The sequence below is a fragment of the Anopheles moucheti genome, chromosome 2 (genome assembly GCF_943734755.1).
Source record: "Anopheles moucheti chromosome 2, idAnoMoucSN_F20_07, whole genome shotgun sequence".
In the NCBI taxonomy this organism is placed as follows: Eukaryota; Metazoa; Arthropoda; class Insecta; order Diptera; family Culicidae; genus Anopheles; species Anopheles moucheti.
In genome coordinates this window covers 34,716,786-34,860,964 of record NC_069140.1, presented here as the reverse complement: position 1 = coordinate 34,860,964, position 144,179 = coordinate 34,716,786, and the positions used below count along the sequence as shown (strand labels likewise).

General features: G+C 42.9%; 6 protein-coding genes and 1 long non-coding RNA gene across 9 annotated transcripts; 4 read left to right on the top strand and 3 right to left on the bottom strand.

Annotated features, from left to right (window-relative positions):
- The first annotated feature begins 4,571 nt into the window (after positions 1–4,571).
- Positions 4,572–14,848, top strand: LOC128308539 (putative uncharacterized protein DDB_G0291608). The gene is made up of 8 exons (XM_053045500.1): positions 4,572–5,527; positions 10,307–10,583; positions 10,660–11,790; positions 12,310–12,459; positions 12,537–13,072; positions 13,190–13,395; positions 13,474–13,586; positions 13,748–14,848. Exons 1-8 carry the CDS (start codon positions 5,352–5,354, stop codon positions 13,814–13,816), a joined length of 2,658 nt encoding a protein of 885 aa, XP_052901460.1. The 5' UTR covers positions 4,572–5,351; the 3' UTR covers positions 13,817–14,848.
- Positions 14,849–24,318: 9,470 nt separating this feature from the next.
- On the bottom strand, positions 24,319–26,353 carry LOC128297330 (beta-catenin-like protein 1). 2 transcript variants are annotated; one of them, XM_053032956.1, is made up of 3 exons: positions 26,243–26,353; positions 24,752–26,164; positions 24,319–24,667 (listed from the first exon to the last, which is right to left on the bottom strand). In XM_053032956.1, exons 1-3 carry the CDS (start codon positions 26,270–26,272, stop codon positions 24,386–24,388), a joined length of 1,725 nt encoding a protein of 574 aa, XP_052888916.1. In that variant the 5' UTR covers positions 26,273–26,353; the 3' UTR covers positions 24,319–24,385. The 2 variants fall into 2 exon arrangements, with proteins under 2 accessions (XP_052888916.1, XP_052888915.1); XM_053032955.1 differs by having other exon boundaries at positions 24,761–26,164.
- Positions 26,354–27,422: 1,069 nt separating this feature from the next.
- On the bottom strand, positions 27,423–34,929 carry LOC128299461 (uncharacterized). Its single transcript, XR_008287300.1, has 2 exons — positions 29,432–34,929; positions 27,423–27,889 (listed from the first exon to the last, which is right to left on the bottom strand). It is a non-coding gene; the product is annotated as an uncharacterized LOC128299461 (long non-coding RNA).
- A 57-nt stretch (positions 34,930–34,986) lies between these two features.
- Positions 34,987–106,101, bottom strand: LOC128299460 (acetylcholinesterase). Of its 2 annotated transcripts, XM_053035435.1 has the most exons (8): positions 105,865–106,101; positions 40,269–40,617; positions 38,079–38,219; positions 36,788–37,325; positions 36,500–36,697; positions 35,720–36,427; positions 35,472–35,644; positions 34,987–35,384 (listed from the first exon to the last, which is right to left on the bottom strand). In XM_053035435.1, exons 2-8 carry the CDS (start codon positions 40,597–40,599, stop codon positions 35,260–35,262), a joined length of 2,214 nt encoding a protein of 737 aa, XP_052891395.1. In that variant the 5' UTR covers positions 40,600–40,617; positions 105,865–106,101; the 3' UTR covers positions 34,987–35,259. The 2 variants fall into 2 exon arrangements, with proteins under 2 accessions (XP_052891395.1, XP_052891396.1); XM_053035436.1 differs by lacking the exon at positions 105,865–106,101 and having other exon boundaries at positions 38,079–38,168; positions 40,269–40,310.
- A 4,808-nt stretch (positions 106,102–110,909) lies between these two features.
- Positions 110,910–111,969, top strand: LOC128298744 (uncharacterized). Its single transcript, XM_053034523.1, has 4 exons — positions 110,910–110,974; positions 111,073–111,152; positions 111,238–111,400; positions 111,471–111,969. Exons 1-4 carry the CDS (start codon positions 110,934–110,936, stop codon positions 111,967–111,969), a joined length of 783 nt encoding a protein of 260 aa, XP_052890483.1. The 5' UTR covers positions 110,910–110,933.
- Positions 111,970–112,793: 824 nt separating this feature from the next.
- LOC128299033 (uncharacterized) lies at positions 112,794–113,699 on the top strand. The gene is made up of 3 exons (XM_053034870.1): positions 112,794–113,044; positions 113,120–113,420; positions 113,496–113,699. Exons 1-3 carry the CDS (start codon positions 112,794–112,796, stop codon positions 113,697–113,699), a joined length of 756 nt encoding a protein of 251 aa, XP_052890830.1.
- A 16,957-nt stretch (positions 113,700–130,656) lies between these two features.
- LOC128309326 (uncharacterized) lies at positions 130,657–131,295 on the top strand. The gene has a single exon (XM_053045684.1). It carries the CDS (start codon positions 130,657–130,659, stop codon positions 131,293–131,295), a length of 639 nt encoding a protein of 212 aa, XP_052901644.1.
- The last annotated feature ends 12,884 nt before the right edge of the window (positions 131,296–144,179 follow it).

Here is a 144,179-nt window from a genome sequence, read left to right as displayed (position 1 = left end):
CCAGCAAGATTTCTCAAGGTCGCTGCGTTTAGCTATGCAAAACATTAGCGCATCGCGTAGTGGTGATCCGGATCCTTGGTCCGGACTGCCACAAGACTTTTACACGTTTCGACAACCATCTACTAAAGGGATACACTGCGTGGCAGCGCTCATCAATGGTTTGCATCGATAAATCATCAGGCTAACTCCCTCACACAGTAACCGGATCCTCTTTCCTCGAGTTAAGGGAGGGAGTGCTGGTTACGGCAAGGGAAATGGCCAACCCGGTAGGCGTAGTGCTTCTGATTCGATTAATTTTGAATGGTTTTAATGAGTATCATTCTCCCGGAACGCGATTTCATTAGGAATTAATGTGTTTTCCATTACGCATTGCATAAAAGACCAAAAGCTCAGCCAAACAGGAAGTGGTGGCTCCACCGTGTCTCAATGGTGTGGAAATGGGTATCCCACCCCCAACCTTCTCCCCATTATGGAACGGTAATGTGATTCTAATGCTGTGGCAAATAGGTGCGTAAATGTGTGTGTGTGTGTGTGTGTCCCTCCCACGTACGTGTGCGGAGAACGGTTCCTCATTACGTGTCCTGATGATTGGGTCACTTCCTGTTGAGCGTAGCGTTTGCCCCGTGCTGTGGTAGGTCATACCACCTTGCTCTCAGCTAGTAAACCCTCCCCATTGCTCGCCGGAATCGGCACAATGGAATTGTATCGATAAAACTTTATGTTTCTGCTCCCGCACGCGCGCATCCCACCTAGATGAGAGAGAATGAGAAGTCTAAATAACGAACTAATTAATCAAGTGTCGTTTTTTTTTTGTTGTTTTCTACCGTCCGGCGCACGTAAACAGAACTGGCACAGTGGCGGAAAATAGAAATAATGCTGATGATATTGCTTTTATGCACGAAACGTGTTCGTATCATAATCGATGCTGTGGGTGCTTTACCTCCGGATGTGAGTTCCTGTGTTGGGGATATAGTTCCTTTTGCACGGATACCACGACGACTCCCGTCGATGCCTTGGAATGCATCTGAATTCATTAGTATTTGATGAATTAATTGCCATCGAAAATTGAGTCCCCATAAAACGTGAACACCGGACGACCGAGTGGGGTGTTTTTTTTTTGTTGTTTAGGGGATTCGATTTGCTTTACGGTTATTAGTGACGCACGGGCATGCATATCAATAGAGTGTTGATTTGATTTGTTGATTTTGGGTAGCTCATTTTGATACAAGAAATGGGGAAAGATTTTCACTCCCCCCCCCCCCCCACTCGTCCAAACAATTACATTGAGAGATCAAAGATAATGCAGTCGAGGATAAGATCGACCTACAGTGACGGGTGATTTGTTATTAGTTGGGACACAATCAGTCTGATAAGACTGATTTTAGTGACGGATGATAGCTTCAGGTGTAATTAAACTTTAACTAATTTACACCTCCGTTTATCTAGCTTATCTCTTTGCCCCTTCACATCACCATCGTGATGGTTACGCTCTTCAAATAGTCCACTGAAGAACGATCATCTTCAGCGTAGTTTACAAAGAAAACGATTCTACCCGATAGTGATGTTTGAGGGGCCTTAACCAAAAACACCTCCAGACATGTTGTGTGCTTCGGTAGGGGGGGAAAACCCCTCAACCACACACCATCAACATCGATTAGATCGTTAATACCATATCCAAGAAAAGATAAGCGAACGAAGACGGTCCGGTCTGCTAGTCGTTCCTTTCCTAGCATACTTTCGGAAAAACACTCGCTTTTCTCATCAAACTACAGATTTAATCCTCCCTTCACGAGAGGAACGTCGACGACGCGCAGACGGTGAGGTTTATGCTCGTAATCTTCAAAGCTGCTTTTGCTGCACCAATAGTATAGTCAAATTAGAGCACAGCGGTACGGTGTCTTATCGTACGGGCGAAGAAATGTTGCCCGAGAATCTGTTCATCCGACGAAGCGTGGAAGAGTGAAGAGATCTAGCTGCCGTTACGGGTGAGAGGAGGCTTTAGCAAAAAGCGGTAGGTGTTAGTGTTCTATCATTCAATCTAACTTGCAAAGCTTAAGCCGGGTGTTAGGCATCGGGGCAATTCTTCTTCGCACAATCCCACGGACACAGCCACACAAGTTGTAGCACTTCAGCAATTCCGCTTCCTTCCATGCTCCGGTCGGGCAAAATTCCCCCCCCCCCTCTCGACTAAAGCTAAAGTGCTCGGGAACGTTCTAACGAGCTAGCATTGTTTCACGACAACAGAGAATCCTTTTCATTATGCGACTCTGTCACATATACAACCCGGTCGATTTTCCACATCGACCCGAGCGTAACGCGTACTGTTTTCCTATGCCCCCGATAATTGCCACGCGGTCCCTTTCCCAACCGTCATCATCCTCGTCATCGTCATCTTCTTCCCAAGTACGGTCTCGCCCGTGCAAGCAGATAACGGAGTTGGATAAGGAACACCCTCTTTTCCTATCATTATCATCAACGGCTTCACCACGGTCATTCGTTGAGAAGCGTGGAGCGCGTGCAGCACCACCACACAGTGCATGGTTCGCTGTTATTCTTAGCCTGCTCGTTCCGTTTTACTCCACAGCAATTCCCTGGTTGATTTCAGTCCCATTGTCACGTGGGATGTTTTGCTGGTGAGCCCGAAAAAAAAGAAAAAGTAAAAGCATATCGCATATGAAAAATACCATCAATTCTCAAGCATCATCCATATTTCCTACCATCAGGCTTTCCATCACCTATATCACCGGTGGTCGTATGCGTGTCGTGTGTAAAGCAAGAGAAAAAAGCTTAATCTCTGTGTTGTCCTGGTTCTGGTCCACCGAAGCCTTTCCCTTCGGCGGAAGATTCTTGTATAAATATTGCATTGCGCCTCGCTCGTGCTTTCTCCCTTTTTGTGTGGAACGGAGGGCACGAAATATTGAAGCCTTCGGTGTTTCGGCGCATGTGCCTCACCATTCTTTTATTTGCCGGGGCACGTATTGCGCAGCCGTGCGTCAACAGTGACGGATTTTAGTAGCTTTGGGGTTTTGTGTTTTTTGGATCGGAAACTCTACAGCTATTGTTTTTAATAGGGCTCTCGGAAAACACCCATCCGTGGTGCGGTTGTTCATGGTACGGGAAAAGCTTTCGCACGATAGAATAATTCCAACGCTAGGCGGCAATAGCCGCCCGTACTGCTACGAGTTCTGAGGGCTGCGTTTGAGTGAGGCTTCGAATTTGCTGGTTGTCACAGTGTGTTTGGACAGGTGACAAGTGTGAAGATTGTTGTACCACACTGGAATGCGGGTAGTGTAGCTAACGATGAAGTTGGTATTTTATTCGCGTTGATGTACTCCGTAAACTAGTCGTCCGAATTGCTGCGAATTCGTGAAACGGCAGGTTAAGTGTTTAGTGTGTACTTCCGGAGCACCACCTTCACCACAAGGTGGCCAATTGCCATCAAGTTTGCACGAACAGAGATTATGTTGATGTGTTTACTTTCGCGTCAATGCTGTGATCTCCGATGATCATCTACCTTGGCCGATTGAGGAACTCCCAGATCTACAAAACAAAACCATGAAGTTGTTTAATCAAATCGTTTGGAGGGGTAAATAGAAACCTAAACATACAACCACCTATCCCAAGATTTATTTTATCGATTTGAAAACCGGCAACGAGATAAGCACAAACTTACCCCACAGAAGTACTTGCGCGTCGTCCTGTGCATTTGTTGGGGGATGTTCATCAATTCCACCAATTTTCCTTACCAGCTCCCTAGTAGCACCAACACACCAACAAAATAAGCCGTGGGAAAAGCGAATCTAATCAGTGTTAGTTGCTTTCTCGCCGCCTTTCGTCTGCTGGTTTTTGTTGTTGCTGTTACCGTTTCGCCCGTGCGCTCATTTCTCTTTCCTGTGCTTTCGTTGTGCTCTTGCGTAATAGCGTGCGCCATGTGTGCGGGGGAAATGGAGGGACACACATTTCTAGGGCGACCGTGTTTAGACGCCACATTCCACGTGAAATCGAAAGTCGCTGATCGCGGAAAGTGTTTGTATGTGGCCTGCTATGAGCTCACCGTGGCGCTTCTCTCGCACGGTGTACGCACACATCGAAGCAACCCCCGGGCGCGCTCTCCCGGTTTTCGGGGGTGCGTTTGTTGAATTTGTGCGTGCTGCATTGTAGTGGTGGTGCGTCGTGAAAGCACCACACGTGGAACACACACACACACACGGGAACGCATGATGCGTTTACTTAATTCCACTTCGTACGATTAGCGTTGTTCGGTTCGCGGAAGACTGTCTAGACGGTTGGTGTGTATGCTAAGGATGACGTTGTTATAATGTTTTTACTCACAAAGCGTTTGTTTACGTTTCATTGTTTCTTTTCAGGCAGCACGGCCGTCAACCAAACGCAGTATTGTGGGATGTAAATGGACATGGCTCTCTAAAATGTAACAATCACCATCACCGAAAAGCTCTCGCGTGATGGCTGAAACCGAGTGATGTGATGTCGTGTTGAGTGTGTATCGTTGTGGTGGTAGTGCACGGATGGTACCATATTTGTTTCGCTAAGGACATACCACCAACGAACGAAATATCCTTGACTGTGAAGACAACGGACTGCGATAGTAGTAGTAGTAGTGAGAGTTATTATTGTTTACACAGCACACTGCGGGTATAGTGCGTGAATGGAAGCCATCTGGGAGCGAATTGTTTTAGTATCGTGCCTGTGTCGTGTCAGCTAAATAATTTTTTTATATCTTTTGACAGAGGTCTGTGCCCTTTTTCAGCAACCACTGTGTGTCATCGAGTGTAGGAAAATTAAAATACAAAAAACGATTTCAAGCGCGCGTGTGTGTGTGTGTGTTAGTGGTTGTCTAAAGGAGAAAAATTAGTGTACAATTTCGTGTGTGGCATAATCATCTTTTGAAGCCTTTGTGTCTCGTTTTCGTCATCGTCGCAGCGTATAGTGGAGTAGAAAGTCATCAATAGTGTATCAATATTAGCGAAACGTCAAAAAACAGATCAGTTGTGCCGATGGCACTACTGTAAACAAACACCAAGCAACCCAGTATCTGAAGGGAATTTCATTAGCAACGCTGTCTAAAATGGTGTAGCAAAGTGAAGTTTGCCAGTAAGTAGTTGGTGCGGTAGGTGTGATACGTACATTCCACGAGCACCTCTCGTTTTGCTCGCATCTCGGTTCCTGTAGAAACATACGACGAGGCTACCATCAAGCAAAGAACCGAGCGTCAACTGTGTCTGGTTGCTGCGTGTGAAGTGAAGAAATTTGGAGAAGATACGAAAAGAAATCCCTCAAACCGTACTCGTGGAGACGACCCAGTCTTTCCCCGCTAGAATTCACCGGCAGCAATGATGAATCCAAACCATTCCGGTGCATCACGGCGCCCGTACTCACGCGGGGCCGTGCCGCGCAACCGTTCACGGATGCCGTTCTCACCGCACCATACGCATCATTCGAACCGGAACCATGGTGGACACAACCAGCCATGGTACAATAAGGATATGGAGAATAGCTTTAACTATGGGTAAGTTGGCTCGTTGTCCAGGTTAGCGCTTCGTTACCATGCTTGGTTTAGTATACTTGTCAAGGGGTTTTATCTTTCGTACCAGCACAAGTGTAGTAGGCCATCTTTCTAGCATTTGATACGCGGGTTTGCATTGCTTTGCACACAAAACCCTTTTACACACATATACCGCAAAACATACACAAGCACACACACACACAAACACAAAAAGCGATCAGTGTGTGTGTTTCACTTAAGTTAGTTGCGAAACAAATAGGAAAAGATTTCATACATATATTTATGTCGATTAGAACACTTACAGCAAGGTTAAGGTTGCTCGGTAGAGGGTGGTAACAATTATGGAAGCACATGTAGAGAATGGTAACGATTGGAAGAATAGCCTATTTGCAAACGTTGTTAAATTAAATAGTGAAAATATTTCGAAATTTCGTGAGAGTACACTAAAGTATCGTCCATTGCAATGTGTGTAAGTAGCTTTCAGGGTTTGGCAACAGTTAGCATAAAACGAACAAGTAATCTCCAAAATACACTACTATAAAGTGGACCATGGGGATGTGCGTTACTCGAATTTCCGCGTTGGTCGAAACCGGGCTTTGACTAACTTGAAAGTTAAAAAGTCAACATTCTTTATTTATCGTAATACGTAATACACATTTGTTTCGTGCAAAACATAATCTTTGATAGAATACATTAGGAAAGTTAGACCCGGACCAAACCCCCGTAATGACTATTCAGCTAAGCTAAGATGCATATTCAGCTACACATTTAAACATTAATTAATATTTAAACAAAAAAGATTAATTAATTAAATGCTCTTATAGTGTTTCCCGTTACTTTAACGATTATTCGAATATTCTTAAGAAATTTAATTTAACTTAAAAAAAAGAGCGCACACTGCTGCACAACTGACAGAAACCCGCTCACTAAATTAACTATTGTACTTATCCACTGTTGATACCATTCTCTATACTGTAGTTTCCTTTGGGGCGAGTGGTATTTGCAATCGACTCAAAGCAGTGTATTTGCATTTGAATCTATTGCACATATCTGCAACTGATTGCATTGTTTGTGTTGTTGTGCGAACATTTTAGAAGAAAATCTGAAAAGGGACTCTTAGGTGGGGTAAATGTATTTCTTAATCAAAAAAACCAACTCTTCACAACTGCAACTGTCGTCCTGTCTGTCGGCTCCTCAAATAATAATACACACCTGCGATTTCTCTCTCAGATCCCATGACTTGTTTTTTTTGTTTGGTTCCAATGATGCAAAGTATAACGTTGTGTAATGAGATCAGTGTTGCTACCCACTCTTGTTCAGATATATTTATTATTATAGTTATTGCTACTAGTACTACTTCTACTACTACTGCTACTTACTACTATCACCATTTCTGTTGTTATTGCGACGCATATTTATGTAATTGTTGACTACTGGTATCGATGCTTGACTTTAAAGTGATGGTTATTGAGTTTTACATTAACAAATTCACCCTAGTTTTAACGTTCTGAACTGTTTAATGTTTCGTTTAGAAATATTTATTTCGGTTCAATTCAAAATTTTATGTTTGATTATTTGGAATTGTTTTGTGTTATCATGTTTTATACGGAAAGGTTAAGATTTATTTAAGATATTTTTTTCACACATTTTATGTCCTATTTCTCACTCATTATTTGTTGTTGTTGTTTTTTAAACAAAATTTCTGATTGAAATTGATTGCCAGTTAGTATATATTGGTGCTGTTCTTTAAAAAAAAACCCTGATTTTATCGTCCTTTTATTGATGTTTGTGTCTCTTTTGTTTTGCATTGAATGTAAATAAAAAAAGTCAAAACAATTGCAAGCAAACCCATTCATGTTAGTAAAAATCATACGTTCTTTAGGCAATACTTTATCTCTTTGCTTGGCGATTATATTCCTAGCAAATGCTAAATACACCGTGCAACAGCATCCTTCTTCATTATAGTACATATATAAGCAGCACGTGCCTAATTTCCGTTTGGTGACCTATTCTAGCGACTGCGTCACCCCTTACTAATTATCATCGGTTGAGCGTGTCTCACTAGTGTGGTAGCAATGTTGCATTGGAAGTTACAAATTTCTTGTTATCGTATAGAATGTGATGCGTTGATGTGTTGAGCAAGATTTAAATGTTGGTGGTTTGTTACCTTTCTCCAAAAAATGTGGGCATCGATCGTTGTTTAAGTTGCAAAGACATTAACATACGCGGAACAGACGCATCCATCCATTGGTGCCGCGGTAGTTCTTTTTCACCAGCAGCACTATTACCCTCATACACACAACACGCACTTTGTAGGGAGAATTAAGAATCAAATTTGCGCTAGTTGTGTTACCCTTCTTCTTTCAATTGCCTTTCTCCAAGCCGCAGCAGGTACTTACGTTGCTATATTCCGATGGTTCGTACAGGATTTGTGAGCTAAACTGTTATGGTTGCAGGGAGTTGTGCCATTTGTGATATAAATCCTTCATTACTGTAGCACGTACATTATCGCTAGAGCTCGTATTAGTTTGTAACATGACAAATTTCAAATTTCGGTTTACCCCGGATGCATACATAGTACAATGTGTTGACATGTTTCTTTATACACCTTCATACCTCTACTGATCGGTATCTGTTGTGCTCGTATGTTGCAATTAGCATATGGTTTTTTTTTTCTTGTTTTGGTTTACTGTTTCATGTTTACATCGTATTAGGCTGAAAACAATTCGCTTCCAAGTGAGTGCTTGTTAAGCTCCAACCTTTTTTTGTTTTCTTTACATGTATCTGTATCAAGGACATACTTTCCCTATCATAGTGTTTGTAGCAAATGTTTCAAATTCAAGTGGTTTCATTATTTTTAAGCAAGATATTATTAAATTATGTATGTTGAGAATTACAAGGCTGCTTACACAAATGTTTCAATGTATAATTCTCTCAATCGGAATGAGCGAAATGAATCTGATCTGATCGGATTCGATCTAAGTCATGCATTAGCAATTATATGAATTTAAAATCCTTAAAAAAATAATATAAGATTGTTTTGTTAATTAACCTAGCGATAAATTATGCTATAGAGCAAATAAATCAAACGTTCGTTTTGCCTGCATTTTGCAATTCTTTCGGCCACTACTACCACCAGCCAGTTTTAGAATAAAAAAGGGCATCATGCTGATTGCCGGACACCACTGAGGTCACACCGTTAGTGCTAGCCTAACATAATGTTTTTTTTTTCCTAAATCTACAATTAATATCCTGACATCGTACGTAGGATTTTTGTACTAGCTTAAAAATTGAGATGGTGGAAATGGTTTTGAAAAAGCAAAACTGGTTTTCATACTCAAAATTGAACGTTATTATATTGTAGTTTATTTATGGCAATATTCAGAAATTTTTAATAGTGTCCTTAGCTGTACGCCATGAAATAAGCTACCGAGTTACACACAATACATAATAATTTAAATGCTCATCTTGTTAAACAATCTTAAAAAAAATGGTTAAACTCTTCCCTAATATTTGTAGCATCGAAACACTAAACCAAAACCGCATTACTTAATACAGACCCACACAACAGCTGTGTTTTCTTCGTATATATCGTGCATCTGCTGCTCTTACTTCCACATGTTCCCCATGCTCATGTGCAAACGAATGTCATGTATTTTATATCACAAATAGCTTTTTTGATTAATAATTTACCGCATTTACCACGTGGTGTAAGAGTTTCAGTTTGTGGTTTTTCCTCTACCCCCCGGTATAACAATTTATTCTACATGTAGAGCAGTGCAGTGATTGTGTATTGTGTTATCGTTTGTACAAGTGCAAGACAAATTATGCAAAAAAACACATACACACATACACAAACACACTGGAACATATTTACATAAGCTTACCGTAATTGTAATTGTAAATTATATCATTTTAATTAATACATAATTGTTTTTAATTTTTTCTTCCGCATGCTTTTTGTCCTTTGTGGTAAATTTATTGCAAAATATATCAAACTGAACTGAAACTGAACTTCAAAAAAACCCCCAAAACTCTGATATGTACAACCTGCCACCATCACTACAACTCCTACCACCCAAATATGATCTTCTGCAATGTACTGCGTACTACTACTGCTGCTACTACTTCTACTACTAATCCCTACCTTTTTGCTACTTCATCTTCAAAACCGACACGCATCAAACATACTGCGCTACCCTTGCGAATGTAAAACCCAACCTACCACACACCCACACATGTTACCGTCGCAATTTATTTGGTTGAATTCCCTTGCCCTAATTCTGGATATGTTTTGGTATTATTCATTACTATGCTATCGATTTGCGATTACGTGTTGTTCTCTGTATTACTGTTTTTTTTTCATCACCTACGCTCCTTATAAAATGCGATAAACTGTATTGCCTGGTTCTGTTTCGTTGACACTGGTTGCAAAACGTGCTTTAAAATTTTGTAACTTTCTCCTGTACAATATTGCGACGATTGGTTTGTAATTGTAATTGCCGTGCTTCATATTATTAACCCCTTCTGCACCTATTTCCATTGTTGGGTTTTCCGTTTATGATACTTTATTGTTTGTTTTTTTGTTTTTTGTATGTCTTAATACATGGTGGTGTATACCAACGTGTTAATTTATTTTCAAATTGTGGTCTCGGAAAAAAACAAATCAACCACCTAACATTTGTGGGCGAATATACACGCACACTCCATCCATTTCCTAAACCCTTCCTTGCGCTCCCTATGAAAAAAAAACACACACACACGAACATACACACGCTGCAGTGATAATGGAAGTAGTCCCAAAGAATCATCCTTCACCTACACGTCCAAGTCCCCGCCGGTGCAGTTGCATTCCCCTCCTGTAGCGGGCCGCCAAACGGCGGCAGCCATACTCATGCCTTACGGTGCTGCTGACGATGGTAGTATTAATAATAGATCTCAACAAATTCTTAGAGCCGGCCCGAGCCACATTGACCGACACCGGATCAATATGGGCGGTAATAGTATGCAGGATCGCAACCGGCACACGATGAGTGCCTCCACGATCGATCGCCATTCGGTGAGTTACATGCGGTTGCCGTTTTCCAACTCTCGCCGTTTCTAATGATTTATTCTCCATTCCCCATTCGCATTAGAATCATTTCGAGGGACCATCGAATTCAACGCGCGGTTCGGATCTGCACGGTGGTGACGCACGTTCGGTACTGTCGATGGACTCGATGCGTAACAGCCGCGATAACAATGGCGGTGGTGGTGCCCGGGAGCGGTACAGTCCGCATTATCACACCGGCGGTGGAAACGGATCCGGTCCGGCAGGCGGCGGAAATGGCAACCAATCGTCCTCGCCCCCGTACTGCCCGGTGGATGGGATCGGTGGGAATGGTGGCATCAAATCGGACAGTCCGTCCCGCAAGCGGCGCCGTGTTTCGTCCCGGCTACCGAGCCAGTCACCGCCCGCCGCCATCTGGGAGCATCGACGCTCACCGCGCAATGGTGGCGGTGGCGGCGGCATGATGTCGCTGATGGGAACGAGCGGTGGTAATGGCGGTGTGAATGGTGGTGGCAATGGTAACAATGGTGGCATGGGTAACCATGTGATGAACGGGCATCATAACCTGTCATTGCAACAGCAGCAGCAGCAGCAGCAGCAGCAGCAGCAGCAGCAACCACAATCATCGCAGGTCTCGCAGCAACAGCAGCAGGTTCATCCACCACCGCTACTCCATCGGGACCATCCCCAGCAGCAGCATCATCATCACCAATTACACCATCATCACCATCTCTCGCAGCAGCAGCAGCAGCAGCAGCATCAACAGCAGCAGCAGCAACAACAACAACAGTCACACCACCACTCGAACGGTGGTGGATCTCATTTGCATCCGGGTACGGGCGGTAATCTGGCTGCTGCCATTATTTCGCAGCTTCAAACGCACGCCCACCACCCGCAGGGCAGCCCACCATTACGGCGGCCACGCTTTCACCGTGAGCAGCAGCAGCAGCAACAGCAGCCCCAGCAACAGCAGCAGCAACAGCAACCACCGCAACAACAGCGTCCCTGGGAATCGCTGACGCAGGTATTCCAGCAGGCACCGGCGGCACAGGCACAGCACCAGCATCCGGCTTCGTCACTGATGGTCGATATCAATCAGGTGCCGGTTAGCTTACCGCTTGGTCACCACCATGAGCAGCTGTGGACGTATTCGGCGGGTCCACACATTTCGATCTGCTCCGGACATCCAGCTGCACCGCATTTGCCACCGTGTCAGGTAAAGATGTTTACTGCTAATTTTTTTCGTTTTTCGCCGTAGGGTTTACTTTTCCAAAAATTTGGCTATTAAACTTGAAAAACCAGGGACCACGTAAGACGCAGAAGAGAGTGTGATTTTAGTTACAGGAGAATTCAAATAGCTGATGCGGTTCATTAAAGCACAGAAGTGCTCTGATACTTATATTCCAAATTAGGAATAAGTAGTCAAACGAAATAACATTACATTTATCCAAATATATCGTAAGAACATTAGGAGGGACGGTACCAAGAACAGAGAAGTTTAGGAAGACTTACTTTGAAGCGGATGTAAGAGTAAGAACATTTACACGGTTAGTGAGTGGTCAAGGTATTGAGATATCAGACTGTCTGAGGGCCAAAGCAAGAGTATTTTTTCTTGAATGTCATGCTTGTTGAGGTCTGAGAGCATGACAACTATGCAAATACATGATACAAGCTGTGTTATATTTCGAACAATATGACTGATTTCGCCAATGTTGGGGTCTTCTTTCGCACACAGGTTCATGGAGTGTACCCGCAGCCTTTCGCCCAAACGTGTGGTATCGGAGGCCACTTTGGTAGCTATGCATCTTCGGCAGGACCGGCACTAGCCGTTCCACATCCAGCACCGCATCAAGCGCACTATCAGCATCCACATCTGGCGCAACAGGTAGGGCAGGAAGCATAACAAATATATTACATTCCACAATGTTTACTTATCGCAATGTTTTTCTCCCCCTTCGGCAGCGTACTGATGGTCTTTCGCTGGACGGGTTGGAGCATGCGGGTGCATCACCGTTGCACCTGTCGCCGCTTACAACACACGCGCACCATCTGCACGGTGCAACACCGCAGATGACGCAACTGACCGCGGCGGCCCAACCGATCTACATCTCCACCGAGGTAAGTGCCGTGGGTAGTGAGGTGCCCCGTACGGGCGTCACACCCGCTGGAACACTGATCCCACTGATCGCGAACGTCCCGCAGGGTCGCAACTATGAGATACTGCACCGGACGGTTCGCCGGGCGATCACGGCACCGCGGCGCAACTTTGCCCGCTTCCACTGGCCCGGTCCACCGCCGCCGCCTCCGCCGCCACCACCACCGGCCCATCACCAGCACCATCATCCGGGCCACCATCCGACGCATCATCATCGGGCACATGCTGCACCACCGCCGGCAGCACTGCAGGCCCATCCACAGCCGCTCGGCCATCCGCAGCCGGCCCACGTCACGCTGTCTGCCACGACGTCCGCCTATTCGGGCATTTTGCTGAACTTCCTGTAAGTGTGCAACTGGCGAGCTACGAATGGCTCTGACCTTCTCCCTATACATTAACAAACCCTTTTCCTTGCCTTATGGCACTACACGCATACGTCAATTCACTAACACAAACCCAGACCCGTCCGATGTCCTTTCAGAGCGATGTTCCCGTTGTCCACGTACGGTCCGCCGGATCTCAACTCACCGGATTCGAACGAAACGGAAAACTACGAAGCCCTGCTAAGCTTGGCCGAACGGCTTGGGGAGGCAAAACCACGTGGTCTGGCACGGCCCGAGATCGATCAGCTGCCGAGCTACAAGTTTAACGCGGAAACTCACACTGGTAACGTATATTGTGCAAGTGATGGGAGGTTTTGCCCTTCAAGTGTATTTATTAATGTGTTTCGGTGTTTTGTTTTAGGCGATCAAACATCGTGCGTGGTTTGTATGTGTGACTTCGAGGCCCGTCAAATCCTGCGAGTTTTGCCATGTTCGCATGAGTTCCATGCTAAGTGTGTTGATAAGTGGCTACGGGTAAGTATATTCAACCGTTCTTGATAATATGTCGGTGCAGTACATTAGTTTCGCGGTGGTAGTAGAGGTTCCCATTTGAATATCATTGTGTTGGAGAATTTAACCCGTTGATAAACAAAGTTCAATAAGTAATCTCTTACACAATAATCCCTCACTTGCAGTCCAATCGTACATGTCCAATTTGCCGTGGCAACGCATCGGAGTACTTCGAAAGCAGCGAGGAGCAGTAGTCGTGTTCTATGCAAAAACCGCAAACCCTAACCGAAAATCAATGTCCTGGATTATCACAATTCTCGGTATGTTGTCGTGCGATAGACGCAGATGCACATTCGCGGTAAATTTGTCAGGGAATGACACATTTTGCAATAATCCTCCAATCAGAGTCTCAGTAAAACATTCTGCCTCATCGGAAAGATTGAAGATTGTTCGTGAAATCCAAAGTTTTATTTTGTTTAATAGGAGCTACATACAACATGCAATCGTTCGAACACGCCAAGGAGGATGTTGTGCCGTTTTACGCTTTAATTGTATACGTTTCCTTCACGCAAAATCGTTCCCTCCGGCCCCAGCCAGTAGCGAGTAAGAAAAACATGTGGGCAGCTCTTAACTCATAATCGTCTATTAGTTAGTTACATGCAAAACAAAGAAACTGAATATTTTCCTAACAAGTGATTTTTTTTTCTTCAAAAGGGCTAACAAGAGGAAAGCGTATGTTTAAATTTTGAGGAAAACTCAGTTAGCAAGAACTTGAATTAACGTTACGCTTAATCGTAAGTTGAAGCACCCATAATAGCTGCTTTCCATTTTCTATTCGCAATGTTATGGTTACTTTTTTGTCGTCAGGAACGAAGGAGGTTTTTCTGCTGGGGGACCGTTTTGAAATGCTTTTTTTATTTTCTTGCTAGCGGAAACTATATAAATGAAATATATCATAATCTACAAAACCCACGTTTATCACAAAGATAATTAAAAACGATAGAAAACGAAATGCTAATGCAAGAGCCATTTCGCAAACCACCCAAGAGCAATAATTCGAAAACAACAAACACAGCAACCAGCTCAGTCAACGTATACAACAAAAGAAAATGTTTTCATAGGCCATAATATAAGTAGCGAATGGAAGCGAACTAATACTGCTAACTATGTATAGCATTAGAACAAATATAAAGGGGAAAAACAATTGAACACAAAAGCAAAAAAAAAACCAAGCCACGTAACAGAAAAGGAAACGACACCCACACACACACGCGCGCGCATTTTTATGCCAACATTAGAGCGCTTGGTAATATAATAACGCAATGGTCATCGGTAGCAATCTCGTTTTGCTACCTATATTTTGATAGTAAAAGCACAATCATTTTAATGCAAACGATTGTTGATTTTAACCATGATTATATTGTACTATTCTACTATTCTTATCTATTCTTTTAATCGGTATGCCACAGTCAAAGTTGCTTACGTTTGTTTTTATTACTTTTTCAAATAATCTTTAATAAGTTTTCCGTTCGTTTATTTGACCTAATCTGGTCACATAATGGATTATATCGAGTAAAAATATATGTGTGCCATGTGTATGTGCGTGTGTGTGGTCGGGGGGAGGGAAAGAGGGGTGGCTTTTATATCGTTTTTTTTATGTTGTCGTGATTAGCATAACTCGTACACATCGTTCATCGATTGATATAGCTACATTGCATGGTTGTGGTTTTATAATCTGCATTACTTATTGAAATACTTAATCAACGAAGTATGAAAATGTCCTCCCCCCTTCCGAGCTGGCTGGAAAGGGAAGCTGGTATCAATTAATTGTTAAACATACGTAGGACCAATGCCATAATAGCCCCGATTCAATACATAGTCACCAATGTTATGACTAAAAGAGGATGTTACGCAAAAGCTTTTACATGGATCTACAACACTAACAAAATCTCAGTACGGATAAATTTCAACCAGAGTTACCTTAATGATTGGGTTTTTTTTTGCATCGGTAGCATTTAATAGTTTTGTTTTGTTTTTATTCGCAACAATATTTAGCATGAGCTCGTGTTCTACAATCACTATTCACCAAATGTTACGTTTTGCTTACGAGAAACGAACTAGTAGTAAGCAGCAATTTTAGTTCATAATTTAGTTAAGGTATCGGTTATAGTTTTTTTTTCTCTCCCCACCTTTACACATATACGGTGAGCTTCAATATCGTTATGCTGCTTGCATAAGTTACGTAACATAAAGGGAACCTTTTTGAAGATATGTTTATATTTGCTTCTGTTTTTAACATTATGGGTGCACGCGTTTTATGCAAGAACTGACTATTTCAACAAAACAAGAAAAAAACATTCCAATTAGTGTTACTATTAAGGCAGTATCATTTATCGATTGGGAAAGGATTTGCAATCATTTTCCAAGCTGAGCGTATTTTAACGATAATTTTTCTTATTTTTCTTCATAACTCTATATAGCAAATGCATTTTAAATTCCCCGTATGCGTATGTTTTACACATTATGCTGCTGTTTATGTTAGCGATACATATCTGTTTGCTGGGGATTTGCTGTTTCCTTATAGTTTGTTGCGTGATTGTGCTAGATGTTAATGCAAAAATTGACCCATGAGCTATGTAACAATCATTTGAAAGCAATATGCTAGTGAGTTCCTGGCACAGGGTTTTGTTTAATCTCTGGACCGCTTAATGATCTCGAGTAAACTGTGTGTGTAAAGGATCGTTGAACATAACCCATTATTGTCATCACCTTTATTACTCATACTCTTATCGTGTGTATTTGTGGCAAATTTTGTAACCTACCTTATCGACACATTTTCAATGCCATACAGCTTTATTAAGATAGAAACGTGTAGTAGTTGTTGGCCCGGTTTCGTGGCTAGTATTTTCCCGGCAACTTACGCTTCTGCAAATAGCACGTCCTGGGTAATCACACGCAGGACTTGAACTATCGTTGGATTTAGTTATGATATTTTACATAGGGAAGGAAAATTATGTTCATTGGTTAGGTAGTTTCCTTTTCTAATACATTGTTGTTCCATGGGTTTGCTTGGGAATTTCTTTTAACACGACGTATCACTATTAGCGGGTAAAATGCATACGGTAACTTTTTCGCTGTGTGATTGGCAAATCGCCATTACAGCACACCTGCTGATGATAACAACCTTTTTCTTCATAATGAGGAAAACCCCCATTTTAAAATATGACTTAATCAAAATCGATTTTTCCCTATCTTTTTTCACGCTCCTTTGCTACAGTAGTTTTTAGTTGTTAGTTTTTTTTACTGTTCTATTTCTAATGAATGCAAAACGAATAAAAACGCTAATCCTATTGAATGTGATTTTGGTACAATATTAGCTTAGAGGAACGATAAATCGAACCGTTTTGTATGTAATGTGTGTGTGTGTGTATGCGCGCGCGCATGTGTAGCGATGCAGGAGGATGTTAAGGAATAAAGAAATGAAACAAAATCATACACATTTTAAAACGTGTAATAAAATCCGTCATAGAGTCCATACAAAATCGTAATGAAGTGTAAAAGACAATGAATGTGAAAAGGGAATGATACACTGAAAGAGCATTTCCTATATGAGCGACACAATAAATAGACCGACAAACAACGGTCCTGGAGTGTATTATGCAGGAACCTAAATATATCTGTAAACAATTATTCATAAGAAGCGACAAGTACATTTTAAAACGGGATCAATGGATAGGTTTAAAGAGAATCACGCTTATGATCGCGCGCTTGTGATGGGTTTTTCGTAGTACTATGAGTTTGTTTTCGGGTTGTCCATTTTGCAAACTTTCTACCACTTCCCGTTGTTTAAAATAATAATCTTAACCGAACGGTAGGAACACGGTGTACCGAAACGTGTGAATGAAAAATGGTTTGGTTCGCTCGCTGCATCAAGATACACCTTTTTACGACGGACTGTTTTTTCTGGACAATATTTGAATCCTACTACAACTTTCGACAGCACAACATATATTCTATCGCTAGTCTACACACTGTTGTTGTAAAAAAATAATTACATAAATGAAATCTTGTGCGCTCACCTATCGAAACCACACACCACACACTCTGCACGCTAAATGTTGTAATATTACCGCCTGTACCAGAACTGCCGAATGCGTTATTTCGTATGAATGTGGTGCGCGTGTGATTGCGCACACTAACGGGGGCCCGCTTATCAGGCGGGTTTTTGGTTATGTAAAGTGTGAATGGGTTTGTTGCATGAATGGGAAAAATATTAACAAAAAAAGTAAAATCACAAAAAAAGTTTAAGTAAACAAGGTAACAGCAAAGCATTATTGTGTGCCCCTCCTACATTCTGGACTGATCTTTATATATATACATATGATGAACAAACATTAAAAAGGTACATATTAATATACATTATACGGTGTAAAGCAGAAGTCGTACGATGATGCAATGGACGCAAGTGAACGAATATGAAATAGTGGCGTGCGAAAAATATGCGTAAAACCATATATCGATCCATTGATTTGTGTTTCTTCTTTCCCCACTCCCGCGCGAACAACATTCCACAGTATTGTCCCCATTAACTCTAATCCCCTCTTTGAAGCCAAATAGCGAAAGATGCATGTGAAATTTAATTACACCAAATAAAGGAACAAACCACTGTGCAGGATTTAAGGACATTTAAAAATAAAACCAAGCGCCATTAAGTAGCATGCGCCAATCCTTGCAATTGGCTTCTTATAACAGAGAAGAACCGAAAAGAGGAACAAAATACAGAGAAAAGTGTAGTATGGTAATACTTATGTGCGCAATCTTGCTGATAGTGCGTGTGTGTGTGTGTGTGTGTGTGTGTAGCGTGACGACTTTTAGTGGTTTCCATGTTGAGTATTGTGCGAAAACAGAGTTAAAAGCAAACAATATTATATAAAAAATCAAACACACACACACACACACACTCAAAAACGAAACATAATGAAAGTACATCCGCCCTGTTTGAAAGTAGTCCTTAACGGACGCCCTTTATATTGTTGCAGTAAAGGTGTGTAATATAGCGAGCGAAACCTTTGCCCGCGCGTAACCTTTCCAAACCAGCGGGCATCGCACGATCGCTCACAATATATCTTGTATCTTCCTTACATTTTAAAACGATGTTCAATATTTATTAGTGAGGGGAAAGGGGCATCCGGCATCCGGTAAATCAATAATCAGTGACGCCGTAGGACGCGAGCGAGCTGTCGCAACGAAACAGGAAATTTTGGAAAAAGCAAACAAAGCAAACACCCAAAATACACACATACACACACACACACACACAACTAAGTGCACTAGGAGATGTGTCGTAGAGTAAAGGAAAAGTACATAACACAAAAGAAGAGGAAGAAAACACACACAGCATACAAAACAAAAATTAAAATGCATTTTCGCTGCTGCTAGATGTGATAAACTTTAATGAAGAAAAGCAAACATTATATATATATATATATATATGAAACAAACGAAGGAGGAAAAAAACACAAAAGAAAACATGGAAAAACGAACAAAACAAAACCATTAACAAATAGTTTAGAATAATACCAAGATGTCCAAGAGAGTGTGTGTGTTGCTAACAAAACAATAAAACTAAATAAACCACCAATGCAAATCTCTCTTTCTGGCTATAACACCCCCTTGAATCCCACAGCCCCCTCTTCTTCATCCCCAATACGCTATTTGCTACCAAATATGTGCATGTGCAGCTGTTTTGTATAGTTATGTTCGGTATAGTATACTAAACTATTTGTCGTAGCGGGCACGCACTACCTTCGCTTGAAACGTATTTTTTTATTAGTACATCCTGCCAAACCGAATGTGACCTTCTGTTTTTCCTGTTTTTCGTCGGGGTAACTAAAACAATATTCATTTATCACAGACAAACTAATATACACATAGCTTCGTACTGTAAATTATATATTATTACTGCTTCCGTACACACCGTAGTGGAAGAACTTTTCGGAAGATTTGTGGTTGCAATATTTGGTTGAATCAAATCCATCTGAATGCGTACACTCACATTCACTGTTTGCGTCCGAATATTATCATATATAAATATGTATACACGCCTATGTTTCCGTCTATTATGCTGTGGTTGCGTGTTATGCTATCGATAATCATTCGATCATTCAACGAACCCAATAGACCAATCGGGGGTGCGAGATCGAAGGCTTTATTCTTCATGATCACTTCTTGTCCACCCTTGTTCTTTCGTCCTTGGTTTCGGAAAATCGGGCCGTTAGTTTTATTGGGAAATTCTCGAACACATTGCACATTGCACTTTGCAATATGAATATATGCTCACACAACCATCGTGATCCTGCTCCCGGCTGCCGATCGGTCCGCGCTGGATCAGTTGGCGCTGGAGTTAGTGTGGTGGATTGTTGGGACAAACCCAGTGTAGCGGGTAGATGTAAATAGCTTCGTTTTTGCAATACTCTGACGCTTTAGTATCTGCATTTGTCAAACAACCGCGTACAGTTACACAGCAATGCGTGATGAACATTACCAGTAAGATGAAACATAGACACAAAAGAAACAAAAGCAAATCGTATGGCAATAAACGGACATGGTTAGATATCTTGCGGTAAACAAAATACTAACAAGACACAACAAAAAACCAACCCCTCACCACCACCAGACGCCATAGAGCCATCACCACCTACCAGAGATATTAATTTAGCAATGATCGTACAAGCTCGCAGCTTCCGATAAACGATGAAAGCAGAAGAAATGCAAAAAGAGAAGAGAACAAAATTAGTAAACCACAATATAATAACAGCAAAAAAAAAAAACAAAAAATACACTACATCAATGAAAGACACGGACGGACGAATGTAACAATTAATGCCCATACGGTGTAGTAGGAAAAAAAAACACTGTAATATATACATAAATATATATATTTTGGGTGTGCCTTTTTATATACATTGTACAATTTTGAATGTGGCCACGTAATAATTGTATTTTAAATTTAAACCAAAATGGAAAACAAAGTAAAGAAACATTAAAACTGAGAAAAAAAAACTCAAAAAAAAGAAGAAAAGATAACAAAACACGAAAAAGAAACATTAATACCAAAAAAAAAGTATGAAAACTAGCATTGTCTTTTGTATTGGTTTGTTTTTGTCTTCCTTGCGTTTGAACGTTTTCTGGATTGATTGTTGGGCTTGCCGTTTATATATTGGTTTTGTCATCACCTGTTCTCATGTTTAATATACACGTTTTATTTTTGAGACTTTGTTATTGTCATTACTTCACACCTCACCTCATGTTCTCGTTCCTATTCCGTTTACACACCTTCTTGTTACTTTCGGTAATTTGTTTTGTACAAGCATTGTAGTTGTGTTTTCGTTTGTCTTTGTTTTTTCTCATTTTGTTTGGTAACCTTTTAATGAAGGTAGTAAGTTCTATGGTCTATCGCTTCTCTAAACGTTTTAGCACAACGCAGAGTTGTTTCCTTAGATTTCGTTTCCTAATTAATGCAAATAAATACCAACGTATCGCTGAGCACTGAATTAAATTGGTTTTGTATTATAAATATTACTTCCTTTGTTCTTTCTGCGCATAATATGTTATTGACTTTTTTCGCATCCTTACACAGTTGTTTCATTCAGTGTCATTTGAGAAGAGTTATATAAAGAGCCATGCTTTCTTAGCGATGCATGAATCTTTGAGGATTTATGGTTCTGTTGGGATTTGTTGAATCTAGGGGAATTTCAGGGCCTCGAGGAGTTTTGAGTCTTCTAGGATTTCTGAATCTTTTAGGAGTAATGAATCTTCAGGGATTTATGAATCATGGGTGATTTATGGATTTTCGAGTCATGAATCTTTAAGACATCAAATCATTATCATACAGCATTTCTGGATCATCGAGAAGTGATGAATCTTTGAGGATTTATGAATCATGAGTGATTTCTGGATCTTCGACGAGTCATGAATCTTCACGGATTCATGAATATTTATGAATATATGAGGTTTCATGAATCTTTGAAGATCATTGAGATCCTCAAAATACGGATTCAGAATCATGCATTCGTGAAACTGATTCAAGTGCGTTATTGGTATCTTTCTATACTAGTTCGTATCGGTGTAACCTGCCAAAATGTTATGCTGCACCCTGGTAGATATGCTTATTGTTTCACAATATGTTGTAGCGCAGTTAATTCCATTAGCTTGGGTTTTGGGTTCACTTTTATCATACACGTTGCATACATTTATTTTGCAAATAGTAGTTATTCAAGTTATTAGTTCTTGTTGTTTGAGAATCATAAGCGTGTGTGTGTGTGTGTGTGTGTGTGTGTGTGTGTGTGTGTGTGTGCATTTGAATTGGGCACGACACGGGGCGTAAATGTTTTATCACTATTGTTTGCTCGGTATTATAGAATTGGACCCCTGTACTATTCCTCCCCACATAAACACACACACGCACACGCACCACCCGGCAAGGGTGGGTCGTCACAGGGCGTTGGGAATCATCGAAAGTGATTAACAAATAAAACAAAGCCTCTCTCTCCCTTCAACAACGCGCCTTCCTAGTTGTTCCTTTTGAATGGTTCTGTCTTTTACGTAATGAAGTCGTCAGTCATTTGTTTCGTAGGTTCGTTTAGGCAATCGTTCCACGTTTTTATTTTACTTTAATAACACATACCGTAAACCGTACACCGTTCCAGCCCAGCTCCCGGCCCACGGGGTTGATGGTGGTTATAGTAGTAACGCTGCTGAGAGCTACACAGTAACGCTGCAAAAGCTGCGCGGGACAAGCATCCAATGTACAAGCAAGCGAGAATGAACACGTGTCGTACTGTACTATCCTACCAGTTGCGTTTATGCGTTTGTTTAATTTTGTGCATTGTGCTACTATTTCAATACTACCTACCCACACTCTGCTATATGGCTAAATATATACTACTTACTAACAATAGGTGTTGCATTAGGTTGCGTAGGTGGTGCATTCTTGTTTTTCTCTATTCGTCCTTTATTACAACTTACGTACTTAGCCGTACTTGTTTTCGTGTAGCGCCAAGTGTTGTTGTCTAGTGCCGAAAGTGTGTCATCATCATCTTTTTTTTTTTTCGGTGGACCGTGTTTGTCCTCATTTCTTCACACCCTGAACGGGACTAGACTAGTAACAGGGCAGGCAGTGTATTACGAGGGTGGTTTTTGGTTGTATTTTTTTATGTTTTATTCTCTTTAGTTTCTTTTTTGTCTTTCTCTTTCTCTCTCTATATAAATATATACATATATTGCTATCTATCTATTGCTCCTGCTTGTGAATTACTGGACATATGCGTTTAAAGTTTGTTACTTCATATCCACCAATAATACCTAGCGCACTTGTTTATTTTTATAGAACAATATAAAAAAAACCCGCCCCTGTATACCAGATATTACTAGCCATCCGCGTTGCGCTTGGTGTGGATGATCGCATTAAGATCGAACATAAATGCATAACATTATGATGTAAAGCGAACATAGTTTAATGAGAGCTGGTGATGGTACTGCTGCTGTAAATTGTCTAAATACCTTTCTGTGTCACTAGCACCCGAGGTGGCTCGTTGCTTGCGGGTGGTTCGTTTGCCCAGTTGTAGTACCTACAGGGGGAGGTGCTATAGTACAGGGAATAAAAAACCAGAAGCAAGCCATCACTGTACCCAATCAAATACGCCTGATTGTACGATGAAGAATGTATTGTAGAGAAAAACAAACAAAGAAACTCTTTAAAATAACTCACAATGCTTTTGTGATCCTGTTTTGTGTAGCCTAAATGCCGAATGGCTAAACTTCTGGAGCGATAAAACAGCAACCAACAAAACACAACATATAAGAGCTATAATAGTATGTTAGTAAACCGAGCCTGTCTATAGTAGCACAGCAGAATTCGAACAACCGGACGTATCCGACAAACGGTACGATATTTTAATTGTTTCTCCCATTCAACGCCATCAGCACCGCTAATATTGGGTAGTGCGATGAATCAGATTAGACGGAACAACAACGCATCGGTGAAGCGTTTTGTTTTGTTTGTTCTAGGCGATATCTTACGTAGCAAAGACAGAACTAGTAGAAAGGAACAACCAAAGGTGAAGCAAACTGTTTTGGTTTAAGTAGACGAAAGCGTAAGAAACAAAGTACACCACTTATTCGTTCACTTCCACCTGGCAAACACACTAAACCGGTATTGAATTCAATAAAGATGCGTATAATTGTGAATGGGGGATTTGTTTTTCTTAATTTTTCAAATGCCCTTCCAGGCAACTGTCTCCGAACTGTCGTATGCAGATATTTTAAATTTTTTCACACAAAATTATTGGTAGCAAGTTTTACACCTTATGGGGTCCATTGGGTGAGCGATAGGGGAATAAAGGGCCTAAACGAAAGCTTAACATCACTTGGCCACGTGTTTGGCCTGCAGCAGGAGTGGTCTAAACAAGTGATGAGCTTAATGAACCTTCTGAGAAGAGTCATTCAAATCAGGAATCGATGCTCGATCTTCTGTGGCGGATCAAGTTCTGTGGAGACCCTGATGGAAATGATAGTTTCGCAATCAATGACCGGAGTGTGGGGAGGGCCTGGGGAGGGCTTTCTCTGATTGTATCCAATTATTTTACGAATGGGGCAAGTTGATCTTGCCACACTAAGGAGAATATCTTGTAGGCGGCATTCAACATTGAGAAACTCCGACAATTGCTGCTTTCCAGCTTATCTCCCTTCTTGTATATGGGTTTTAGTTTGAACGTTACTTTATTGAAGACTTTCAAATGGACTGCTCACCATACAATACCACCCTAGAAACGATCGATGAGCTGCAGTATGTGGGCCTGCTCCTGCTCGCGCCAATCGCTATCGCTGGCATCGCCCAAATTACCAGCATACTCGCGCATAATGTTGCGTATCATTTTCATCGAGCCATTGTGCAGATTCAGTATCTTCAGCACGCGTTGTTTCACCACATCCGTGCAGCTGATTTCCAGTATAACGTAATCGACCAGCTGCAGTGTAAAGAGACCACCTGACAGACGCTTCACGTACACCACATCATCGTTCTGCTCGTCGTCTTCGTCTATTTGCTAAAACAATGCAAAAAAAAACAAACCGAGTCCATGTACGGATTAGATACATTCAGAATGCTCGGGAGAGAAAAAAAAAACAACGCAACTAACCATTTCCTGATCAATTTCCCGGTCCATAGTTTCCACCTTATCCAGATACTTTCTGTGCAGTTCCATCAGACGTTCCACCTTCTCGAACTCATTCTCGGTAAATTTGGACAGCAGCCGTTGCCGCTGGGATCCTTTGCAGTTGCGCAACATGCTGGCGATGATCGAAACGATATGCTCCTCGTGCTCGTCCGTGCTGAGCAGTCGCTTCTTGCTTCGTTTCGGTGTTTTCATGAACAGTGGAAAGATTGTACGCAGGCCAAGAATGTCGACGAACTTGTTGCAATTGTCACGCCCGTCCGGTCCGGCCATTGCGTGGTCTAGCACCTTCAGCGAACCATTGCGCGACAGCTTCTTTTCACGCAGCATCAAATTCATCAGCTGTAGCCCTTCACCTTTCAAAAACTTTTCACGATTCTCCTTTGCCATCAGGGCCGAGCACAGACTGTTGAACAGATTCTCCATGAACTCTTGTTCCTCGGCCGAGCTCGGATCGTGCCGCTTGTAGGCGGCCAGCTGTTGTAGCAGCACATCGATGCCGTCAATATTGCCCAGCGTGATGCGATTTTCGTTCGTGTCCTGTAGCAATATCGATAGAATTTCGCTACAGTAAAGCTTGTTCGCGTCGAACGGAATTTTCGCTCGCAAACGTTTCATAATCCACTGCAGCAAACCCTGATCGGCCACCTCCTTGGCAATGTCGGCCCTCACTTCGATGAGATTTTCAAAGATTGCCAGCGTATTGTGAACACCGTCCGCTTCCTCTTTCACAGACTCATCCAAACGTTCCAGGTTTTGTACCAACAATCCCGCGGCCTGCTGACTACGGAGCGCTTCTATCAGCGTTTCTGTACCGTCCAGGCTTTCGTGCAGAATGTCCACATCGGTAAGCTCCTGCAGCAGGTTTACAACGGCTACGCTGATGTCCGAATTTTGGTGAGACAGCAGGTCTAGCAAGCTGGCAACACCGTTCAGTTCGACTAGCAATGGATACAGATCGGGCACCGTAGCCACCGCGTGAAGCTCCTGCACGGCGTCGTTCAGTTCGATTTCACTTTCCATAAATTTTTCCGCATTGTCTGGGAATTTGATGCGCATTTCTTGATTTTTGAGGACACGCTTTTCAAACAGCAACAGCATCTTTTTGAGCCCACTCTCATCCAGCACCTCACCGTCCGGTTCTTCCGTTTCGACAAACTTAAGAATGTTTAACCGCTCTTCTTCGCTGATTTGCGGTTCCTTGGCTGGCAGAGCAGGATGCTCACGGGCACTTGCGCTCTGTTCGGACCGATGCACTTTTTTCGGCGGTTGACTGCGGGTCGGTTCCGGTTCCGGTGAGTGTTCATCGTCGTCGTCATTATGGTGATCCCGTTCAAAATCGGACGGGCGCTTTGGAGTTTGCTCGGGCTGAAATTGATGTATCCGACGTTTGAGATAGTGTTGCAACACCGGGTTAGGCGCAATGCATAGTTTACTTTGGCTTACCTTAAATGATAACAACTCTCCTACGTCCATTTTGCACGGAAAATAGCTACGGAATGATACGGTCGCGCAAATCTGATTGTTTTTCCGGCAAATGTTTCTGCAGCACCAAACGATGTAAACAAAGCTGCACGAACAAACGGTTCCACATGCGTTTACAACGTGCGATCGAAAATCATTTGACATGTCGGATTTGGGTAATTTTGACAGCAGTACGGTCACACGTTCATCCGACAAAAATACCCATAACCGGTTGTGATTTAAATTGCCCGTTCGGGTGCGGTAATTTATTTTTCTCAAAACTGTTACATAATTACAGATTATAATTATGATGTAAGATGTAATTTATAAATCCTTGATACTAGCGGTATCCGATCGGTAAGTAAAAAAACAGCTAAGCAATGTTTAAAATTGTGTACTTTTTATTTCCTATACACAACATTTACATTTAACAAAGCATTATATATCTCATATATTTTCCTCATTTTGTTGCTTTTATTATCCTTATTCTTATGTGGTTTTGTTTTTCCGTTTTTGTTTTCTCTCTTTGTGTATTTTCTTTTCACCATTTCCACCAACCTCGCCCTGTCGTTGTATGCAAGGGCCATTTGTGTTGTTTGCTGTCGTTCCAATTTCTTTCCATTAGTAATATTCTTAGTAAGGATTCAATTAATGAATTAATAAATTTAAATATATGCTATAGTGACGTTCATCTTACATCTTGCTAGATCACCATTCCAGTGACCCCTGCAAGATGGCTGCATTCTGCTAAGGATAAATCTCATGAGCGAGTTGAGTTTTTTTTTATTGTTTTTAGCATTACTCCAAACCTCTGACCGGCCTCCTTTCACGCTAATGATTGGAGCTAACTTGCTACATCTGTTAATGCTGCTGCTGCTGCTTTTGCTGATTGCAACGTTTTTATAATTGGCCAATTACTACTTGCTTCTAGTACTGATTAATTAAACTACCCATCGAACATAACAGATGTTGCCCCGCATACATCCTGGTGACTGATTTAGTTTTGCTCAATTTTTGGTTGTAGGCAGTACAAGTGACAGAACGCAAAATCCAAATCGGTACCATTTTAACCCACCGATGGCACGTGGTGAGGCGAATGTGTTACAATTTTGTTACAAGAACCAACCTATACTTTCACAGTCTCAACTAAATTCAACAGTAAGTAGATCAAATGGGATCGAAACTTTATTTTATCTTCGTTTTTTTTTCCTTTTCCAGTTTACTTATACTGTTTACTCACTGTACTATTAAAGCGATCCTAGTTATGAAACATGTATGTTGAATTCGTTGCAGGATTACTCGTTACTTTGACGTTACTACTCGTTTTACATTGGGAGCAAATCAAATGGTAAAAAGACGGTAGTAGTAGTACATTTTTGAGTATATAAATGAATGCAACACGTGTGTAGTAACTGGTAGTGGTATTTGCCTTCTATTCCTGGTAATACGTGCTTTACATAGTGCCGGCTAGTCCCGCTCGACGAATACGGGTTGCCGGTGGTGTGCTGCATTATGTCACGCATTGTGTCACTATTTGATTTGGAAAAATCGTAGCCCGTACTATTCTCTTGTGTTGCATTGTGCACATAGCCTTACGGAAGGCCAGATACCAATAGCGCAGCCATTGCTCTGTGGAATGCAATAGATAGTTAGTTGTGTTTTTTTTTGTTGGTTTGTTTGACTTTGTTTTTGTTGGTTTGTTTGCGAATGAACATCGCCCAATCCTTCCTTCCTCACTTAACTACCGCTATAATGTACCGCTAATTGAAGCTTAAATGTTAAGGACCTAAACATTAGTCAGCTAAAACGGGAGCCCCGATACAAATATGTAGGCTGCATTGGTAAGAGATTACTATAAGGTTAGCCCATTTGTTATCTGCGCCGTTTTGTCTAGTGAATGATTAATTGCTACTGCTGCTGATCCTGGGGGATACTACTACGAAGAGTGTGATTGTTTCGTATCATAACACGAAGGAACGATTCCTTCCCGCTGGCCGAATCCTTTTCATTTTTTCTTTTTGCTTACTGAATATCGCTCAGCACAGGAATGGTTCGCTTATCATTATGTCATTAGGCCTACTACTTAGTTTCGAGGTTTACTCTGGATCTAATTTCCAACACAACTACGTACATAGCGATTGATCTGCTTGGGGGATTTCATTTGGAAGAATAACGTGAAAGCAATGCAAGTGTGCACCTGGGTAGCTGTTCAGTGAGGAGTTGTTGTTCATATGCCTAGGAACAGAGGGATAAGAAACATAACGATGGGAATGTAATAGCATACGAGTAAATGGGGGGAAATAAGCTACATTTAGTGTGCAGTACATTAAAGCAAACCTCAGGCAGCAACAAGTAACTGGCATACTGGGGTTACGTCTAATCAAGATACTTCTTCTACTCGTTGAGCTTAACTAATGGAATGTAAGCTGTTTTTAGTATGCGAAATTCAATCTGTTTATATAGATATACTACTATTTACTAATTCAAATTTGAACAAATGGGCTGAATCCATCACCCCCACGCTCCTAGCGCAACGTTGCTCTCTTTGATATTTTCGATTTTCCGCTTTCGTTTCCGATTGATAAAACCTATTGTAATCCACCTTTGGTCATAATGATCCGCATGAGCATTTTAAACTCGTCTGGCTCGAAGTGTGGCACGCTGTAGCTTCCCCATATTTAACTTTAGCCCGTTGTAGATCGAGGTGTCTTTTCAAACCGGATTGACCGATATTTGCTTGCTCTATTTATCTTACGCACGAACTATAGGAGACGAAACAATATACCAAATGAATGGTATGCTAGATGTAATATTTATACTACTAACAGGCCAACAACTGCTGTTTGCTGCCATCAAGCGAGGGTTGCAGGTTAAATGGATTTCGCTTCCTTGCTGATTGGCTGCTTGGGTGCGTTGCTAGTATGTTGTCACCTATATGATTGCCCGCTTCCCATTCATTCCTTACGGCTATACCATTTATAGTAGTCTTTCCTACTTTTGCGTGCATGTTCAGAGTAGTGGCTCGTAGCGAATATTACTTTCCCCTATCACCATCCAGCATCTTGACACATGTGCCCACCAGCGTGGGATTCATAATAAAAAATATACATTTCATAAAACGGTCATAAACTCTAAGCTTAAATGATATGTATTATGAACATTACTTTTTACCTTGCTTCTGCTTCTGCTGCTTGCGCCTACTTCGATTACTTCTCAAAACCACCATGTAACTTTGCCTAGCGGAACCGGTTTGCCGTGGTGGTTCCGTTGTTTTAGTTTATCCTTCCTCCGTACGAAACACTTGAGCCAGATATTTTCTGTGGTTAGTAGAAGCGGTTCATGGCGTTGACCAGGTAGATTTGATAAACGTGAAATGAAAGCAGCACTTTTTCACGGAAGAAGCGGTAATTTTATGAATGGCTTCAGCACTGAATGTGCAACGTCCGAATGACGACTAGTGTGCAGTAAGTAAACAAACGTTTGACAGCCGACGCTTGTCAAAATGACAAGGAGCGACCCCATTTTGTTGGTCCGATTTATCGTTAGCGTGGGGTAAATAATTTCTCGCAATCGCATTGAAAGTAGTGTAGTGAAAGTGATTCAAGTGTACAGAACAAAATGTGAACGCATGAATGATGCGAAAACCGAACAGTACACGTATTATGTTGCTAGAAAGTGGTGGCACTCATCATCCGGTAGAACCGATAGTGCAACAAGAAGCAAACAAACATTCAGTCGGCTGGTAGTGGCAATTGCATTGAAGGTAGTGTAGTGAAAGTGATTCAAGTGTACAGAAGAAAAAGTGAACGCCAAAACCGAACAGTACACGTATTATGTTGCTAGAAAGTGGTGGCACTCATCATCCGGTAGAACCGATAGTGCAACAAGAAGCAAACAAACATTCAGTCGGCTGGTAGTGGCAATCGCATTGAAGGTAGTGTAGTGAAAGTGATTCAAGTGTACAGAAGAAAAAGTGAACGCATGAATGATGCGAAAACCGAACAGTACACGTATTATGTTGCTAGAAAGTGGTGGCACTCAACATCCGGTACAACGGATAGTGCAACAAGGAGCAAACACACATTCAATCGGCTGGTATGGGTAAGTGTTGCCGTGAACGTTTTTTTTGTTGACATATTATACAAACGAATATTTATCTGATTTTTCATGTTTTAGGTAAGTCAAGCCATAAAACATCAATCACTCCAAACATACCGTGACCGTACATACGTACTGTAAGAAGATGCAAATATCCAAGGATCAAGCAACATTGAAGGTATAATTGTATTGGAAGCAATGTAGTTTACGCACAGCACATTTCACGTTTACCTTTACATGCGTTCAGTTTGGGGGCATTATCGACCATTTTTCGAACCGCAATCGATCTCACTTATACTGTCTAAACCCACTGGCAATGAAGGAATTTGTGGATGTCCTTTATGTCCGAAGTATCGTCTTTTTTTGTTTCGATTGTTAATACTTTGTCCCACGGAGCTAGCGTATTTTATGCATCGCTTTGTGTACGTGGCTGTAAATGTATGATGTATGCGTTTCCACACCAGTTTGCATTGCAGTGCAGTGTGCTGCAAGATCATGCAACATGTGTGCTCTATTTGCCCATTTAATGTACTTGTCTAGTATTTGTATTTTTTTTTCTTCTACTTTTATAATACTTTTTGTTTTCTCATTTGAAAATTGGTCCATTTTCAACGTGAATCATTGGCCAGGGAGGATGTACCCAACGTGCATCGGAAACGAGTGTTTGTGGCAACTCAGTAGCAGTCAAAATGAATCTCATGTCGTGAATGATAACAGAACTTATTGCACGACACTTACATTACTTAGCCATTTGAAACAAATCGCTCCAACCATGAAACTAGCGGGCTCGGATGTGCAATACATTACATTTGACACAAAATACATTACAAAACAAGGGTTTTGAGACTACTACTAAACACGTGCATGGGGTAGGTTTTTTTTCGCTCACAAACACACCATTTGGGTTTGGTGTAAAATGAAGTGGCTAAGCCAAAAGTGGGGGGGTGCGGGGATGGAAGGTGGGAGCGGCCCTTGTTCACTTGGGTTGGGACTACGGTTATTTACGCGAGAAAGGATACGATACCTACGCGATGCATCGACATACGACTTGAACTAGAGAGATGATCACGATCACGATGAGCGTTGAGTGCGCAAGGAATGGTCACCATCTACCGATGACTGCCACTGTGTTGCTGTACGTTATGGCACCACCCAATTAGATGCACCATTGTAAGTAAGTGCATGCGTGTGCGGGGGTTTGTGTGGGTGTGTGTATTTGTGTACATGTGCGCGATGCATACGTGCGAGATTGTTGTTTACTGGGCTTAAACACCTTTCTTACTTGTCGACAATTGTTTGTATGTCCTAGTTGTGTTGAAGGGAACCGTTTGCTAACAGTTACCTTCAAGGAAATCATCACAATAATGCGCGTTAAGAGCGTTTGTTTCGTGTGTATGTGTGTGTGTTTGTTGTTGTTGTTGGTTGTTGTTTTGTTTGTTTTGTTACTTTTCTATAATAATTGTTGCTTGTGGCTGTTAGCTGCTTTGTTGCTACTGGGTTTGCTTGCGCGATCCTTCACTCCATCCACTTTAACGCCAATTTGCCCAACCATAATGCATGCTTACATATTTGTGTGTATATATATATATACTACTATATGTATGTATATATTCATACATAAGACTACATAATTGAACAGCGATGACGGTGCCTTTTTGTTATTGTTTTTCAAATCAAGTGGCGTGCTATACACACAGGCCTTGTAATAGCAAACACGCAATGGGAATGAAAATCTCAAGCAGTGGCTGACTGGGCTGTGGGCTTACGGGTGTAGATATGCGCGCAACCTTAACACCATCGCCAAAGTCCTGCTGTTACTCCGTGCCTGTGCACGCATTTCTTCCATCATGTCCCACAGAGAGATAGTAGAATGTGGTGCAATACATTAGCAACGAAAAGAAAAGATCGTACATCTAAATTGTCTCATCGCGCGCGAAAAGTAAAAGCATTGGCGCAATTTAAATAGCTTGATTTTCTTGACACAGTCGACAGTCGATTGTGGTGGTTTGCTGCCTATTCTTTCTCTCTATTTCTCTAACATAGTCTCCTTTGCTTTTCCTCCCTCTTTCTCGCTATCTCGCTGCAGGGGCCCAAATTTATTTTCTCACTAGTTCCACTTACAGCTTGCTAAGATCATCGCGGAGTTTCCCGCTTGTTCGACTGTCGCAGTCGCGATTTTGCACTTTGCATGTGGTGTTACATTGGTGATTGATTATCGTGTTTTGGTTTAGATTTTTGCTTTGCTTCGATTTCCTTTTTTTTTGGCCCATCAGCTGCAGTTGGCTTTATGGAGTTAACGCAAACAAATAACGCACCGGCAATGCTGAAAGTCCCTCCGAGCGTAGTAGGTGTAAAATGAGGTTTCTTTTTTTTGTTGTGTTGCGCACTCGCAATTGTTTATGCTCTATTGGCGGCCTTGATTTGCTTTGATCGTTTGTTTTCTTATTTTTTTTTGCGTGTATTTATCCTCATTGTTGGGTTGTTTTTTGTTTTAATACGAGTTGGGAAAATACGTCTCAGCAGTTTTGTACGATTTTTTAAACTTAACCTCACCTGGAATGATTTTAGCTGGGCTCCCATTTCGCTGTTTTTGTTGGGCTTTGGTTTGACTGTCCACTCCGATGCGAACCTGCATCCGCCCTTTTACACACCTGCGTGCGTTCTGTTCGGCCCATGTCCTACGCCTTCCACCAGTGCGCAACCTTAAAACTATTCGATTTTTATCATTAGATTGCAACAGCATTACAAGGTATGATATGTTTTCGGTTTTTTTTCTTTCTTCTTCTTTAATTTATTTTTTTTTTATTTTCCTTAACTCATTTCCCACGGACTATCTTCTTGTTTTTTTTTTCTTTTTGGATTTCTTGCATTGTTTACTGCATCGCTAGGTTTTGGTATCTAAATAATTTTTAATTTATCTTTATATCTCTACTTTCCCCCTTCAAAGTGTAGCTTTCTGGTTGTTTTCCCTCTCTGCTCTCTCTCTCTCTCTCTCTCTCTCTCTCTCTCTCTCTCTCTCTCTCTCTCTCTCTCTCTCGTTCGCTTTACAGAGTTATCAGCTCATGGTGTAGCATACACGCGGTTTTTCTGACGCTTTCTTGCCTATTTTTAAATTTGTAGATACAACTGCAATAGATTCCTTGGTAGCTGGCGGCCAAGGCATGGGGTTAGCTTCACTATCCTCACACTATCCAATGTCTGGCTAGAAGGGAAACGCTAAACTATTTTGTTTGTTTGCTTCCGAAAACCAGACATCCGAACGGTTTATACGCGCATATTGTTACAAATTCTACCGCTCCCATGTTCATTGTTTTCCACCAAATGTGAAGATAGAAATGTGCTTATGCGGCGAAGTTTACGTTTCGTGTCGTACCGGTTTTAAGTAATCTAATTTGTTCTTCCTCACTTGAAAAATGTGTATGTGTGTCTGTGTGTGTCTTATTTGCTGCTCTTGTTTACCAGTTTGCTGTGCTTTGCGCATCGCTAGTACTAAAAGGTTGCTAGTTTCATCAGTTACATCTAATTGATTGTTGATAGTATTTGTGGGTTTTACTTGCAGGTATTACGCCTAGGTGTATTAAGTTTGTTGTGTGGTTTTGATTTTTGTCTTTAAACGCCTTCTTCTTCTTTTTTTCGTTTTTGTTGTTGTTTTATTCGCATTCCTTCAGCAGTTTCGAGATAATCCAAGGCTTTTGTAAATTGGTTTGTTCTCGGAAAAAAAAAATATTCGCTTTATTTAAAAGGTGTCTGTATGATTAAGAATGATTTTGTTGCAGTTTGCAAGTAATTCATTTCGTTTCGTGCTTCTGTCTGTAGCCAACATAAACCTTTTTTTCCGTTCTTCGTGGCGGAATTTACTAACATTAAATAGTACTTTTGTGTGGGGCGGGAGCATCGGGTCGTTTGTGGTTGGTTGGTCTAGGGAAGGAAGTTTGAAGATTGTGGATGGTCGCAGGGTGGAGCTGTTGACCTTAGCCTTATCGACAGGTGCAGGTGAATCATTCTACGACCGCTTCTCCGTACGGTGTAAATTTCGCCTTTCGCCTTTCGCCCACCTGTGGTGATGCCCGTTTCCGAACCTGATGCCGAGTTACTAAGCCTTTACCGGAACCAATACATGCTCGTGTAGTGTAAGCAACGGACAAAGGAAGGTGTAGAGAATATGAGGAAATAGTTATTGGTTGCGTATATATATATATGTGTGTATATATGTAGCTTTATATATTAAGGTTTAACATTTGTTTTGTTTATTGTTCCGGTGTTATAGTTCATGGTGTTTAGTGTGCCGCCGTACCAATCCTGGCCCGGTCAGTAGATCCTGCTACAAACCGCCCCATGCTGTATCGTGTGCGAGTGCATCGTGTGTAGAAGATAGAAAGAAGTATTACTGTGGTTGGCATGTGTGTGTGTAAGTGTATTGGATTTTTCCTGCTCGCAAAGTTTCCCCGCTCAATTGTATAGGGTGTTCCACCGATATACCGGGTTTGTTCATTTGCTGTATGGTTTTGTCGTTTGCCTCAATAAGTTGCATTAATTACCATAAGAAGGTTGTGATTTAGTTCGGTTTGCTTTGCTACACTGGTATTACCTTCTTTGTTGTCTCTTTGTTGTGTAGTGATTTCGGTAGCTGTTCCGACCAACGGTTTGCTTCACTACTTTTGCCTTTTTTGTCTCCCCCTTATGTTTTCTTTCCTTTTTTCTCATTACTTCTTCTTCTTCTTCTTCTTCTTCTTCTTCTTTTTCGTCTCCTTCTTCTTCTTCTTCTTCTTCTTCTTCGTTTATGTATTCCTACGTTATCTTCGCTCCTGCGCTAAAGGGCAAACTGTGTTAGGAAAAAAATTTGTTCCTCACTATCTTAAAGCTTAAACGAACTCTAGGCCATGGAGAGGGGGGAGTAGTAATTATTGTATGAATCTGACCGTAACTGTTGTGAGCAGTGACACTAGCAGCACAATCAGATCAGGTCGGTAAAAAAATGCGCTGCTTTCGCACGGTGCACTCGGCAGTGGTTCCCCTCCAATGTTAGCTGCGGAAGGAAAGCACGAAGGTATCGGTTTAGAATCGTTTATTGTTGCGAAACCAGTTACATCTTACGTGCGGCGGAGATACTAACAGGTAGCTGCGACGAGCTGGGGAAGATATTTCTTCCAGAAGGCACACTGCCTCAACCGGGGACCCCGACCGACGAAGGACGTGTTGAGGCCCAGCTCCAGATAGTGCCGTCCGTGGGCCGTATGTTTGGGCCATTCGGGAAATTCGCTACTCGCGGTGTTGGGATTGGGATTGCTGTAATGGAAATGCATGGATGGCATCGTTAGCGCGGCACTCTGTAACGGGCACGTGCGCGGACACGGCACTTACCCCGTCTTGGCAAAGTTGGACCAGTATCGCATGATCTTTCGGCTAAAGTCTTTCTCGTCCTCGGTGTAGCCGAGGCTGGGATTGAGCGGTTCCCCGAACACGTAGTTTATCTCATCGCCGTGCATAACGCCCGTCCAGCGTGGCCACGGGTTGCCTTTGCTTCGGTGCGTGTACAGGTACATGTATACATTGTTGCCCTCCTCGGCGTACCGCTGGGCGAACTCGTTCACGTTGCAGGTGAAATGGTAGTCGCCCACCATCTTGTCCAGCGCGTCCCGGTTGCTGTTCGGGTTGTCCGGTTCGGTCCAGTCGGTGTACTCGAACACGATCGCCTGCCGGGCGGCACCGTTCACGTACGGGTTGAGTTCCCGCACCGCCTGAAGAAATTCTTCCCGCGACACCGTTACGCCTTCCTCCTTGCGCAGCAGCTCCGTCAGGTAGTAGATGATGAAGTAGTAACCTTCCTCTGTGTTGCTGCCGGTGAGAATTTCCGTCTTTTTGAACCGTCCGCTAGCCAGCGACCGTTGGGGCGTTTCGTCCAGGAACGCACCGTCGACGACCGGCACGAACGGGAACTCGCATATACCGAGCGTGCCCCACTCGTTGTTCACCAGCACGTGCGGATCCTTACCGCGCAGACATTCGACCGCGTCGCTCAGCTTGCTCGGCTCGTGTGGACATCCGACCGCTTCCGCAAGTCGCAGCGCTCTGTGAAAGCACAAAGGATGTAGCTAGGTTATTGTTTATGCGCGAAGGTAATGTTGTGTACAGTGGACGCACCTGAGCGTTGCTTCCTCGCGCGATACCAGTGCCCACGGTGCCGTCGGTGAACCGCTCTGCAGGATGGCGCGCTGGAACAGATCACGCGAAAGCGCGGACAGCAGATGAAGCGATACGGATACTGCACCGGCACTCTCCCCGAACAGTGTCACTCGCGATGGATCACCTCCGAACCGGTGGATGTTATCTCGAACCCAGCTGTATTGTTTTTTTATGTTTTGGATGCGAAAAAATTATCAGATTATTTGACAGAGCGTCACTCATGTTTCACCGCGTCTAAAAGCCTACCGTAGTGCCAAGTTCTGATCGAACAGTCCCGCATTGCCCGGCGCTTCCGGTGTGCCGAGAAACAGGAAACCCAAGCTCGCCACGCGGTACTGCAGCGATACGACGATCACGTTCTCCTCCGATGCGAGCGCCCGGTGATCGTACACGTCGAGCGTTGCCGTGCCGGAGTAGAACCCACCGCCAAAGATCCACAGCATAACGGCAGCATTCTTCGGTCGGGGTCGCGGTGCCACCACGTTGATGTACAGGCAGTCCTCCGACAGCGGTGTGTTCGGGTTCCACATCGTCGCACCCGGGAAGTCACCGAACACGGTATCCACGATCTGCACGCAGCTGTTCGGCGGTGTGGTCGCGTTTAGCACGCCGGTCCACTTCTCCGCCGGTCGGGGATGGCGGAAACGTAGCGGCCCGACCGGTGGCTGTGCGTACGGAATGCCGAGCCACACATCTACCTTTTTGCCGCTGGGTGCCTCCACCGTGATGCCACGAATGCGACCCTTGTCGGTGTTCACTACCAGCGGATCGTTGTCGTTAGCGTCTGGAGCATGTTCGAGAGATAAAGGGAGAGTTGTTGGGGTGATCTTAGACTTTATGGTGGGTGGTGGGTACACGTGTACATTAAATTAGAACCGTTTTTTGAATGATTTCTTGAATCCTTAAGTGTTCGTAATTCGATCTAAAAGCGGCATTTCGCCGTGTAAATTATTTAACAAGAGAATCTGGTTGAGGATTGCTTCAAAGAGCCTTCCTTCCTTCACAGCTGAGTACTATTCGGAGTGTTGGTGAACATTGATGAAATGTTAGGCTTGATCAGTGTTCTTCTTATTCAACTTCTTGAACCCTTGATTAACCAGTCAGATCTATTAAGATCTCTAGCCTTCGTCCGGACCTTAATTGGGCAGAAAAAAATGTCTTCAGAACCTACAGCTACAGTCCTTTGTGGAAGATTCCCGGCTGGCCAGATGCAATATTCTATGGGACTTCATTTCATGTTTGCTGTTGGGTGGCATTCCCCCAAATAAAACTATCTGACATTTTTTCAGGTATAGACTGTTCTTCAGATGGAAGAAGTAATAATCATTGCTAGATTGAATATATACGGCGGATACGAAGGAGCCAAAAATCCTCGCTTTGCCGTTCGGACAAAGTTCTTCGGACTGTTTTTATAATGTATTGGTACAAAAATAACTGACAACGCTTTTATACATAATCTGTACATCTCGAATGAAATATCTCCACTATTGGTCCATTTTTTTTTTTAATGCACACGTAACCTGTGCGATGTACTTACCCGAGTTCGATTCACGCCTCGTCAGACCGCGCCGTCGCGGTGTTGCACCACTGTGGACATGCTCGCGCTCGAGCGTGCCCAACTCGGGATCTATAATTCGTACGGACTCACCGTGACCTATATATGGTGTAAAAAATGCATCTGAAAAATTGGAACCACAAACAACACACAAACATGTCAAAAGAAAACCAACAAACAACAACAACGAAGGAAATTCAATCTATCGCAACAATGCGCATTCATTATTGGCGGGGCGTGGTGGTGGTGGTGGCGGCGCGGGCGGCGGCGACACAGAAGAAGGAGAAGGCGCAACAATGGTCATGGTGGTAGTGGTGAGGGTGTTTCATGGCGCCCATGGGTGTTGTCGGAAGGGTCGCGGTGGTGGGAGCGATTGTTGGGTAGCATTTGATGGACGAATTTAAACACAGCGTCCTTTCAACCGATTGCTACTAACTGTCAGCTGTCAAATGTGACAGATGGGTTTTAAGTGTTTTAGCGGAATAGTATTTTTTTAAGTAAAATTAATAACCGAAACTTCCATTACTGTTTCAATTTGCGCGTAAGGTCACTTTAATTGTCCATTTAAATTTAACTGGATAAATGGATGTAACTAACAACACCACAATTAATGTGTTCAGGGGAAGTCTAAGCCTGAGTTTTGGAAACGATTCGCTGCCTACAAGACACACACACACACACGCACGCACACACCGCACGCTCACGTTCTGGTTCTGGATGAAGAACATTCGTAGCGGAAGTAGTAGTAGTAGTAACGAATCAAACATGACGTGGGATAAAAGTACGAAGAAGAATAAGAAAGAGACGTGAAAAATCACTCGAAACTTGAACTTGCTTGGCATGGTTGCTGTATATGTATCTATATATATATATGTATATTATTAAAAAGGTAAAACATAGAAGTGCCGAACACTTTCAGTTAATTGCACATTCAAAGCTGTCGTGTTGTGGGTGCTATATTGCAGGTGCGCCTTATTAGTGCTGTTTGGTACGTGGAGTGGTACAGTGGCGAAGAAAAATAGCCTACATATTATGGTGGTGCAGGTGCTCAATGTGTGCTGAATCGTGTTGTGCTAGTTGCATATGGGTGCATAAGGTGCGTAAAGAGAAAGGATATCTTACCAGGTCAGAGTCAGGGTCATCGATGAAAAGGTTAGTGAGTTAATAGGACTTTCTTCGGACAGTGGGTGGGTGGGCTTGTTTAATGGTCGATGGCAGTTTGTTTTATAGTATTTAAGAGACTTTGAATTGGACGCTTTTTCGGGAAGTTTATAGCATTGATTTTACTGAGCAAATTTTGCATATTAAGTCTTGCCTCTTGCGCGATCGCACATTTATCGGGTTTTTTTAGTCTCGAATTCAAAAACAATCCATTATTTCGTTGCTGTGTATATACTCTATATGTTAAGATTCTGTTTATGTCGCGATTTAGTAAGCAAGGAACGCCCGCCAGCGATTGTCGTTAACAATATTTTGATTTCCTGTTGTTCATGCAAACTTAACAGTAACAAGCGTGGATAACTGAAGAAAATTTAGTTAGGTTTGCCCTTGCAAACACATGAACAATGAATGCTTTTGCAATGTGAATCATCTTCATTTTGCAATAGCATATTGTTCGATAAATACTAGACTGCACGAACCGTCTGGGGTTAGAATGCTGAAAATGGGTTGCAAACAGAAGCAAAAGTAAAGCTCATCTACGTACTCAATGCTACTACTACGTACAATGTGAAAGTACAATTAGTTGAGAGAACATAAATAAATAAAATAGAGAAATCACATTTCAGTACGGTTAGGAGAAAAAAAAAACAACAGTGACGAAGTAAAGGGTGCCATTAAATCACAGATAGAAAGAGCGGAATCGAACGGACAGACATAGTAAGCAAGTGGTATGAAAAGTGTTTGAAGACTGAAAAGTGTTTGTGCAGTTTCTTATTTTCTGTTTGTTTGTTTTTTTTTTTTTGACTTGTCCCTTCAACTTTTTGAGACACGGGGAGAATAAGAAAGCGCACGGGGTGAGAAGACCGGATACGGTCAATCGGACCCATCGTTTCCTCGCTGGCGCGTTTGCCCCCGGCGAGGAGAACGGCTAATGGCACGCGTGACTGTGTCGTCTCTGTGTGGTGTGTTCGTGTACGGAATGGTCCGCATTTCGGACGCCATCCAACCGACCTGCATCTTTGCTGAGCGTAATCCGTGCCACGTCTTCCTCGCCCGACGATGACAACGACGAGGATGAGGATGCGCCGCCGGCAGCAGGTGCGGACGCTATCACACCGGACGCGAGCGATCCGGACTGGGCGGATTGGGAGGATAGGCCAGCGCCGGCAACCGACAGCTGATGCGCGCCGATGGCGGCACCATTGTTGAGCTCGTGATGCCGGCCCTGCACGGTAGCGGAGGGCGGCAGCAGCAGTAGTAGCGCCGTGCTGCACAGCAGCCCCAGCGGAACGATCCGTCGTCCTAACCGTAGTCTACCCATCAGCAGCCCTCGGATCTCCATCGGTATTGGTGGAGAGTGCTGAAAATGAAAACGAAACGATGGCAAAAATGTCACAGATTAGTGGTGGCTCGCTTGCTTTGGATATACTTCTTTTCTACGCTTCTTGATTAAACCGAGGCTTGGTGAAAGAAAGCCGGAGCGAAAACATCAAATCATGAATTTCCCAGCAGCATCCCAGACGAACTTCCCTTTCCGGTGCTTCCGGTTTGACACGGAACGCTTTTTTCGAATTCCAAGACTTTGACTGTACAATTTGTGTCTGTGTGTTTTTTTTCCTTTCTCTCTCCTCCCCCCCAAAGGCGGAATTTTAATATTCATAGTCAATCGTGCGTTCCGGCGGAAATGGAATCGGTACGATTTCGTACGCCGGCATCTGCCGGCAATCGTGCGTCCGGTACGATGGTGATGATAGTAATTACGGCTTGGGATTAGACGCTGATTTCGCTACAGGCCAGCCTCCAATCACCCACCAGCGGGAGGATTAAAGAACAAAGCACTAGCCCACAATCCGGCCCCCCTAGCTTAGCGTTGGTACAGACGAAGGAATGTCTAACTCTCTTTTAGTACATCGCCGCTACTACGGGGCCTCTTCTGGCCTCTTCCCTTTTTTTGTCCTATCGTTTGACAGTTTGAAGTTTGCAGCACGACACAGTTGATGATCCTGGCTTGCACGGTTTGGATCCGGAGCGGCAAACATTTCTGCTACGTTATTGTTGGATCAGAGACTAAAAATGCTAATTCGCCACTAATCCACACCGGTGTTCTGTGCTGGTCTTTTCAATGATACCGGCAAGATGAGACTACTCTTGGCCGATGAACTTGGTTGGATTGAAAGTATGGTTTTACGCTTGGTGAAAAATTTCTGCAGAATGAAGTGAAATGAAGCACCTTTGGCACTTACTACCTGGCTTACTTTAAACTTGGTTGTCCACGACAGGCAAATGCATTATCGGACCTAAAGTGTTGGAAATACGCTGATGTTATGTAATGGAGGTCTTTTCATAAACTACAACCCTGACCACCACCCTGACCGGCTGTTGATTGATTTTTTGACATAAGTCATCACTCAACTGAACCCGTAAACTTCTCGAATTCACGGACCACTCGCCTAACAATGGGCCGTGCCACTGCATAATCATTAGTTCCAGTCCCAGGTTGTATTAGTCCCGTAGAGCTGTTCCCAAAGCCGAAAAAGGACCAACTCATCAGTATTTAGGTACGGATCCGCATCCGCATTCTTCCCCTTTCCCCGTGGAACGTCCCAACCCAAATGCCGGGTTCTTATTTATCGCCCATAATTCTCCTCTCCGGTGACTTTACGATCGGAAGCGACAGGACAATTATTTGGCTGCCCGTACCATTTTCTGTTAGTTTGCGAGTCGAATTATTCCCACCCATGGTGTTCTGTTGGTTCGCCGGTTTGATAAGCACCGGACTGACATTTGCTCTCCTCTCGCCGTGTCTTTGGCAATATCGGATTTTGGGCCGCACGGTACGGTGTTGTTTTCTTTTAATTAAATTCCTTATTAAAGTTTTCCCTATTTATTCTTAGTACCGGAAAAACTTACACATCCGCATCCGGGGTGTTTACTTGCCAGAGAACTCTTCGGAAGCATGGGGAAAGTAACGAACCACACCGGCTGATTCATTTTTGTGTGACGGCTTATCCCGGCTTGGCTTGCTTGGATCAATATCCTAACACAGCCTTCCGCCTTCCGTACGGGTACGGGAGCTTGTTAATGGAAAATTGGTTCTCTCATGACTATATTCAAACCCTTTCCCCGGGGCCGGGGCGCGTATCATCTTTGCGAAAGGAACGATAAAATTGGTGATACAAAAACATAACGCGCGTTATTTTCTCACCGACAGCGGGACAAAACACACGCGGGGATGATGCGTTGTTATGGGTTCTGCCATGCCCGAGCCCTAGCGCCCGCAAAACACCCGCACCAAAGAGGAAGATGAAAGTTTATTTAATTAACACCACCTTTCCGTACTGGAGCGTCAATTTCATTCATATTTTATGATGCTTTCATTTCTGTCCCCAAAACCAATCGGCATACGCCCAAAGAGGACGGGTTCATTATAGGCGAGCCGTTGTGTGCTAGGATTTGCTCGACAGTGTACGGCCATCGGTGCTGTTTGTGGTGCAGGCGATAATATACCTGAAAGAGAATAATATAGTTGCTGCTACTACGGGAAAGATCATCATCATTCGTTTGCAGAAGTACGTGTTTGGCGAGGTGGTGGCTCTTTTGGGTTTGTCATTGTTGGATCGAATGGTCAACTTTAAGCTGTGGATAATGGATTTAGTTAGCGTTGAAGTTCATTATTGCACGGGCAAACCCATCCACGGGTTATGCTTGCCATAATCCTTAATAATCGATAAATCCCCCAAAACTATGCAATCCGCGTAACAAAGCTGTCGGTTTAAGGCACAAGTTAGCTGCTCGTTTTTTTTTCAAGTTTTGCTGTTACTATTATTTAGTGTCAGTTTGATGACACCTGAGAGGTAACTGCAGTACAAGAAGAGACGCTTTGTCGGAACCTGATTCACCTACACATCAATCCGATCACCTACAGGGCACGTCGTTTGACGCATCCATAGTTGTTTGCATAAACCATACATAATCGTATGTAGGCACGTGCCTGAAGCATTGAAACAAATGTCACGCTTCTAATTGAAACGGAACGAATCCGGTTTATCGCATCGATTTCACGCGAATATTCTGGCGCAAAGTTCGGGAGGCACAGGGTTTTTATTCGCTGCGAAGTAGAAGGAGAGCTGCCACTCGTGCTACACGTGCATGATGATACAGAGCAATGTGACGGATCGGATGACGTCAAGCGCAAATTCTTCACTGGTGCCGATTGGTGCCGGAACGAGTCCATGGGGAAAGGCGAGTGTCCCGCCACACAGGATGAAAGCCGGGAAAATGATTCTTCTACCTCTGCTTGACCCTTTGTCGCGCGTTTTCCATTTTCAGGAATGGAATCACACCGACACTCAATTATAAGAACTGATAAATATTTCATGCTTCGCTGTCACTGGTATCGCATCTCCCGTTGCCGGTGACCGTTTTTTTTTTTTTTGCAGATGGAGGTCTTATCGAACGTAGAGCCACGGGCCACGTAGCGATGCGTGGGACCGTGGAAGGAAGCGGAAAAGAAGGAGGAAGATTATCAGCATGTTTCATCAATAATTCATGCTTCTAATAGATAAAAATAGCATTGCCATTTACGTCCCTCTGTGTGCAGCGGCCTCCATTTGTGGTTCTACCGAACAAGCACCGTCAACCGGTGGTGACAGTTGGCAACAACGGGGCTAGTTGGTGTTCGTTGGCAAAGATGCCGAATTTGCAGAAAATAGCTTTATCATACACACCGCGCAGTTGACTTGGCAGTGGGGGGGGATGGCTTCTTTCACACGAAGCCCGATCACAAGTGCTCATTGACCTCTTGGAATTGTTTTTTTCCCCGCCGTTTTCTCACCAACTCTCGCTTTTCGCGTGCTTAGAGTGTATTTTTCTCCCTTTATGCTATCTGCGGAAAAGTAAGTCCTATTAGCTGACGACGTCCATTCGTCTTTCGCCGCTCAAGGGACCGTTTTTCGTTCGCAGCAAATACACAAAACATGTCAATGAAGCTGAATGCGAAATCAATACCGCCCATGCCCACGTTATCGGCTTTCGAGACGATGGGGCCCTGTTTTTGTTGTTGCAAAATTGCCGGGCACGTATAATCCGATTGCAAAAATTGCCAACCAGTGCCACATTTAGAGGAGGAGTTTGGAATTTGATTTGTAAATAGCTGTCCGGAAAATGCCAGCGAAGCAGCGGAAAGTGTTTGCTGCTGTTTAGTAGTCATCAGAATATGAGCGAGTAATATTTGTTTGTTTGCATTATTGTATTGCCTTTAAGATTATTTGCTGCGGCTGGCGTTGGGGTAAGTGATAAATCGTTTACGTTAATTTGCTAATTAAATACATTGTACTGCACGGGGTGCAAAGAAGCAGCAAATTAAGGCGGCGTGTTTTTACATGTGTGTTTGTGTGAAATCGAAGCAAATTATGCTCTGCCACTTGATCGCTTTCAATCACACGTACGCAAAACACCGGATAACAAGATAACGAGTCTGGTCGTATCCGATTATACGGATACGCACGGCACACACCGATAGCAAAGCCCATTGAACATGCCAGCATTCAGCAGTAGCATTTATCCTGCCGCGGAGAGCGCGCGTCTGGTGGGGCGGTGGGAGCACGATCAAACCGATCACAGCCACTGTCACTCAAACGCCATTTAATTAGTTTAACGAAGCGCCCCTAACGGAGATTATTCCACCATGGTGGGTAGCTACTTATTAATGCATAATGATGGTGGTGGTCCACCGATTAGTCCTGGGCGACCCGGGACGCCGCGGATGGAAGGGCATAACACACGTACTTTGCCGCTACTATACTGACAGGGTCATAATGATCCACTATTAGTCAGTTGGGGGCCATATTTTCGTTGCCAGTGCCAGTAGTAATGTGCCATGACGCTATCCAGCTTGTTTGTTAATAGTTTTTTTAGGGTATTTTGAAATATTGAACGATGCGATGATGAAATGGTACTTAATAAAATGTTGATAAAGTGCGCATCTTTCGAAGGTGGCCAAGACAAAGCATGATACGTTTCGGTTACAAGAACTCACTTTTCCCGGTGACATTGTGTCTTGCTATTTTTAAATTCTTAATTTGGAAAATTTAAGGACAAGTGGATTCATATGATGATGACCTTCATGGCGTGTTGGGAAGTTTTTTGATAAGCGATAAAAAATATTGTTGGTCTTTATTTGCATGGGACAGACATAAGGAATGTTGCCTATGGGGACCGTCACTAGTGCAACATATGGTAAGCATTAGTTGATAAGCATAAGTTGTCCAGTGTTGAAACGTATCGCAAGCAGTTGCCCGAATTTGTTTAATCGGTCAATGTTAATGAGAGGAGCCTTATAACTACCGAACCAGATTACCATAACAGTGTTGCAAATTGCACCGAAATGTAGAGCGGTGCAAAAGACTGTTCAATTTAGTTTAATTACTTGCTGAGCAATTGGTAAACAATACTACGCTGTATTTATTCACCATGCTGGAAACTGATGGTGTGTTAATTGGGACGTACATTACATGCTCGCGGTATGGCTTAATTCGCTAAGCTGGTGTATCGGTTTATGTTGATTAATAATGTGCGCCTGTATGGGTGTGTCTGTTTCCGGTTTTAACGCCAGCCCGTAACGTAAAGTTCACCGACATCTGGGACTTGTTTTTTCGTGATTTTTTGTTTTGCGTCTGTATCTAATTTGCATGTGTGCGAGATAGTGCTGCTTACTGAATGTAAAATTCGTGTTTAGTAGGTTAATATTGACCTTACGGTATTGAAGCGCCTGATAAATGTTCGTACCTTAGGCTGGGTAAATTTTGTTGAAGCATCAACTTGTTTCTGCTACCGTTCACATAAACATTTACTAAAGGTTACATTTGTTTGTGTTTACTTAAACTTTTGACGTGTATGTCGTGTAATTATTCTTCTAAAAACGTTGGAAATAAAGGGGTTGTAATAAATGTTATTTCTAGATATGAACAAACGACATTAAATCACAAAACAGGTCTAGTTTTTTACATTCAATTTTTTTACTCGGTAAAACTTCGGCTCACTCAATAAGCATTATTTTATTGCTCATCAACACACGCAAAAGCGGGTCATTTGAATTGTTAAACCCTTTTGTTTTTTGCTTCGGTTCCGGCGGCCTTCTCATTACGCATTCACACACAGCCGGTATTACGTTGATTTGCTACGATTATTAGATTATGATTTACGAGCTACTAGCCGCACCGGCTCGTAGCATTCATTCGTTTCCCACCCCTAGCAACAATTTAACCGGTTTTTATTTTTTTTTGGCGGTGGACAATCCTCCCCAGCGATTGTTATGTTGTGGGGTGGGATGGTGATTATGTGACCCCTTTGATGCTGTTATCATGTATTGCTAAAATATCACTAAACCGTCACGTACCTATGCGCACAGCCACCTGATCAACCGGATGTTGAGAAGTTGTTCTTCTCAGGAAATGATTTTTTCGTTTTTACACACCTTTTACGTCTAATTTTGAAACACTTTAAAACCGATCGATCTATTAGCAACACTGTGTCACTCTGCTTTAACACGCAACAATCGCAGTGAAGTGTTCTGCTGCGGAGAACAGTACAGCGGGTAAAAGATAGAACTGGTTTGACAGTCTGGCTGCTGAACCATTTGACAGGTGTTACAGGGGCTACCGATTCTGTTGAAATCCATCCAATTCCAGATATTTCGGATTAAGAGTAGCATTATATATTTTTTAAATGAAAATAGGTGACCATATTGCATACTGCAAGAAAAATAATTCCATCAATGACGCAGAATTCGGAACATAACTTTTAAAGTATTTAAGTAGATTCAAAGTGACAACTGGAAAAAATGACTTGTTATTCGGAACATATTTTTTGAGTTTTTTTTTTTACTAATCGGTGCTTTGAATAGTTTGTAAATTTCACCTAGTTGTAATTTGCACCTCCCGTGTTGGGCCACACACTTCGAGATTCTTTACAATATATATAGATTTAAGGTGCTATGAAACATGCTTTCGGTCTGAAGAACCCTGTACGAGAGCGCTTCAATCTTTCGCCGCACGATCGTGGATTGTTCGCGAGCGCGATCGGTGAAGCGGATGGATCTACTTACGCAAAGCCAAATCCGCGTCGTATAGCGATGATTGTGTGAGTTAAACGAGCTGTTGGAGTAGAAAATCAAAATGTTTGCTGAATGTTGCGTAGTGTGGTTTCAAAAGCATACGCAAATCCTATTGTTACGATCATCATCCTATTAAAAACAAAAACCAGCATACCGGAACGTTCAAAGACGAAACGTTTAATTGGTCGATGAAGATTAACAAGAGTTCCCTGGTCTTCAAATCTTAGATTAGAATAAACAATAAATTAAATTATGTTTTTTACATTGTTCTGGTTAGTTAAGATAACAATGTGATCCTTCCTGAGGCGACTCGGCGTTAACTCGGCGAGATGCACCCCAAAACCACCGAAACAATTTTTAACCGTACGCGTATCACCCTTTTACAGCTGATCACACGCTTACCACCCGGAAAGGTTCATTTGGGAATAGTTTCCTGCGTTGTGGTTGCTTTGCTAAATACTCACTCTTGTACCGTTTAAGGGGACGGGGACGGTCTCGGCACTCGGTAAACACCGGGGCTAACCCAAACCATCAAGTTGCAGGGCTCCCCGGTGGAACCTGTGTGGAGTGGTTTTGTTATTCGCAAGACAATGGCAGTATAAACACTGCCAATGGACGTCATTCGTTATACTTGCTCCGAACCGGTCCTTCCTTTAAGGACAGCTTGCTATAGACGTACGGGTACACACACGCACATAACCACCCACCCACCCACCGATGGCATTGGTTGTGTGTCAATCGTGTGAAGTAAACGGGCTCACACATGCACACCGTGTTCTCACGGTTCATAAAACTTTCACATCACACCGTAGGTGCCATTCTGGGGCAGGTCCCCGTATCGTCCGTGTGCTTGCTGCACATCGGACGTCGTTGCTTAGTCGGTTCATTATTCGTATATGAAATCATCAATTAACAAAATGAAATTTAATTTCACTGCTCTTTCTTTCACACTCTCCCGCTCTCTCTCGCACGTTTTCCTCTGACATGTGCTGTTCGATTGAGCTCTAGGACGGCCGATGAATCCGGCAAACCCCGGACAGTCTGGGCCGTGCCAGGTGATAAGTTTGCTGTTCGCACCTGTCCGACCTCGGCAGGAAACATGACGAGCCTTCGGTCTATTCTCCGTCCCTGTCCGGCGCACGTACACAATGCCAGTTCAAAAGGATAAGTTCTTCGGCGGAGAGCGGCCTAACCCGGGTGCCAAAGTCCGTGGGAAGCAATATCGACCGACCGACACACGCATACGGTGTAGCATTGACGGTGTATGTATTTGGCTGCATTTTGCACAGGCTCAGTCATCCGATATATGCTACCGGATGGAGGGCCACTGTCAACCTTACCGGAGCTTACCGTTTGTTAATTGCATCAATTAAATTTGATAGATTTTCACATAACGAACTTAGCTGACTTCTACCGATGGCGGTGGGTTCACCATTAAGCAACGGTAGATGGGTTGGTTCTAGCGAGTGACGGACCAGTAGGTGTTCAAACGGCCTGTCGCACCAGGCCTTGGATGATGTGCCCAGTGCTAATGCGCGGTATGGCTGTTCTCTACTGTATCTAGCCATTCATCCTTTGTATTGCCGGTGGGTTGGATTGGGTCTTTAATTCTCTGCAACTTTGCATACATCGCTAGAGCACAGGCAAACAATTGCAATAGGTGCTTACATTCTATTTTTACAGCTCGATCAGTGTGTTGTTTTTTCTTTCTCTCTTGTCACTGGCGTCTGCTATCGTTTCGGTGAGGTATGGTTTTAATGAGACTACTATCGTTCCTGTTTAGAAAATCGTCTAGCATATTTCATGGAAACGGTGCGCTAGTTTTGAAAATGAATCAAAATCAATAGTGAGAAATTATTTACAGCTCATAAAGCATAGAAGCATTTTAACAGGGTAACAGTTAGAGAGAATCGATCAGAAAGACACGCCACCAGTGAGGTTTTTTCCAATAAATATGAAAACTAAAACTATCGTTCGGATGGCGAACAATTGAATTGATGTTTTTCATATAAATTGAATAATCTAAAAGATATTTTGTCGAATGTTTACTTAATCCTATGGATTGGATGTCATGAAGATATTTATCACATTTTGATTAGTAAAGTTAGTATAAAAAATAACTTTAATTTTCTTTTTTGTTAATTGTTCCGCTAAAGGTAGCAATATGCGTGACCAGCAAATATTTTCACATGGACAGAGCAGTATCACTCACTTAGAGAACTAACGGAGCAAAAGTCGCGCGATTAATTCACAATGGAACGTTTTCGCAAAGGAAGACAAATGGAGCCGCCCAGTAGTTTGTACTAAACACTGTTTTATGTTTTAAACACTGAAAGTTATAAAAAAGTTAGGAACCTAACACACAACATATGAAAGTTTGCAAGAAGTTAGCATGTTGTGAACAAGAAAATATAATTTGATATTGACAAATTTCTGTACTTTTTTGTATAAACCGGGGTATTTTAAGTGTAGATAAGGACTTATTTTTTTAAATATCTGTGTGATCCATAAAATCAATGGCACAATACACAAACATTTTCGTATAGTTGCATCAAACTGTTTGAATTGTTTTCGCAATAAGCTGGCACTACTTCCGTGCACGTTTTCTAAAATAATTTGGATCTGCAATTGTTCCAAAAGCGAGTGCATCGGTAATATTGATTCAATTTTGCAGTGTCCGCTCTTAGTGTTTGCCTTATCCGTTTGTATCGTAAATCATCATCATCGTCGTCGGTGCGCACATTACTCTGCACCACCAGGAAGTACTATCGATTTAATTAATATTCTAAAGAGTGGATTTTTTTATCCCCCCTCCCCACACCATCTCCACTCCATTTCCACAGTTTGTTTTGTGCGGGCGAATGCTTAAATCAAACATTTACTTTTAGTCCCTTTGTGCATCGGATTTTCAACCCCGTATGGGGGATATCATCGATGAACCAATTTTGTGTGCGGATGCTATTGACGTTTTATTTGTTCTCACTGTACCAAGGGGTTTTTTTTAATCTACTCGAGAATTCATTAATTATTTTGAGTTCACATCCGACACAGACAGTCGATTTGTATATTTTTTTTTCGATCACCATCCGATAAGCATTGGGCCGTGTCAAACGCAGGGCATAATCTTGAATCTGTTTGATGCATGTTGTTTGAAGCTCATGTAATGTTTCTGTTTATGTCCAGTAGGGCAAATTTTTGACAGCGTGCATCAATTTTTGTATGCAACTGATCAAATTTTGTCTAATGAAACTAGCTTTCTATTTAGGTTATAATTGATTTAGGCCATTAGGTAAACAACCCAATTGATTTCGGTGATTAATTGATTGGGAGCCGCCGAATCTTGCTTTCATGAGGAGACAAAAATTCATGAACAAGTGACAAAAACTTGTTACTTAGAGACAAAACTGTTTCCCTTTTTTCCATTTACTTACAACATCTCCACCGATCGCAAAGTAGTTGTAAGCGCTAAAATGGGCCACCGGGTTATTGTTGGTTTCAACAACCATTTTCTAAACTTAATAACAACAACATAAAATTTAAAAAATGTTACTCTTACTTTTAAATGCCCAATGCATACACCAATGCTTTCTGTTATTTGGTATAATTCCACGACTGTGCAAAGCAAAAAAGTGACTCAAAGGGTCCTGTAGAGCTTTAGAAAAACGGTTGGGAAGTTTATGGTATGGAAAAAGACAGGGCGCCAACCAACCGAGCGTATACGGAAGAAATGCTTGTCCGTGCTTGGTACCATCCGGCTCATGACGAGCAGATGAAAAACAAAGTCAACTTGCCTACCCAGCGCTTGCCTACCCAAACCAACCCACCGACCAAGCAAACAAAAAAAAGAAAATAGAGAAAACAAAAGAAAGCAAATATCATTCTTCATTTATGGTACGTTTTATGCATAATGTAGCCCGAGTCGTCCTGCCCGAGCCGAACCGAGCAAGGAAACTCGCACATATACAGAGCAGAAGAACCACACATGCACAACAATAGCATTTGGCGAGTGATAACAAAACGAAGGAGAACAACAAAAAAAAAACAAACAAACACGAAGGAACAAACTCGTGGCCGTTGAATTATGGCGAAGGATTGTTTTCTTCAATGGGCCACCAAGCGGCACGGGTAGCACGGAAAGTGGGACAAGACAGAGGTTTTTCATTTCTGCACAAACTTGTCCACACTCGGCCTCGTCAAGTTTGTCTTCTTTGACATAAGTCGTGTCCGGTTTCCGCTGGCCGTGGTGGAGCCGTGTGTTTGGAATGGGGTGGGGGGGGGGTGTTTTTTCTTCTTCATCCTTTCCTTTTCGTTACCACCATACAGCAGGAATGTGCCGACATTCTGAAGGGAAGTTTGTACGACATTAACGAATTGTTACGTTGCCGGAGAAACATGATACCGGTGCGCGACGGCTACCCTGAAACGTGGTTTTAATTTTGTACCAATCATATTTAATTTAAACCCAAGGATGTGGCAATAAACAAATGGAAATATCATTTCATAACGATTGATCATATACGTTTGATGTGGGACATATTTCTACCACGACTGATGGCATACAGTGGGACTGGTTGGGTGTTATCTATTATGAGTTGCTGCAACCTGACAAAACCATCACTGAATAACGATATCAAACTCAACAGAACCAAGCATCTAAAGAAAAACTACTACAATAGGTGGAAAGACACATCATCTGACTGACATCCGGTAGCTATAAAGATAGGAAAAAGAAATTTGTTTCGTGGATATCCTTATAATATGAACGCTTGTTCCGTGGCAATATGCGAGCTCCAAGCAAAAGATGTTTCAAAAATTGTAACTAATGATGGGTTTTCATTTCAATTATTCATCGGTAACCATTTTTTACAAAATAATTCCTTTTTGCGTATCAAAAGTAGCAAGAACTTCATTGCGGTCGTAATGAAAACACTCAACCCAAATGAAAATCAATGAAATTTACTATAAATTTGTCACTGAATATTTGGTAAGCCATGTACAATTTTTCCACAAACTTCAACCTTAACTATTGCTGAGCTCTCTGGGACAATTTAACAGCGAGAACGTTGTCAGAATCGTTTAAAGCTGAAGCAGATTGTAGAACTTTGTGAACCCGGTTCACCGAATACCAATGGGCTGGGCAAAAATAAAAAAAAATGAGCAAAAACAACACAAACTTATAACACACGGACACTTTTGTGCAACATATCGTACTAGCAAGGACGTTTGTGCCTCCAAGAGATTCAGCAGCGACCGGAAAAGCGGAAAAGCGGAATGCGACAACGCAGACGGAATTTGCCGAGGAAGCACCAACGGGGGCAGAACGCAAACTGGACCTCGCTGCGGCGCTGGTAGTGCGGAGGCGCGAGGGAAACGGTGGGGAGGAGACCGAGTCTACCTACATGGAAACCCGGTCGCCTTCCGAGCCTCTCACGACGCTTCCACTCCCCAGCGCCACAGTGGAGACGACGGCGAGCGAACTGCAGTTGGCTACCATCCTCATCCAAGCAAACATGGAAATCCTGTCGAAGCTGAAAATCTTCAAACAGGCGCAAAAACAACGGAATACGGACGTCCCTAACGACATTATTACCGCCACAACAACAGCAACATCCAATGCTGGAACGGACGCCCCGACCAGCACACCAGACCACCAACATAACACCACAACCGCAATAGTCGAAAACGAACAAACAAACACAAACGAAACCAAAAAACGGCGACGGACCAGGAACAAAAATAAGGCAAACGAGAACGGACAACAGGAGGACCATCCAAAAGAACCGGAATCCGGATGGACGAAGGTCCTCAGCAAGCAAGCTAAACGGCGGATGAGGAAGAAGCAGCGGAAGCAGCAGGCAGCGGCAGAAGTTGGTCAACAACATCAGCAGCAGCCGGAGCACCAGCAGCCACCGATGCAGCCCAAGAAACGCGCGTATCGAGTCCCGGACGCCCTGGAGTTGGAGGCGATCAACGACACCACGCCGGACGAGATATTGCGCGTAGTAAAGGAGAAGCTTGGCGACGACAGGAAGGTAGTGGAGCGAGTGCGGACCAACTTCCAAGGGAATCTTCTCTTGGAATTGTCCTGCAAGACCCACACCGAAACTCTGGACATGTGGAGAAAGGTGTCCGCGGCGCTCGACGGCAAGGCGAAAGCCCGTCCGCGGACCCCCACGGTTCGGCTCACCTGCACAAACATCCCGCCCAGCTGCTCTAAAGAGGACATCGCCACGGACCTTAGCATCGCCTTGGGAGTAACCATCTACGCGGATCAGGTCACGACCGTAAAGTCAAACTACGGTACGTTGGTCGCGTTCTTCGGTTGCCCAGAGGTGGCCGCGACGGAGGAGGTGCTGCAGACGCAGCACGTCATCGGGCTAAGTCGGTGCTGCAGACTCCGGAAGGTGGAGACGAAGCGCCAGTGCTACCGATGCTATGAGTTTGGCCACATCGCCACCAACTGCCGCGGCAAGGATCGGTCCAGCAGATGCCATCGATGTGCTGAGCCTAAGCATTCTGGACCGTGCACTAAGGAGCGGAAATGTCTCGTCTGCAAGGGCCCGGACGCAATCGGACACTCGTTCGGTCAGCGCAACTGCCGCCAAGTAGGAAGAGGGGTCACCAGCCGGCCCTGCAATGGTTAAGGTACTCCAGCAGAACCTCAACCACAGCCAGCTGGCCCAGGACATGCTGCTGCAAACGGCCCGATCGGAAGGCTGCGACATAGTGCTGATCTCGGACCCATACCGGATCCCCGAGAACAACGGCAACTGGGTTGCGGATCCGACGGGCAATGTGGCAGCAGTATCGACAGGAAGGTACCCCATCCAACGCATTATCGAGAATCGACGGGATCGCTTTGTCGTGGTCGAGATGCGTGGCATCGTTTTCTGCTCCGTGTACCTACCACCAGTGGGTCCCGATTCGACTGTAGAGGATTTCCGGCGCAAATGGACAGAGATTGCGTCGGTGATACCGCGGAACCGGGACACCGTGATTGGCGGCGACGTCAACGCCTGGTCAAGAGCGTGGGGCATGGAACGCAGAAGCAACGATGGAGAGCGGGTGCACAGGGGCGCGGTGGTGATGGACGCAGCGGCGTCGCTGGGACTGGTCCTGTTGAATCGGGGCAACCATCCAACATGGAGCGGTCACAGTGGTCGCAGCTCCATCGTCGACGTATCCTTCTGCAGCCCGTCGCTCATGGGAGACAACGACTGGCGCGTCTGTGACGAAAATCCGAGCGACCACAACACCATCAAGTTCACGGTCGAGCGGACGACGGCACAACAGAACCTGGGACAGAGGGAGTAGCAAACGGCGGAGTGTAGGTGGGCGACCCGATTCTTCAACAAGGACCTCTTCGTTGAAGTCATGGGCTCGCTGGACATCCACAACCACACCCTCTTGGCGGACGAGCTGACGCAGGCCATGACAACCGCCTGCGATGCGACGATGCCGAGATTGCCTGCGGCCCGAGGAAGACGACGATCGGTGTACTGGTGGAACGAGGAGATTGCCCAGCTACGCCGCAACTACATCGGGATGCGGAGACGGCTCAGGAGAGCACGGACGGACGACCAGCGAGAGGAACGACGGCCGGCCTGTACAGCAGCCAGATCAGCATTGGAGCAAGCGGTCAAGCGAAGCAAGAGGGAATACGGCGAACAGCTACCTGAACAGCTAGGGCCCCACGGATTCGGGCCGGGTTACAAGATCAGGAAGCAGCAGTGGACTGGAGCGCGCGTACCGATGGAACGGGACCCAGCGAAGCTCCAGCACATCGTCGGCGAACTTTTTCCGGAGCGACCGCCCATGGAGTGGCCCACAGCGGCCAGATTGTCGGAAGAGGACATCGACCGGGATCCCGTCACCGAGGAGGAGCTGTTGAGCATTGCAAAATCGCTCAACCCGCAGCGAGCCCCGGGCGACGACAATATCCCGAACGTGGCCCTGATAGCGGCGATGACGGCCTTTCCCGGTGTCTTCAGGAGAACGTTCCAGCACTACATCCGGACAGGCTACTTCCCGGACGAATGGAAGAGGCAACGGTTAGTGCTGTTCTCCAAGACGGGGAAACCACCCGGGGAACCGTCGTCGTACCGGCCAATCTGCCTACTGAGCGTCCTCGGGAAAGTACTGGAGCGACTCATTCAGCGCAGACTCACGGAGCATCTTGATGCGACGGGTGGTCTGTCTGACGCCCAGTACGGATTTCGAAAGGGACGCTCTACGATGGACGCCATCAACAGGGTGCTCGCCAACGGAAAGATCGCGCTCGACAAGAAGGGCAAGGGCGACCGACTGTGTGCGATGGTGACAATCGACGTGAAGAACGCCTTCAACACGGCCAACTGGACAGCGATCGGAGAGGCTCTGCAGCGAAGGAACACGCCACCGTACCTCCTGGCGATGCTGCGGAACTACTTCGAGAATCGCACGCTCCACTACGAGACGGACGAAGGATTGGTCTCGCTACCAGTGTCGGCGGGCGTGCCTCAGGGTTCGGTTCTAGGGCCAACACTGTGGAACGTCATGTACGACGACCTTCTCCGTCTGGAGCTGTTCGGGAAGCGTGCGGACATCATCGGGTTTGCTGACGACGTGACGTTCACCCTCGTTGGACGGGACACGCAGGACATCAGCGCCCTTGCTACGAGGAACCTGGAGACGATCGAGCGTTGGATGGGAGGAGTGGGATTGCAGCTGGCCCATCACAAGACCGGCTACATGATCTTCTGCACCCATCACACCCCGCAGATAGGCCAACTACGAGCGGGGACACACACGATCGAATCCACGGAGACGCTCAAGTACCTCGGGGTTGAGCTCTGCCGCAAACAGCACCACGGTCGACATCTAGAGGAGGTTTGCAACAAGGCGACTCGAATCACGAACGTCTTGACCGCCCTGATGCCGAACAAGTGTGGCCCAAAAAGCAGCAGAAGGAGACCCCTGGTGAACGTCGGGAATAGCATTGTCCGCTACGCTGCGCCAGCGTGGGGACGGAAGCTTCTACAGAGGAACACCCACCGCACCACAGTCCAGAGGTCGCATCGCACCGGAGTGCTTCGAGTGGCCAGCGCATTCCAAACGGTTTCATACGACGCCGCCTGCGTGGTTGCAAGCACCATCCCGTTAGTTCTCCTCCTAGAGGAGGACATCCGCTGCCACGACGAAAAGGCAGCGAGGGGAGGTCCAGCACCAGACATACGGAAGCGGCAGCGAGAAGAGACCATGGAGCGCTGGCAACGCCAGTGGACAGCCGGCGCAGAGCAGCAGAGTTCGCCAGGTTTGAAGACAAGGAGGCTGATCCCGAACATCAGTTCATGGGTTGGCCGCAAGCACGGGGAAATAGATTTCCATCTTACCCAAGTCCTAACGGGACACGGGTTCCTGCGGAGCTACTTCGTCAACAAAGGTATCCTGGAGGGCTCGCCTAACTGCCCGGTGTGTGAGCATGACGTGGAAGATGTCGACCACGTGATGTTCCATTGTCCACGGTTCGCCCGAGCACAACATGAGATGCAGCAACAGAGCCACACCCGCTTGACGATGGACAACCTTGCCACGGAAATGTGTGCCAGCCGCAGTACATGGGAAGCAGTCCGGACGGCCGCAAGGACAATCTTCAAAAGCCTCCAAGTGAGGTGGAATGAGGAGAGTCCGCCGACGGCCAGAAGACGACGGCAGCAGCGACGAAGGAACGCGGATCAACGGAGGCAGCAATAGCGGCTCCCCGCCACCTACAACACCAGGACAACGGAAAACAGAAGCAGCAGCGGTAGCGACGAGTAACCAGAGCAGCAGCAGGAGCTAGGACCCACCCGAGAGTGGCGGCCACGGACGGGTGGATTCGGAACAACAGCAGCAGCAGCAGACGGAAGACACGAAGCGGCAGCAGCAGCGAGGACAACCAGGAAGGACGACGCAGCAGTGCGCAACAGCAAGGGTGCTACGCACACACGACCCCGCATGGAGTACTACGCACATCAGCGCATCGGCAGGGTTCGGATCAGGTCGAGGAGTGGTTTAGTGCGGTCGCATCGGTTGCTTGACTCGCTTCACGGGTCAAGCTTCATGATGAATCCCACATAACCCATCTCGAGGGGCGGTGTCTAGCCGCGATATGCCCCTCTAGGTGGGTACCTTTTGAAGGTTCCCTCCCCGTTAACAAAAAAAAAAAAAAAAAAAAAAAAAAAAAAAAAAAAAAAAAAAAAAAAAAAAAAAAAAAAAAAAAAGGACGTTTGTGCAATTTACTTGCAAATAAGCATATTGAGGGCGCCGTTCACCGTATTCAGCAGGTTCGGTGTTGGACCAAAGTTTTTTTTTTTGCGTCCATATGACACACACGGTTACACACTGCTGGCGTTTCGCAGCAGAACGATCGCTGCGTTGCCATTTTCTTGCCGCTTGCCACACACGGTATTTGTGCGTTCCCGGTTGCAGGAGACCGAACCGCACTTGGAACCGGTTTGCAAGATGTGTCCTTCTGCCGTTGAGGGTGCGTACGTGGTGGTGGCAATAATAAAATGACAAAATAATAAAAAGCGGTACATACAAACGGTAGGCAATAAAAGTTGTGCCATTTTCATGCGTATTGCGGAATTAAAACCCTACCCCTCTCTCGCACACATGTCTTCCCATCCACACGAGCGCCACCATTTTTCTTCCCCGGTCGTCCGGTTGTGTGTGTGAGTGTAGTTGTTGTTTTTTTTTTAAAGTTCGGGTTTGATATTCATTCCACATCGTCGTCCCCATCCACAGCCCACAGCGCCCACGGTTAGTGTATCCTTCCGTGCCGTAAGGGTAAATATGTTGTTTCTTTCGGTGCGTTTGATTCCATGTGGATCGCACGCTTTTTTTGCTGCTGCCCGTTACGGTTTGGCGCCAGTTGTTCCGAACGTGCCGACGAACCCCTTTCGGCCCGACGAAAGCAAACCATCATCCGATCATGATTATGTTTCCGGCGTGTTCATCTTCATGCTGGCAAAAAGGGGCGCAAGCAAAAGGGACCGCAGGCGGCGTGTTGTCTCGCCGCGGGACGTTCGGTGCGCGATGACGATTGTGAAATTGTTCGCGCTCCAGTAACCACCACAGGCACAGCTTTGCGTTTCTTCTCTTTTTTTCTGCAATTGCCGGAAACGCGAAACTGTCGGGTGCGTTTGATGGGTTTTGCATCATCATATATATGAAAAGAAAAAGAAAATACTACACCAAGCCAGCTTTTACACGCAGCGGAGAGTTTCGTCCGCTCAGCACGAATGAAGCTTCGCACGCAAATCTGTCTCATCAAAGGGATCAAAGGAAAATTAGATTTCCGGTCTGGTTTGTCGTGCTGATTTTTCGTTTTTTTTGCACGGAGGACAGACAAACCAGCTTCCACTTTTGGTACACGATTGTTGAGTGATGAAGAGCCATGTGCTTAAATATCTTTACCGCAAAGTGTTTGTCTAAGAAAAACACAGTTAATGTTATTGTACAGTGCAATGATGTGACCATTAAAGAATTATTTATGTTTTGTTTTGCTTTTGCTTGTAGTAGACCTCACGTCGAAACATTAGACCATGGGACCGCCTTCGATATTTTTTTTTTTAATTTTATTTATTTAATTTAAATTATGACGGCAATGCCGTATTTTCAACACCGCTTGTGTTGAGCGATAATAACAATTGTCACAAGGCATTTCCTCCTTGCGATTTGCCTTATCCCGGGCATACTCGGTTGTATTGGATGTTGGAGTATGTCTGTGTTGTTTGTCGGTTTGTCTATCGTTGTTGTAATCTTTATGTCTGTTCTATTGTTTTGTGTGTTGATTTTGGTCCGGTGCTATTGTTGTAGATGAAATTGTGGTTGTGATGCCTGTTAGTGTGGTTTGGCAACCACATGGTGGCTCGGGGCGTGGCTGGCAGGTGACTGCGTCGCTTTTCACATACACAACATTCGGTGTTGGACATTGGCAAAGCCTTGACGGAACTGAAACAAAACAGACAACAAATGGTTAAGACGGACTACAAGCATACACCTATAAGTCTGCCCCCTTTTTGCGGCTTTGGTGCTGTCCTCAAAGGCGACTGTTTCCTCAACGGCTTGAAAATGGCACAACAAAAAACATTTATTTACAAGGACCACACAACGAATAACGAAGGATGGGGGATGAAAGGATTCACGTGGAAATAAGGATGGGATTCAAAGGAGAAGACTGTTGTCCCTGGCGAAGCGGAAGATAAGCCTCATGTATTTCAGGTCCCTGCCAGCCAAAACATCTCGTATCGGTGTATCCGGGATTCCACCGATGTCCACGACTGCACTCTTCAAGGAGGGTCTGGCGGTTTCAAACTCCACGCAGTGCCATAGAAGATGGTTCACATCATGGAATCCGACCCCACAGCCACACACTTTTGACTCAGCCAGATTGAACCGCCTTCGATATAATGTTTAAAGAACTGTTCAGCTGGACTTGTTCTAGACGTTATAACTAATTTAAGTCAGCATGCGTCTCGGGGTGTCTCGGTGGTGTATTGGTAGTGGCGCCGGTCTTCACACGGCAGGACCGTTCCAAAATCCCATCCAGACCAATTCTCCATACGCATAATTTGATTATTCGGCTACGAGTAAATAAAGTCAAAGAGAGCCAGAAATGGCAGACCTCTTGAGGTTGTTGTGCCGATAGAGAAGAAGAAGCAAGCATGCTCCAGCCTTAGCATACTCAAGCTGTGAACAACTGGGACGTGTATGCTAATTAGAACAGAGATAGACATTTTGCAACTTTGAAACACAATATTGCCAATTGCATGTCGCACTAGTTCTCTAAGGCTTAATTAATCTAATGATGGCTATAACTTATGCGGCATACAAATTACATTAAATAAATTAAAAGCTTAAGCCAACTATTCTTTATGCTGTTTGATGTAAATATTTTCTTCACACGACATGAACGGTATCAATTCTTAACCGGACCGCTCTTCCTAGTGAGAGAAGGGCTTCGAATAAACAAAAGTCAACATAACCCTTAGAAATGACATGACACAACAGGCTTTAAAGATTGTGCATCGTAGCCTCAGTGTTGACAAAACGAAGAATATAGGATGGGTTGAAAAATGCGCATTAATAGATAGCCAAGATAATTTTTATTGGGAATAACTTAACTTAATTGGGAATGAAAAAGTTGGACAAGTTAGTAATCAAAAACGAAATCTGACTAGAGATCAAAAAGATGCAGTGACTTTTCTACCTAATTTCATTTATTCTCTAGTTACTGTCACTAACAGACTAAATACTGTTTGAAATGCTTGTTGCTGCTGTTAATTACAAAAAAACATAGCTCCTCTCAATCAACTCGCCTAGTTTGCTCTCATAATAAGCAAGGACTGGGAAGATACATTTCCCTTCCAAAGCAGGGAAAAAAAAGCTCCCGATGAACGAAAATCAATCTAATCCGGATCCGATCATTAGTCGTTCAAATCCGACCTGATACTGGATGACCGGTTTCGGTATCTGAGGAACTAGGTCACGGAATTACCGCGTCTGCTTGTATGTGCGAGAACCATCCACGGTCCTCCTGTTCGCTGAGCTGTCACCTAACACGAACAGGCGAACATTGGTGAGAACATCGGCAAACATATCCTGTCTTCCGGTGCGCGCCCGCCCAACCGGTGGAACACCGTACGTACACGGTTGCCTAGCATCAGGCGCAGCAGACTAGGACAATCCGAACTTTCCTAATTTCTTTCCGGGAACTAGTCGTCCCCGCTTCTCGCCATTCGGTAATGTGGCCGATTGTTTGCTCCACCCGCAGTGCTGCATTCGCAGCCGCATGCACGATCGAAAGCAACATCATCCCCGTGCCCCGAGAGTTCTGGGGGGTGAGGTTTGGCTCGAGGGGATGCGGTACTGTTTGTCATTTATGCAAATGAATGCCGATGATAGGAAGAATAAATACATCCCGCATTAGCAGCAGGTACGCAGCGGAACTACCAAGCTTCTCGTGCTCCGGGTTTTGGTTTGGTGCATAACTGGGACACACAGTGCTGGACAACATCGCACTGGTTTTGCGTGTCTCTTTTTCTCTCTCTCTCATGCAGTCTAATTCCCTTCGACTGGGATCGAAAACGAGGGAGAGGGCTTTTGCAAAACGAACTTGACGCGTTTGGCCACCGGCATGCCGGCAAGGACATCCAGCTGCTAGCGCTAATAGTTGACCGGCGAGTGTTCGAGTTCAAGTTGAAATTGCACTCCGGTCTGGAAACTACGGGAGGGTTTTCAGAAGCAGAAAAACTTATTCCCAACAACGCACCACCCCAGGTAGATGACGTCAACTGCAGATGCAACCGCGAGCCCGTAGAGTTTTAAAATCGTGCCATCTGCTATCGAACGGACGGAGGTAGGATTGAATTTATCCCGCGCGTCTAACGTTTTGCTCCCGAACCTGCTCGCTTAACAATGCCGGGTCAGCTTGGTGCGGTCTCTTGAATGTTCGAATGCTTGGCGATGAGCCAACCAACCAGCATTTCTACTCCTCCATGCAAAGCTTTCAACGGTCCACGTGCTTCCCTATCGCGCCAAAAGCTCACCCGTAATGAGTTATCCGTAATCGGTTAGACTTAAGTGAACTGTGGCTGTGGAGTGTACACCGTTGTGTCCGCATCCCGATGCGGCCTGAAATTTCGTGAAAAGACATCACCTGTGGATTTGTTCACCAAAGGGGGGCCTCCGTAAAACGGTCGCAATTTCACTCAGTAGAGTAATTTGTTCGCAGCGCAAACTGGATGGCACGAGGATGAAAACGTTTGCTGGTTTCCATATGTTACGCTTAGGCGGAAATAAATAAAATTGTACCAATCGGTATCACCTAAAGCCGCGTTTCCATACCTCGAAGGAGCAATGAATTGTAAGTGAAGTGCATTGCTTGATGCAAGTAAATTAGGATGCCATTGTAGGTTTCGGTATCAACCAGCGGGAAAACAAATCACTTTCCTCGCGTGTCTCAAGGGGCACGTTAGTGAACCGAGGCTTATGCTGTAACAAGATGCATGACTGGCTTTGTTTGTTGTTGCTCCGTTTTCCCAACCGCTCCACAATCAACCTCGTGAGATTCGTTAGGAAAAGCGGCCAGATAAAAAAGGTCTGTAATGTTTGTATTTGATCAGCAAATTTGTGGAGTTGGATGAAGTGATTAAGCAGTAATGCATCTCATAGGAAGAAGTGGAATTATGTTGTGATTTATTAATTCCACCACTGGTCAGTTGTAGAGGCTTTGGTATTCGCAATACGTTCAGCTAGATGAACTGAAGGATTTTTCGTGGTGTTATTCTTCGGTGCTATTCTTCAAACAATGATTCGGGTACGAGTTCGGTTTAGAGTGGAAGGTCCTGAACAGTGGAAGTTTCCTACGGGTCGGGTCGTTCGGTGTCATTTTAATGACATAAACATCGCACTGGAATCTCTAGCGAGTCTCGATACGTTGTAAGATAGTGAGTTCATTGTTCATTCATTCAGTTCATTCTCAATATTTTCCATTATGTGTGGGAACTCATCTGGTGCCAACAATCCTTCTAAGGAATTCAAGCATAGGTATAACATAAGCATATGATACAGGCATAACAACATTTAACTTTTAGTTCATAGGTCTTTGTCTCTGAGGTGAGTGCTAGTATTAGAAAAAGTCTATATATGCCCAGCTTCTAACGTCACGTTGAGTGTTTTGAGTGGAGAAGTGTCCTTAGACTGTAGAACGGCCCGTTGACAGCAAGAATCTTTGACAATTAACAAAACATTTTGTGAAATTTGAAATTGCTTCAAAGGTGCGATTTCGTGTGCTTAATTGAATTCAAATAGATACAAAAAAATATGGTAAAGTTAAATTTTCTATTTTGGGACTAACACTTCAGAAGGCTATTTAATTGCACTGACCAATTCCGGGTTTTCTTCGATCCTAGATTTTATTTGATAGCTGTCCTGCCGTGTGATCACTTAACCATTATTCCTGCACATAATCAAAAAATGAACGAAGATCACTAGGACACGGGCCTGGGAAGGAAGAATAGGCGTAAAAGGTTTATATTCCTTTTGCATAAATAAAAGCATCAATTTGGTTTCCCCTTTCGACATACTTCAAACTCCACTCCCGGTAAAACACTGGACAGTAGATTATTTGACAAAATTTAAATCAAAATGTTAAATGTTTTATCGAAAGTTATGATCGTACGGTATGCTGTTAGCATGGTTTGGGAAGTCTCAAACAGACGCTTAAGACACACCTACTTATCAAATATGCAGCTGCTCGTAGGACTTCACGTCCGTTGCGTAGTACATTGCGGTTTCCTTCCGTGCTAATTCTGTAACCCCACTGGATCACTCACCTACGGTCAGGTTTTGCGGGGTTTGGACTCTTTTCATTTCTCTTTCTTTTTCTTTCTTCATTTTTGTTTTACTTGTCTCCTTACTCAATCGTTTCGGTGGAAGTTTTTTTTTTCCTGTGCAGAGTTGATTATCCTTCGAGGAGTCATAAATTTTCTGCACCAAACTCTCGCCAACGGGGACGGTACGGCAAACACAGACAAACGCTTGGTTGGCAAACTGCCGCATCATCGAACGAACGGCCAAGGCGAATGGAATGGATGGTTGGAGTTGCCGTAGCTAGTAACGGCGGAGACCATTGGCGCGCTGGTGGTGATGCTGGAAAGCGCCAGTTACAACACAGCATGTGTGTGGCCTGACGTATTTACTACTACGGGCGGATAAAAACTGAAGCTGCCTGAAATATTGATTTACTGCAGAGTTTTTCTTTCGCACGTGTACGACCCAGAGCATGCGATCGTACCGTTGTCAACGGGTAGCAAGTGCAAAAAAAAAAGCAAATTACATAGACACACTCACACACACATACACACACACAAACGGACATTGGACAGCAACGAAAAAAAAAGTCTTATGTTTTAATTTTCTTAACGCTTGTGTCTCATTGGCATCGCAGACGGAAAATGATCATATCGTTGAAACGAACCAAAAAGCGCCTCATACTCCAAGGAAGATTTGGAGTCTTGAAAATCCCTCCGTACTACGACGCCGCCGCCACCATGCATGAGTGACACTCTTCTGCTGGCGCAACGCAAACCATTTCCATTTTGTTTTGTGTTTTCGTAAAAATATGGTTTCATTTTCCGCCGGCCCAAGATGGCCACTCATCTCTCGCTCCGCTTGTTCGTATTCGCCGCTATCCATGTCAACCCGGGTTCGGTCACTTAACTTTTTGGCTGAATTATCATCTGAAATGCACATCGGGTCTGTTGGTCGGAGGAGGGTGGGTCGGGCGGTTCCCGTCCGTTATAAGTCATCCGGTAAACGAGAAAACATTTCCCATTTGCGTACCCTCAAACCGTCCTTCACGGTCGTGCTGAGTCTCGCATTCGTTAAATAAATTCGTTTTCAGTGCCACCGGTCAGTTTCCGCTGCCTGTGCAGAGAAAGGTTCATCAACGTGGTGTAGCTTCTTCTTTATTTATTATTTTGTTGTTGGTAGTTGGCCGCCTGCAGTGGTTCGCTTCGCACCTAGCGGACAAAGTCTCTGGTGCCTGAGTGTGGCATAAGAAATGTTCTTCTTCATCTGACATTTCAGGAAGAAGGTCCTTGCCCGCATCAGCCGAGACCCGGTGGGCCCGCACCGTGACTGGGTGAGTTTGTTATTAGGATTTGTTGTTGTTGTTGTTGTTGTTGCTGTTGCGCTCTTCTCGATCCGCCGCGCCCCACACTTAATTGTGCTTTCGGTAATTAGGAAACGGTACGAAACGGTTCCTCCTCTTGTGCCTTCGAGGAGCTTTCGGCATGGGAGCCAACTGGTGTGCCCGGATGGATGGTGGCCAGGCAAAATGAAGGCACCCGTCCTTCGCTTCCAATTATTTTTGTAGCCTTTTTTGGGACAACTTTTTTCTTCTTCTTGCAACGTCCCGTGCCACACAGGACACACGTACATACACCAATAACGTTCGGTGGGCACTGCTCTCATGGGATGCCGTGCCTCCGCCCGCTGCACGTGCCTGCCGGTGAAGATGTTTGTGTACGGCCGAAGAATACCAAGCAACGATCCGGTCCACTGTTCATTTCGTTGCCCGTGATGGGAAAGGAGGAATACTCCTCGGCCAAGAGAAAAAAGGATAAAAACTCTCTCACACACACACACACACACACCGGCCTTAATAATAAAAGTCCATCCCCAAACTCCGGCATGGGAGTTGCGCCTTTTGGTCCCTGCAGCCCCAGGTAGCAAACGATGCGGAAAAACTCGTTTTACTCGTCGCCACACTCAACGCACCAATTTCTTCCATGGTGAGGAAATCAGTACTTCCAATTATATTGTGGCCGCTTGGATGTGTGTGTGTGTTTTTTTATGATAACCAAGCGAAGGGTAGTTGACCTTCGGTTATGTCTAGAGCAGTTTGCACATACCGGGACACATTATGTGGCTGGAGATAGATGGAGGAATTAAAACAATCAAACACATATTGTTTCACATAGAAACTTTTGTTATATAATGTTGTGATGGTTAAGGATTGGCAAGTTGTACACAATAAGATGCTTAATTACGCTCAATTATGTGTTAAATAATTGTATATTTTTAACATATATATACAAACTTTCAACTTAACTATACTTCTTACTGAAACTGCTTCATAAACAATTTCTACAATTTATGTAACCAAAAGTTTAAAGTTAACCAAATAATGGTTTTGGCTTCTGCACCACACAGCCAACACTTGTTAGGGCAATTGCCACCAATGCGGTTCTACTAACGTCAACGTCTTTAAAGACGATGATAATGACACCACGGTGATGCTATTCTTCCCAACAGTTTTCCACTTTGATACCGCTGTTGGTGTTGTTTCACTTTTCCTTTAATTGATACCGTGGGATCTCCGAAGCTTTCGGGCGATGGGAGGAGGTGGCAAAATTGGATGGAACGAAGCAGCGCTCCAGGAACTTTTCCCTCACGAGTTCGAGGTTTCCCGCATCCCGATTTTCTCACTCACTCACTCACTCACAACGCAAACGCTCCCCCAGAGCAAGCGCGTAAGCATCAAACTCCCGTTTTGTGCGAAAAGGATGGTGCTCGGTGGGATGGTACGGGTGGTACGGTGCACGGACGCGGAGGCATTAATTTTTTACAACAAAATTTATATCATTTTTTACGACTTAGTTCCTCGCTTGCGTCTCCGCGCTTTGCCTTTTGTTGTGCCCATCCCGCGTAGCGGTATGGAGTTGAAAAGCTCGCGCTACGATGCACGCTGAAGTTTGAAGCTTTGCACCAATACCGCTGCATGAGTGGGGGGGGGGGGGTTGGTGAAGGCAGCAAAAGGAAAAAAATCGAGGAAGGCGCTCGCGGATGTGGGAAAGGAGGCGGCGAACAAGGAAGATGGGGGAGGTGGATGATGGGCGATAAAAAATGCCTCTCCTCGGTATTGAAAGTTTGTTTTTCCTTTTTGCCGTTTTAATTCGGTTACGCTTCTCCCGGTGCCATTCTGCTAGTGATAATGATCTGCCATGGAAACTGCTGTGGCAAGCGAGGTGGAAAGTATGGGGAGCGCGAGCAGTGGTGCGGAGGTTGGTTTTATGTTTATGCTGCATAACGACACTGAACACTGCAAGGCTGCCGATGAAATCGGGCGAGCGAGAAGGGGGTTGGGAAAAACCGGAAACCACTACCAGCGAAACGGAGCAGTCGTTAGTTTGGCGAAGCGAGCGCTGTACTATCATGTAAAAAGGTTGTGCGAAAAACGGAATCGACCATCGAACGGAAACGGCACGGGAGATGGGGACAGTTTTAACCTAGATTTTTGAACCGCTTGCGGTGCTTTATCCATTTCCGAGGGCAGGTTTTTCACTTCCCGCAATTTGATGTGCGTACGCGAGTGACAGTTTGCTATTGTTCCGCGTTTTTCCTTTCTTTTTTTTTTGTTTTTACTTTGTGTCATTCCGTTTTATTGATCGTTTTTCTCTACTATGTGCGATATTTCAGCATGTGACTTAAATAGCGTCACTTAAGCGATGTAGCTATCCTTTCAAGTAGGGGCATGAAACACAAAGTTTTAGTTTATTGCAGTAAAGTCCCGTGAGTGACTCCACGGAAATAACCACTTTGGCAATAAGATCGACTACGTGTGTCTAAGACAACCAAACGTGTTCAGAAAGAAACAACGATTATGACTCTCGCTTTGTTTAATCTAATGATACTGTGTGGAACCGATCGTATCCGGCTCGGATAAGGCTCTACTACCAGAAAAAGAAAGCAGTAGTAGTACGATCAAAAGGTGAAGAGAACAGTAAAAATGTCAAAACTAAGATAGCCTCCTTTTCCAATTGGGATTCTCGCAGTGATTCGCTCATCAGAAGAATAAAAACCAATGAAAGATAAGTTAGTATTAGAGCCTTAAGTTCAGTACGAATTAAGGTATGGAATGGAGTGCATTGATGTCTTAGGACTGAATATTCCCTGTTCAAAAATTACTCCTGCTCTTTTGGTGTTTACTAGGCTACTAACTCGATGGGCAATGCATATCCTGCTTGCCTCGTGCTGTCTTTGCCTAGAATCACGATTTTAGGAACTATCAGCTTATTTCGATATTGATCGATGACCCTTTTGGCGAACCTAATTCTGCTCCTAGCGCCACCTAGTGTGAAATCTTCTAAACAAATTCACAAAAAAATACAATTATAAGTTTTTATCCTTAACACTACAAGATCGATGTATCCCATTCGTACAAGCGATAGCTGGAAACTATTAGAGAAAGGAAAACCCAACTACTATTATCTTTTTTTTATTCATGAAGAACGGCCAGGCCATATTGCTAACTACTATTCTATTTGGAGAAATAAAATGATATAGACATCACCAGTCGGAATTGTATAAGCATGTAACGCCTTCTTAAATTTCTTCTATCTTGGAAACTTCTTCACTCAAACCACCTGTCGCGACGGTCGATGCTGGAAGATAAAATCAACGACACAGGCTCTACAATGACGAGGTCTCTCATCTTGCAACGAGACGTCATTAGAATGACACCGTACTACCTGTCTTCTAATGTGTTTACAAGCCTTTCACAGTGGACAGATGGACAGAGAGGCCAAATTGAGTCGGAGTGATAGCGTTTACTTATTTAACTATCAGAGCAGGGCAACGTTTTCCAACAGCAATATGTTCCCGAACGAAATTCAACTGTTTCTCACCCGGCACTGTATGAAACTGCCATGGTCGTCACGTCGGTGAACACGTACACCTCTGGTATGCAGCCATTAAAAGTAAGTGCCAGCTTCGGTAAAGTTTTATGTGATTTTGTGCGCGGTAATGAATTTCTTCAACTAACCAGCATCCATTAATTAGGATTGTGCTGTTTATCTCGCGCTGAGACAACTTTTCGGCAACCAAAATACGCTTTTGCACGCTCTGCGGTGCTTGCCAAGCGAATGGCGGCACGAGCAAACCATGTACGGGGCCTAGCACAATAGTTCAATTACGGAATTTTCTTTTAATTCGCTGCTCGCTCCTTTTCGTTTCGTGGCGATTTTAGGCGTTGCGCCGATGGGGTATGGCACTAAATCGAATTTATTACCCCACTCTCTTTCTCTCCCGGCGCACGGGAAGCTCCGGTGGGGACAATCGACCCGGAAGGCAATCGTTTTCATTACTTGCCACCGTGCGACGTCAAATAGCGCGCCGGACGGCGGATAGCTGGCCTTGCCCAATGGGCAGAGGATTAAATGACCGAAAAAACTCGCCAATATTGTAAGTGATTACGTGCCTCCAACTCAGCCGCTTTCACCGCCTAAGTGAACCCACCCAACCCACGGTCCGGGTGTACGGCGGTTCGGGAGTGGTAAAACTAATTGACATGAAGCGATAAAGTACCTTCGCTGGCGGTTAGCCGTACCGGGAGTGGCTACGGCATTTCCACCACAAGAAGTTGGGCGCACGGCGGCGCTTTCCTCTGCTTGCTCCCCCGCCCCCATATGTGCCGGCCAACCACGAACCCGAGTACCGCTGGTACTCAGGTAGGTGTGCGCAATGGGTAATGTTGGTTTTAATTACAGCTGGATGCGATCGGCCACAGGCGAGCTCCAGCGGCGTGAGCGGTTCGTGTAGCTGAACCGCTGATTGACCTTCAGCCGCGATTCGTATTGCAGGTTTGATGAGCGTGACCGGCGTGCCGAGCAAATGTGTGTGCATGGTTCGCGGTAGTCACTTTATGGCGAATGGAAAAGGCCACCGGGCAGAAATGGTCGACCCGAACGAACTATTAAGGTTAATGTTTCGGCATATCGATCCAGTCGGGGGCTACGGACGAGCCCCCAAACTTCGTTCCATCGTGCGGGGGAAAAGGCTTTACCCCTTCGGGCGTACTCTGCGCTCACGGGGCCGGGGCGCGCGCGTACTGATTTGAGTAATTTTGTTTCGCTTATTTATTTATCTCACAAACTGAACAACTTCATTAGTCGTCGGGGGTTATTGTGGGGGAGGGGGAGTTAGGGAAAAGGAAAATGAGTAGAAAAATGGTTCATTAATTAGAAAAAGGGAATGTGTTTGTGCGTATAAACGGGGTGAAACAGTACCACGAACATTAATTGGCGTGAAGAGTGCTTACTGTTTGCTTTCTTTGCCTTCTGCTCAGACAGTTTAGCGTTTATAATTAGTGGACGGAATTTTTTGCCTTGAAATCATCGCATTGTAATCCTTTTTGCTTACAATGTTGATGTATTAATACAGACCAAGGGTAAATTTCGTGGGACTACAATTCAATGTAATTCAACGGCTAGCGTACGTTGTAGTGGTTGAAAAGTGGTAGCTCGAAATAAGAGTTTAATTCTTTCCGTAACAATGCTCATATTTAAAAGTTATTTTGTTAATGGAAGTTCCAACTCCAAATATCACTACCTCCATTCCTAAGAAGTGTTGTTGAAAAAGCGAGAAATGTATTTTTAATGCTGTCGAAATCGCCTAATTTTCGCCACTGATCTCAACTGCGGCAAATGAATTATTTTATCATTATTCTATCCACAACCTAACACATCGTTTGTCCTATATACTCAAGATCTTCTTTCTTATATTTTTTTATATCCTGCTTCATGTCTGATTCTTGTTCAAAATTAATTTGCTGTGTAACGTCTTGATTGTCAGCTTCTGAGACTGTTCCTCGAAGAGTTCGATCACATCTCTCTCATCCACCTTCGGACGAAGAGATTTTCCCAGAGAGAAATTTACAACAGATATTTCGTGTTTCAATCCTACGAAGGCACTTTTAGCTACAATCTTAGGTCATAGCTTCTTCGTTGTTCAAATCCAGGTTAAGAGCTTCAAACACCCTGATCATTAATTCTTCGGTACATCAGTAGGTCAAGGAAGTCTTGGCTAGAACTCTGGAAAAGAAAAGGTTCCCATGTTATGTCAACTCAATATAAAACGACGGAAATGATAACGCAGACTGAGGTTTAAAAAGCGAAGAACAAACAACATCCGATTGCTTGTAGCTTAATGCAAAATATCGCTCATTTGACGGCTCGCATCCCAAATCACTCGCATTTCAGATCACTCATATCTCAACGGTACACTTTGTTTAGTAACAACTGTTCAGAGATTGACTTGACAATCATATATCGATTAATATCTATTTAAATGTCGTAAAATATCTATTTGTAATGGTACACTTTCGATAGTGGTTTTTTTTTATTGAATGACCAAAAAGAGAATGATTAAAAAAAACATGTAAAAGTAAAATGAAGAAAGTTCAATAATTTGTACAACCTGCCCGTTTAGCCAAAGCTTGGCAGTAATAATGTAATGTAAGAGAATGGACGCAAAACACACGAACAAATCGTGGATAATTATGCTACGCCGCTGTACACACTATAAACTGTCCCTCGTTAGCGTGTATTTAAATGCAATTCAATGAGGTGCCGGCCGAAGTGTGCGCTAATTGTTTCTCATTTGTATGCGATAGCATACACGTACCAATAGAAGAAATTTAAAAAAAAATTACCCCCCCCCTCCAGCACACCATTTTACCGCGTGTTAATTACGCAATGCAGCTTGACGCGTGGCAAATACGGGAATATCACTTTAGTATCCTTGCTGTCCTTTACCGATGTGTCTACCGGTACTTTGCATCTTAAGCACCGTTTGCTGCTGGGTGTTCGGTGGCAACATAGCGTGCCGTCGTACAATTCATTGGCAATGCTTTTTTTTTTGCTCGCTGTTGTTGTTTTGCTTTGTCCTTTTTTGCTTTTGTTTTTGTACAATCCGAACCCGCTACTACACTCGAATACACCGGCTGGACCGCATCACCATCGTAAGTAACATTTCAAGGATAGTAGTGAAACTTCATATTAACACCTTGCTCACATCGGTTTTGCGCGTGTAGTTTGAAGGGCGTAAGTGGTTTTTTTTTTCGCTCTACTAGCGTTTCTTTCGTGCGGCGGAAAGGCACGTTTGTTTATTCCGGACTGCGGGACTTGTCTAATGGTAGCACGCTTGCCGGAACATACCTGCAGCTAGCATGACGGAGCCTTTGTGCAGCCGACGACCTTCGGTCTGTTTTAGCGATTATTTAGATGTTTTTTGGCGTGGTTTGAAAATTGTACAGCGCGATACCGAGCGAGATTGACAGTTTGCTTCCCGTGAGCGACCATGCGCCTCCATCTCGTGCACGTGCCGGTGGAAAGCTTCGTAGCGGAGCTTTACTCTTCGTGCTGTCCGGTGTTTGACATTGTTCAAATCTTTTTCTGTTTTTTTTTCTGTTTGTTTGTTGCTTTACTTTATTTTTGACATGGTTTTTTCCTTCCTGCAAGCAGCAGTGACTTTTTTCCCTTATTTGCATTTGTCTTTCATTTTTGCAGCACAATTTTTGTGGCATCAATTATATTGTTTCAATTGATACAAAAAGCTAACCGACTCCAATTGACAGCTGGTAGCAGCTCGTGCATAGTCAAACGTATGGAAGCATTGTTTTGTGCCGGAACCCTACCTTCCCCGCTGGTCGATTAAAATTTATTGTGACGTGTAATTGCAATTATAAATGTTTTTATTATGGAAATGTGTGTGCACCGACCGCAAATAGTCGCAGCACCGTGGTGGGTACCGTTGCACTGCCCTATTTCACCGGGATGAAACAAATTGTCATGTAAATGACTAGTAATTTAAACGCAATCAGCAGCGGCATCGCTCGATTGGTGCCATTTTTTTTGTTCTTCCGTCACTCTCTCTCTCTCTCTCTCACACTCGAATATCTTAAAACGTTACTCACTCTTTGTTTCGCGTGGTTTTGTTTTGACTGGTTTTAAAGCGTTGCAAACGGTAACACCGGTAACACAATGTGTGCAAATGAACGCGAACACTATCGATCGTATAATAGACGTTCCATTGAGTTGTGGAGTTGCAATGGGTTGCCCACACGGTATGCCGGGACGGGACGCGAAAGGGGTTCAACATATTCTGCAGCGGTGGCTGCAAAATGCTGCGGGCCTGCGAACATGTGTCGCATTTAATTAAGCCGTACCGGCGTGGAAAATTAAAATAAATAACCTTTTTTTTGGGTTGGTGCCGTGTGTAAACACGCGTGCGAAATTATGCTTCCAGTGCAGCTGCTTTCGCCGGGCCAGGAAAGTTGCTGGCTGTACAGCTTAATTGAGTTGGAGAGCATGCCATGCTCCAAATTGCAGGTTAAACAAAAAAATACTGTGGATGTATCACTCCGGCGAAGCAAAGCTTTTTATTTGTATTATAATATGATGAAATAATCGTGTTTATTTTGCATGTTTTTAATGAGAAAATATGGCAATTAGCATGTTGACATATGATCGCAATAACATCTCAACTATCGCATTGAGGGCGCATTGAGGGAGCATTAACTGTTTTTTTTTATTCGTTTTATATATTTTTTTTAAGGTTTAATGATTTAAACGCTGGTTGAAACTTGCCGTTAAAGATAGGTAAAAGTGCAACTTTGATCAAATATTGCTTTCTTCTCAAAAGTTCGTTTCGAACTCCGGATGAATATCACACATCACGATCAATTAATATATTTAAAAAAATAACTTATTCGACAGAGTTCATGAACTTACTAGACTCGCCACACTCCGGTGGTCATGTCATTGGAATGACACCGGACGACCCAGCTCGTAAAGTCTTTTTAAATGCCTCATGGAGTGATGGTTTTGATACGTCCGGCAGGGAGGACTCCTGCAGTAAGCCAATACCGAGTAGTAGCAGCGTAGCAGCGTCGGATAAGTTACTAAATAGTTTTTCCTCTATGTATTGGTGTTAGTTAAATTATATTCAGCAGAAAAGAATTTGCAATTTCAATGGATAACACGAAGCCGATGGTTGCAATATTTTGACAACTTGCTGCTACAGCAAAATATTCACGATGTATGAAGGTTGTAGGTTGGATAAAACTTTTCTTGACAATAGTTTGTACTAGTGTACGTAAAAAAAAGACTTGTATTCATTGTGTGAGTAGTTAAATATTTACGAATAATATGTGAATACTTTGAGAGTCGATTCAAGATTTGAATTACTTTTCACAGGTGACTTATTAAGTAATAGCACTAGTTTTGTTTGAATGATTTAGCTGAGCATGGTAAAGGCAATATTAGGCCAGCAACTCACACGATAAAAATGAAAACACAACATTGAAATATTGATTGCACTGTGACCACCTTGAATATATCTTCTGCTAAAGAACTTTCCACTCTAGTGGCAGTAAAACACGCTGTTTACTTCTGCACGTAAACTGCGCCACAAGTAAATCCAGCACGGGCAACTGCAACTCATTCGCTAGGAACGTTACCAACGCTTGAGTGTTTTTTTTGTTGTTGTTTTGTTTATGCAAAACCTGCAATCGTAAAACGTTTGCAGCGTGCTTGCGCTTGCACGGCATAAATCTATCTAAAGAAACTACACTATCCAGCCTCATTCGAACTGCATTTGCTTGTTCTTAGCATGTTTGTGTCATGTTTTTTTTTTTGGAGTTCTGTTTCTTGTTCTTTCAATGCCCCACGAAAGACTTGGTTCCTTGGTGGCCTTCTTACGCGACCCGACCCGAACATCGAACACAATTGTCACCGTAGCGTACTGCTGCTACCGGTTCGGTTGGGTTTATGCAGCAGTATGCAGCAGTGTGCATCATCAAGCACACTGCAGTCGGGGGAGGGTGTGAACGACGCGGTCCCTGGCGGTCCCTGACCTGACCTCGAACTGCACCGAACCGAATGTTGCATATAAATCACCAGTTTAGAGCAGCGGCACGGGCACGGCTTGGAAGCACTACAAGAAAGAAACTATACTCGCCACGAATCACGAAACAGTGGCACGATTTTCTTCTCGATTCGAACATCGAGCGCTCGTGTGCTGGCTTTGTTGTGTTGTGTTGTGCTGTCTTGCATTTACTTTTATTTCTTTGCCGTACTTTCGCCCGCATGACCGGGACAAGGTTACCGCATGGTAGTTCATCCTGCCCGGTAGCAATGGAAGACAACGAACGAACAGAACATGGTGGGGGTGAGTGAAAAAATTTGATCAAAAGTGGAGTGAATTTAGCATAAAAATTGCGATGGTTAGGTTTTTCCATTTTACGCCGAGGTGAAAAGAAAGGATTTAATCGTTTTTGCTTTGTTTGCCTTCTGCAACAACGGTCTTAAGATAGAACGTTCCGTTCCGTCCGCTATCCTTGGGTGGATGTGTTCTTTTTTCCCTCCGCTTTGCAATCGATTCATGTTAAGGAATAAAATCTAGAGCAAAAATACATCAATGTGAGCAGTGCGTTGACAGACACAAAAGACCACACAAACGACTTGCCGAACACGCCGAACCTTATACCGGTGCATGTTTGCGGCTTTGTGTTTTGCATTTTCCAGTAGCGCATTAAACCTCGTTCGAGCAGAAACGGAAAATGCAATCATGAACGAAAGAAGATTATTTCATCCATCGAAAAACGGATCATTGTATGCGCTTGTTAGATGCATCTGAGCATGAAACTCAGGTGTTCCCCCGATAAGAATTGGCTTAATGTATTAGACTTTCAACAACATTTTTGTCTCAAAATCATAAAACGCCTCAAACGCAATAAAATGTAAAATGTAATCCAAGCAATCCGGAAGAAAAACATAACATCTTTTTATAATGCACAACATGCCTCTAACATTGATACAAATTTTAAAAAGATATTGTCTTCATATCGGTGCGTACAAAACGAGCACAAATCGTGTCTAATTGTAATCACGCTGGAGTTAACGGGGGCTGTATATGGTACTGCACCTTTTAGGGTCAAAATTGTCACACTGCAAACGTTATGACGCATCGGTGTGGGCGAACCGTAGTCCTCGTCCTCGACCAGCAGCACTGAAACACTGACATGGTCTCAAGTGCCTAACGGCAATCATTACCTCATTTGCCATTGCTGCTCGAGCTGAACAACACTAATGACACAAACACTTGCACCATTTCATGTGTCATTCATCTTCAGTGCTTTTTGCTTCACTTGTCGGTGCACTCGCGCCATCCCTGTTGCGAGTGTCCCTTAGAGAATGGGTGGGGAAGCACCTTTTGGGTGCTTCAAATCGACCCTTTCCGCTTTCCCTGCTGATGCTGATGGCTTGATCTCTCTTCTCTCTCTCTCTCTCTCTCTCTCTCTCTCTCTCTCTCTCTCTCTCTCTCTCTCTCTCTCTCTCTCTCTAGATTCCTCTAGAGACCTAGATTATACGTAGCCTGTATGTGTGTGTGTTTGCGAGACGAAGAAGAAGTAGGAAAAAAGGCATCAAGATGCAACCAGTTGGTCACACTGAAGATGCTCTTGGCATGTTATCCAAAGTACACTTGTGACTGTTCCGGCATGACACACCGCCCTTGGAAGCTTGTCCAGTTTTGATGTACACATTTTGTTCACTGACGTATGGCAAATTTTGATTGATTTTCACTTTGCTGCACAGCAATACTGTTGACAGTATGTCGCTCTTCATCATGCCTTTTTTTTTGCGCTCCAACACATTGTGGGTCACCGTCCTTGCACAGTTGATGGTACAAGAGTCTTGAGAAAACTGAACCATAAAGCCATTGAAAAAATGTAATTTAATCGACTACACAACAAAAGAAACCTTCAGATACCCGATTACAATTCATCCGAGCTGGGTTGGAGAGCCCCTGAGCATTCGAGCTTGCATACGATTTCTGGTTCGTTTTTTTTTTTGTTTGCTTACTTCCCATCGATCCACACTGTCGAGTGGGGCTCCATTGAGCTACATTTGTGCAAAGCGCATAATTTTACAAGAGCCCTCACAACTTGGAATGCAGCAAGTGCAACCCGTGCCTGTTGCACTCGAGTAGCGGCTGAAGTACTGTCCCCAAACAAAGCTTCTCCTGCACACGGGGGTCCTGGCTGGTTTGCCCCGAGTTGAACCTGCTACACCATCTTCCCATCCATCAGAGCTCACTCCCCTCCCTCCAAAAGCACCATACCTTGCCCAGATGGAGCGCGAACTCGAGCTTTATGACCTGTATAGCATCTCCCATCCAGCTCACCTGAAAGACAATCAAGAGAGAACAGAGAACGCAAATAAGTTCAACGAAATAATTTAATTAAGGTGACAACCTCCATTCGGGCGTCCATGTTTGCGGAATTAGGCTCTTCAAACTTTCGGATCCCGTGCCACCACCACCGCCCAGCAGCAGTTTGACGTTTTGGTCGTTCCATTTTTATTCCTCCAATTGGCGAACATTGGGGTGGTGGAGAACGGTGGTGGTGGTGGGTGGGGTACGGGGAGTGTGCTAGTGTGGAAGATAGCACCGGACAGATGAGTATCACACTAATTGCCTGTCTTTCAAAATGAGAACGTTCGAGGTGCGCTCTTAAGGGCGAAACAGATAGCTTTATATTTTCGTCAGGATAAAATTAGAACTTGCGGGCATGTTTCGGGGTTCTTTCTTCCCGTTCATTCTGTAACGGTAGCCAATGCTACGGCCGATGGTGTGAAACTACGTCATCGGGCTGTGGACGGTATAGTAACAGAAGCCGGTTGTAGCTAGGATCTAAAGGGATGGGAGCGGGGGGAGGGGGGCTGTGTTTGAGTACATATCTGCCGAGATAGCAAAATAAAATGGCTTGTGGCGACGAGTATGGCCACATTGTACCCACTCCATTGAAAAAGTTTTCTGCAATCTTGCTAATCTAGTAACCGATTACAGTACAATGCTGACGTCATTACTGGAACGGGAAGAATGTAAAATTCGACAATACAAAAGGGCGAAGCAAAATATCGAAAATGCGCAAAGTTATAATAGATTTTTATAATTTGGTTTGGTGTAACCAAGCTTTAAATAAAAATGCCCCATTGGTTCAATTAGAGATGGACATATTAATAAGCAAACCGATGAGGGAAGGAGAAAACAAAGCCGTTTTTACTACAATAGCAGTGAGTTTTAGCATGATGGAGACGCCTGGTGGCTAACAACCGATCGGTGTATTTATTAATAGAAATCAATAGATTTTTCGTGCTAGTTTGACAAATTGTATGACGTTGATAGTATTATTGTTACCATTATTTCCTGAAAATATTGTTTTGACTTCATGTTCATTCCAACCTTTGTTGAAGTGATCAGTAACGAGTTTCAGCAAGCTTTTGGAACAGTAGATCAAATAAGTGTTTGATTTAAACCAAAGCACAGGGAAAAGAAAATTCTATCGGGCAGATAGACAACACTTGTAACAAAACCAAAACATTCCAAAGAAAACCGTAAACGTGATCCGTGACCGGCAGACGTAATAAGGTTGATGCGTGTGTGTGTGTGTCTTTTTTTTTTTGGGCTTATCAATACTTTCTTTGAAGCCCTTTCCTTGTGCGTTTCGCATAGATATAAGTTTCGTGTTTGACTGTGGAAAAAATACGATAAAAACACACACACGAAAAAGTGATATCGACGCAGCAAAACGTGACCACTTACGCAAAGGGAATTGTTTTGTCTGTGAGGTTTGGCCGGAGATTTGGAGATTCTGTGAGGCAAACGCTAGCCCGTAAGTGACGGTGGCATGCAAAATGCGACCCACTATCATCTAACGGTGAGTTCATATTCATTTCATTCGCTGAAGTGCGGCGGGAAATGCTTTGCGTGCGAGATACGGTAACCGATCAGCATCGATTATGCAGGCTGCTTAATACTTTTCGCACGATGTTTGATTATTAAACAGATGATCCGGTGGCGGATGTTACCATTGCCATCAAGGAAGTTTCACTGAATAAAAGCTAAGCGTGGTTACAGTGCGGTGGTGTTGGAGTCTGAGGCAACATACGACAATTTTCCGTTACGATTGTTTCATTTTCTTAAAGTAAGACTAAATCTCATTGCAACTGTCCTTTAATATCTCACCGGCATAAACACTGCGTCCGACTGAACCAATGCTAATCCAGCAAGAAATGATTCCATCTGCTTGATTCAAAGGTCACAAAGTCAAAGGCATCCACTGGGGATTCGCACGGCACATGTAACGAAGCAGGCAGAACAAATGATAGCCGAACGAGTACAGGAACGAGTGGGTGAGGTCGCATTAGGCACAAATGCGTACCAATGCATGGTGCACGCACGTCATACTGGCATAATGTACCGAACGAAACGAACATTAGCAGCACATGGGACCGGTCGAAGCATGCATGGCAATGGAACGCCCCATACTACTATGCCCTATATGCCGAAGCAAAGCCTTTTCCTCTGCCGTGCTACGGTGTTCCGCATTGCTAAAGCATATTACCGAACGGAATGCATGAAATGGTGGGCAAATATTTCGACGTTTCTTCGATAAGCTTATTCCCGTATTTTTGCGTGTAGCTATCTCGCCATCACGTGCGGTATCGTGCCTTACGTGACTGGTGCCTCGGGTTCGGCAGCACCGTGAATGCCAATGTCATAGAAAAGAAGGTAATATGGTATCTGGTAGAGAGGGTACAAGATGTGGATAAGATTCGATTAAAATGGAACTAGTCGATAGGCGAGATTTTCCTTCTTCCATTTTTTTCTTCTCCCTTTTTGGCAAAATCCTTCCACCAAAGTCAAACCACAAAAGACATGTTACATCGCATGCAGTGGCAGCACAGGGTCCGTTGGGTAAAGATATGCAAATATGCTTCTTCACGTACATGGTGAAAGTATTCTCAACACACGCCGGGCTGATTGGATTTGCTGTGTTCGAAATTGAAAGGATTTTTAGTGCATTTTTTTCACCATCGGTGTGGAGGAAATTGAAAAAAATAATAGAGGGTAGTGATTTTACGAACGGTTAGAAGAATGTTATCAAATTTAGCAAAGAACAGTGTTAATTTTAATATTAAACCGAGAACTATACTGGGAAAAAATTAGCAAAAGGAAATAAGATCGCATTGTTAATTAGAGGTTGTTTACTGTAAAAAGTTTTTAAATCGATTTTTACCACCAATGTTACACACGTAGTCACGAAATGATTTTTGCACTTGATGTGCTTGGTATAAATATTAGCTTTGATAAATTTGGGTATTTTTTGTAAGCTTCCATTTGCTGTTTGGCCTAAGCCTAATGGCTAGTGTAAATAATGCTTCTTTATTTCAAACGGATATTGCTGTCATAATTTTTCCTATTTACTTAAATTTTAAATAACTTGAACTAAAAGCTACTCATTAACGAGCTATGGCGTGGCATAATTGCTAAATTTTTCGAGATCGTTGTACAAAACTCGATCATGAATTACTGTCGATCGCCCGTTTCAATCTGTCGGCATGAATTCTTCCCCTAAACACAGTGTGGCTACAAATCTGTTCAAATTTCTGTTCAAAATTAGGTGAAGTTAAACCTAGGAAAAAAGGATTAGATTGTTTTCCTAATGAAGGGTTCGGTCAGCTGCTCAACAAATGTCACAACCACGCATTTTGCTTGCTGGTCTGAACCAGGTTGGGCCAAAAATGTAAACAAGCATTTATTTTTAACAACAAAAATAGGATTATAGCACTTGATTTTTGAATATTCTTAATAACCAAACTTATAATGAGTTGAAACGGCCCAGTACCTGGATTATCTGACATATTCAGGCTGAAAGCTAAAGCTTAGGCTAACTTTTGGTATGATCTGCCCCAATATTTGTTTACGTACTGTATAGATCACATGCTCTTTAAGCTTTGAACTAAATGGTATTAAAGCTCCGATTATTTTTTTTGTTTCGTTAGCACGGCCAGGGTGTATCCACTTATTTTTATCACGTAACCGTATAGTCAGTCCTTGCTACAGGTTTGGCCAGGATGGAATTTCCGCCTCGGTGCTGTCGTATGAAGACCGACACCGCTACCGATACAGTACCGGACCACACCAATTATTATAATTTATTATTATAAAAAAAATATTATTACTATTCGGGAAATATCAAACTGTATTGCAAGTGTCGATAAAAAAATGAGCTAAATCTGTTTTTCTATCCCCAATAAGATTTGGTTGTATTGCGAAACAATCTTTTCCGTATATGCACGTAAGCATCAGTTTTAATTGCAGTGTAGAAACGCGTGACGGTAGCTCATAACAAGCAACAACTATTTATAGTACGGTGCCGGATTACAAATACGAAACTAAAAATACCATCAAATGGGTCATTATTGAGTAACGATTCCCAAACACCAAACTGTAACCCCCTCCCCCTTCCGTCGGCAGCTATCGGAGACGGGATCTAAAGCTGCTTTCATGACGATGGCGCCATCATTTCCATACTGTCACCTTCGCCAGCCGATGGTGTGTTACGCGTATATGGTTAGATAAGATCAAAAATCATTCACCCCATAGCAATCCACCGTCCACACAGTCTGAGGGTCTGCCAAATGGGACTGATGACCAATGCGAAAGATGAGGGTTGTAAGGCGTTCCCCGTTCGCTGCCCCCTGCGACAAACGCTCCGTAACCGGAAACCATTGTCCGACAGGGTGGCGTTTACCGCTTGTTGACCTTAACGCTAATGTGCTTCGGTTACTATTCAATAGCGCCTGCGTTTAGGGCAGCAGTGACCAACGGGGTTTGCTTCCAGAAATTCTAACCCCCGTCCGATCGTGTCCTTGGATAGGGGTCGTTTCTGTTATTTTTCTTATCAACGAGCTTGGTGTTTTTATTTTGTGAACAGTTGTCGTAAAAAAACGAGCCTTCGTTTTTGGACGGTTTGGTAACAAATCAACACAAAGCGACCTGCCAAGTTGAGTGTGGAATATATTTCGTCCCTCGTGGAACGGACGCACCGGACTGTTTCCGGTGCGCGCATGAGGCGGTAAGCACGGGAAAACGCGAAAGTTTTGACGAGCCACACCGCTACGATAAGTATCGCGTGTCTGGTTTTGATTAATTTATTTACACTCCGTGTAGTAATTGGAGGAAAAGCGAAACATTTAGTAGTAATTACCCATGGAACGGCGTCACATCGATATCCCGTACCGGCGGGTTCTTGCTGTGAAGATATGTGAACGACTGCAGCTGTACATAACGTATCGGGGGTCCAGATCGTAAATCATACATCATTAGTGTTGTGTGGTGTTTTTTTTTGTGTATCTTTTTATTTTTCGTGCCCAACAGTCCACCAGAAATGGAGACCTCGCTTGAATTGCTTTCGCGTTTCAGCTTCACGTGGTGGACACGGAGTGCACGGAAGGAGTGTCGCTGCCTAATGATGCGCCCGCTCCGCCATCATTTGCACTTGTGGGTGCGTACGTCGTTGGGGACACGTCTTGGGCAGTGGTTTACTGGCCAATGGGCGGCGGGTACCACTTCTTCCCGAGTACCACTTATGCGCTGGGGCGGAAGCATTCAATCAGTAAACCCACGGTTGATTTGATAAGTTTATCGATAAAGGAAAGAATACGAGGATAATCCAAGGTGATATTGTTAGTCTTACCAGGAACGTCCGAAGGTGGGTTCCCATAATTGTAAAACTTTTGCTATGAATAAATACCACGGAAGTTGCTCCTGGTTCGTTCGCTCGTGGACAAAAATAAAGCAATCCGTTTCGAACCCTCCTCATTTGTTGCCGGACCGTATGACCTTCACCGAACGCCCACACAGCGGACATCCCGACGGCCTTTGTCAATTTCACACCGGGAGCTGGGTATGGAACACCTTTGCAAACCACTTTTGCGTGCAAAAACGGGCCCATACTATCCGGCACGTGAAACCCCTTAAATGAGTGAATAATGGGCAGACGTCAGAGTTTTGTCCGAATGTTGTCAAAAGTTTCCAATCGATCCCGGTCCCCGGCCCATCCTGCTCCGTCAGGAGGCAGAGCTCTGGTCTGTGTCTGTGTCCCGAGCTTTGGGTCTAATTGACAGTGCGAAAAGTCAGTTGCCAAATAAACGAGGGGAAACCTCGGAGCAGACCGGACGGTTAGGTACACGGAACCCGGATGAAAAAAAAAAAAAACGGGGAGAAAAATCAGCCAAAGATGATACTTCAATCTTTTATTCCGTGGGCCGAGAGCCAGCACGTGGATGGAGTCATCTCGTCGATCTCCATCTGTCACACGCAATCACACTAAGGCTAAATGTCAAAGGTTGACATTTGCCGCCAAGTGTCAAACGGGGTTCTTCAGAAGACAGAATTGGAACCGGTTGGTGTTGGGTACTCAGATGGACAAAAGCGTCATCTATTCTACTCGCAGATTAATATGATATTATCTGTATGTCTTTCTCTGTGTGTGTGTGTGTGTCTTTTCTTTGTGTGGCTCGTTCATTGCATCTTTTTCTTTTTGAGGTCATGAACTGTTATAGCTTGCAAGAGTCATGGCCGCCAGCGGCACATTGACGGGTTGATGTTTTTTTTTTTTGGCTTTGGCACCGCGGTGGATGGTTCGCGTCAACCGATGGTATCCGTAATTGAAAGCAATTCTCCATTGTGATCCGTCTTTATTGTGTGTGTGTGTGTGTGTCCCCGGACAGCGTGAGGTGTATTGTGTGTGGTGTACGTATAAAAAAGCACAAGAACGGGATGATGTGCTGCTCGTACCAACACAGGGCATTCATTGACGTGAGTGGAACACACACTCAACCGGATACCAATTTGATCCGTGATGGACGACAGTCCGTCGGCCATCCGAACGTCAGAAGCTGCCCACGGTCAGTTTTCGTCGTCCTTCAAATGTGGTCGAATGACGCGTGTGTTTGCCTGACCTGATAGAGGGCGTGGAATGATGTTAAAGGAATTGCATTCCACTGGCAATCGACAATCCGGCACGAAGACCGAGGGCATTGTGTGGAGGCCACAAGGCACAAGGCAATCAGACTACATTCGTGATAAATAGAACGGAGCAAAGGGCAATTCTTTTATACGACAGCAGCAGTAGCAGCAGCAACAACAAAAAACAGATAAAGTTAATAGCGTTCTGTGGTTATAAGTTCGTGCCTAAAGTGTTTCCGTGATGTATAGAGGCAAGCTAAACAGCTTTCATTTTAAGACGTTTTGTTTTTTTTTCCACGTCACCATTTATAGATCGAATCGGATGCCGGTTGCGCTTACCCATTTGGTGGAAGCTTAACGTGTAGTGAGTGTTAGGGAAATGCTTACGATTAAATTAAAAAGGATAAAGATAAACCGAGAGTACGTACACCAACCTAATGCCCACCGTATAATCTGATGCATAAAGTTAGTTTTGCCTATTAGCATCTGCATGCAAACTACTGTTCCGACCATAGCTCTAAAGTCATTCAACCGAACCAATCAGTGCCGCGAAGTTTAGGCGACGAGCTTGCCTGCATTTACCATTCGCCATAAAAATATAACTTCGTCTTTATCTGGATATTATGATATCAACCATTTGGAAACGAAAAAGGGCATTACGCGCAGGAACTTTATGGGTCTACTTACGCGTACACGTCTGCGCCACGTTGTGCTTTCCATCGCCGGCTGCCGAACGGGCGTACCGATAAACAAATATAAATATATTGGCCAGTCAGAGTCAGACGCTCCGATGCCAGGCCCGCACAAAAATGGCTCCTTCTCGCTGCTATTCAACCGTGTGATGAGTTTATTTCAAATCCACCGCACAGGCCTACCCAGCGTGTACAGCAAAGCTTCGGTTCCGATTCTGCGTTCACACTTTTTCGATCCGTTTTGGTTTATGGTTGTACGATTTGTGCTCTTCTGCCATCGCCCCGGTGCTTGCATGGAACGGTGAACATGGATTTTATCGATACGTCGATCCGTGACCGTTTCGATTTGTCGTTCGAAATGACAAAAAATCGTCACCATTTTCAGGATTTATTTTATCACCATTACCACCCCACTCTTCGTTACCGCGGTGCTAAGGACAGGCCGGCAACGGCAAAAGCAGTGCCACCGTCTAGTGACGTTTATTGTTTAATATCAACGGATGAGACCAACCATTGCCTGGGGCGGCCGGCAACTGATCAAGGGTTTTCGGTTTTTGAATGGGCAAACGATACGTCAACCGAGCTGCCGAACCATCCGGCCACGCGCATTCGACGACGAATGGATTGGCGTGTATTGGCGTTAAGGCTAACGTTTGCCATCCGGTGACGACCGGATATAGTATTTCAAAAGGGATTCCACAAAATATCCATTCCACCTTCCGTGCGGCGGGTCGTTACTGAATGCTGAAGATGAAGTTCCCATCGTGTAACAGCGTGGCCCGGTCGGAAGGGTGGCATTGGTATTATTTCGATTGTAAATTATTATTACCCCGGTCACGATTATTATCGTTTGGCACGAACTCCCTCCACAACCCCCCCAGAGCAACCGTGCCGGTTTTGATGCTATTTGACTGGTTGAGCTATAGCCTGTGACGGCTCTTTTACCGTTCCGGCTGTGAAAATTCACCCCGGTAAAGGGGAGAAGGGAAAGGGTAGAGAGGGAACACCCCGGAAAACTGTACCATTTTCCGGCACAGCAACTTTTCTTCGCCGGTTGGCTATTCACCACGGCTGGGAAAAGTTTTCGCTCACTCGCGGTAGTACGCTCGTTCGAAGGCAAAACCAAAACCCTGACCCCGTGGTGAAGTGTTTTAAAACAAAATTAATTTAAATTAGTTTATTAACGATTCTCACGGCCTGGTGTGCTTGGCTGGCGGGGGTTCGCTGGATAAAGGGGTGCCCTATTCCGAGTGGGGATGGCCAAAAGTAGTGCCACGGGGGAGAGCGCGTGGCAAATCATAACGAGACCAGTCTTATTCGTGACTTATTTCGCTTTCGAATCCCCGGGTGACCCGGGCAGCGGGTATGGATGGTGCACATCATTGCAAGAAAGGATCCAGTTTGACCTATTTTGACCTTTGAGCGCACAGCCGAATCGGGGTGGTGGTGCAGTAATTGTGCACGAAAGGTGAAGTTCGGGAACGGGTTTCGGTAGTTTCATGAGTAAAGTGAATTAATTTTGCCGCATGAATTTTGAAGCAATCCGGAAAACGGTGAGTCCATTTAGTCGGTTCAGTTCCGTTCATTTTCATATTTTAATATTGCATTCCATCGTGCGAACCATCGTGTTGTGCACGTTTACCTCTCCGGGGGGCGTTGTGTGCCTGGGAGTATTGGTAGAAGACGCAAGGTACGCTTCCGTATTTCGACCTGCCGGTGGAAACTACTTAAGCTGTGCTTTCTACAGTGCAGGAAATACCAGCAATCGAGTACTTCTTTTTGTTTCTATTAATACATTTTTGAACAATGAGGATCGCGAGGATAATTTTATACTTTAATTTCAATTTTAAAAGTGTTATAAAATTGTTAAAGGATATTCAGATATAAGACATTTAATTTATCTTCAAATTGATTCAATTGATTGAACAAATGGAATTTATTTAAGCAAAATGCTATAACCCCATTGGTCAGAATGTAATAAATGTCACAACAACACAACCTTAAACATAGTAAATTGTTATGCAAATTGCATACTTTAAGGCGTGTTACTGTTCGGCCTGCTGTTTCGTTGGTGGCTATCATAACCGTGGTCCTTTTTTTCTTTAGTTTAGACTGTTCGGCGTTTAGTAAAAAAAAAAATAGCATTAATTTTTCGATCCCCCTACGAATGCAGCATCACGTTTCGTACATGTTCTTTATAAAGCGAACAAAAAATTCAACGAAAAAAAACTTCGTTATATCACACATTTTATCGAAATGGATCATCCACTTACTACGAAAACAATGTCACAACCACAGCATTTCACCACCTTTTGTGTGGCGTTACAAAGTGACGTTGAATCCCATGTCAGTTACAACACCGTAACGTGAGGCTGTAAATTGGTAAAGCAAAAGCGAAAATCCCATTGATAGCGTTTAGTGAAATCAAATCATCAATATCTCTACCTCCTTTTTTTTTTCGCTGTGTGTTGTTTCACTCAGCAGCGCAACTATGACGCTGATGGCCCGCTCGATACACGGCTAGGTGGAAGGCCGCTAGCGAGGTCGGCAGGATGGAAGGGAAGGAAACAAACTATAAGCTTTGCTACCAAAGTGCAAAAAAAAGAAGAAGAAACTGTGCCGGAAAAATCGATAAACCGCAATACGGGTGTGTGCTGGGCTAGCAAAAGCTAACTTCATCCGCAGCTCTTTGCCGTATCCCGTGTATCCCGATTCCTGCTGCTGCAACCTATCGCTTGCTGATCTCCTTCGCTCGTTCGCTTCTCGTTACCCCCCCCCCCCCCCCCCCCCCCTACACTTCCTGGCCTCTTCTTCAGCTTGTAGATAGTAGAACAAATAAATATCCACATATCGGAACTACAAAGCAAAACCCATCCACGATACACCCAGCCATATGGGGATAAATGTTTGTTTTCGGGTGTTTTCTTTGACCGGTTTCCGAGATTACTCTTAATATTTTCTCTACCGCACCGGTGCCTGTGCACACCTTTCCCAACGCGATCCCGGTTTCGGGTGCGATCGGCCCGATCGAAAGATATCGGCAATCAAACATGCCTCCCCCTACCCAGCGCGGGCTTTGGAGATGAAATCGGTACGAAAAACCCGTCATGATCCTTAACCCCACCGTCGCAGCCTCATTGACAGCTTCCGGCAAATGGATGTGAAACTAAACGGTTTTCCTCCAATCTTTTTGGTTGTTTGTTGCCATGCCTAGAGCAGCTTTTTTGGGGTCTCCCTACGGAATATGCCCGTGTGGTGTGCCCGTGTGCTACTGGGTGTCGTGAAGAAATTTCCTTTATAAAGGATTGTTGCTATGTGTGTGTGTGTGTGTGTGGACGATTACACTTTCCAGTTCGTTTCGTTCCAATCCAAACAATAACGGGTTCGGTTCGGTGTTCAGTCACTTGGACAAATTTGGAACCCACGCCGGTGGGTTTGTTGAGGGCTTTCGGTGTTTCTGCAGTCTTGCGATAAAATGTTCCACACACACACACTGCCCCTTCTTTAAGCTCGGTTAAATGCCTTCTTCATCGATCCTTACGTATGCAGTAATATGTTCTCACCAAACATCTGCACCCCGGCCCGTGTATGCATGTTGTCTACTGGTGCCGGAAAGAAAGAGAGAGAGTGTGTGTGTGTGTATGAGGGAGAGAGAGGGAGAGAGTATGACCCAGGTCTGCGCTAACGCGACCGAGGAAAAGGTAAACAGTTTAAAAGCTTTCTGCAATAGCTTGTCACACCTGTCTTTTGTTGGGGCTTAAGTCAACTTCAAACCTTCCCTGACGCGATCGGGTATACACACGCAGCGAGGCGCACAACCGGGGGTGGCATCGAGTTGGTGGTATAGACACCGCCGAAACCCTCCCCCTTCGCCGGTGGCTTCCACACCCTGGGATCGCGGCCGGCATTCTGAACGCCCCGTACCTTTCGACCAAGGACAACCGACAACCTTCGTTTTCCCGGGGGATGATAATATACTGTTACTTCTTGCTTGGTTTTTTTGTTGCTGCGCGCCTTGTGCGCTCTAGACTGTTAGTGAAAACTTTAGCATACCACCCAGGAGTTTGCCACCCATCGCAGAATATGGTGCGACGATAAAACTCGGGTGCGCACAACAGAGCGGTATGGCTGTATGGAAGAAGCTCTGCAGAAGATTTGCACCTTTGGCAAATGGTGGAGCACGTAAAAGTGAAAAATAAACAGATAAAGAGAGAGAGAGAGAGATAGAGAGAGAATGAGAGAGAAAGAGAGAAGCGAAATGCCGGCAATGGTTGCCGAATGCAAGGGTTTAACTGGAATGGCGTAAGAGCGGCTGGCAAGCATTGGCAGCCAGGAGGTGTTCTTTGGCGCAAACGCCAGCACTTGATTTACGCAGCCAAATTCAATTTAATTTGTAATAAATTTTCTCCACCACTTTTGTATGTCAGTGTTGTGCATGTATTTTCCGCACAATTTCTACTTCTTCACTTTCACTTTCCACGTTTGCCTTCCGTTTTGTGTTTCCTCCCGTATGCATGCTTTGCCTTACTTTTGCTCGTATATATCCTGTGTGTTTTGCGTGTTATTATATTGTTTATTTATTTATTTTTTGTTGTTGCCAAATGCGCTGCTTACCATGGTACGCCTATCTTTTTGTAAGTTGTTTTCTTCCATTTTTAACTTTAAAAGTTTTTATTTATTTTATGATGTCTTTTTATTCATTTCCTGCCGCAATGTCGCTTTCAGTCGGGCGCATGGGGGGGGGGGGGGGGGGGGGGGGGGCTGCTTTTTGTTTTTGCGTTCCATGCACACCGTCAGATTGGGTGGTAAACGGTTTACATCTTTGTGTAACACGTGCAGAAGAATACTGGTACGGGTACAATATTTATGACCGATGAGAGATTATGCTGGAGTGGAGTGCAAACATTGCGACCTTTGCGTTTTATTATGGAACGTAAACCACGCATGCTGCATTTATTATTAACCATTAAATTTGCTGTTGCAATTATGAGTGTGTAGCTGTGCACCAATACATATGCTGCTATACGGGTAAATTTAAACCCGGGTAATTTTAATTGTTGAACATTGAATGTCTAGTGAATCAACCACGTTGCACGTTAAACTGCAACATACACAGTAGGAAGCAACGCACTGCTTTAAATTATTTCCGAAGAAGTAGTTGTTGATTGAAAAATAACAATTTTTATAAGTGTGTAGTTTTTTTCACTTATTCTACACATTACGCAGTCTTAAGCTTTATCCCGGCGCAATTTTCGTCAGAACGCCTAAACTGATAATTGAAGTTAACATCGATCAGCACAAATAGGTTGTTGGAAAAATGTGAAAAACCAGGTTCGAAACCATGAAAGAACATCAAACAATATGTGTTGTATCAAATAATTGTACTAAATAATATTGCAATCAAATATATGTCCCTTAAAACACCCAATTGGTGTTCGATTGGTGTACAACACACTGAAAGATTAAATACGACTCACATGAGACGACCTTATATATACCACGGCATTAAGTAGGCTACAATTGGTTTGCTTTTACCAGCTCTAAAAAAAAAGCACTGAATGATCGGTGTGAAAATTCGACAGACGCTCGACACTACCGAACGAATCTTTCGGCACGGTAAGCACAGCTTAATGACCTAAAAAAGGTACGATCTCTTTCTCGCCAGCCATTAGATAGATTAATGAGCACACTCCTCGTGGTGCGGGAGCTGAAGTACACGGACGACCTGGTTTCATTTTCCTCCCATTCAGACAAGCAAAGCACAAACGCGTTAGGAAAGCGACAAAAAAGCCCAACATACTTTGCGAAAAGCACGAAACTAACAAACGTAGAAACAAACAAAAATTAAACCAAGACTTTATCAACAGGATTGACTTTGGCCATCGGTTGTCGACGTACTCGCGTCCAGATGTCCTCGCTTCCCCTCGTTTTCCTCCTCCATTTCCATTCGTTCCCGCACACACACACACACACACACACCCGCAACTCCTCGTGAGCCTTCGATGCCTTTTTTTCCAAAAGTCTCCGAAGACGAAGGTCAATTCAATTAATTTTATTGCTGGATCTAATCCGATTTGAGGGATCGGATTTGTCCGGTGCTGCGGTACGAGTGTGGGGAACCGATTGCGACCAGCGGACCACCCGTCCGGACAAATGGAGTGCACGGCACACCGGCGGGGCGCACACATCGTAAAAAAAGAGGAAAATTCGCTTCACCAAAAATGGCTTCCGCCGCTAGCAACAAATCCTAACCAAACCAGCAACAAAAAAAAAAGCGAGAATGTGGGGAAAACTTTCTACTCCATTTGTTACTACCCAATACAAGCGTCAGGTCTGTAAGTGTGTTGTGTTCGAGGCTACTACAGGTCAGTTTACTTTGATTAATCTTGGGATGTCCGGGTGTGTGTGTGCGTGTGCAGACGAGTGATGAAAAACTCTGCCCCGTAATAGCACGTGGTTGCACCTGGTACGTGTTCAAGGTTATTGAAAAGTCAAAGTCGTTCTTCGGAACCGTTTTTCTTTGTCATGGGAAAGGTTGTTTGTTTTCGGTGTATGTGTATGGGAGTGTGTTTTCTTGTTGTTTTTTTTATTTCGGTTCTTGTCACGGACCCAAACACGGTACCGAGCGTTCGGTACAATTCTTTACCATTTTCATTTGAAACGGAAATGGAAAATGGAACTCGAATGGAAACGGACTTTTCCAACAGTTCTCCTCAAACCGAGTGTGCTATCCGAGTTTTTTTTTTAAATTTCATATAGCTGTTGGGGGATGGCAAAACGCGAACAAGAGGTGAAGGATATAGAAAGCTATGATTTAACCATGGCCAAGGTCGTGGCTAAATCATATGATTTACGGAGGTCAGTCCGCTCCGCCTCTAACGGTTCGTTCCTGTTGGTGTCTGTAGTGCCCCAAGGAAAAGCATAAGGACCCACTATGAGCTTAGCAGTGAACAAAAATGGATTGACATATTTAAAAAAAATAATTTACATTTGTTTATATGCCACTTTAATCTTAGTCGTCATGTAATAAATTTAATTATGATTATATTAATTATGATTTCAAGTGAATTATAATGGAAATTGTATCGTGAAATGTTGGGAATATGACATACATTTTATATGATAATCCTTGGTTATCATTATTTAGTTTTTAGTTTTCAAGTACCCCTATTGTATAGCTCTTGAGTTGGACCATATTTGTGTATAAATAAATAAATAAATAAATAAATAAATAATTTAATTGAAAGCTTAATGCTCGGTTATATAAAACCTTCGGTGCGACTTTTTTCTCACTGTGCATTGTTTCTCGCATGATCGCTTCGTTGTTGTTTGCGTGTTTGTGTTCACGTCACTCAACAAAACCTTTCACGATCGGTTACGCTTTCGGCAACGGTTACCACATTCACACTGTGCTCGTTTCAACCGTCCCTGTTCCAGGGTGATAACTATCGGCAAAATTTTATAACATCTAGCGTGTCATAATTCATTTTGTTCGAAATGCTAATCAGCGTACGAAACCATTTAACGAACTCGGGAGCTTTTTCGTCCTGCGTTAGCCGTCACCTGCCGGGGACAGCGGTTCGGTTTGTGCATGATGGTAAAGGGAAACGCCAGAACGATGCGATCCAGAGTGCGATGATATATAGCCCCGGCCGCACTGCTAAAGGGACACACGCCGGTGACGAGAGAAATCAATTCCCTTAAATGCTTTCACCCCTTAGCCTGTGTGCGGGTTCTTAACTTTGCACCGCTTCCCAACCGGATAGTGCGCTGACCATTACTCCCCCCCACTCCGTTGGGAGTTAAGTGAAACTGATGTGTCGAGATGGTCGTGTGATAAGTATGGAATGTGATTTATATTGCTTTTATGGGCACGTTTATGGACACTTATCGGTTGTAATTTTCCGAAACACATTCACTCCTAGGGTTGATTTCTCCTGGGAATTGACGGGGCAACAACGTACGACGGTGTTTTTGTTTTTTTTTTAATAATGATGGAACTTTTATAGTACCATATACTAGCTAGTCTAGTTCGGTCGTCATTGTCTAATGGGTCTATACCTATTTTAACTTAAATTCATTTAGGAAAAAAATATTGTATTTAAAATATGTAAATTTAATTGAAATGGAGACGCCTGGTACTTAGTGATTGTCAGATGGAATACTGGGCGTCTCCATTTAACATATTCAACGACCCAAATTTGGGTGATGGAATAGAGATTAAAGTTATGTTTTGAACTGATTTGAATACTTTTTCCAATACATTTTGAACAGAAAGGTGGCTTGTTATTCTGTGCAAATACCCCTTGGACAAATGTATCTAAGCTTCTTTTTATTTAAAACGGTCAGCCTGTATCGATATGTACTTTGAGTAGCAAGGCAACTTTGTGACTTTTCACGAAAAATCCCTTGCCCCCTTGCGTGAGATGAAGCATGCGATGTATAACTCCCAAAAAGATCCGTGTTGCCTTTCTTTCACTTCCTACCACCACAATAGCCTTGCATTATTCGCTAATCAATCGAAAAGCCACACGAATTTGCTAAAACAGCAATAAACAGCGGCTTAGCACGATACATTACTACAAAGTTACTATCCAACGTGAGCTGGAAGAACCGTGACTCTCACAAGATGTAGGCTGCCCAGAAAATCTGAAACAAGAAAGCTCTTTTAGCTGTTTCTCACTCACACTAATGGAACAATAGTGGAAAGAGTGAAAATTGGTAAGCAATTTTCTCCTGGAACTAACATTTGATCCCAATAAATGCTTGTCGAGTGGCAAGAGTATCGCAGTGATGCTCTACTCAGTTAATGCTGCGTGTTTTAAATAATGATTGCCTAACTTAGAACAAGCTTTCTAGATTAACATCAGGCGCTATTGTGTTGAATTGTTTTATTGTAATGTTATTTCTTACGCCCCAAAAATTTAAACTTAAATGGAAACCGACATTAGTCCCTAATTAGTTTCAAATCTTTTTTACTTTTTTGGCAATACGATCTAAATTTTGTATATTGAGCGGCAAACTAGATTATGGAAAATTATACTTAACTTCAGAAGTTAAATGAATTAAACTACATATAAACTTAAAGGGTGTCTTCTCTTGACCATTATATGTGAGAGCGTTCACTTCTTAATTTGATGATAATATGTTATAGGTTTTTTAAAATTTCGTTTGTGTCAACGTATAGCCAAGATGCATACTAAGCAAATCCAGCACAAAGAACACGAATTTACTTTATGTCTCCCGCAAGAATTTTGATCCTGAGTGTTCAGATGGGACGCGTATTGCAGTAGATGGGTGGTATTGGTGTGAAGAAAACGCAATAATAAAGCAGATATTTGCTGGCACACGGGGCATGAAAAATTCATCCCTCTCTCGACCCGGAACCTGCCTTAGTGCGGCAAAATTCCACCACTCCTACGCGCATAAGCTCTCTTCTACCTGGGGGTAAGATATGACTGGTGTTGCTGATTCGTGCACGATGCCGCCACTAATGCCTACGGTGGGGCTCATAAAAATGATTTCCGGCCTTGGTTGGCTTTGCACTGCTGGCAGATCTGGCCTGCTTTACCATACGGAAAGACACCATCGCTCGAAGGGTAGTGTCTTTGTGTGTGTGCGCGCCTGTTTGTGCTCCTGCGAGAGTATGACTACTCGTTTAAAAAAACATATTTCTTCTACTTATCTTGGTTTTTGTTGTTGTCGTGTTGTTTGTTTCGTTCGTCCTGTTTCTCAAAAAAAAGCAGCCAGCTGTGGCCGCGGGTGATGTCCTATTTTTGGTGCAGTACTGTTGTCTGTTAGCGAGTCACACAAAAAAATCTTCTCGCATCACCCGAGCTACGGCGATGTTACGAAATTATATTTTTGTAGGACAAATCCACCAGAATGACGGTAACTATTTTTCCCTTAAGCCAAGCAAAAGTTCATCGCTTTGACAGAATGATGAAAAGTTTTATTTCATTGATTTTTGTGGGACATTTCAGTTTCCTCTGACATGTGTATGATCACATGGAAAGTGTTGTCGTGTGCTGGAGTTTTTAGATTTAAGATAAATACATCATTTATGTTTTAAATAAATGAGAGTCTGTAAAAAAAAAAATTGGAAGGTAAACTTGTGCTAAAGAATTCATCTGTTAAAAGGGGAACAAATTATAAGCTCGATCATACCTTAAGTTAGACAGCATTAATCTCAATACGGTATCTGTCAAAGTTGGAGTAAATTTCGAGCGACAAATTGATCTCGGAAACGTCTTGTTGAAGATTTTGTCGGATCTGCTCTATCTTTTTGATCTGTTGTTGTGTTAAACTACCGTATCGGTGCAATTTCGTCACTATTCTTTAATACTTCTAAAATAAATTACTCCAGAACGAATGTTTGTAAAGAGGTTTCATTTCTGTAATATAGGAAACATTACCACACCTATGTAACTAGTTAGGAAAATATTTCATTTTGACATTTGTTGAACAATATGTCGAAACTTTCATTCAGATAACTTTATCATTCGGACTAATTTGGCTAGTCAGTTTGCAGGGAAAGTTAGTAGTGGATAAGGCTTCAAACGATAAAATGTATACACAAAACCTTGTTTAAGGTATGATAGACCACGATACCAAATTTTTCTATACGTTTTTCATTACATTCAATCGAATGTAATTAAAGTGCGCATGTTTTCGATTCTTGTTTAATTTATAATAATTTCAAAAGCATGAAGCGACATATATCACATCGATATCATCTTGCAAAGGAAGCAGATCACAAATGATAAGCTGATGTTCAAAGTTCTTGGAAGTGATGTAGTAATGTATAAAGGGATTATGGTATAAGAACGTGTAATAAATGATAGTAATAGGTCAGTATTGGAATATCAAATTGGGGTTAGTTGCATAAAAATAATAAAGAGAATAAATCACACTGAAATCACAGGTCAAAGAGAAGCGACATTGCAGCTAATACAGCAATAAATAGAGAAAATGCAGCTTAAAACAATAATATTCAACTATGCGCATAACATACTGTTGCAATGTGAAATTGCATATTATTGGTTTTAAAAGAAACAGGATCATTCTTATACGCTTTTAATGAACAAACCATGTTAAGCAGAAGGACGAAAACAAAATATGATTTTTATTTCAAGACGGTCGGTTAAACGGATGATGTTTTTGTTTAATTAGCAGTCAGTCCGTTGAGTGAGTTCATTTTATAAATTCCCTTTTTTTGTGTTACTCATAGATCCAAGTGTCTTACAACGTGGGTAGCAAATTCCAAATTCCGAGAGCACATCGCTAAGCGGAAATCGAATTGCCTTCACTTTGAAATGGTCACCTTCCAAACCCAGAGCACTACCATCTTCCCCCATTCCCCAGGAGATTCATTTTACTTCGAGCGCAATTTAGCAAATTTTATTACTTCCATTATTATCCGAGCCCATGTTTTTTTGCTTTGTTTTCACTCAACGGTGTGATTGCCCCACACCGTACGGCACCGTCCCGTTGCCAATCTGCTGACCTGGCACGGTGAAATTGGTCCAACTTGGGTATCGAACTGGGTTTAAAAGTGACACCAAGCAACGGAACGAAAGCGCGGTCGCAAATTTTATGCACACCGAGCACCCCGAGCACCGTCGCTCCATTTCTTTCGCAATCCCAAAAGGAGCCCGCCTTCGAGTCCGCTTGGTGGTGTACTCGGGTTAAGAAAAACAACCCGCGGACCAGGGAAGCAAAAAGTGGTACGCAAAGAAAGAAACAACAACGGCGCGTCGAATGATGATTGAGAAAAATCCCTCGGCGCGTAAGATAAGTGCGCGTTTCAGTTTTACGTACGCTTTTGCGTTTTGCTTTCGCCCTTGCCCTCCGCTCCGATTCCGCTCTGGCCACGAGCGCGAACGATAACTTTCTGGCCTTGCTCCGGTAAGCCGCATCTTTACGGCCCGTGACACCGAGCGCCCTGGTGGGAAAGACAACGGAGAGATAAACAAATCGAAAGGAGGAGAGAAAAAAAAGCACACACAAAATGAAGCTACGGTAGCTAAATACAATTCTCGTCATTCGCCTTCCATCAGCTGCCCGGAAAAGCGAAACCAGCTCACCAACCCGGAACGTACGGGTGGCAGAGCAGGATGATTCTCCTGCTGTGGCCTTGCTTACCGTGAGTTGTCTTTTCTACGCTGTGTGTGTGTGTTCGTTTTTCGTTTTCTTCAACCATCCTACCAACATTCGTGCGAAGGCGCAGTGAAAAACCATTTTCTCGCCTGAAGGCTATTAGCAATTTCCACTCGCTCGGGAGATGTGAAGCCATTTTTTGTCGTTGTTGTCGTTGCTGCTGGTGCTGCTACGGAATATACTTCTTAACCGTGCAGCTCGGTCAAGGTGGATTTTCCATTTCATTGCTCATTCGTGAGGAGAACGCAAAATAACAGCAACAAAAAAAAAAAAACACTCCAAGAAAGGAGAGAGAAAAAGCCAGCAAACACTGTAAAAGGGAAGGGAAGAAAGGCACACAAAACGATGGAGAAATGCGCTTTTTCTCGCTGGCATCGGTTTTTGTTTTTGCTACCACGGAATCGGGCTTTAAAGTGTGGCGTACCGAGCCCGGTGGACGGAAGGGAATCGAGGATGGGAGAAGCAAACCACGGAAGGTGGTTGTATGGAAAACAAATCAAAACAACTCTACACGCGCGTACGAATTGTGCGCTGGAAAAGTAATCAAATGCTGCTTTTTTTTTTGGCTCACGGGTAAGAAATTGTTTTAGCACACCTTGCGGGGGAATGGAAGCCAAATGATTCACAATGAGGCCAAATTTTGCGGCGGTATTTTGATAGGATAGCAAAGGTACTTGCTGGTGCCGGGAGTAAGTTTGTGGAATAATACACAACACAGCTCGTGCTGTAGAGAGGGAATTTGATTGTGAAATATTTCATACTATCAATTACTGCAAGGAGAACACTTATTTAATAACAATTTTTATTTAATTATACTGCACGATATAGACGGTAGCTGATGAGCTGGGTTCGATAACAAAGTGGAAGTTCGAAAGGTACATCACTTACACTTTGCCCATTCGAATACTACACCGTGTTGCGTATGTGTCACATAAGCTGTGTAAAATTTTGTTTAAAAATAAACACACACTCGGCACTGAGGAAAGCATGTGCAGTGACTCGTATTACATTATCTGTTTTCTGCCATTTATCTCGTCGCTCCTCGTTTCGTCCCGACGGCAATGTGCGGAATTTGCCAAGGAACGCAGCAGCACAGCGTCGCCCCAAAAATACAACCCGTCTCGTTAATAGAAACGTTGGCGCTAACATCGGAACGAAACCAATCCCTCGTGCTGTTCGTCGTGCCCTCGGTGGTATTGAAGGGCTGTCTGGCGAAGGCTTTTAGTGTGCCGTCCATGTTGGCTTTTATCAACCCAAGCAATGCGAGAATCGGTTCCGCGGCTGTCTGTATTGGTGCATACGAATGGAGCATTCCGAGTTGGGTTTCGCTTGCCTTCCAGCCACCAAGCCCAAGCCCTTCATATTCCTCCCTCCTTTAGCAGCATTATGTTCCGCTGCTTTCGGTGGCATTGAAACGGTAGCTTCAGGACCTTAACTAAAAACAAATGCTGACGAGACGAACACAGCGTAGCTAATACGCAGCTTGGCGCTTGTTTTGTGATTAGTTGTCGTCAGCGTAAAATGGGCTTTCACTTTGTGCATGCTAGTTTGGGAGTGCTGCTCGTCCTGCGATCCCCCTCGGTAGCAGGGGCGGACGAACAACGGTGAGTGTTGGGTGTGGAAGTAGCACTACCAGCCCTTCCAACGTTGGCAGGGCAGGGAAATATTTTCTCGTTATGTTTTAATCCAAGCGAGATCGTAAATTTACATCGCGGTGCGGCTCGGGCGTGGAACGACCGTCGACATTTTAATGCTGACTTTATTAAGGAAACCATCGTACGAGTGGCGTACGGCACCGGGCGGACAACTGTTGTAAGTGTGGCGGGCCGAGCAGGGCAGGCATTACCTTTCGAAAAGCGCCGCACCAAACACTAACACACAGCGAGCGAAGCGACAACAGTTCGGGCACGATCGTAATGCACTTCGTAATGGAAATATTTGCGATTCATTAACGCAAAGGAGCAACGAACGCAAACGAATCCACTCAGCATAAACTAACCGAAACGGGAGAAGACACCGTCACGACAGTGTGTTTCCACCGAGGAGAATAGTTGATTAAGTGGTAGTGGTAAGATTAAAACATTGCTGAAATATTTCCCATTGCGACACTGAGTTAATGCGATACGCGTTAGCCAAATGTTGTTGGTGCTGGTAAACACACCGAACTTGAAACTGAAGGCGGTGGAAAAGCGTACTTCCAGTAACGAAGTTCTATTGTGTTTTTCCATCTGGTATCCGTATGTTAGTTTACAAAACATCAGTACAAGACAAAACGATCACATGACGTTCAAAGTTTTGTTTTAATGTTGGAATAACGATTTTAATTTAAAATTTATATTAATTATCAAATGGCCCAAATCTTATAGCTCCATAGAAAAAAAACGAAGATTTTTTTCTTGGAATTATTTTCGAGCATTTAAAATAACAGGTGGGCTGATAATTGTTTGGCCTAACACATTTATCGCGCTAGAAGATTTTTATCCATATCATATTTCGTTTGTACCAACCTTCAAAGGAATTCTGTCCAAATTTGACAGCACTCGGACGCAACTTTTGTGTTTTGAGTAATCATGGAAAAGAAGGAATTTCGCGTGATGATAAAATATTAATTTTTGAAGGGGAAACATATAGTTAAAGCCAAAACTTGGCTTGATGAAGAGTATTTGGACATTGCTCTACCAAAATCAACCATCAGATATTGGTATGCTAAATTTAAAAGTGGTAAAATGAGCACTGAAGGAGGTTAACACAATGGACGCCCAAAAGAGGTGTTTACTGACGAAAACATCAGAAAAATCCACAAAACTATTAAGAACACCCATAATGTGAAGCTGATCGAGATAGCTGACACCCTAAAGATGTCTAAGGAACGTGTTGGACATATCGTTCACGAGTATTTGGATATGAGATAGCTCTGTGCAAAATAGCTGCCGCGCGAGCTCACATTTGACCAAAAACAACAACAAGCTGATGATTCGGAGCAGAGTTTGGAGCTGTTTAAGTGAAATAATTCCGAGTTTCTGCATCAGTATGTTACTGTGGATGAGTGTTGGCTTCTCCACTTCACTCCAAAGTCCAATAGACAGTCATTCGAGTGGACTGGACGCGATGAACTTGCTCCAAAGCGGGAAAAACGTAACATTCAGTTGGCAAGGTTATGGCGTCAATTTTTTGGGATTCGCAAGGAATAATCTTCATCAACCATTTTGAGAAAGAAAAGACCATTAATAGCGACTACTATATCAAATTATAGGAGCGTTTGAAGGACGAAATCGCCAAAAAACGGCCGCATTTGAAGAAAAAAAAGTTTAGTTTCGTCAAGAAAACGCACCGTGCCACAAATCAGTGAAAACAATGGCAAAAATTAAAGAATTAGGCCACGAAATGCTTCGCCACCCACCGTATTTCGTAGATCTGGCTCTCAGTGACTAACTCCATTTCTCAGATCCCAAAAGGATGTCCTCTGAGAAGAAATTTTCGACGGATAAAGAGGTGTTCGCCGAAACTGAGGCCTTTTTTGAGGCAAAGGACAAATATTACTACAAAAAAGGTATCGAAAAATTTAAAGACCGCTAAAATCGGTGTATCGCCTTTGAAGGGACGTATGTTGAATACAAAAAAATAATTTGGCCAAAAAAAAGTGTTTTACTGTCATAGGCCAAACAATTATCAGCCCACCTGTTATATTGTTTTATCGTTTCAAATTCAGATAAGTTTGCATCTCTTTGCAAATTATTTCCAAGGATCTAGGGCTATACTGAAGATGAAAACTTATAACATCATAACCCAAATCGAAGTTTAAACGTCTAAATAATTACAAAGGACAAACACACAATTGTGATTTTCATTTACCTTCTTTAAAACGAATTTTCTTGAGCAAAAATTGATGCTGTCAGTGTGGTGGAATTTACAAGAGGTAACTCATTATATGCTGCTATATAAGACAATACCTAGGGCAATTTTTCACAAAACATTTTAAGAACTGTTATATATATGATTTAGACCAATTTATTTAGCAAAAAGAGGGTACGCGTCCTATGTCTATTGTAGACAAATTATTTTTTGTTACTTTAGACTGTTTAGACAAATGCCACCATCCAACTCCTTTAGAGTATGGTTTCCTTCAAGAAAAATCAATACATGAAACAGATAAAGGAAGACAAGTAGAAGGATGCAGCACGTTTGTAACGAAAATTTATTTCGATTTTTCGCCCTCCCAACAAAAAAAAAGTAACACAACCGCATAAAGACACCATCCAGTAGCGTATCCTATTACGACCATTCCATACACGATAAATCACACTGGGGGTAGCAACAAAACCAACCGAACGACTTCATCCTACTTCGTACAATGTTGTGTTTGCTACAATGTAAGCAGCCACCGGTCGCGCACCATCCCGTGGAGATCCTTGCAAATCCCTAGTCCTACATTCCTCGCGGGCCCATCCTCATTCGGGGCCCTGCAGTGATGTGTTAACGCACAGCCGACACTACTTTGGCAAAATTCCTAGCCCGTTTCTATTACATCCGGATATGCTCGGGCTAGTGTGCAGATCAATGTCCGTGAGAGGCTCTTGGGATATATCGTACAGCAGCCGGGGGTTCCGTTTGCTTGTATTTCTTTTGCCTCGCCTATTTGTTTGTGGGCCGTGTGGCCGATCGAAATATTTTCTACGCTTAATCCGCTGCCCGCCACCAGGGTTGCCATCTTGCTGAGCCACACAGCATGCCGAACCGTACAATACGCGAACCGACGGTACCGGTGCGTTCCACGTGAACCTGCCCGCCACTGGAATAGGGAGAACCACAGCGAGCGCATGCGACAGCGGAGATTAAGTACGTGCAATAAATTTTTAATATTATTTCCACACATCCTTACACAAGCTTCATCGGACGGTCACCGATGAACAAATGGCCAAGCGCCGTTGTTACATTGATCCGCTGCGTCTCTTCCGCGTTCCTCGGGCAGGCACAAACAGTGGTGGAAAGCTTTTTTTTTCTGTTCTATTTTCCAACCAGCTGAAGGCACGCGCGTGTGTGGCAATGACTCGATAGATTTTTATTTCGGTATCTGAATGACAGCGTGTAAATCCACCATCGCAGACATCTCTCGGGTCGAGTTGCTGAGAGCAAACAAAAAAAAAAAAACAATAGCAGTACACGCCTAAGCTTCCCAGTCATGCAAAGGCGGAGTCTCTTGGTCGAGTTTCTTTTGTTCTCATAGTCAAATTTTGAGTCAAGTTTCTTTCGAGTAGACAACCGACAGGAAGACGAACTTCAACCTTCACGCACACACTCTCACCGCATGGTATATAAAGCGGCGCGTAACCACGCCCGCTTCAGTCGCCCGGCGGCTTTTGCAGCGTGTGGACCTACGCCGGGTCGTAGCAAAAATATGATTCTATGCAAAAAAAAGGGGGGTGGGGGAACTAGCACCACTCTCTGGCTCTCTCGTGAGAGCCGTTATCAGAGAATGATACTCTTTTTCCCCATACTATTTGCGTGGCGATAGTGCTGTAATGAAAGAGAATATTGGATTAAGTCGGTCGAGCAGCAGCAATAGGTACATCCTTCAGGGTCGCGCGAGTAGCTTGGCTCACGTGCGTTGCTAACGGTTTATAAACAAAGCCTAACGGGAAGGATTTTTGTCATTGAAAATTTTGAAAAACATTCAAATGGCTTGGCGATTGGCTGTTTTTAAATAAAACATAAAATTTAAGGCATTTTGAAATAATTTTTGCATTGCAAAATAACGAAAAAAAGTTTAATAATAAGTGATATAAGTTTTAGAACTTTTCAAACACCATAGAAAGATGTATTATTTTATTCTTTACATTTTTGTAGAACATCATTTTTATCTATCTCTGCTACTTTTCTAGTTATTCTTAAAAATATGTAAAAATTATGGAAAAATCACCACTAATATGTATAGAAAAACTACATTTCTTATTCTTAACCACTTTGTAGAACAATGTATGTATCTAACACTTAAACTTTTCCTGCTATTGTTAAATACTCCCGTGTGTTACCGATCGCCACAAAGCAATGTCTTTGAATGTATCAAATTATGCCTAGTTTTGATCATTGAATTTGTGCGCTTGTCCTTCAAATATCCTAGGAAAAAGTGTTCCAATTGTTTAGTTAAAGTGTTGCCAATACTTTACAACCGATGGTTTAGAAATAAATAATAATTTAAGTACGATTAAATGCAGAAATCCACACACGCCAGTCAGTTGGACGCTTTAAATGAGAGGTTGAATATGTGGGCTTCGAGCCGCATATGCTGAGCTGCAAGGCGCGTAAGCTGCAAGGACAAAATTTTACTCTAGGTCGGCAGACGCGAGCACAGTACACAGGTACCTGTCGACACACGCGTTATCGGTCTGTCGCTTTGAATGTGTTCGCCTATGCGTACATAGGCGCGTAAGCTGCAAGGACAAAATTTAACTCTAAGTCGGCAGACGCGAGCACAGTACACAGGTACCTGTCGACACACGCGTTGTCGGTCGGTTGCTTTGAATGTGTTGGTGCGTTGCGATATCCGTATACGCGCGATGGAGGGCGTGGATCGCGTACCGTGATTTTGCGTGTGTATCACGTGTGTGTTCGATTTTTTATCTCGCGTCGCATGTAGGCCAGAACGAGAGATCCGAATAAAAAATGGATGGGCGTGTTCGAATTGCTCACTGGGTTTGATTGTGCTGCACAAAGCTTAATCGAATTGGGTTTCTCGCTGCCTACGTGCGTGACATGCTTAGGAGTAGCATTGAGCTGCGTAAGATAAGACGTTCGGTGTATCCAGTGCGTTGTGGTTTATTGAATTCTCCATTAGAAACACCGTAAATGATTTCTTCTGAGCTGTCACGAGGTCATGATACACCACTTTCGATTGAATTCGAAACCAATGTGTTTCAAAGAACATTTATTCGGCTTATGATGTAGTGCTTATCAATCGGGTGGCTTTGACTGCTCATTCAATGGTGTTCTCGGTGGTTAGATTATTTTTCCCCAAAAATGCGAATGTTCGCATTCTAATCACACAACTACGGAACTTTTACCAACCTGGCACATATTGTTATGATTGCTGGTACCGTAGAAACCATACACATACTGTATCCAGCTCACTCCGTCGCTCTCTTTCTGCCACGTTTGCATCAACGGTTGTACACATTTGCTCTTGTGAACAACCATTTGTACAGTGGGTGACTGACGATTAAAAATTTAAACACTTCCCAACCGGGTGAGCTTACCGCCGCCATCACACTGGCACGAAGAAGAAGTTTGCTGTACCCGCACCCCAACCTTGAACCGTGTGGAAACGGCCATATGTGTATGCCGCCATCAGTCTTGCCCCCGTTCGCACAAGGATGTTTGTTTGCTTGCCGGTTTATTTGTCTTCCGTACGTCCTTCTGCGTACGTGACTCGCTCTGACAGTGTTGTAGGCCGGACTAGAATGTGTGGTGGGTGGCTTGCCGGGCACATACACGCGGCACACACACACACACACACGCATACCTACTTGCATGATCCACTACACCTTTGTATCCTTTCTTTGCCTGATGGAGGCGGGGTGGTCTTGCAGGCTCGACGCTACGAGTCTAGGCAGGACGGTTTTTAAGAAAGCTCAAGTTTCCTCGCCCATTCCCCGGGATATATGGGATGGCAATGGGTTTTGCATGCATGAGTGAAGTGGAAGAAAACGATACAAATACTTAAAAGTGAACTGTTTTCCCGCTGCAACCGCCGTTGGTTAAACATTTACCGTTGCGGAGTGGTGGCAGTGGAGTGGCCCTAGCTAAAGAAGGTTGATCTGGCGACTCCGGGAAGGAAGATGTTTGCAGCAAAGCCGTACCATTCTGATGGAGCGTTTCGAAGGCATTGTTTTAGACCAAAACCAAAAAAAAAACACCAACAACACGTTCCGGTTGTGCCGAGTCCTTAGTCATAGGCTAATATTGAGGCCGGTGTGTAAGTGGTCGCTTTAAAAGCCAACCACTGCAAGGACTGAGATCTCAAACTCAACGGCACCACGCACACACGGACGCTTCCCGAATGGTGCTTTAAATTAGCTAAGCTTTTTACGCAGCCAAACCAGCAGCCAAAGATATGGACAAAGTATTCCCCAGGACACACTCACACTCACACACACACACACACACCCAAGCTGATTGATAAGGAAACAACAAACAACAAGGGAAAAAATCGTACGTTCCCTGCTATCGATTATTCAAACGCTCGCTTGAAACAGGTAGAATGATTTATTTAACATCATTGAAGCTATTTCTGGTGCTTCTCTTCCTTTGCATGTGGCAATCGAGTTAACAAAAATGGGTAATGTTTGCGGTACGGTATGGCGCTATGTCAACATACGATGAGCGATGCAGGCTTCCCGCTGGAAAGAGGCAATTTTTCACAAACTTATCTGTACCCATCAGGGATATTGCTTATCCAAACGGTGCTCCATCGTTGTAGGGATAGCAAGTATAAAAATACGTATATATTTACGCGCACGTGGCAAAGAACGTGGAAAATTGAAAACTTTTCCTGAAGGAATATAATGCACATGGTATGGTTTCCTTTTCATGTCTATTTTAGACCACTTTGGCAATTGATATTTTATTTTTTTCTGAATGTGAAATTTAGTGAAGCACAGTTGTACGTTTGTGGGTGGAACCTTATTAATTTTTTTAATTTAAATTAACTATAATGCAGCTTACATTCGAAAAGATTAGATTTTTTATATATCTTTAGTTAAACAAGGATAAAAAAATGAAAACTATGTTCCGATGTGTTATCACTAGACCTACTTAACCTCGCATGTGTCTGATTTTTTTGAGGTTCAAACAGACAAACATTCGATTCTGAAGTTCGAAATTCAAATTGTTTGATTATATTTGAATTTCGTTTATCAAACAATCATCACTAAAAAGCGTTCTTGTTCCAGTGTTAAACCTAATTGTCATTCGAATATATTCTTCTCAAGACGATTTCCTGTCCATGAGCTTAAGGTCCAATGAAATTGAAGTCTGTTGTACCGTAGAAGCGATCGTTCACGATCGTCATTTGTCGCATTTTATTGTAATTTTGACGATCGTAAGAATAAAATGGCATACCAGTTCTTATTTCACTAAAACATATTGCTTGTGAGTATGAAACTTATTGATAAAAACTGCCAAAGATGCTGAGAAGAATATTTTAGCTCGTATATGCAAAAGGAAAATAGGACGACTCGTGATAAGGGTTAATTTAGTCAACTTTTTTCGAGGTCCTGTGAAATATATTTAGACTCCCTTAGTTGATGGCATGTAATTATTTTGCCTGATAAATACGAACATACGAACATAAACATAAAGTTTATGAACTGTTTCCCATAAAATATGCTTCAATTTACATATATTACTCTAAAAAAGACCAAATAGTACATCATCGTTTAACCCGCATATCGCTACTCACCTAAATATTATGATCCACTAGAACAATCCACTAGCGTTGCTCATCTAATGCAAATCGAACGGTGCCGTGTTACTCTTCTGCAAGCTACAACCAAAGGATACCGATGGTAGCACAAAACACCAACACACACACGCACCCACACACCCACACACACACACTCACAATCTGCCCCGTATCTGGATTCCTCAAGCACACACGCCACCAAACGCACCAAACACGCAACCGTTGAGATGCGCGGGTAACTATATTCGGGAACTTTGGGCTTGCCTTTTCGTTTTACTTTTAGGTTCCGGAACCTTTCCAAATTCCGTCGTACTGCGTGTGACTCTGGTAACACGGTAACTTTTGTACGCAGAGCTGTATATCGATCACGGAAAGTTTGGTGCAGTTTCACTTCCTCCAGCAGCCAGCTGCGCTAATGTTTGCTGTTACGAAGATGCCTTGCTTCGTCACAATTCGGTTCGACTGATGTTTGCAACACACACACACACACCTGAATCACACACTAGCACGGCAGAATAGAACCACACCGACACGCGGGGAAGCAAGCTAAAATTAAATAGAAATTCTCTAATCATTCAATGCGAACGATGCAAAATTGTTATCCTTCTGGCCACCAGCAGGACTGTTTGCTAGTACTTCTGACCCTCGTTTGGCTTAGCGAGCACGAAGGACGAACCACGTATCTTCTCGCGCCTCTCCGTTCGGTGCTATGAACTTGAACTTGATAACACTTGCTATATACACCCGTAACGGAACGGTACCGAACCATCAAGTCACGATTTGAAATTCACAATAAATCTCCTCCTTGTTGGGGGAAAAAATATTTAAAACAACGACCAAAATCTTTGCAACCTTTTAGGAGGTACCGTCCACGGGTTGGGTGTTTGAAAAAATACTGTTACAAAACAATAGAAAACCAACCGGAGCAGCAAGAGCAACCCGTCAAACCGATGTATGCACACTGTACCGCTAGGGTCGCACAGTACATCCGTATCCGTATTCAACTGTTCGACTGACTGAAAAGGACATCCGAAGTACGTACCGATTGACCCACGGGCGACACAGCAACGGCAAAGCTGCTGCTTCCAATTTTCACAACTTTCCCGCTCTCTCTCTCTCACACACTCTCTTTGTTTCTCTCTTGTTCTCGGAGTTTGGTTCGGGGTTTTGCAACTACCTTGAGAACCAGCAATATCATGCTGGTAGTTTTTCCTTTCTCTGAAGGATTTCGAATACGACAGGGAGGGTGGTGAATTGGCCCACTGAGCACATAACCAAACTGGAGAGTGAGAGAGAAACATCGAGAGATCGTTAGACACGAGTAAAGCTCCGTGTTAGGCTCCAACTCACCAACCCCACCAACGGGCGGGGAAAATGAAAAACAACTGGCGAGCGAAAGCGAAGTACACCACCGACGTTACCCCAACCGCCAGTGGGAAGGAAAAGCGATTCCCTGTTTGCAGCAGTGTTGGTAACCGTGCCTACTGTGAAAGACGAGCCTTTCAGGGCGGGTGGTGGCACAACACATGTGGCGAGAGTTTTGTGGGCAGCACAACATTTTTGGAGCAAAGTTTTCCGAGCCCACCGGGGGCCCACCTTCGTTCGCGTGTTGAAGATGAAACCGTCTCGGAGCAACTACAACTACTGCAGTGGAGTTGTTCTTGCAGATGATATGTCGCAATCGAGACGCGTGTATTGGCTACCCCGTTTAGCTTCATTTCAACACGTATTTGTCGGTTTATCGTTGCATTTGCTAATGATTTGCAAATGTGAAATGAATGCAAGACACCGAGCAGCAGCTTGCAATAGAAACAGTGGAACATGCTCCATTTCCTGTCGGTGTTTTAGCGCAACGTGTACGCATCGCACGCAGGACTTACCGTCAAGGACACGGTGCGTAACAACCGTGGCCATTTCCTACCCTGCCGGGATCGTCGCTGTTTGCCCTGGGCAAAAGCGTTGTTTATGATCAGCTCGATCCACGCCGCATATTGTGCTTGGGTGCGCTCCCTGAACCCTTGATATCCCAGGGGTATTAGTGGGCATTTGGTGAAGAAAGCAAGCAAAAGCAATGAGTTACTACCAACCGCGCAACAAAATAGCAATCATCATCATCGCCATCCTGCGGTGATTATCAAGCACCTCGATGAGAGCACCATTTTTCCCAGCGTCTCAAGGTAGAAAGTACTTCACCGTGTAAGAAAACCCCACGTTCAATCAAACCGAGAGCATGCCCATTAGGGACAGTTGCTCGTGTGGAGGAGGTTTGTGGAAGTGTTGATCCGGAACCATCACGGAACACGTTTTGGCTTTGCTTCACATCGAAGCCGGAAAAATTGCGGAGGCTGCACGTAAAAAAAAAAGCAAGACTGCCGGGTTTTGTTCCGGTGTGTGCTCGGGATGGCCACAAACACGCACACCAACAACAACCGTGGGAGGGATGATTCGAGGCTTTACCGCAGGACTAATGGGAAGGGCATCACTGGCAGGCCTCCCTCCCGTGAATCGAAGCTAGTTCTGTCTTCGCAATGCAGCGTTCCGCCGGTTTGGGGTTCTGTTGACTGGGAACAAAGCGGAGCGTGAATGGAGTGGAGAGCTTCCGTAAGAAAGAGCAGGCAGGCAAAACGAGAGCGGCAAGGAGCCAATAGAGATGTCTTGCGAAGGATATGCGGAATGGTTGAGGTTTTTTTTTTTTATAATAAGGTTTTTTTTCCGCTGGATACCATGACAATGCGTTACGGCCCATGGTACGGGAACGGAACTGTTACCAAAATATGCCGACTTTCCTTCCTTTATTGTGGTTTGTTTTGTATGATTCGTTGCGACCTATATATGACACAAGGTGTGAACAAATTTGCGTACACACAAGCGCTCAAGGCACTGGTATGCGATGTGCAGTACTGCAACACCGAGACGCAATAAAGTAACCTCCAAAACCCTACGGATACATCACCGACTGTGCGTTCGCACTGGCCCTTTTACCCACACGCGCGCTACTACCTTGCAGCACATCTGCTTTTTTCCCAAAAATGAAATAAAAAAAAAACCTTAAGCGAAACCCCGTCAGGCGCTGCCGTCGAAAGCGACACAGTGAAGTTTTCCAAGCACACGCGATTTAGCTACGACTGACTTCGTTCAGGACCTTTTCGCCTCACACTGGGGAACGGTACAGCAGTTCGCCTAATCTGTCAGAGCGAGATCTCAGATGAAAGTCCAGCACAGTCAACCACTCGCGTACTTAGCACACGCATGCACCACACAACCGCTTCACAGCGTGTACAATCTCATACTGGATCTCTTACCCGTTAGCGTTATATGTGGCGCCGGATGCTACTCGGTCAGCGAAGGGTAGTAATGCTTCAGCAGTAAAAACAATAAAATGTTACACATACTCACACCGATGCGTTCATTGCAGAATTTCTCATGCACCGCTCGCTCTCTTTCTCTCTCTCTCGTTCTCTGCTCTCGCGAAATGTGTCCTTTAAATCGACTCACCGTTGTTGGTGCTCTCGTGTAGGATACTCGAACGCTGTTGAGTAAATGCTATTAGATGCTGGAACTCTTTAGAACCGGTACAGGAATGCATCTACTTAGTAGTAGGTGGACCACAATATTATCAAGCTAAGCACGGAATGCACTAAGTTGTGTTTACATTACTGCGTTTAACGCTCCATTACTAGCAGTTGTTTTGCCACAGCAAGAAAGCTCCGTATAACTGCAGCGTTGGTCCTGAGTGTGTAAAGACACAGCCTACTATCCCCAGTCGAATTCTTGCTTCAGTTGTGGTGGAAGAGGATCTAAACTAAACATTAAATGCTGGGCACAGCATGCTCCTTTACAACGAGCTTTATTACAAAGCTACTAAAGCTTACATACTCTTAAACCTAAAAATCCGTACCAGTTCATTTGGTAGAACATTCGGCAGGTTATTCATTGTGAGCTACTTTAGCAATCTATTATTAATCTACGATTTGGAGAGTGTCTGTCAATCCAAGAATGTAAACGATGCTGTTATCGGTCTTGTGTCAATCCTTTAAATAACTTTTAAACGCTAATTAAACTAAAAATTAAACAAACAAAAGCACACCGCACAGTGTTTATAAAATGTCAAGAGAGTATCCCCACAGTGTGTCCTGTGTCCTTCCTGGAAAGGGGAAATTGACGCAGGATCTTATTCTACCGTTTACGATAGGTCGCGCGCGCTCTCTCTCTCTCTTTCTCTCTCTCTCTCCCGCTCTTTTACACCAGTGTTAGTAAAAGCGCTTTATCTCCGGTGCTGTTGTGCAGCACATACCAAAGAGCCCAAAAAGCCGTAACATTCTTCCGACTTCACATTTATGTTTATACCAATCTGTCCGCTTTGAACGGATCGGGAATGCAACGAAAAAAAAAAACGCGAACAATGACGTCATACCGCAAAAGCAATGACGTCATTGCGAACATGGGCCAATTTTTGCAATAGATAGTAAAAGTTTTCGTGCCGACGGCTGGTATGGGGTTGAATGCAGGCACGCTTAGACAAAAGAAGCGATGCTGGATGGAAACATGATGGCTTGAGGCGCCAGTGGAACTTTTTGTGTTCGTGTTGATTTATTTTCCACGCAAATATCCGACACGCCGTAATTACATTGAATGGATTCTCCTTTGTGTTCTACGTTAGTACATTTCTGAAAATATATTCCAATATATTCCTTCCCAGTGTTTGTCCCTTTGCGTGATGTCGGCCTGTCTGGTTCAATATCAGCCACAGGTGCACACCTCACCATCCAGATATCAGACACCAAACAATTGTCCAGCTTGCCAGGTGCGATACGAGAATAAGCTTTATCGAAACCTAACTCTAATCGCCATCGGCTTATCTGTTTTCGCGATTCCCACCTGCCACCGTAGGGAATCCGTTGCGCCCTATTCACTACTAAAACCACCCAAAATCATGCCCATGCGGTTCAAAAACAAAAATGTCACCAGTACGATAAGGCGCCACCCGCAACGCGTTGCTTGGCTATCGGGGTACTGAAAATTTCCAACCGATAATGTCGCAACCTATAAAGGCTACCTTCTTACCAATGGCGGGGCTTATTTGTCCAACGATCGGTGGAAACAGTAGGTGATTTTTTGTTTTGTCGGTTTTGCCACGGTCCGGTGGTTGAGAATAGGGTGTGTTCAACTGTTGTGCTGTTTTTAATTTCAGCTTGCCCAAACCAGCACAGAACCAGCACAAAAAATGCGTACCGGACTGATTGTGATGGCCGTAATGGCCTTTACGGCTACCGTCGGTGTAAATGGTGAGCGTTTTGGTGTGGTGTAACTGCGTTCGGGCAGCATCCAATGTGATCTGTTTTGCTTTTGTTCGTTGCTACTTTCCGCCAGAGGTCGCTGGACAGAATATCATTCTGGATGCAATCATGCGGCGCATTCTGGAGAACTTGCGTGAGATGATGCGTACGGGTAATCCGGAAACTGGCATGCCTGTTTTGGCTCCGTACCACAACCCGCATCTCTTCATCAATGCCAGCTTCGGGGGTTTACTAGAGTATGAGACGTTACACGGTGAAACGCGTGCAGATACACTCACCACTTCCACCACCTAATTCGTCTTACAGCTTTGAAGCACACTTCACCCCGATGAACATTGTCGGGCTGGATACGTTCACCGGCAGGCTGCAGGCCGAACTGTCGACGCTAACGTTCCCGTTCGAGTTCAACTTCGCGGAGCTCACGGCTAACGGGTTTTACGACGCAAACGGTCGGCTGTGGGGATTGATTCCCATCTTCGGCATCGGTGATTTCTTCGTGCGTCCGCGCAATGTCGTTGCGACCGGGTTTGCCACCATTGCCGACAACGGCCACGGCTTCCTGATGCTGTCCAATTTCTCGATCAGCCTGCAGATGGGTTCGCTGGAAAACAACATCCAGGGTTTGCTGCTCGGTGGCGATCTGTCGGATCTGCTCAATGCCGTGATTCAGGACATTGTCCCATCGGTGCTGCGTAACTTCCCGGACGGTATGACAAACCTGCTGAATGCGCTGATCATTCCGATCGCGAACCGTTTCCTGGCCACGCGCACGATGGAGGATCTGTTGAGTTTGCTGTCCCCGTAAGCGTGAGCGGCGTTGAACCGGTACGGAATGATGTTTGATCGATGCATATAAATAAATGTCAGCTGATCGTGCTTTGTACGGTAAAGGAGTTTAATTCATCGCAAACTAACTTGCTAACAACTCTTTTAGGGGTGATTAAGGCATTTCTTTGTCTAATGATGCTTCAATAACATTTCTTCTCGTTTTCCCCAGTTTCGTGCTGTTTTGTACAAGGGAATTGTTTGTTTAAGCAACCTATAGCACAGCGTCACTTTGATAACCGTTTCAAACGCGATATCTTCCGTCTGCGGTAGCAACGATAAGATTGTAAAACAAAGTATACTCAAAATAATCGTTTTTGCGCCGATTATGGGTTCAAAACATTAGGGAATTGTGCGTATGCGTGGTCGCGTTTCAGTATAAATCACGAATTCGACTGGTCGAATAGTCCTTGTCAGCTCAAACCCCAACCTTTTTTATAGGTAAAAACGATCTTTTTTTAAGCTGTGCAATAGGATCTTTCATTTGTTTATTGCATATTACTTTGGCAGAATGTTGCCTTCTATTTTTCAATTCAACTCACCGTGTATGTGGCCGTACATGAACAAAGGGCATCGTTGAGCAGAGGGGGGCTCGCGATTTATCGTCTTCTTACCCCCAACGGAAGCCTAATCAAACGGCTGACTTACGATAAGGTATCAGATTGTAGCTCGCATTCCATATAAGATACGATCAAGCGAATCAACCTTTAGCAGTCTTTAGTAAAACCTCTGCGAGTGAAATTCGTCGTTAGGCTCACATTTACAGAGAGTTCCTCCAGTGAAGCGTATTATTAAATTGTCTCAATGGGTCGTGTGTTTGCTCTGCTGGCACTGCTGGCAGTCGTCAGCCATGCTGCTGTTATACCACTCCCGACACACCGCCTAGAAGCGCTTAAGCCAGACCAACGGGCAACACTCGACGAAGCTTTGGCACAACTGTTGGAAAACATCCGGGAGCTGCTGCGCACGGGTGATCCGGAACGCGGCATTCCCGTAATGGCTCCACTGCAAACCGAACGGCTTGACGTGGACCTAAGCCTGGGCGGATTGCTAGAGTAGGTCAGAAGAGTATTACTCGCCACGAGTGCGGTGCACGATTGTACTCCAATGCCATTCTTCACCGTTCGCAGCTTTACCGCCATTTTGCGCAATCTGTTCGTCGATGGGTTGGACCGCTTCCAGGGTACCCTGACGCTGAACGTCATACAGATGGAGTTCCGGTACGATTTTCTCTTCCCGGATGTGGTCGCACGCGGCCAGTACGATGCAAACGGACGGCTGTTCGGGTTGATTCCGGTGTTTGGAATTGGCAATTTTAACGTTGCACCACGCGATCTTCGCATCCAGGGAACGGCACTACTGCGTCAGTTGCCGTCCGGTTATCTGCACATGCCCGAGCTGAATGCCAACGTGCGGCTTGGATCGTTGCAGGTTGTTTTCGAGTTATGATGTATCACACCCTTTTCGCTTATTTGAACGTTTCTATTTGCATTTCATCGCCCACAGAACAATATTGAAGGAATGCTACTCGGCGGCGAGTTATCTGATCTGCTTAACGTGATCATACAGGATCTAGTTCCTTCCGTGCTGCTCAACTTTGCACCGGAAGTGACAGAAATTATCTCGCGCGTTGGCATACCGATAGCTGACTCCATTCTGAACACGATGACGCTGGACGATTTGTTCGCATTGATACCGTTGAATGAATAGACGAGCTGTGCTGTGGTGGAAAACAATTTGTTCGTAAATCTAAGCTTGATGTGAAAGGGAAACAAAAACAACTAATGCAACTCAAAGGTGAATGGGATTAAAGGTTTTTTTTTTGTTTAAAATAGTCGTTTACTTAACGTATCTTCATTTCTGTAGAACAGGTGGAGAAAGAACATTTGTTTACTTTGTTATCAGGTGCTAAAACCGCGGCTCGGGTACTGCACGTGGCTACTGCATGAGTACTCTAAATTGTTCTACGTCAAGCGCCGTCGTATGCCAATCCCTTATCCCGGCCTATGTAGCGAACGCTTCAACAAACTCTATCACAGTACCATGCCTCTTCTGTCCAAGTGGACGAACTAAAAGGACTTTACGGACTGGGTTTGTCCGGTGTCTCATGATGTGACAAGCCCACCGGAGCTTGGCGAGTCCAATATGTTGTAAGACAGTGAATTCGCCGTACAGCTCATAGAGTTCGCCATTGTAGCGGTTCCTACATTGTTCTTCCACATATACGGGGCCAAACATGCCTTTGAGCATCTTCCTCTAAGAGGATTTCGTCTATTTTGGACAAGGTCTATGAATCAACTCTACTTCATACGTTCTATGCAGTATAATCTTCGTTCGAGGTGTTTTGAGTGTAGTAGTTCCCTCAGACTGTAGACTGCCGATTTTCGATTCAAGATTGGTGAAGTTTTCGACGACATAGGCGCTCACCTATTTCTACGTCACCCCTGCGTAAGGAAGGATTGTTTAGAATGGTCGCAAGTGGTGCCGCCATCGTCTTAGTTTTGTCCTCGTTAATCTCCGACCCGAGATTATCTGCCGCCTACTTAATCCTTTAGTAAGCTTGCGGTACGTAGGAATGCCGTAAACCAATGATGTCTGTGTCATCATCGTATGTCAGGATCTGGATTGAGTTATAGAAGCGGATCCCCAAAGTTGGAGAATAGACCATCTAGTCCATCTCCTTGGTGGTAGCAAAGCCCCACCAAACCGGGTGTTGGACCCTGAAACCCCGGGTGTTTTCCATCCACTATCACCTGGCTTGTGACTTCGGTCATTTGTACTAATGTGGTAAGTTTAACCGGGTTTCCAAAACAACTCATTGCGATTCTAAGTTTTACCCTTGCTATGCTGTTGTATGCGGCCTTGAAATCGACGAAGAGGTGGAAGGAGTGTAGCTGCTGCCCAACCATCTTCCCCAAGATCCACTGCATGGCGAAGATCTGATCAGTGGTTGATTTTCGATTTCGTAACCCCTTCTGATAGTTTCCAACTATCTTTCCTTCAAATGTGCCAAGACGATCTTGTAGCATAAGGGAGAATATTTGGTAGGTTATATAGAACACTGTCATTGCTGCTATTCTAGCTTATCTCCTCTCTTGTATATGGGGTAGATGAATCCAAGATTCCAATCTTAAGACAAACGATTCACTATCCCATACCTCAGTTATAATGTACGAATATTTCATTTCCTAGTGCATTTGTTTAATTAGGTTGATTTTATAATAAAATCAGTCAAGAAGAAGTGTTATTTTAAAAAAAATAGAAGTTATTTTTTCAGTAAAAATAATTGCTTGAGGTTTGCGACAAAACAAAACGAAATCGAAAGTTAAAGCAACCGTATGAAAAATTTTTGGTCATTCTAATCAGAGTCCCACACCAAGTGTTCAGAATGAGTCGTACAACAGTGTTTTCCGCAATTTTGTTTGTAACAATCATTATACCATCCTGCGATGTGACCTTTTTGCCGCCAATGAATGCTTCTCTACAAGCAAAGCCGCCAGATGTCAATCAATCCGTGCTAGAATTGGTAGAAAAGTTTCGTCAAGGAATGTCAAAAGGATTTCCTCAGTTCAATCTTCCCGTCCTGGCACCATTTTCATGGCAAAGTGTACTTCACGTTAAAGATTTTGATAACAGCATGCTCAGGAAAGTGTTCTATTGTTGCTCGAACCATTATTTAATTAATTTTGTTTATTAACATTATTTATTAACGAATTTTATTAACATTATTTAATCTTTACTTTTTCAACAGATTTAACATTGAGTTTAAGGAAGGAATCACGCATGGACTTGATCAATTCAGCATAACAACGCTAAATGTACAAATTGCTCCCCGGATTAAAGGTATGTCCTGATTTCGATAAAAAACCATACAATTTTCGGACTTTTTTCAAGTTTTTAGGGTCAAACTTTCTATAAAAAAGCTTTTTTTTTAACGCCTGTAACTTCTTTATTTCGCGTCGTAGACCCTTGAAAGTTTGACCAGATTTCAATAGAAAACCGTACAATTTTCGGATTTTTTTCAAGTTTTTAGGGCAAAAATTTTACCAAAAATTTTTTTTTCTTTAAACGCCTGTAACTTCTTTATTTCGCGTCGTAGACCCCTGAAAGTTTTACCAGATTTCAATAGAAAACCATACAATTTTCGGACTTTTTTCAAGTTTTTAGGGCAAAAATTTTACCAAAAATTTTTTTTTTCTTTAAACGCCTGTAACTTCTTTATTTCGCGTCGTAGACCCCTGAAAGTTTGACCAGATTTCAATAGAAAACCATACAATTTTCGGACTTTTTTCAAGTTTTTAGGGCAAAAATTTTACCAAAAATTTTTTTTTTCTTTAAACGCCTGTAACTTCTTTATTTCGCGTCGTAGACCCATGAAAGTTTGACCAGATTTCAATAGAAAACCATACAATTTTCGGACTTTTTTCAAGTTTTTAGGGCAAAAATTTTACCAAAAATTTTTTTTTTCTTTAAACGCCTGTAACTTCTTTATTTCGCGTCGTAGAACCCTGAAAGTTTGACCAGATTTCAATAGAAAACCATACAATTTTCGGACTTTTTTCAAGTTTTTAGGGCAAAAATTTTACCAAAAATTTTTTTTTTCTTTAAACGCCTGTAACTTCTTTATTTCGCGTCGTAGACCCCTGAAAGTTTGACCAGATTTCAATAGAAAACCATACAATTTTCGGACTTTTTTCAAGTTTTTAGGGCAAAAATTTTACCAAAAATTTTTTTTTTCTTTAAACGCCTGTAACTTCTTTATTTCGCGTCGTAGACCCCTGAAAGTTTGACCAGATTTCAATAGAAAACCATACAATTTTCGGACTTTTTTCAAGTTTTTAGGGCAAAAATTTTACCAAAAAATTTTTTTTTCTTTAAACGCCTGTAACTTCTTTATTTCGCGTCGTAGACCCATGAAAGTTTTACCAGATTTCAATAGAAAACCATACAATTTTCGGACTTTTTTCAAGTTTTTAGGGCAAAAATTTTACCAAAAATTTTTTTTTTCTTTAAACGCCTGTAACTTCTTTATTTCGCGTCGTAGAACCCTGAAAGTTTGACCAGATTTCAATAGAAAACCATACAATTTTCGGACTTTTTTCAAGTTTTTAGGGCAAAAATTTTACCAAAAAATTTTTTTTTCTTTAAACGCCTGTAACTTCTTTATTTCGCGTCGTAGACCCCTGAAAGTTTGACCAGATTTCAATAGAAAACCATACAATTTTCGGACTTTTTTCAAGTTTTTAGGGCAAAAATTTTACCAAAATTTTTTTTTCTTTAAACGCCTGTAACTTCTTTATTTCGCGTCGTAGACCCCTGAAAGTTTGACCAGATTTCAATAGAAAACCATACAATTTTCGGACTTTTTCAAGTTTTTAGGGCAAAAATTTTACCAAAAAATTTTTTTTTCTTTAAACGCCTGTAACTTCTTTATTTCGCGTCGTAGACCCCTGAAAGTTTGACCAGATTTCAATAGAAAACCATACAATTTTCGGACTTTTTTCAAGTTTTTAGGGCAAAAATTTTACCAAAAATTTTTTTTTCTTTAAACGCCTTTAACTTCTTTATTTCGCGTCGTAGACCCCTGAAAGTTTGACCAGATTTCAATAGAAAACCATACAATTTTCGGACTTTTTTCAAGTTTTTAGGGCAAAAATTTTACCAAAAATTTTTTTTTCTTTAAACGCCTGTAACTTCTTTATTTCGCGTCGTAGACCCCTGAAAGTTTTACCAGATTTCAATAGAAAACCATACAATTTTCGGACTTTTTTCAAGTTTTTAGGGCAAAAATTTTACCAAAATTTTTTTTTTCTTTAAACGCCTGTAACTTCTTTATTTCGCGTCGTAGACCCCTGAAAGTTTGACCAGATTTCAATAGAAAACCATACAATTTTCGGACTTTTTTCAAGTTTTTAGGGCAAAAATTTTACCAAAATTTTTTTTTTTCTTTAAACGCCTGTAACTTCTTTATTTCGCGTCGTAGACCCCTGAAAGTTTGACCAGATTTCAATAGAAAACCATACAATTTTCGGACTTTTTTCAAGTTTTTAGGGCAAAAATTTTACCAAAAATTTTTTTTTTCTTTAAACGCCTGTAACTTCTTTATTTTGCGTTGTAGACCCCTGAAAGTTTTACCAGATTTCAATAGAAAACCATACAATTTTCGGACTTTTTTCAAGTTTTTAGGGCAAAAATTTTACCAAAAAATTTTTTTTTCTTTAAACGCCTGTAACTTCTTTATTTCGCGTCGTAGACCCCTGAAAGTTTGACCAGATTTCAATAGAAAACCATACAATTTTCGGACTTTTTTCAAGTTTTTAGGGCAAAAATTTTACCAAAAAATTTTTTTTTCTTTAAACGCCTGTAACTTCTTTATTTCGCGTCGTAGACCCCTGAAAGTTTGACCAGATTTCAATAGAAAACCATACAATTTTCGGACTTGTTTCAAGTTTTTAGGGCAAAAATTTTACCAAAAATTTTTTTTTTCTTTAAACGCCTGTAACTTCTTTATTTCGCGTCGTAGACCCCTGAAAGTTTGACCAGATTTCAATAGAAAACCATACAATTTTCGGACTTTTTCAAGTTTTTAGGGCAAAAATTTTACCAAAAAATTTTTTTTTCTTTAAACGCCTGTAACTTCTTTATTTCGCGTCGTAGACCCCTGAAAGTTTGACCAGATTTCAATAGAAAACCATACAATTTTCGGACTTTTTTCAAGTTTTTAGGGCAAAAATTTTACCAAAAATTTTTTTTTTCTTTAAACGCCTGTAACTTCTTTATTTCGCGTCGTAGACCCCTGAAAGTTTGACCAGATTTCAATAGAAAACCATACAATTTTCGGACTTTTTTCAAGTTTTTAGGGCAAAAATTTTACCAAAAATTTTTTTTTCTTTAAACGCCTGTAACTTCTTTATTTCGCGTCGTAGACCCCTGAAAGTTTGACCAGATTTCAATAGAAAACCATACAATTTTCGGACTTTTTTCAAGTTTTTAGGGCAAAAATTTTACCAAAAATTTTTTTTTTCTTTAAACGCCTGTAACTTCTTTATTTCGCGTCGTAGACCCCTGAAAGTTTGACCAGATTTCAATAGAAAACCATACAATTTTCGGACTTTTTTCAAGTTTTTAGGGCAAAAATTTTACCAAAAATTTTTTTTTTCTTTAAACGCCTGTAACTTCTTTATTTCGCGTCGTAGACCCCTGAAAGTTTGACCAGATTTCAATAGAAAACCATACAATTTTCGGACTTTTTTCAAGTTTTTAGGGCAAAAATTTTACCAAAAATTTTTTTTTCTTTAAACGCCTGTAACTTCTTTATTTCGCGTCGTAGACCCCTGAAAGTTTGACCAGATTTCAATAGAAAACCATACAATTTTCGGACTTTTTTCAAGTTTTTAGGGCAAAAATTTTACCAAAAATTTTTTTTTCTTTAAACGCCTGTAACTTCTTTATTTCGCGTCGTAGACCCCTGAAAGTTTGACCAGATTTCAATAGAAAACCATACAATTTTCGGACTTTTTTCAAGTTTTTAGGGCAAAAATTTTACCAAAAATTTTTTTTTTCTTTAAACGCCTGTAACTTCTTTATTTCGCGTCGTAGACCCCTGAAAGTTTGACCAGATTTCAATAGAAAATCATACAATTTTCGGACTTTTTTCAAGTTTTTAGGGCAAAAATTTTAACAAAATTTTTTTTTTTCTTTAAACGCCTGTAACTTCTTTATTTCGCGTCGTAGACCCCTGAAAGTTTGACCAGATTTCAATAGAAAACCATACAATTTTCGGACTTTTTTCAAGTTTTTAGGGCAAAAATTTTACCAAAATTTTTTTTTTTCTTTAAACGCCTGTAACTTCTTTATTTCGCGTCGTAGACCCATGAAAGTTTTACCAGATTTCAATAGAAAACCATACAATTTTCGGACTTTTTTCAAGTTTTTAGGGCAAGAAATTTACCAAAAAATTTTTTTTTTCTTTAAACGCCTGTAACTTCTTTATTTCGCGTCGTAGACCCCTGAAAGTTTGACCAGATTTCAATAGAAAACCATACAATTTTCGGACTTTTTTCAAGTTTTTAGGGCAAAAATTTTACCAAAAAATTTTTTTTTCTTTAAACGCCTGTAACTTCTTTATTTCGCGTCGTAGACCCCTGAAAGTTTGACCAGATTTCAATAGAAAACCATACAATTTTCGGACTTTTTTCAAGTTTTTAGGGCAAAAATTTTACCAAAAATTTTTTTTTTCTTTAAACGCCTGTAACTTCTTTATTTCGCGTCGTAGACCCCTGAAAGTTTGACCAGATTTCAATAGAAAACCATACAATTTTCGGACTTTTTTCGAGTTTTTAGGGCAAAAATTTTACCAAAAATTTTTTTTTTCTTTAAACGCCTGTAACTTCTTTATTTCGCGTCGTAGACCCCTGAAAGTTTGACCAGATTTCAATAGAAAACCATACAATTTTCGGACTTTTTTCAAGTTTTTAGGGCAAAAATTTTACCAAAATTTTTTTTTTCTTTAAACGCCTGTAACTTCTTTATTTCGCGTCGTAGACCCCTGAAAGTTTGACCAGATTTCAATAGAAAACCATACAATTTTCGGACTTGTTTCAAGTTTTTAGGGCAAAAATTTTACCAAAAATTTTTTTTTTCTTTAAACGCCTGTAACTTCTTTATTTCGCGTCGTAGACTCCTGAAAGTTTGACCAGATTTCAATAGAAAACCATACAATTTTCGGACTTTTTTCAAGTTTTTAGGGCAAAAATTTTACCAAAAATTTTTTTTTTCTTTAAACGCCTGTAACTTCTTTATTTCGCGTCGTAGACCCCTGAAAGTTTGACCAGATTTCAATAGAAAACCATACAATTTTCGGACTTTTTCAAGTTTTTAGGGCAAAAATTTTACCAAAAAATTTTTTTTTCTTTAAACGCCTGTAACTTCTTTATTTCGCGTCGTAGACCCCTGAAAGTTTGACCAGATTTCAATAGAAAACCATACAATTTTCGGACTTTTTTCAAGTTTTTAGGGCAAAAATTTTACCAAAAATTTTTTTTTTCTTTAAACGCCTGTAACTTCTTTATTTCGCGTCGTAGACCCCTGAAAGTTTGACCAGATTTCAATAGAAAACCATACAATTTTCGGACTTTTTTCAAGTTTTTAGGGCAAAAATTTTACCAAAAATTTTTTTTTTCTTTAAACGCCTGTAACTTCTTTATTTCGCGTCGTAGACCCCTGAAAGTTTGACCAGATTTCAATAGAAAACCATACAATTTTCGGACTTTTTCAAGTTTTTAGGGCAAAAATTTTACCAAAATTTTTTTTTTCTTTAAACGCCTGTAACTTCTTTATTTCGCGTCGTAGACCCCTGAAAGTTTGACCAGATTTCAATAGAAAACCATACAATTTTCGGACTTTTTTCAAGTTTTTAGGGCAAAAATTTTACCAAAAATTTTTTTTTTCTTTAAACGCCTGTAACTTCTTTATTTCGCGTCGTAGACCCCTGAAAGTTTGACCAGATTTCAATAGAAAATCATACAATTTTCGGACTTTTTCAAGTTTTTAGGGCAAAAATTTTACCAAAAATTTTTTTTTCTTTAAACGCCTGTAACTTCTTTATTTCGCGTCGTAGACCCCTGAAAGTTTGACCAGATTTCAATAGAAAACCATACAATTTTCGGACTTTTTTCAAGTTTTTAGGGCAAAAATTTTACCAAAATTTTTTTTTTTCTTTAAACGCCTGTAACTTCTTTATTTCGCGTCGTAGACCCCTGAAAGTTTTACCAGATTTCAATAGAAAACCATACAATTTTCGGACTTTTTTCAAGTTTTTAGGGCAAAAATTTTACCAAAATTTTTTTTTTTCTTTAAACGCCTGTAACTTCTTTATTTCGCGTCGTAGACCCCTGAAAGTTTGACCAGATTTCAATAGAAAACCATACAATTTTCGGACTTTTTTCAAGTTTTTAGGGCAAAAATTTTACCAAAAATTTTTTTTTCTTTAAACGCCTGTAACTTCTTTATTTCGCGTCGTAGACCCCTGAAAGTTTGACCAGATTTCAATAGAAAACCATACAATTTTCGGACTTTTTTCAAGTTTTTAGGGCAAAAATTTTACCAAAAATTTTTTTTTCTTTAAACGCCTGTAACTTCTTTATTTCGCGTCGTAGACCCCTGAAAGTTTGACCAGATTTCAATAGAAAACCATACAATTTTCGGACTTTTTTCAAGTTTTTAGGGCAAAAATTTTACCAAAAAATTTTTTTTCTTTAAACGCCTGTAACTTCTTTATTTCGCGTCGTAGACCCCTGAAAGTTTGACCAGATTTCAATAGAAAACCATACAATTTTCGGACTTTTTCAAGTTTTTAGGGCAAAAATTTTACCAAAAAATTTTTTTTTCTTTAAACGCCTGTAACTTCTTTATTTCGCGTCGTAGACCCCTGAAAGTTTGACCAGATTTCAATAGAAAACCATACAATTTTCGGACTTTTTTCAAGTTTTTAGGGCAAAAATTTTACCAAAATTTTTTTTTTCTTTAAACGCCTGTAACTTCTTTATTTCGCGTCGTAGACCCCTGAAAGTTTGACCAGATTTCAATAGAAAACCATACAATTTTCGGACTTTTTTCAAGTTTTTAGGGCAAAAATTTTACCAAAAATTTTTTTTTTTTCTTTAAACGCCTGTAACTTCTTTATTTCGCGTTGTAGACCCCTGAAAGTTTTACCAGATTTCAATAGAAAACCATACAATTTTCGGACTTTTTTCAAGTTTTTAGGGCAAAAATTTTACCAAAAAATTTTTTTTTCTTTAAACGCCTGTAACTTCTTTATTTCGCGTCGTAGACCCCTGAAAGTTTGACCAGATTTCAATAGAAAACCATACAATTTTCGGACTTTTTTCAAGTTTTTAGGGCAAAAATTTTACCAAAAATTTTTTTTTCTTTAAACGCCTGTAACTTCTTTATTTCGCGTCGTAGACCCCTGAAAGTTTGACCAGATTTCAATAGAAAACCATACAATTTTCGGACTTTTTTCAAGTTTTTAGGGCAAAAATTTTACCAAAAATTTTTTTTTTCTTTAAACGCCTGTAACTTCTTTATTTCGCGTCGTAGACCCCTGAAAGTTTGACCAGATTTCAATAGAAAACCATACAATTTTCGGACTTTTTCAAGTTTTTAGGGCAAAAATTTTACCAAAAAATTTTTTTTTCTTTAAACGCCTGTAACTTCTTTATTTCGCGTCGTAGACCCCTGAAAGTTTGACCAGATTTCAATAGAAAATCATACAATTTTCGGACTTTTTTCAAGTTTTTAGGGCAAAAATTTTACCAAAAATTTTTTTTTTCTTTAAACGCCTGTAACTTCTTTATTTCGCGTCGTAGACCCATGAAAGTTTTACCAGATTTCAATAGAAAACCATACAATTTTCGGACTTTTTTCAAGTTTTTAGGGCAAAAATTTTACCAAAAATTTTTTTTTCTTTAAACGCCTGTAACTTCTTTATTTCGCGTCGTAGACCCCTGAAAGTTTGACCAGATTTCAATAGAAAACCATACAATTTTCGGACTTTTTTCAAGTTTTTAGGGCAAAAATTTTACCAAAAATTTTTTTTTCTTTAAACGCCTGTAACTTCTTTATTTCGCGTCGTAGACCCCTGAAAGTTTGACCAGATTTCAATAGAAAACCATACAATTTTCGGACTTTTTCAAGTTTTTAGGGCAAAAATTTTACCAAAAAATTTTTTTTTCTTTAAACGCCTGTAACTTCTTTATTTCGCGTCGTAGACCCCTGAAAGTTTGACCAGATTTCAATAGAAAACCATACAATTTTCGGACTTTTTTCAAGTTTTTAGGGCAAAAATTTTACCAAAAATTTTTTTTTTCTTTAAACGCCTGTAACTTCTTTATTTCGCGTCGTAGACCCCTGAAAGTTTGACCAGATTTCAATAGAAAACCATACAATTTTCGGACTTTTTTCAAGTTTTTAGGGCAAAAATTTTACCAAAATTTTTTTTTCTTTAAACGCCTGTAACTTCTTTATTTCGCGTCGTAGACCCCTGAAAGTTTTACCAGATTTCAATAGAAAACCATACAATTTTCGGACTTTTTTCAAGTTTTTAGGGCAAAAATTTTACCACAATTTTTTTTTTCTTTAAACGCCTGTAACTTCTTTATTTCGCGTCGTAGACCCCTGAAAGTTTGACCAGATTTCAATAGAAAACCATACAATTTTCGGACTTTTTTCAAGTTTTTAGGGCAAAAATTTTACCAAAAATTTTTTTTTTCTTTAAACGCCTGTAACTTCTTTATTTCGCGTTGTAGACCCCTGAAAGTTTTACCAGATTTCAATAGAAAACCATACAATTTTCGGACTTTTTTCAAGTTTTTAGGGCAAAAATTTTACCAAAAAATTTTTTTTTCTTTAAACGCCTGTAACTTCTTTATTTCGCGTCGTAGACCCCTGAAAGTTTGACCAGATTTCAATAGAAAACCATACAATTTTCGGACTTTTTTCAAGTTTTTAGGGCAAAAATTTTACCAAAATTTTTTTTTTCTTTAAACACCTGTAACTTCTTTATTTCGCGTCGTAGACCCCTGAAAGTTTGACCAGATTTCAATAGAAAACCATACAATTTTCGGACTTTTTTCAAGTTTTTAGGGCAAAAATTTTACCAAAAATTTTTTTTTTCTTTAAACGCCTGTAACTTCTTTATTTCGCGTCGTAGACCCCTGAAAGTTTGACCAGATTTCAATAGAAAACCATACAATTTTCGGACTTTTTCAAGTTTTTAGGGCAAAAATTTTACCAAAAAATTTTTTTTTCTTTAAACGCCTGTAACTTCTTTATTTCGCGTCGTAGACCCCTGAAAGTTTGACCAGATTTCAATAGAAAACCATACAATTTTCGGACTTTTTTCAAGTTTTTAGGGCAAAAATTTTACCAAAATTTTTTTTTTTCGTTAAACGCCTGTAACTTCTTTATTTCGCGTCGTAGACCCCTGAAAGTTTTACCAGATTTCAATAGAAAACCATACAATTTTCGGACTTTTTTCAAGTTTTTAGGGCAAAAATTTTACCAAAAATTTTTTTTTTCTTTAAACGCCTGTAACTTCTTTATTTCGCGTCGTAGACCCATGAAAGTTTTACCAGATTTCAATAGAAAACCATACAATTTTCGGACTTTTTTCAAGTTTTTAGGGCAAAAATTTTACCAAAAATTTTTTTTTCTTTAAACGCCTGTAACTTCTTTATTTCGCGTCGTAGACCCCTGAAAGTTTGACCAGATTTCAATAGAAAACCATACAATTTTCGGACTTTTTTCAAGTTTTTAGGGCAAAAATTTTACCAAAATTTTTTTTTTCTTTAAACGCCTGTAACTTCTTTATTTCGCGTCGTAGACCCCTGAAAGTTTTACCAGATTTCAATAGAAAACCATACAATTTTCGGACTTTTTTCAAGTTTTTAGGGCAAAAATTTTACCAAAAATTTTTTTTTCTTTAAACGCCTGTAACTTCTTTATTTCGCGTCGTAGACCCCTGAAAGTTTGACCAGATTTCAATAGAAAACCATACAATTTTCGGACTTTTTTCAAGTTTTTAGGGCAAAAATTTTACCAAAAATTTTTTTTTTCTTTAAACGCCTGTAACTTCTTTATTTCGCGTCGTAGACCCCTGAAAGTTTGACCAGATTTCAATAGAAAACCATACAATTTTCGGACTTTTTCAAGTTTTTAGGGCAAAAATTTTACCAAAAAATTTTTTTTTCTTTAAACGCCTGTAACTTCTTTATTTCGCGTCGTAGACCCCTGAAAGTTTGACCAGATTTCAATAGAAAACCATACAATTTTCGGACTTTTTTCAAGTTTTTAGGGCAAAAATTTTACCAAAATTTTTTTTTTCTTTAAACGCCTGTAACTTCTTTATTTCGCGTCGTAGACCCCTGAAAGTTTGACCAGATTTCAATAGAAAACCATACAATTTTCGGACTTTTTCAAGTTTTTAGGGCAAAAATTTTACCAAAAATTTTTTTTTTCTTTAAACGCCTGTAACTTCTTTATTTCGCGTCGTAGACCCCTGAAAGTTTGACCAGATTTCAATAGAAAACCATACAATTTTCGGACTTTTTTCAAGTTTTTAGGGCAAAAATTTTACCAAAAATTTTTTTTTTCTTTAAACGCCTGTAACTTCTTTATTTCGCGTCGTAGACCCCTGAAAGTTTGACCAGATTTCAATAGAAAACCATACAATTTTCGGACTTTTTTCAAGTTTTTAGGGCAAAAATTTTACCAAAAATTTTTTTTTTCTTTAAACGCCTGTAACTTCTTTATTTCGCGTCGTAGACCCCTGAAAGTTTGACCAGATTTCAATAGAAAACCATACAATTTTCGGACTTTTTTCAAGTTTTTAGGGCAAAAATTTTACCAAAAATTTTTTTTTTCTTTAAACGCCTGTAACTTCTTTATTTCGCGTCGTAGACCCCTGAAAGTTTTACCAGATTTCAATAGAAAACCATACAATTTTCGGACTTTTTTCAAGTTTTTAGGGCAAAAATTTTACCAAAAATTTTTTTTTTCTTTAAACGCCTGTAACTTCTTTATTTCGCGTCGTAGACCCCTGAAAGTTTGACCAGATTTCAATAGAAAACCATACAATTTTCGGACTTTTTTCAAGTTTTTAGGGCAAAAATTTTACCAAAAATTTTTTTTTCTTTAAACGCCTGTAACTTCTTTATTTCGCGTCGTAGACCCCTGAAAGTTTGACCAGATTTCAATAGAAAACCATACAATTTTCGGACTTTTTCAAGTTTTTAGGGCAAAAATTTTACCAAAAATTTTTTTTTTCTTTAAACGCCTGTAAGTTCTTTATTTCGCGTCGTAGACCCCTGAAAGTTTTACCAGATTTCAATAGAAAACCATACAATTTTCGGACTTTTTTCAAGTTTTTAGGGCAAAAATTTTACCAAAAAATTTTTTTTTCTTTAAACGCCTGTAACTTCTTTATTTCGCGTCGTAGACCCCTGAAAGTTTGACCAGATTTCAATAGAAAACCATACAATTTTCGGACTTTTTTCAAGTTTTTAGGGCAAAAATTTTACCAAAAATTTTTTTTTTCTTTAAACGCCTGTAACTTCTTTATTTCGCGTCGTAGACCCCTGAAAGTTTGACCAGATTTCAATAGAAAACCATACAATTTTCGGACTTTTTTCAAGTTTTTAGGGCAAAAATTTTACCAAAAAATTTTTTTTTCTTTAAACGCCTGTAACTTCTTTATTTCGCGTCGTAGACCCCTGAAAGTTTGACCAGATTTCAATAGAAAACCATACAATTTTCGGACTTTTTTCAAGTTTTTAGGGCAAAAATTTTACCAAAAATTTTTTTTTTCTTTAAACGCCTGTAACTTCTTTATTTCGCGTCGTAGACCCTTGAAAGTTTGACCAGATTTCAATAGAAAACCATACAATTTTCGGACTTTTTTCAAGTTGTTAGGGCCAAAATTTTTACAAAATATTTTTTTTCTTTAAACGCCTGTAACTTCTTTATTTCGCGTCGTAGACCCTTGAAAGTTTGACCTGATTTCAATAGAAAACCATACAATTTTCGGACTTTTTTCAAGTTTTTAGGGCAAAAATTTTTACTAAATTTTTTTTTCTTTAAACGCCTGTAACTTCTTTATTTCGCGTCGTAGACCCTTGAAAGTTTGACCTGATTTCAATAGAAAACCATACAATTATCGGACTTTTTTCAAGTTTTTAGGGCAACAATTTTTACAAATTTTTTTTTTCTTTAAACGCCTTTATGGTGACCAAGATGGCGGCCAAGATGGCGGCCAAGATGGCGGCCAAGATGGCGGCCAAGATGGCGGACAAGATGGCGGACAAGATGGCGGACAAGATGGCGGACAAGATGGCGGACAAGATGGCGACCAAGATGGCGGCCAAGATGGCGGATAAGATGGCGGCCAAGATGGCGTACAAGATGGCGGCCAAGATGGCGGACAATATGGCGGACAAGATGGTGGACAAGATGGTGGTCAAGATGGCGGACCAGATGGCGGGTGGTGAGTGGTGACCCGTGGGATGTGGGTGGTGACCTGTGGGTGGTGAGTGTAGACCCGTGAGAGGTGTCTGGTGGCACGTGGGATGTGAATAGTGACCCGTGGGAGTTGGGTGGTGACCTGTGGGAGGTGGAAGGTGACCAGTGGGAGGTGGATGGTGACCCTTGAGAAGTTGTGGTGACCAGTGGGAGGTGGGTGGTGACCCGCGGGAGGTGGGTGGTGACCCGTGGGAGATGGGTGGTGACCCGTGGGAGTTGGGTGGTGACCCTTGGGAGGTGGGTAGTGACCCGTGTTTGGTGGGTGGGGACCTGTGTGAGGTGGGTGCTGACCCGTCGGAGGTGGGTGGTGACCCGTGGGAGGTGGGTTGTAACCCGTGGGAGGTGGTTGTGACCAGTGGGAGGTGGGTTGTGACCCTTGGAAGGAGGGTGGTAACCCGTGGGAGGTGGGTGGTGACCCGTGGGAAGTGAGTGGTGACCTGTGGGAGATGGGTGGTGGAACGTGGGAGGTGGGAGGTGTCCCGTGGGAGCATAAAAATTTTGACCCTAAAAACTTGAAAAAGTCCGAAAATTGTATGGTTTTCTATTGAAATCAGGTCAAACTTTCAAGGGTCTACGACGCGAAATAAAGAAGTTACAGGCGTTTAAAGAAAAAAAAATTTTTTGTTAAAAATTTTGGCCCTAAAAACTTAAAAAAAGTCCGAACATTGTATGGTTTTCTTTTGAAATCAGGTGAATTTTTTAAGGGTCTAGGACGCAAAATAAAGAAGTTACAGGCGTTTAAAGAAAAAAAAATTTGTAAAAATTTTGGCCCTTAAAACTTGAATAAATTTCGAAAATTGTATGGTTTTCTATTGAAATCAGGTGAAACTTTTAAGGGTCTAGGACGCGAAATAAACAAGTTACAGGCGTTTAAAGAAAAAAACGTTTTTGTGAAAATTTTGACCCTAAAAACTTGAAAAAAGTCCGAAAAATGTATGGTTTTCTATTGAAATCAGGTGAAACTTTTAAGGGTCTACGACGCAAAATAAAGAAGTTACAGGCGTTTAAAGAAAAAAAAATTTGTGAAAATTTTGACCCTAAAAACTTGAAAAAAGTCCAAAAATTGTATGGTTTTCTATTGAAATCAGGTCAAACTTTTAAGGGTCTAGGACGCAAAATAAAGAAGTTACAGGCGTTTAAAGAAAAAAAAAATTTTGTAACAATTTCGTCCCTAAAAACTCGAATAAAGTTCGAAAATTGTATGGTTTTCTATTGAAATCTGGTCAAACTTTCAGGGGTCTACGACGCGAAATAAAGAAGTTACAGGCGTTTACAGAAAAAAAAACTTTTTTGTAAAAATTTTGCCCTAAAAACTTGAATAAAGTCCGAAAATTGTCTGGTTTTCTATTGAAATCAGGTGAAACTTTTAAGGGTCTACGACGCAAAATAAAGAAGTTACAGGCGTTTACAGAAAAAAAAATTTTTGTAACAATTTCGTCCCTAAAAACTCGAATAAAATTCGAAAATTGTATGGTTTTCTATTGAAATCAGGTGAAGCTTTTAAGGGTCTAGGACGCAAAATAAAGAAGTTACAGGCGTTTATAGAAAATAATTTTTTTTGTGAAAATTTTGATCCAAAAAACATGAAAAAAGTCCGAAAATTGTATTGTTTTCTATTGAAATCAGGTGAAACTTTTAAAGGGTCTAGGACGCAAAACAAAGAAGTTACAGGCGTTTAAAGAAAAAAAAATTTTTGTAAAAATTTTGGCCCTAAAAACTTGAAAAAAGTCCGAAAATTGTATGGTTTTCTATTGAAATCAGGAAAAATTTTTAATGTTTTCAAATTTTTTAAAAGCATCCTTCTGCGTTGGATGCTCTCCTGGTATCAGGAACTTGAAAACTGGTCATTTTTGGCGAGTTTTCTGTCTCGATTGACACGGAAAAAGCATCCTCCTGCGTTGGATGCTCTCCTGGTATCAGGAGCTTGAAAACTGTTCATTTTTGGCGAGTTTTCTGTCTCGATTGACACGGAGAAAACATCCTCCTGCGTTGAATGCTCTCCTGGTATCAGAGCTGGAAAAACTGGTCATTTTTGGTGAGTTTTCTGACTCGATTGACACGGAAAAAGCATCCTCCTGCGTTGGATGCTCTCCTGGTATCAGGAGCTTGAAAAACTGTTCATTTTTGCCGAGTTTTCTGTCTCGATCGACACGGAAAAAGCATCCTCCTTTGTTGGAAGCTCTCCTGGTATCAGGAGCTTGAAAAACTGGTCATTTTTGGCGAGTTTTCTGGCTCGATTGACACGGAAAAAGCATCCTCCTGCGTTGGATGCTCTCCTGGTATCAGGAGCTTGAAAAACTGGTCATTTTTGGCGAGTTTTCTGTCTCGATTGACACGGAAAAAGCATCTGTTAAGGATTGAAGCATAGGCCATAGACGTTAGAATTTTAGCAACCCGCAAAGCGCAATGTATGCGTATGAATAAAGTCAGTAGAAATCGGAAAGCCAAACGGTGAACACCTGTTTTTTAAAGCTAATTTCGCGTACATAAAATTTGGTCCTTCGAACCGGATATCCCTAAAGCCGGATAGTTACGTAAACTGGTAGTTTTTACCGTTCTTTGTTGAAAATAAAAAATGTCGAACCCAGAAATGTCGGAATTCTCTGGAGTGCAAGCTTCATCGAGCCCAAAAGACTCGGTAACGAATGTGATCCAACGGGGTCAAGCACATTTAATGCGTAGATTAGATTCGCTAAAGAACGCTATCCAAGCCGCTAGAGATACGGATTCTTCATATGTAGAGGAATGGACGGAACGATTAAGTGTGATAGTGTCCGCGTTCGATACGAAGCACGCGTCGTTGCCAGAGACAGTGGATGCTGCGCAGTGGGAAGCAGAAGAGAAACGGTATGAGGAGTTTGACCGGCGTCGATGTGATATATCGATACTTATAAAAAGATGCGGAGCAGATCTGTGTGCGTCCAACACCGAAACGCAGCAGCCAGGAGTGTCGAACTCCCGATCCAAGGTGCGGTTACCTGAGATTCCTATGCCTAGTTTCAATGGTGCCTGGGAAACGTGGCCAACGTTTCGGGACTCGTTCGTTAGTATGATCGACGGGCATCCGAAATTGTCTGATGTAGACAAGTTGATGTATCTAAAGCGCGTGGTAACTAAGGAAGCAGCGCAGCTGATCGACGCAGTAGAAACTACAGCGGCGAATTATAGTGTGGCTTGGGAGCTGTTAAAAGATCGCTACGAAAACAAAAAGGTGTTAGTGCGTCGCTAGCTGAACGAAATGTTCGCCATTGCACCGTCAAAAAGCGAATGCTTCGAAGCACTCACCGTTTTGATAGACAGCTTCGAACGGACCATCAAAATGGTGGAAAAGATTGGGATTCTTACAAATGGCTGGAGTGTGCTTCTAGCACACATGTTATGCGAAAAATTGGATGCGAACACCCGAAAAGAATGGAAAACGCATCATCGAAGTGCAGAAATTGCCGAATATAAAGAACTTGTGCAGTTTTTAAAGGAACACTTAAACTAAAGAGCAGCCTCTACCACACGCACACACATACCATGGCCGAAACAAAATGAAGCAAGCGTGTGCATCAGTTAATGTGCTAGATAAAAAATGCATGTTCTGCAAACAAGAAAGCCACTCTTTCTTCAAGTGCAACACGTTTCGAAACCTGACAGTGAACCAACGATTCGACATGGCGAAAAAGAAAGGACTTTGTTTGAACTGCTTGGCGTCAGATCCTCGCGTGAGAGACTGTACTTCTAGTGTGTGTCGGGTGTGCAAGCTTAAACATCACACTATGCTGCACAGGTCACCGACTGACCAGCAACGTGCTCCTGAAGCCAATGTTCCGGAAATCGCAATTGCAAGTGACTCAACGAGATCTTCGATGGTACATGTCGGCGAACCTTCTAACGCCGTTATGTTCACACCGACTGAGAGCCAACCGGCACCTTCAACAACGATTTTGCTGCCAACCATCCTGGTAACCGTCATCACATCGAATGGCAACAAGATGATAGCACGAGCATTATTGGACGGCGGTGCGCAAGTCAACCTGATCACCGAGCGAGTAGTGCAAGGATTACGAGCTCAAAGGCAACGGGAGGACTTGTCGATTGGAGCAGTGGGCAGGAGCTGCCAGCCTTCATCACATTCGGTAAATGTAACAATTCAGTCACAGTGCACTAATGTTCAATTTCCTTTAAGGTTGCACGTTCTATCGGAGATAATGTGGAACCTTCCAGCTGCTAAGGTTGATACGCAACATTGGAAATTGCCACAGAACATTAGACTGGCTGACCCGATTTGTGGAGAAGTTGGCCCGATAGATATGCTTCTCGGCAGAGAGGTATATAACGAAATACTGTTGGACGGGTTAGTGAGGCTTCATTCAGAGGATAGTAGCTTGATGCTACATCAAACGCTATTCGGTTGGGTAGTATCCGGAAAGGCGTCGATAGAAAGTAGTTGCGTACAACAAAGCCTTGTAAATGTAACATACGTTGCGGATTCGTTAGACGAACAACTTTGCAAGTTTTGGGAGATAGAAACGTGTCAGACTTCGAATATGTTATCCCCTGAAGAATCAGAATGTGAAGCGATTTTCGAAAGTACAACCACTCGCGGATCAGATGGAAGATTTATAGTTGTGTTGCCTAAAAACGGGGATAAGATAAAAAAGATAGGTAGATCATACGAAATATCGAAACGACGACTCCACTCGCTGAATCGTCGTCTGCAAGCCAATCCTGAACTAAAGATGCAATACGAGGAATTTCTAAACGAATATCTAAAGCTAGGCCACATGGAGGAAATTAGTCACGAACCAATACGTGATGTACAGGTGTATTATATGCCACACCATTGCGTTATAAAGCCCGATAGCCTAACGACCAAACTAAGGGTTGTTTTTGATGCCTCCTGTAGTACGGATTCAGGAGTTTCGTTAAATGAAGCTTTATTAGTAGGCCCAGTCATCCAAGATGATCTGATCAGTATCATAATGCGTTTTCGCTTCCCAAGATACGCATTAACAGCCGATATTGAGAAAATGTATAGGCAGATTTGGATAAGAGAAGCAGACCGCCCACTCCAACGCATTCTGTGGGGAAATGACGAAAGCGGAATTAGGGAATTTCAACTAAAAACAGTAACATATGGAACAGCGTCAGCTCCATACCTAGCCACAAAATGCCTACAAACACTTGCCAACGAGAACAAATTGTCGCATCCAGTAGCGTCAAAGATACTAGCGGCAGATTTTTATATGGATGATATGATAAGCGGGGTGGATACGGTCGATCAAGGAGAGCGTGTATGCAGAGAACTATTTCATCTGGGATTTCATCTGAGAAAATGGGCTTCTAATTCAGCACATATATTAAATACGCTTTCACCCGAACTTCGAGAAATGGGTTCGGAGCTTGTGATCGATCCCCACAAATCTATCAAAACGCTTGGACTAAAGTGGACACCTGCCCAAGATATGCTTACATTTTGTATCCCAAAATGGAATAATGAAGAACAAATCAGTAAACGGACTGTTGTATCAGATGCAGCACGCTTATACGATCCTTTGGGATTAATCGGACCAGTCATCGTTATAGCCAAATGTTTTTTGCAAGTGCTTTGGGAAAGAAGGGTTAATTGGGATGACCCATTGGAGGAGGTGCTACAAGATAAATGGATGCAGTTTAAACGAAGCATGGCAGATATAGAAGAAATTGTGGTTCCACGTCGAGTAGTTGCAAACGAAGCAGATATCGTAGAAGTGCATGGTTTCAGCGACGCATTTGAAAAGGCATATGGTGCTTGTATTTACATACGCACTATTTCGACAGACGGAAGCATCACAGTAGAGCTGCTAAGTGCAAAATCAAAGGTTGCACCTATCGAAAATGGCAAGAAACAAAGAAGAGTAACGTTACCAAGACTAGAGCTGTCTGCTGCCTTACTGTTAAGTCATCTGTGGCAAAAAGTCAAGTCAAGCAAAAAACGCGAAATGAATTGTGTATTCTGGGTAGATTCGACAGTTGTCCTGTACTGGATCGCTGGTAACCCTTCCCGATGGAAACCCTTCATTGCAAACAGGGTTTCTGAGATCCAACATATCACTGACAAGATTCAGTGGTTTCATGTGTCAGGAGAAGAAAATCCAGCGGATATTATATCCAGAGGCATGTTACCTTGTGATTTGAAGAACAACGAGGTCTGGTGGCATGGCCCAAAATGGTTGAGTGAGCACATCCAATGGACATCACGAACTACTGTCCCAAATGAAAGTTTCACAGCAGAACAATTGGAAGAACGAGTTGCAGTATTGACTGTTCAGTCAAAGGACAGCAGTCCTATATTCAGTTTGCAATCGTCGTATTCGGCTTTAACACGATTAGTAGCATACATTCTTCGTTTCCGTTACAACAGTCAGAGGGTGAACCGAGGCCATCGTCGAAAAGGATTCCTTACCAGCGGCGGATCAAACGGTAGGCGGAGTAGGCGGTCGCCTAGGGCCTCGCCGTGTTGGGGGCCCCAAACAATTTGTGCCGATTGTGCGATTTTTGGAAATTTAGCAGCAGAGTTCATTTATAGCACAAAAATTTAATTGAAAAGGTAAAAAATTGATCTAAAATATCTTCCTTGGTTATATAAAACATTTGTTTCTATTTGACTAGCTATTTCGGCCCGGTTACATGACTACGCAAGAGAAGTCGGCAGTGTACTCAAACTCCTTCTTCTTTATCGGCACGATATCCTTAGGATGTTGAAGCCTACCATTTATAGTTTTTTTTTACTTTATTTACCCTTAGGATAGTCAGTGCTGCGTACGGAGGTTTGGTGGTCCAAACGATTTTTTCCCGTGGTCCTGTCTTGTGCAGACCGGCTGCGCTACCAATACACCATCATGCTGCCCCGTAAACCCTTTTTAATTCAACTTATTAATGTTTTCTATTTCTTGAACGGGAACTTTTTGTTACGTAACATACAATAAGATGACACTAAGATTCCAGCTTCACAGTCCATGTATAAAAAATTAAATTATTTAAGGGATTTTTATACAAATTCCATGTTATCTTTTTACTTGTTGTTTGTTTATAGGTCATTTCGCTTGGTATCTTCTGATACTTATTCATTGAGAACTTCTGGTGTCTACCCAGATGGTGATTTTGGAATCCTGTGTGTTGTAATGGATCCGGTTTGCACCCATTGTCACATAGCAAGCAAGCAAGAGCTCTAAACAGACTCAGAATGATGCATCCAAGTTATCTACTACCCTATAGAACTTCATACAATTCATCAATTTTTAATCAATCATCAGTTAATTATTCGATATCATTTAGTGTTCGGAAGCTCATTTACGGTACAATGAATATCTTTTGCCAACTAGAACGTGCAACATCGTGATCGGTGTTTGAATTCAGCATACCACCTAAAATGATTGATCGTGCTGAATTTTACGATGCTTATCAATGCAATTTTTTATTGACAATCTAAATTAATGATTGTGTTTTGAGTTTTCCGGCGCTTCGTGGTCTTGGCCTCTTGCAAGGGTCCTCTAAACCACCTACGGTCGAGCGCCGTCGTTAGCCAATCCATAATCCCGATCTGTCTGTTGGAAACATCAACGGCATCCCTCTATCTTATTTTGAGCCTACCAAGCCTCCTCTGTCTGACGACCTAAAACAGCTTTTTGGATAGGGTCGTCCGGTGTCATTCTCATGATGTGACAAGCCCACCGGAGTGCCTGAGCCCATAGAGCTCATCATTGTAGCGGCTCCATTGTCCTTCCAAAAATACGAGGCCAAAAAACCTTCCATCGAGCATCTTCCACTCGAACGCGGCTAAGAGGGTTTCGTATCAGTTTGAAAGTCCATGTCTCACAGGCGTATGTAAGTACTAGAGCTATATAAGTTCTATATACTCCCAGCTTCGTTCAACTGAAAATTATTCACTAAATCTACTTTACCAACAAATGTACTTATACTTTTGTCATTTTTTTAGAACCTTGAAATCCGTGTTTTAGAAAAAAAGTCAAAAAGATGAATAAATAATGAGAATGAAGAGAAGACAACTACGCAAAAGAAAGGTTGCTGGTGCTGATAGTACTGATAAATAATTTATATATGAATTCTTATTCTTAATAGATTACATCGAATTGCCAAGGTATCATGTAAGGTAAACTTATAACGAGCTTCTTAAGTTTTTTAAGTAGACGATTAGCGCATGGGTAATGTTCGTCAAGCACTGATACCAGGAGAGCATCCAACGCAGGAGGATGCTTTTTCCGTGTTGATCGAGACAGAGAACTCACCAAACATGACCAGTTTTTCAAGCTCTGATACCAGGAGAGCATCCAACGCAGGAGGATGCTTTTTCCGTGTTGATCGAGACAGAGAACTCGCCAAAAGTGACCAGTTTGTTAAGCTCTGATACCATGAGAGCATCCAACGAAGGAGGATGCTTTTTCCGTGTTGACCGAGACAGAGAACTCACCAAAAATGACCAGTTTGTCTAGCTCTGGTACCATGAGAGCATCCAACGCAGGAGGATGCTTTTTCCGTGTTGACCGATACAGAGAACTCACCAAAACTGACCAGATTGTCAAGCTCTGATACCCGGAGCGCATCCAACGCAGGAGGATGCGTTTTTCCGTGTGGATCGAGACAGAAAACTCACCAAAAATGACCAGTTTGTCAAGCTCTGATACCCGGAGCGCATTCAACGCAGGAGGATGCGTTTTTCCGTGTTGATCGAGACAGAGAACTCACCAAAAGTGACCAGTTTGTCAAGTTCTGATACCAGGAGAGCATCCAACGCAGGAGGATGCTTTTCCGTGTCAATCGAGACAGAAAACTCGCCAAAAATGACCAGTTTTTCAAGCTCCTGATACCAGGGGAGCATGCAACGCAAGAGAATGCTTTTCCGTGTCAATCGAGCCAGAAAACCCGCCAAAAATGACCAGTTTTTCAAGCTCCTGATACCAGGAGAGCATGCAAAACAGGAGGATGCTTTTCCGTGTCAATCGAGCCAGAAAACCCGCCTAAAATGACCAGTTTTTCCAGTTCCTGATACCAGGAAAGCATGCAACGCAGGAGGATGCTTTTCGGTGTCAATCGAGATCGAAAACTCGCCAAAAATGACCAGTTTTCAAGCTCCTGATACCAGGAGAGCATGTAACGCAGGAGCATGCTTTTCCGTGTCAATCGAGACAGAAAACTCGCCAAAAATGACCAGTTTTTCAAGCTCCTGATACCAGGAGAGCAGGAGGATGCTTTTTCCGTGTCAATCGAGACCGAAAACTTGCCAAAAATGACCAGTTTTTCAAGCTGCTGATACCAGGAGAGCATGCAACGCAGGAGGATGCTTTTCCGTGTCAATCGAGACAAAAAACTCGCCTAAAATGACCAGTTGTTCAAGCTCCTGATACCAGGAGAGCATGTAACGCAGAAGGATGCTTTTCCGTGTTAATCGAGACCGAAAACTGGCCAAAAATGACCAGTTTTTCAAGCTCCTGATACCAGGAGAGCATGCAACGCAGGAGGATGCTTTTTCGGTGTCAATCGAGCCCGAAAACTCGCCATAAATGACCAGTTGTTCAAGCTCCTGATACCAGGAGAGCATGCAACGCAGGAGGATGCTTTTCCGTGTCAATCGAGACAGAAAACTCGCCAAAAATGACCAGTTTTTCCAGTTCCTGATACCAGGAGAGCATGCAACGCAGGAGGATGCTTTTTCGGTGTCAAACGAGCCCGAAAACTCGCCAAAAATGACCAGTTTTTCAAGCTCCTGATACCAGGAGAGCATGCAACGCAGGAGGATGCTTTTCCGTGTCAATCGAGACAGAAAACTCGCCAAAAATGACCAGTTTTTCAAGCTGCTGATACCAGGAGAGCATGCAACGCAGGAGGATGCTTTTCCGTGTCAATCGAGACAAAAAACTCGCCAAAAATGACCAGTTTTTCAAGCTCCTGATACCAGGAGAGCATGTAACGCAGAAGGATGCTTTTCCGTGTTAATCGAGCCAGAAAACCCGCCAAAAATGACCAGTTTTTCAAGCTCCTGATACCAGGGGAGCATGCAACGCAAGAGAATGCTTTTCCGTGTCAATCGAGCCAGAAAACCCGCCAAAAATGACCAGTTTTTCAAGCTCCTGATACCAGGAGAGCATGCAAAACAGGAGGATGCTTTTCCGTGTCAATCGAGCCAGAAAACCCGCCTAAAATGACCAGTTTTTCCAGTTCCTGATACCAGGAAAGCATGCAACGCAGGAGGATGCTTTTCGGTGTCAATCGAGATCGAAAACTCGCCAAAAATGACCAGTTTTCAAGCTCCTGATACCAGGAGAGCATGTAACGCAGGAGCATGCTTTTCCGTGTCAATCGAGACAGAAAACTCGCCAAAAATGACCAGTTTTTCAAGCTCCTGATACCAGGAGAGCAGGAGGATGCTTTTTCCGTGTCAATCGAGACCGAAAACTTGCCAAAAATGACCAGTTTTTCAAGCTGCTGATACCAGGAGAGCATGCAACGCAGGAGGATGCTTTTCCGTGTCAATCGAGACAAAAAACTCGCCAAAAATGACCAGTTTTTCAAGCTGCTGATACCAGGAGAGCATGCAACGCAGGAGGATGCTTTTTCGGTGTCAATCGAGCCCGAAAACTCGCCAAAAATGACCAGTTTTTCAAGCTCCTGATACCAGGAGAGCATGCAACGCAGGAGGATGCTTTTCCGTGTCAATCGAGACAGAAAACTCGCCAAAAATGACCAGTTTTTCCAGTTCCTGATACCAGGAGAGCATGCAACGCAGGAGGATGCTTTTTCGGTGTCAATCGAGACAGAAAACTCGCCAAAAATGACCAGTTTTTCAAGCTCCTGATACCAGGAGAGCATGCAACGCAGGAGGATGCTTTTCCGTGTCAATCGAGACAGAAAACTCGCCAAAAATGACCAGTTTTTCAAGCTCCTGATACCAGGAGAGCATGCAACGCAGGAGGATGCTTTTTCGGTCTCAATCGAGCCCGAAAACTCGCCAAAAATGACCAGTTTTTCAAGCTCCTGATACCAGGAGAGCATGCAACGCAGGAGGATGCTTTTCCGTGTCAATCGAGACAGAAAACTCGCCAAAAATGACCTGTTTTTCCAGTTCCTGATACCAGAAGAGCATGCAACGCAGGAAGATGCTTTTTCGGTGTCAATCGAGACCGAAAACTCGCCAAAAATGACCAGTTTTTCAAGCTGCTGATACCAGGAGAGCATGCAACGCAGGAGGATGCTTTTCCGTGTCAATTGAGCCAGAAAACCCGCCTAAAATGACCAGTTTTTCAAGCTCCTGATACCAGGAGAGCATGCAACACAGGAGGATGCTTTTCCGTGTCAATCGAGACAGAAAACTCGCCAAAAATGACCAGTTTTTCCAGTTCCTGATACCAGGAGAGCATGCAACGCAGGAGGATGCTTTTTCGGTGTCAATCGAGACAGAAAACTCGCCAAAAATGACCAGTTTTTCAAGCTGCTGATACCAGGAGAGCATGCAACGCAGGAGGATGCTTTTCCGTGTCAATCGAGACAGAAAACTCGCCAAAAATGACCAGTTTTTCCAGTTCCTGATACCAGGAGAGCATGCAACGCAGGAGGATGCTTTTTCGGTGTCAATCGAGACCGAAAACTCGCCAAAAATGACCAGTTTTTCAAGCTGCTGATACCAGGAGAGCATGTAACGCAGAAGGATGCTTTTCCGTGTCAATCGAGACCGAAAACTGGCCAAAAATGACCAGTTTTTCAAGCTCCTGATACCAGGAGAGCATGCAACGCAGGAGGATGCTTTTTCGGTGTCAATCGAGCCCGAAAACTCGCCAAAAATGACCAGTTGTTCAAGCTCCTGATACCAGGAGAGCATGCAACGCAGGAGGATGCTTTTCCGTGTCAATCGAGACAGAAAACTCGCCAAAAATGACCAGTTTTTCCAGTTCCTGATACCAGGAGAGCATGCAACGCAGGAGGATGCTTTTTCGGTGTCAATCGAGACCGAAAACTCGCCAAAAATGACCAGTTTTTCAAGCTGCTGATACCAGGAGAGCATGCAACGCAGGAGGATGCTTTTTCGGTGTCAATCGAGCCCGAAAACTCGCCAAAAATGACCAGTTTTTCAAGCTCCTGATACCAGGAGAGCATGCAACGCAGGAGGATGCTTTTCCGTGTCAATCGAGACAGAAAACTCGCCAAAAATGACCAGTTTTTCAAGCTCCTGATACCAGGAGAGCATGCAACGCAGGAGGATGCTTTTCCGTGTCAATCGAGACAGAAAACTCGCCAAAAATGACCAGTTTTTCCAGTTCCTGATACCAGGAGAGCATGCAACGCAGGAGGATGCTTTTTCGGTGTCAATCGAGACAGAAAACTCGCCAAAAATGACCAGTTTTTCAAGCTGCTGATACCAGGAGAGCATGCAACGCAGGAGGATGCTTTTTCGGTGTCAATCGAGCCCGAAAACTCGCCAAAAATGACCAGTTGTTCAAGCTCCTGATACCAGGAGAGCATGTAACGCAGAAGGATGCTTTTCCGTGTCAATCGAGACCGAAAACTGGCCAAAAATGACCAGTTTTTCCAGTTCCTGATACCAGGAGAGCATGCAACGCAGGAGGATGCTTTTTCGGTGTCAATCGAGACCGAAAACTCGCCAAAAATGACCAGTTTTTCAAGCTCCTGATACCAGGAGAGCATGCAACGCAGGAGGATGCTTTTCCGTGTCAATCGAGACAGAAAACTCGCCAAAAATGACCATTTTTTCCAGTTCCTGATACCAGGAGAGCATGCAACGCAGGAGGATGCTTTTTCGGTGTCAATCGAGACCGAAAACTCGCCAAAAATGACCAGTTTTTCAAGCTGCTGATACCAGGAGAGCATGCAACGCAGGAGGATGCTTTTCCGTGTCAATCGAGACAGAAAACTCGCCAAAAATGACCAGTTTTTCCAGTTCCTGATACCAGGAGAGCATGCAACGCAGGAGGATGCTTTTTCGGTGTCAATCGAGACAGAAAACTCGCCAAAAATGACCAGTTTTTCAAGCTCCTGATACCAGGAGAGCATGCAACGCAGGAGGATGCTTTTCCGTGTCAATCGAGACAGAAAACTCGCCAAAAATGACCAGTTTTTCAAGCTCCTGATACCAGGAGAGCATGCAACGCAGGAGGATGCTTTTCCGTGTCAATCGAGACAGAAAACTCGCCAAAAATGACCAGTTTTTCAAGCTCCTGATACCAGGAGAGCATGCAACGCAGGAGGATGCTTTTCCGGTGTCAATCGAGACAGAAAACTCGCCAAAAATGACCAGTTTTTCCAGTTCCTGATACCAGGAGAGCATGCAACGCAGGAGGATGCTTTTTCGGTGTCAATCGAGCCCGAAAACTCGCCATAAATGACCAGTTTTTCAAGCTCCTGATACCAGGAGAGCATGCAACGCAGGAGGATGCTTTTCCGTGTCAATCGAGACCGAAAACTCGCCAAAAATGACCAGTTTTTCAAGCTCCTGATACCAGGAGAGCATGCAACGCAGGAGGATGCTTTTCCGTGTCAATCGAGACAGAAAACTCGCCAAAAATGACCAGTTTTTCAAGCTCCTGATACCAGGGGAGCATGCAACACAGGAGGATGCTTTTTCGGTGTCAATCGAGCCCGAAAACTCGCCAAAAATGACCAGTTTTTCAAGCTCCTGATACCAGGAGAGCATGCAACGCAGGAGGATGCTTTTCCGTGTCAATCGAGACCGAAAACTCGCCAAAAATGACCAGTTTTTCAAGCTCCTGATACCAGGAGAGCATGCAACGCAGGAGGATGCTTTTCCGTGTCAATCGAGACAGAAAACCCGCCTAAAATGACCAGTTTTTCAAGCTCCTGATACCAGGAGAGCATGCAACACAGGAGGATGCTTTTCCGTGTCAATTGAGACAGAAAACTCGCCAAAAATGACCAGTTTTTCAAGCTGCTGATACCAGGAGAGCATGCAACGCAGGAGGATGCTTTTTCGGTCTCAATCGAGCCCGAAAACTCGCCAAAAATGACCAGTTTTTCAAGCTCCTGATACCAGGAGAGCATGCAACGCAGGAGGATGCTTTTTCCGTGTCAATCGAGACAGAAAACTCGCCAAAAATGACCAGTTTTTCAAGCTGCTGCTACCAGGAGAGCATGCAACGCAGGAGGATGCTTTTCCGTGTCAATCGAGACCGAAAACTCGCCAAAAATGACCAGTTTTTCAAGCTCCTGATACCAGGAGAGCATGCAACGCAGGAGGATGCTTTTCCGTGTCAATCGAGACAGAAAACCCGCCTAAAATGACCAATTTTTCAAGCTCCTGATACCAGGAGAGCATGCAAAACAGGAGGATGCTTTTCCGTGTCAATCGAGACCGAAAACTCGCCAAAAATGACCAGTTTTTCAAGCTCCTGATACCAGGAGAGCATGCAACGCAGGAGCATGCTTTTCCGTGTCAATCGAGACAGAAAACTCGCCAAAAATGACCAGTTTTTCAAGCTCCTGATACCAGGGGAGCATGCAACGCAAGAGAATGCTTTTCCGTGTCAATCGAGCCAGAAAACCCGCCAAAAATGACCAGTTTTTCAAGCTCCTGATACCAGGAGAGCATGCAAAACAGGAGGATGCTTTTCCGTGTCAATCGAGCCAAAAAACCCGCCTAAAATGACCAGTTTTTCCAGTTCCTGATACCAGGAAAGCATGCAACGCAGGAGGATGCTTTTCGGTGTCAATCGAGATCGAAAACTCGCCAAAAATGACCAGTTTTTCCAGTTCCTGATACCAGGAGAGCATGTAACGCAGGAGCATGCTTTTCCGTGTCAATCGAGACAGAAAACTCGCCATAAATGACCAGTTGTTCAAGCTCCTGATACCAGGAGAGCATGCAACGCAGGAGGATGCTTTTTCGGTGTCAATCGAGCCCGAAAACTCGCCATAAATGACCAGTTGTTCAAGCTCCTGATACCAGGAGAGCATGCAACGCAGGAGGATGCTTTTCCGTGTCAATCGAGACAGAAAACTCGCCAAAAATGACCAGTTTTTCCAGTTCCTGATACCAGGAGAGCATGCAACGCAGGAGGATGCTTTTTCGGTGTCAAACGAGCCCGAAAACTCGCCAAAAATGACCAGTTTTTCAAGCTCCTGATACCAGGAGAGCATGCAACGCAGGAGGATGCTTTTCCGTGTCAATCGAGACAGAAAACTCGCCAAAAATGACCAGTTTTTCAAGCTGATGATACCAGGAGAGCATGCAACGCAGGAGGATGCTTTTTCGGTGTCAATCGAGCCCGAAAACTCGCCAAAAATGACCAGTTTTTCAAGCTCCTGATACCAGGAGAGCATGCAACGCAGGAGGATGCTTTTCCGTGTCAATCGAGACAGAAAACCCGCCTAAAATGACCAGTTTTTCAAGCTCCTGATACCAGGAGAGCATGCAAAACAGGAGGATGCTTTTCCGTGTCAATCGAGCCAGAAAACCCGCCTAAAATGACCAGTTTTTCCAGTTCCTGATACCAGGAAAGCATGCAACGCAGGAGGATGCTTTTCGGTGTCAATCGAGATCGAAAACTCGCCAAAAATGACCAGTTTTCAAGCTCCTGATACCAGGAGAGCATGTAACGCAGGAGCATGCTTTTCCGTGTCAATCGAGACAGAAAACTCGCCATAAATGACCAGTTGTTCAAGCTCCTGATACCAGGAGAGCATGCAACGCAGGAGGATGCTTTTTCGGTGTCAATCGAGCCCGAAAACTCGCCATAAATGACCAGTTGTTCAAGCTCCTGATACCAGGAGAGCATGCAACGCAGGAGGATGCTTTTCCGTGTCAATCGAGACAGAAAACTCGCCAAAAATGACCAGTTTTTCCAGTTCCTGATACCAGGAGAGCATGCAACGCAGGAGGATGCTTTTTCGGTGTCAAACGAGCCCGAAAACTCGCCAAAAATGACCAGTTTTTCAAGCTCCTGATACCAGGAGAGCATGCAACGCAGGAGGATGCTTTTCCGTGTCAATCGAGACAGAAAACTCGCCAAAAATGACCAGTTTTTCAAGCTGATGATACCAGGAGAGCATGCAACGCAGGAGGATGCTTTTTCGGTGTCAATCGAGCCCGAAAACTCGCCA

What these genes read in the sequence shown, in the direction of transcription:
- LOC128308539 (XM_053045500.1), top strand. Translation starts at nt 5,352, where the DNA reads ATGATGAATCCAAACCATTCCGGTGCATCACGGCGCCCGTACTCACGC. An exon ending in ATCCACATCTGGCGCAACAG is followed by an intron (nt 12,460 to 12,536) that starts GTAGGGCAGGAA and finishes CCCCTTCGGCAG; the next exon opens with CGTACTGATGGTCTTTCGCT. An exon ending in GTGTTGATAAGTGGCTACGG is followed by an intron (nt 13,587 to 13,747) that starts GTAAGTATATTC and finishes CCTCACTTGCAG; the next exon opens with TCCAATCGTACATGTCCAAT.
- LOC128297330 (XM_053032956.1), bottom strand. Translation starts at nt 26,272, where the DNA reads ATGGACGTAGGAGAGTTGTTATCATTTAAG. An exon ending in GAGAGTTGTTATCATTTAAG is followed by an intron (nt 26,165 to 26,242) that starts GTAAGCCAAAGT and finishes CATCAATTTCAG; the next exon opens with CCCGAGCAAACTCCAAAGCG. An exon ending in ATCAGGAAATGGTTAGTTGC is followed by an intron (nt 24,668 to 24,751) that starts GTTGTTTTTTTT and finishes GCATTGTTTTAG; the next exon opens with CAAATAGACGAAGACGACGA.
- LOC128299460 (XM_053035435.1), bottom strand. Translation starts at nt 40,599, where the DNA reads ATGGAGATCCGAGGGCTGCTGATGGGTAGACTACGGTTAGGACGACGG. An exon ending in TCCAACTTTGCCAAGACGGG is followed by an intron (nt 35,645 to 35,719) that starts GTAAGTGCCGTG and finishes TTTCCATTACAG; the next exon opens with CAATCCCAATCCCAACACCG. An exon ending in CCAGCTCGTCGCAGCTACCT is followed by an intron (nt 35,385 to 35,471) that starts GTTAGTATCTCC and finishes TTCCTTCCGCAG; the next exon opens with CTAACATTGGAGGGGAACCA.
- LOC128298744 (XM_053034523.1), top strand. Translation starts at nt 110,934, where the DNA reads ATGGCGGGGCTTATTTGTCCAACGATCGGTGGAAACAGTAG. An exon ending in ACGATCGGTGGAAACAGTAG is followed by an intron (nt 110,975 to 111,072) that starts GTGATTTTTTGT and finishes TGCCCAAACCAG; the next exon opens with CACAGAACCAGCACAAAAAA. An exon ending in AGCTTCGGGGGTTTACTAGA is followed by an intron (nt 111,401 to 111,470) that starts GTATGAGACGTT and finishes TTCGTCTTACAG; the next exon opens with CTTTGAAGCACACTTCACCC.
- LOC128299033 (XM_053034870.1), top strand. Translation starts at nt 112,794, where the DNA reads ATGGGTCGTGTGTTTGCTCTGCTGGCACTGCTGGCAGTCGTCAGCCAT. An exon ending in AGCCTGGGCGGATTGCTAGA is followed by an intron (nt 113,045 to 113,119) that starts GTAGGTCAGAAG and finishes CACCGTTCGCAG; the next exon opens with CTTTACCGCCATTTTGCGCA. An exon ending in TGCGGCTTGGATCGTTGCAG is followed by an intron (nt 113,421 to 113,495) that starts GTTGTTTTCGAG and finishes CATCGCCCACAG; the next exon opens with AACAATATTGAAGGAATGCT.
- LOC128309326 (XM_053045684.1), top strand. Translation starts at nt 130,657, where the DNA reads ATGTCGGAATTCTCTGGAGTGCAAGCTTCATCGAGCCCAAAAGACTCG.